This window comes from Stigmatopora nigra, chromosome 14 (assembly GCF_051989575.1).
Source record: "Stigmatopora nigra isolate UIUO_SnigA chromosome 14, RoL_Snig_1.1, whole genome shotgun sequence".
NCBI classification, from domain to species: Eukaryota; Metazoa; Chordata; class Actinopteri; order Syngnathiformes; family Syngnathidae; genus Stigmatopora; species Stigmatopora nigra.
Genome location: NC_135521.1, coordinates 11,833,209 through 11,959,345, shown reverse-complemented (window position 1 = coordinate 11,959,345; position 126,137 = coordinate 11,833,209). Strand labels below are relative to the sequence as shown.

Genomic DNA, 126,137 nt, shown 5'->3' with positions numbered 1-126,137 from the left:
TATATATATATATATATATATATATATATATATATATATATATATATATATATATATATATATATATATATATATATATATATATATATATATATATATATATATATATATATATATATATATATATATATATATATATATATATATATATATATATATATATATATATATATATGATATATATATATATATATATATATATATATATATATATATATATATATATATATATATATATATATATATATATATATATATATATATATATATATATATATATATATATATATATATATATATATATATATATATATATATATATATATATATATATATATATATATATATATATATATATATATATATATATATATATATATATATATATATATATATATATATATATATATATATATATATATATAGATGGCTCCTTAAGTGGATTTCAAAAAAGACTCTTCATATCCGAAAGGTGAGTTGGTAGTGAAATATTATCACGTTAGCACATCTCAGTCATGGCCAAAGCAGATGCCTTGATGAGGAGAAAAAAACTTATGTCATGTCCGGCTGGCTCTTGTAAATGAATTTACCACACCGTCAAAGTTCACCAATGGGTGTGGAATGTCGGCTTCCTGTGTGCAGTCAGTCAGTGTGTGTGCTGGAAAGTGTAGTATGATCAGATTGGGAGTGGTTTGTTTGGCCAGTGAACTGTGCATGCATGCCTGAAATAAATCCAAATGAATGCTATCATAGTGGTATTCAAAACTCAATCCATAAAGTCACTCAACATTCTGTGGAAACAATTTGACAGCAACAGTCTATTTTAGCACAATGAAATACTAGCATTAACCTTGACTGGAACAGTGGACATACACTATAGTGGACAGCTATATTTAAAAGTTGACATGTAAGAAAATGAACTATTTAAAGCAAGGGGTGTCCAACTCTGGTCCTGCAGGGTCTCTAGTCTGTTTGCCATGTTTTACTCCACCAACACACCTGAATCAAGTCATCAGCAAGTTGTCCAGAATCGTGAAAATGATCCTGATTATTTGATTCGGGTGTGTTAGTGGAGGGAGTCATGGAAAACAGAGTTGGCCAGCCCTGATTTAAATGGTAATTGATGGTTTTAACCTGTTTACATGTTCTACTCATGTCATGTGTGGGTTTTCTTTGGGTAAATCAGCTTTATGCTTTCTTCCACATTCCTAAAAAAACATGATAGGTTGGTTCAGCACTATGTATGTTCTTTTATTCATTTTTAGAACCACTTTATTCTCACTAGATTCGAAAAGGTTGCTGGAGCACATCCCAGCTGACTTAGGGCCAGAGGCAGGAGACACCCTGAATCGGTGGCCAGCCAATAACAGGGCACGGGGAGACGGACAAATATGTAGACTCACCTCATAGCTAAGGGCAATTTAGAGTGTCCAATTATGTTTTTTGGAATGTGGGAGTACCCGGAGAAAACCCACACAGGCTCAGCGAGAACATCCAAACAAAGATAAACAACAAAGAAAAAAACATATGGCCAAAGGATGTAAAAGGAAAACAAAATAATTGAAAAAGTATAAAAGTACTAAAAAAAATCAACAAAATTCCATTACACCACAGACTCCATCTTCAACCAAAAACAAATGATCTCCAAAGGCATTTTTGGGTTTATGATACACATTTATTGATCAATTTTGGTCTCCTTTTTTTCTTCTTCTTTTCCCCCCCACAGCCAAATGTTCTTTGTGTTTACATGAAAACAATAGCAGTGTTGTTTTCCAAAACGTTGAATCTGAGGCCGCCTTTCAAATGTTTTAAGCCGCTGAAACTCATCTGTTGTATCAACAAATGCTCCCAAAAAAAGACTTTTGTTTTCCATTTTCAGGGAAAACGTTGTCTCTCGTAAGTGGTCCCTTAGGAAGTGACTTCTCAGTTGAGTTCACAGATCCCCTTACAGACAACCATTAGCTCTCCCCCTGTCATAAATATAACACAGTGGCCTTCACTGGTATATCTTCCCCCAACCACTCTTCAATTCTTGCCTTTGAGCCCAACCCAGGTTGCTGACCTCTCCCTTTGGACTCATCCTTATGTCCAGGGAAGACTTTATTCCGCTTTGGAAATGGAGTCGGCCTTAACAGTTAACTCACTGGTATCAAAGTGGTGGCCCGGGGGCCGAATCTGGCCCGCCGCATCATTTTGTGCGGCCCGAGAAAGTCAATCATGAGCGCGGACTTTATATTTTATGATCAAATTCAAATAGTTATAGATATACATAAAATTTCCTGATTTTACCCTTTTTAAAAACAATCAAGGCAATTTTTTAAATATTATTTAGTTATCTTTAGTTCAAAAAGCATTTAGTCAAATCAAAAAATAAATATACAAATATTTTTCAGTTTTCCACTTGATGATTAAAAGACATTTACATGAATAATAAGGAAAAAAACTCAAATAAATATTGTTCTATATCTATAGAAACAGACAATTTAGGGCTTTTGATCAAGTTATTTTAATCCAATTTAGAAAAAAATCATAGATATTAAATCTAAAATAGTCCGGCCCACATTAAAATGGCATTGACGTTAATTTTGCCCGCAAAACAACCCGAGTTTGACACCCTTGAGTTAAAAAAAAAACAGCCCCGCCAATGAATGGATTAGAAAAATAAATGATCCAAAATGCTCAGGGCAAATAAGACAAGCATGGGGAGGGGGACACACCCTTTTTCTCTCCTCCTTTTGCTCCTTCCTTGGCTGCCGCCTCTTCTTTCCGGTGTCCCTCCCGCCTTTTATTTATGCCTGCAGAGCCACTTTGTTGTGCTTTTAGAGGCTAGGTTTGTAGTTGGAGCAGATGCTGAAGCTGATATTCCCAGATCCTGCAGCCAATGGAGGAGATAAGAGCAGATTTATGCCAGAGTGAAGGAGCATGGGAGTAATTGCTAATGCTTTGATGGTGAGCCTCAGTACGCTTGTGTACCCTCAACTGCTTACTAACAAGGACACCTTTAGATTTAAGAGTTTCAACTAGTGGACTTTTGTTCCTTTTTTTCCAGATCTCCCCCTGAGGTGTACTCAGCCACAATCTCTGGTTAAATAGCCCATTTCTCTTTTCGCAATTTAAAATACAATAAACAATTTAGATTGATTGATTTTTTTAAAGGGGGGGGTAGGGGTCTTCAATAAAAGTACGTTGGCCTTAATAAGCCATAAGACTTAAAACACTTCAATTTAACGACAAACAAGCAGGGAGCAAGCTGTCCAATTTGGAACCTGGAGCTTAATCACCCTGATTCTACTGCTATTTGCAATTATAGAAACGACCAATAGTATTCAAGTATGCATTATTTGGATCAATATTTATTTAATTGCACGAGAAAAGCTTTTAACAGTGATAAAATGAATCATACTTAATAGAGGACAGGAAAAATGTTGATTTCTGCCTTATTTGTTATGGAAAAAGTCCCACTGCTAATTTAGCGATGTCTATTTCCAACACAAAAACACTCATATCTCAAATCATCTTTCTCTATTAGAATAAATGAAAATGCACTTTAGCCTTTTCCAGCTTTTCCCAAAACTAAATAACACGATTTATCATGATGACATCTCTCTATAATTGTACTTTATGATTTTTTTATTCTAGTATTCTATGTTCTATTTATTGTCGACACCCCCTTTTCAACAATAACTTACTTTTCCGTACTATACTTAGAAATACAACCTAATTTGACATGAGACAATAATTCCTCGTATTTTATCTGGTCTTTTTCATCTTTTTTGCTCAAGCTAATGTGTCCAAGATCTGTTTTTTCTCCCGTTTAGCCATTTTTTTTTAGGGTGTACTATGTAGGCAAAGGAATGTTTATGGCCATTGTATTTATAACTGCACTGAAAAAACATGACATCACCGGCGTGACGGATAACGTATCTTACGATAAGGTTATCTCAGAAAAGTATTTTCTGAAGTGTATTTTTTTTCCAGGACCAGTAGACGGCTGGTAAGAAAAAAGATCTAATAGAAAAAGCACAATGACAGAATTTTAAATATATAGAAGTAGAACCATTATTACTGCAACTTGTCATGTAAGTCATGTGATCAAAGCCTCCTGGGGCTTCTTATACTGCACCTGCCAGGGTAACGAAGAACCCCCTCTACGATAAAGCTACTTTATTCATTCCTCAGATTAGAGGTGGTCTATAATGGCTCTTGAATTCAGTTAAGAAGTGAAGTGAGATGAATCATTGTGCTTTTCTGAGTGATGATGTCATCAAGGACGTGTCGGAGACACCAGGCAGTGACAATGAAATGTTAATCCCATGAGCTTTGGAGCCTGACCTGACTCTTGACGAGTGCAAGTGGCCTCAAGATGGACGTACACGTACACATAAGTCACACAAATCTTATCTTTTCCACTTTTGGCTTGGCCCTCACCCTTAGCCACTTCCTGTTTATTCCCACACTCGTTGGCAGAAAGGAGAAGGTAGAGATAAGTGGATGTTCATCAGAAGCCCACGCTCACTGGAATAATTACATGACTCACACCGCAAGATCTTATAAAACACGCCAAAACCAGTAAGAAGCCAGATCAAATTAGATGCTAAATCCCTCTGTGTCATTTAGCGGCAATCACGTCTTCACCACGTTTGCTCTGTGGGCTTCTTTTTTCTTCTTCTTCTTCTTCTTCTGGTCTTGCCAAAAGACAGCCAGCGCTCAGTTCATAGGGAGCGAATTGTAATGGGGAGGCGGGGGTGTGATGGGGGTGGTGCTGGTGGTGGTGGTGCTGGTGGTGGGGGGGCAATGAGTCAGATCCTCCGCTCTAATTATTCCTGCATCCTGCAATGTGCTCTTGAAAGCAGCCTTATGAGTAAGAAAAATACACAACCATGAAATAAGCCACATTTACAAGGTGCTCGGACGTTTGGTCGCTGGACGTTTGGTCGCTGGACGTTTGGTCGCTGGACGTTTGGTCGCTGTTCAAATGGTGACAGAGAGTTTACTGTTGAAACCACCTCTCGAAATTATATTCATGAGAGAGAGTTTAATATCTAAGAGAGAGAGAGAGTTTAATATCTATGTCAGGGGTAGGGAACCTAGGGCTCGGCAGCCACATGTGGCTCTTTTGATGGGTGGTTATGACTGCTAAACTGAGCACTATGCCTCGAGTTGCTTTAATCTTCCCATTTTTAATTAAACCTTTTTGCATGCATCTCATAGATTAGCATCAGGGTAACAATTTTGTCAACATAATTCTGAGACTTTTTCTACTTTAAAGGCAGTGAAATCACAAAAAATGCACGTATTTTCATATATTTTTATTTCTAGTAAATTCTGAGTATGGCTCTCAATGAATAACAATTGAAAATATAAATTATTTATGGCTCTGACCAAACATCCGGCGACCAAACGTCCCGACCCGTGTTTGCAAATGCACGCAATGGCTGGAAATCATCACATGAATCCCAGCGCACACGCTCATCAAGCATGGCGCTGGACCGCCATGAGGAAGAGGAGGAGGCGGGGGGTCCTCGGAGAGGTCGCTTTGAAGTTTCTATTCAGGTCTTTGTCCCATTCAGACTGCTGGCAGTAGACATCTCTACTCCAGGCCGGCCCGACGGCCGGCCCCTGCCACGGTCACACCGTCCCGGCCCGGCGTTGTTGCACACATACACACACACGCTTGTGTTGCTCTCTCACACACTCGACAAGAATGGCAGACATGTCTGCAGGTCCTGTCCATCACGCAGGGCGTAATTAGGGAGGATTCAAATGCAGCCCTTTTGTAGCCTTCTCACTCTCGGTCCCTTTTCTTTTGGAGCCCCCAACCTCCACTCACTTCACTCTCCTTTAGCAGCTCCCCAGCCTTTCTCTTTCTCCAGATTCCTCCCTCAACCCCCTTTTCTCACTTTTGTTGCCTTCTTTTCTTGGCAGGGAGTGAGGCACCTCTCCAGACGTTACCCTTATCCCCCCACCCCTTTGAATCCCCCCCACCTCATCTGCGGCCCTTCTACCACCCGTCTTGGCGCTGAGTCTGACCTAATGTTTGACAGACGAGTAGCCCTAGAGAAAAGATGCAACTATCAGAAGCTTGTAATTCTATTAGAATGGACAGAATATCCTCCAGGCAGGCATTTGGCATATAGTCTCCATCAATTTTACTCTTTTCTAAGCCCCCCCTAGGCCACAGACCTACAAAATGCAGTTTATGCTTACAAATAATCAGCAAGTTAATAAAACGTGTGTTTATTGGATTTGTTATATTTAGTTTCAAAGGACTTTTTCTCTTCTTGAAATCTAATCTGTGCCCTGACTTGACTTATTGGCTACCATTGATGGAGACCAGCTATTTTCAAGTATTTTTACATTAACTGCATACTTTTCAATGACTTTTTAGCACGTATATATACACGTGTGCACATACCTTTTACAAAGTGGCATTTAAAGTACTACACAGGCACCTGTGGTTGCCATAATTGTATCATTAAAAATGTGGAAAACAGGAAAAAAAGAGTACTTTCACATAGCTAAAAGCCCAATCTAGGGTGAGCTTCCATTTAAAATTTTACACAGGAATTTCTCCAACCTATCTTTAGTACATCGGTAGTCAACACGTTTGACTGCCAAAATGCGAGTGTAGATTCAAATCTTGGCAGAAAAGGTAAGAGAATGGGAAACTGCTATTTAGATCATAGTATGAAATGAAATAATAAAAAAACTACCAAGATTTGGATAAAAAAAAAACACATTATACCGTTTTTTAAAAGCTAAAATTATATTTTTGATGTCCCTATTTGTTTATATATTTCACACCAATTTCAATCCCACCTGTCAGTAAAAGTTTTTTTTCTTTTCTTATTTACACTACAATGTTGTAATCTTGAATATCATTTCAGAAATTAAAGGGGGAGCACCAGTGTTTCAAGATTAAAAGACCCCAACCATCCGCTAATTAGGATCGCTATCAAGAGCCCCCCGTATGTTTACATGTAGACAAAATGGTTGGACAGAAAACATCTATTGTCTAGGCTTGCTATCAGATCTGATTAGTGAAATGACACATGGGGAGGATGCTGGGTAAGGGTAGGGAGGGATGCTTCCATCTCCAACTGGGATATTCCAATAAGCCTATGTTTATCGCAGATGATTATTTGCCTGTAATCAGTACTTCACCGTCAAATGGGAAGTACGGAGAAGGAAGTGAGCAAAGAGGAAGATGTCTGGACGGCAATCAAGCACAGCACAAACAGGAAATGTACATTTGCGGATGCCTCCACTGTTTTGTTTGGCCTGGCCGCTGCTGTTCCAGTCGAATCAAAGCGGAATGAAACGACTTGAGTTGTCCAAAATAGGCCGTTTACATTCGACAGCGTTTTCCCACTGTTTCAATGGCGTAATGTTTGGAGCTAAACCATGTTGTTTATGACCATGTGTATCCGCCGCCATAATAGAGAACACTTAACTCGGCGTGAGACAGATGGCATATGGGTGTGTTTTTTTTGAGGATGTCCTTTCCGTGGTTAATGGCTGCTGGATATTGATTACTCACGCGTTCCTGGTCCTCTCCCTGATAAAATAGGGTTAGCCACTTGACCCTGTGCATACCAAAGGGTTAGGCTCATACCTGCCTCAGCGCCGCCTGATAAAAGCGTGAGCGGACGTTTGGTCGCCGGTGTTTTGGTCGCCGTTTTTTTGGTCGCCGGTCAAATGGTGACAGACAGTTTACTGTTGAAACCAGCTCTCAAAATTATATTCATGAGACAGAGTTTAATATCTAAGAGAGAAGTTTAATATCTAAGTGCTGTTTAATATCTAAGTATTGTTTAATATCTAAGTATTGTTTAATATCTACGTACTGTTCAATATCTAAGTACTGTTTATTGTCTAAATACTGTTGAATATCTAAATACTGTTGAATGTCTAAATACTGCTTAATATCTAAGTTCTGTTTAATATCTAAGTACTTTTGAAACTAGCTCTCAAAATTATATTCATGAGAGAGAGTTTAATATCTAAATATCTACTGTTTTCAACAGTACTTAGATTTTAAACAGTACTTAGTACTCTCACCATTTGACCGGCGACCAAAAGACCGGCAACCAAAAGTCCGAGCACCGATAAAAGACCCGGCTCGCGCCAAGACGACGGCCCACCGCGCCCTAAGCTTGGCCCGTAGATCACGTCGTTGTCACGGAGACACACCGGAGGGAAATGTGCCAGACTTCATTAAGGGCAGATTAAAAGCAAGAGAAGGCTACTTAAACTGTGATTTATTTTCACTTTGAGGTCGCTGGCTCGGGTGTTGGCTGCCTTATCCAGAAATGATGTCATGGTTTCCATGTTTGTTTAGTGCAAATATCAGATTGGATGGGGACTTTGTCCTTGGTAGCACAGTTCATCAGGAAGAAAATGAAGAATGCCTCCATTTCAGTTAGCGTCAGGAGGAGAACGGAAACACATTTTCAATGTATTAACAAGCGATTAAAATCATGTCTGGTTGTTGCGGCAGCTTCCCAATGAAATCTGGCTATTAATAGATGCACTAATCACCGCCAAGTATACACATTAACATGATGACCTCATTACTGGCAAATGCCACCATTTCATAGGTGACTCTCTCTCTCTTTCTTTCTCCCGTCTGTGTTAAAAAGGAACCTAAAAGCATCTTTCAACACATTTCTTTTTCCTTATAAGCACATCAGACTGTGTTAAGCCTGAGTGTTTTTCTGTAGATCTTTCACATTCTTTCCATAATCCCCCAGAAATGGATACAACGACTTGTTGTTCTTGTTCCATTGCCACGTGTCATGGTAAACGTTGCCGATTCGACATTCATTTTTTTTTCATAACTTCCCACAGTAAATGTTGCCGGGATATTGTCCTTGGCCAATAAAAGGGATCCTGATCCCTCAACTATGGCTTGATCATAGTAGTGTGAGATGTCGACTGTTAACGCCTCAGAGTCGTATTGCTATTGCACTATTAGCGTAGGCTGTGGTAGACCTCAAGCTCTTCTACACCAGAGCTGCTTTCTAAAAGATCAGGTGACCCATTGGAGACTTTTTGCTGCAGAGGTATCAGGTTAAAACCAAATGTCGATATAATTAGTTCAAGAGGTATTTGGATAGTGTCCGTTTGTATTTTTACTTCTTTCAAAAAACAAGTAATATTTTATTTATTTGCCTTTGGGGAGTATGCTTGGGTAAAGATCATTATTCATGTGCAATGTTAGTGTCATTTGGCTGCTACAAAATACTTCTGTCAGTCATCAGAAATGCCAGTTAGCCTCATCCAATAATTCCACTATAATACGTACTTATGTATATTTTTCTCATGAAAATGTGAAGAGATAATCTGGATGATATTTTAAAGACTTTTGCTGACTTTAACCACAAAGGGCGAGACCCCACCCTGCATAATTTGGATGGATTACATTGGGGAACAATTAGATGAAAGAAAATCTGTTGAGTTAGATTTCTAACTATTGGCACGTAGATTGCAATCCAATCCACCAATTACAACTTTGGAATGGACAACACCTATGTTAAGTACAGTATCTTTTTTTTCTACATAGGAAAACTGATTCTTAATTCCTCTTTAGGTTAGGCCTCTTAACATCTGCATGCTCTCCTCACGTTCCAGTTATCACCGTTAGAGGGCAGTATTGTTTGACCAAATGGGCTGCACAACAAGTCGAATCTCTCTAGTTGCGCCTTCCAAACTAAACACACACAGCAGACTCACAAAGGGGGCACAGACATGGACATGATCAATTATGTGTCAAGCATTTCTTCTCCGGTGAATGAATGGCTTGCAGTGACTATAGGCTACCGGCCTGCTATTGTCTCGAAACACTAGAGGATAAGTTCTCATGCAGTTCATTATCCCAAAAGGGGACAACTCGAAAAGAGATCCAAAGAGGCCATTAATCACCATTGCCTTCAAAGAAGAGAAAGAATGGACCAGAATAACTGCCACTGTAATCCTATAGTCACTAAGAAATATTCCAAACACTTCGACTGATACAAATTTAGACGTTTTGTTTACATAGAAATGATAGTCACTCGCTTAGATTTATTTCAGCGTCAACGTTGGCGATATGTTTACGGGGCCGATGTTAAAGGGATATTCCGACATCTTGTGATTTATAGAGGCCAGAGTTTAAAAGTCCAACGGGCTGTCACAAGCAACGGTTTCGCTATGACGGAAACTCATAGCAAAGTCCGTTTTAATTTAGGTCGAGCGCTGGTGGTGGTTGTATGGTGGGCGTGGGGGGTGTAGAGCGCGGTCTCCCCCCCCCCCCCCCCCCCTCGGTCTCCTCTGGACGGATGCCATCACTTCCTGCTTTCCAGTTGGAAGAAAGCGATGTGATTGGTTGATACGTGCGTTGGGCGGGTCCTAATCACTGCTCGCTCGAGCTCCTGTTACAGTCAGGCTGGAGCAGCCGGTGAGAGTGCGACTCGGACACGGCGCAAACAAAATCCACCGGCATGGAAGCAAGCGGCTGGATCCACTAAGCGATCAGATTCAACCTTTCTCCTTTTTATTTGACACACATTTCTTTCTTTTAAAAACAAATCGGATCATTCTTTTTTTTTTTTTAAATTTCGATCCAGGAGCGTGTCCGATTCGGAGCGCAGATCCGCCGGGGACGCACGCCGAGCAACCCGTGGAGACCGGAGGGATATTTACAATAGAAAACTCAATTCAATCGCAATAAGAATAGCCGCGAGTGACAGCGCACCCGGGGATGACTTGGAGATCTCGGACCCCCAGCCGGACTTGTGACTGATGGATTGATGTGGAGGTAGCGACAGGTATCAATAGACAGAGTGAGAGGGACAGCCATCTGATTGGACGCCCCCTACTGTGAAACCTGCTTTTTATTTTTTTGCAATTCGCTTCTTTCATCGAGAAGGTCGCTCGTTTTTTTTTTTTTGCGTCAAACGCAACCCACCGGGGACACTTGTCATCCACCTAAAGATAGGGTTCAGTCAAGGACATTGGGCCTGGACTAGAATTCAACAAATTGGCCACAAGGACATGTACATGATAGTCAGTTCACATGCTCCAGACTGATTGACACTCATCTTCCCAGAGGCCCATATTCTCCTAAAGACTGTCCATTCTGGGCTTGCTGTCCTAATCTACTCCCACTTTTTTGTGTGTGTCACTGTGTTAGTGTACATTCAGCAGCATGGCAGGACTGGGCTGTTGGAAGTATTACCTCTGGATCTTTATCTTGATGTGTAGAACGGTGCAACTTTCAGCCAAATCTCTGGAGACCATCATTTGGAACTCGCAAAATACCAAGTAAGTGTTCAACTTTCATTTATTTATGACTCTTTGAGTGCATGCATAATGAAGGAATCCTGTAAAAAGGGGAAAAAATCCAATTTGTAATCTTGGTTGAACTGTTCTGTGAAATCTGACAATTATTTACAGCTGAAGCTAAATATTGTTAATTGTTTTTGGCCTCGATTAATTTCAACCACGAGCTACACGCTGACTCATTATAAACATAATCTCACTCCGGGCGCCATGATAAATGCTTCATTATAACAAATTGTAACATCTACCCTTACACGCTACATTAAAAATATTTTGGTTCTAATCAAGGCGATGTAGAAGTTCTAAAAAAATGTAAAAAAAAATCCCACTGATTTCCCACCCATTGCCTAATTGTTGTAAACTACACAATCTGGAATCAAACTAATGGGTATTCATTCAAATAGAAAGGGCGAAACGGGCTAAATGAATCAAGTTTGGTCCAGGTGTTCTGAACACTAACTCCTGGGTGGTTAGCTTTGCCCCCTTGCGCACTGATCCATAGAAATGTGTGAGACTGTGGTTTCAGATAGCCAGGGAATAAGTGTTTTAAACACTTGGGAGATGAAGTGGGCCAGGTTGACGGTTTGGTCGTCAATTCATTGCAATCCGCCATTAGGATTAGGTTCTCCCATGCAAGCAAGCACCTGGGAAAAGTTCCTATTATTACTCTCATTCTCCAAACATGGCAGACTGCTTCTAATGAAATAGGTTCTGGTAGCAATTATCACCCATTGAGTCTGGACTCCTGTGTTTGCGTGGTGTTGAATCGCACGCGCCGAGTGTGGAAATGTAGTCAAAAGAAACAAAAACCAAAAATAGCCTCTATATTTGTGTGCTTGGAGGGAGAGAGTTGACCTTCAGCTTGTGAGTGAGGCCAGAATTTATTTATCCCTTAAATGCCACATGTCATAGGAGCTTGTTGTGGAGCCAGTGGGTAAGGTAGAAGGAATATTAGTTCTGTTCTTTGGTGTATTTATATACTACATATAGAATGTATACAGAATGTGCGTCAGGTCAAGAGTTGGACCCACGAAAACCTATCATTTTTTTATTTGTCCGCCATCTCAGAAGTAATAATCCCAGTCTGATACGTTAAAGACGTTAAAACAGCCTCAGTTGCTTCCAGACAAATCCAAAAAGAGCGACATTTATTACATTTATTGATTTATTGTTGTTGTCACCTGAAGGGAATAGCTTCAAAAGTAGCCATGTTTCTTTAAGGGAGTCAAAGATTATTCTTCCATCTGTTTCTTCACTCTGCTCCATGTCAATTCCCCACACTGGTCAAATATTTCATAAAGTTCACGGTGGAACAATAAGGCGCTCTGCAAAGTGTTAGAACCCCCCTTCCCTCCCTTCCCCAATCTAATTATTCTGCTGCTGTGTGCTTTGAAAACAATAGACAATTATCTTCCCGTTTGCAGGCTCGGCAATAACAACACACAAACCTGTTTTTCTTCTGCAACATATCCGTCAACCGGCTGTCTGATGGCCAATAAAAAAAAAATAGGAATACATATACGGCAATCAGTATTGCTTGTATTTTTCTTAAATCCATCTGTGTCAAAGCGTATATAGTACCAGCCTTCTGAGATAACACAGCAATGTACTATACAGTACACTATCAGGTGACCTATCTGGATTTATGATGTCTTACTTTCTCTTCCCAGTTTTGGGGAGAACTGCTGCCTCGGCTAATAAATTAATACAGCCTTCTGCTTGCACACTGTTCCACGTAGACACCAAATATAACAATACCACCACCTCCCCACAGGCTATGAGTTATGAGTCCATGTATAGGAAAGTAGTTGGGGCTGGCCCTGTTATTTTTATTTAGGTGTGTGCCTACGTTTATGTTCACATTGCTGCTGCTGCTGCTCCTCCATTAGTTATAGATTTTAATGTGTTAGAAGTCTGGCGCCCTTCTTATCAATAGCTGAAGTCCACTTAATTGATTTTTTCCCCACAGCGTTTGAACAGGAAGATACATCAAGACAAAAAGTGCTTTGTATGAAAGAGCCAGACTTTTATTTCAAGATAGAGAGGCTAATCAATGCTGTGATCATTAAAAACTTTTCTGGATTCAATTGCGCTGTAGATTAATCACGTCTACGGGCAATGGAGGAGGAAAAGCCTGAGCGTTGCTTTGGACCGAGTCAGCGGGGGGCCTGTTAGTAACGTGGCAAATAGATTGAAGTCACATCTTCTAGGAAAAAAAAGTTGAGATTTAACGCTGGCATGGAGACAGGTGTTTAACATTCAGCGAGAATTTTTTAACGTCTCATTTCTAGTAGCATAAACGCTGTATGGAAAACAAATACAGCTTTTTTTCCCCCTGGCTGTAAATGTATTCATAGTGTGGCCATACTAGAGTTGGAATGAATTTTTTCCCCAAGTTGTGCATTTTTTTTGTGGCTGGTGCGACTTATGTGGGTAATTTATAGTCCCTAAAATACGCTGATAGTTATTTGATCATTTACTAACTCACTTTAGGTCAGATACTAATTTAATTTGAGCCCAAAGTGGGGCAAGAAGAAGGTTGAATGCTTCAAATCATGGTTGGCAAAAAAATATATATATAAATAAATAAAAACCCAAAAGGACTGTTACATTTGATCAGAGCAAATCGGATTAGCTCTCATTTAGCTGAGTGGGATTACTCCGTAAAATGTCACTTTGTTATGACTGATCACGTCCTGTCACTATGGCCCAAACTCCCGCATACACACACACACACAAACTGCACTGCACCCAGGAATTCTTCAGCCATGTCAATTTAATGATAATCTGACAAGGTTGCTTGCGAGTGGCTCCTGCACGTCCTCTAGGAAGCCCCCCATCCCCCGAGCTAATATTTACCTCATGACCCGCCGTCACGGTGGCGTGTTTGCCGCAGCTCGGGAGGCAAACAGCGCGATGGGAGATGGTGGCGAACATTCTCGTACGCCTCGGAAATAAGAAAGCGAGACTGGCCAACAATATGGCGCGCCGATGTTGAAGTCGTAATCTGCCCAGGCTTGGGAACAGATTTTTTGGCCTCTGACTTTTGAAGGTCGCAAAAATAAAAGCAGCAAAAGGGAGGTTTTTGTGTTGATAAGGGTCAACATGTACCTCTCTTGCCGTGAGTCTCTTCTCGTGCAATGTTGCTTTAGTTGCTTGACTCACTTTTAACGGTTTACTGCTTTTGTTTGGAGCATGTGTCAAAGTGGCGGCCCGGGGGCCAGATCTGGCCTGCCGAATCATTTTGTGGGGTCCGGGAAAGTCAATCATGAGTGCAGATTTTCTGTTTTAGAATCAAATTTAAATGAAGAGTTTGGATGTATATTAAATTTCATGATTTTCCCCCTTTTAAATCAATAATTATAATTTTTAATCATCATTTTCGGTGTTTTTAGTTTTAAAATCATTTTGCAAAGTCTAAAAATATATTTAAAAAAGCTAAAATCACCATCATTATAGATATATAAAAAAGGGAATGTTCGGGGCTTTTAATCCAGTTCTTTTAATCCATTTGTAAAAAAAAAAATCTAAATATATTATCTAAAACCAACCTGAGTCTGACACCCATCATGTTTTTTTGACCAATGTGAAGGGGAAAAAAACATTTGCAGCATGTAAAAAATGCTGGTAATTTAGTTGTTGGCAATCTCCTCAGGTAGAAATTCCATTCAATCTTCTAATTTTTCTTCCTTAATTAGCCAGATAAGGCAAAGGAGTAAAATGCTTTTACAACTGAAGCAATTACTTTTACAGACCTCTTCGTCTTAACTTTTTTTTCCCTTCTAATCAACATCTCTTATCAAAACCACATCGTAATACCTTCGTCTCAAGCTAATCCATGTCCACAAAGTTCCCTGAGTACAGACATTTAAATAACAAACAAAAAGAAACAGAAAAACAACCTCTCTAACTAAATCCGAAACTGCCATAACCCGTTAAACAAGAATCAAAAAGCAGCCCAAGCTCGGAAACGGGATTCATTTGCTGGCGTTCAGCACTCCCTTTTGCCGCTGGCTGTGGTGCGGGTCACTGCTGAGAGGGTCAGAGGCCTGCTTGGCCCCTTTATCCCTACGATATGCACCTTGGCGCCCCCACCTCACTCTTTAGACTCTGATTGTGTTTCCCTCTGATAGAGATCTTATTACACGCAGAGAGGACTTAGAGCCTGAGCCTCATTCCGGGAGCCGGACAGCGGCCGACCGACCGACCCCGCCGCCACCAATAAGAAATACTTTTCCCAAAGCAACTGCCGTCAAGGCACCCCGTGTCTCAGTATGACGACAGCTGCGTTTTGCTTTTATGTGCGTGCACTTCTGCGTGGACATGTCTGTTGTTTCAGGGCCACGAAACGAACGATACGGACACCTGGGTCCAGAAAAAAAAAGGAGTAGTAGCAAGCAAGCTCCTCGGGATATTTTGGGGGGAATTTTTTTTGTTTTTCTTTTCCCTCATGGTTTCAATCCAGATGGAGTCACTTTATCCGCTGGCGGTTTTGGCTGCCGAGTCACTGAAAACTGATCATACTGATTTTCGGTGCTATTGATGAATCATTTCTGTTTATTCAAGCAGTTGCACATTCCAAAGCTCAGCTCGGATCAACTCGGGGCTCTGAAATGAGTTGCATTTATGCAAGATATTTTATATATATATAAATATTTATATATGTTTTTTTGACCTTTCTCTTGTTCACTGCATATATGCCATGTGTTCCCACCCCGGCCCAACGTGACATGAGCTACAGTTAGATTTCTTTGAAGACATATTATAGGACTGATTCACAACTGGAACAACAGCTGAATGTAATAAATGACTGGGAAAAGACAGACCTCTGCAGGCATGATTCAACTTTAGATTAATTACTTGATGGACAGAACATTAATTGAAATGATCAAGAGCCAAAACTAGAGTCATTCATGATTTTTTTATAAGTCCCTCAAGTACACACACTGACTTTTATTTTTATTAATTTAATACTAACAGCTTTTTCAGTCACATTCAGTCACTAGTAAAAAACATTTTGATATTTTTATGAAAAACAAACAAACATTTTATACCTTTGGTGTCAAACTAGCGGCCTGGGGGCTGGATCTAGCCCACTATATAATTTGGTGTAGCCCGCAAAAGTAAATCATGTTCTATCAACTTGATATTTTTCTGAAAAATATTTGTCTCCTTGAAGAAAGACTCCAAATATTGGAAAATATTCAATGTTTCTCTTTTTGTTTAAACAAATTTACTTAAAAGATCAAAACTACAAAATATGGAAAATATTTTCTGTTTTCCTATTTTTATATAAATATGTAAAATTTAAAACTAAATAAATAAGTGATTATTGTTTCTTTCTATCAAATTAGATAAATAAATAAAAGATGAAAACACAGAGCCTAATAAATAAAATAGACAATCCCAAGATTTTTACTTTTTAATGAATAAAAGCATCAAATTTATAAATATTCATCCAATCAAATTTGCTTAGACATCCCGCACGCCCACAGCAGCCAAATTAGTTAACTGTTATAGGTTGTCTGAAATAATGGCCGTTCGTAAGGGACCATAACTCCAAAGTTAAATATAACTGTCACTTTGGTGATAATTGTGATTTGTAGTCTGCTTACATTTAAATCAACAGATGCCCTAAATGCAGACATCTTAAATATTTGGAACAGCAATAACATGGCACTTTAAAATCCCCTAAATGACCATTATAGAAAGTCCAAGCCCTTACACTGGCGTACTTCTCAGTTGGCTGTTGAATTTCGCACATAAAACTACACCTCAACTCTTTACAATCGTTCACATTATTGAGAAGGTAGAACGACCATAAAAAAAACTTTAAAAAAAACCTGCCAATTTGCTTTAATTGCACTGCGAGGGCCACTTGGAACGCCTAAAGTCAGTAACAATTTCTGCTACTGTGCAAGTTCACACTCTCGGTAAAGAAAACACGAATTCCGCATGTGAAAGGGCCGAGTGTAAGCTTATGGCAAGGCAGCAAACGAGCGCTTGAGAACGTCGCCTGGCTATTGTTCTTTGTTCAGCCACAGTAGAACATTAAGGAAGTGTGAGGAGTGTGCCAGTTTGCCCCCGTCAAAGTGTCGAGGAAGACCGTAGAGTGGCTCAACAGTGGCTGCCTTTACAGGCTGTCGGTTAGAAAACAGGCCTTCATTAGACAGGAGCCGGGCTGGCACGGAATGGTAAGAAGTTCCCATCGGCCTGGTCGGTGGGTGCCAATCTACGTTTCTACCCGTCTCCCGGGCCTGAATTAATTGAAAATATCGGTATGCGGAGAGTTACAGGAAGTAGGGAGAAAGTTGAATACGCAAAGTCGTCCTTTGTTTGCCATTTTAATTCTTTTTACATAGGCGCAGATGAAAATGAAGGGGATTAAGCGGCAGAGGAAAGGAAGCTAATATAGAGCGTTGAAACACAGCCCTGGGCTCAACCACACATCCTTTCAAACCGGCGCACAGCTCCCAGATTACTTCCATGTGTCAGTACGAGGTGGAAGGCGAGGGAATAAAGAAGCAAGGGGGGGACACGGGGAAAGAAGTTGAGCGATTGAAAAGCGAGAGGCTTTGGATTGCTGGAGATCAGCGCTAGTGTTGGACAGTGGAACGGATCTGGGTGACAGCCATCTCTAAAACCATTACCCCCGCGGCTACCAATGGGGAACTCGTAACCTCCTCATTCGGACTGACTTCATCGACATTTTCCGAGAGAGAGCCCCGTCCGTCTGTGAAGTCGAGGTAGACCTCATCAGACGGCAGGGGCAGGGTTGGCCCAGCCGGCCGGCAACTTTCACGGCCACGCACGTCCTTTCAGACGTCACCGCTCGCCGTCAGCCCGCGGGCGGGGACGGATGTGTTTTTCCTTCACTTTGCAACCACCGCAAATACCTTTGTGGGGACGCTGGTATTCATTGCTCTTGGACTTGAGGGGAATTGGAATTGCGGCGGCAGCCAGGGAGGAAACATTGGAAGGACAAATTGTTTTCGAAAATGTTAACTTACATGGCCCTTCTCAGAAAAGTACAACAGTCATTGGAAAGTACTTTTTTTTTAACCTTTGGAAAGTGTAGGGTTTTTTTTCAAGGTTGGCGAGGTGTGAAAAAGGGGACTCGACACTTTTTATTTGAAGGAATTAAGGGAGCTTCTTACGAAATGCATACAAAGATAAAATGAAAAGGTCATGCTGAAAGACATTAGTCCAGTGTTATGTTCATAAGTCATTTAAATAAATTTCATTTATCAAAAAAAATTCAGAAAAGAACACGTGAAACTTATGAACTATGATTAATGGGTTTTTTTTACAGTTATCAGTATCAACAAAGTATTTCTTGGCCTAAAAATAAACAAAAGTTAGTGTAAAAATGGATTATAAAAATGTAGAAATACATTTTTAAAGAGTTTTAAATAGTAAACACCCAACCAAAAGGAATTTCCATACATCTAATACTCCAGACATTGACTCAAAAACACTAAAACCACAGTGATACAGTATATTTAACTAAATCCTAGTCCACAAAAAGTCATTTTTTTATAACCAAGGTCATCTTCGACAATTATTGGGTGGCAGTAAAGATAATCCTGACCGTTATCTTGAGGTGTGGTTGTGTCAGGATTTTTTTTACTCTCCCAAAAACACTCAAAAATGTCAATGTTTATGACGAAAAATGTTACTGCGTGCATGTGGTTGTGGTTGTAAATACTGTTTTTTTTGGGAAATACTGCAATAACCAATATATGGTTAAATAAATATCTCAATATTTATCATTAGTGTCATTTTAAAGACAAAAATTCAATGCAGATTTTGCTTGAAGTGTCAATAGAGAAATGATAAAGTGATGATCCTCCATAGAACTTTTCTGGGTACTTGTGCGCTCTTGAAGAGAAAGAGAAAGTAATTAGCAGCAAAGTACTTCGACTTCAGATGTGACTGTAAGTATTGGAAGACTGAATGAATCATGGCCGCGCCAAACGAGCTTTGAACATCTCATCAATGATCATCATGAAGCTCTTTGTTCACTGTTATGAGTACACTAATGGAGTGGCAGTGTAATTGAATGGAGTACTAAGATAATACAATGATGGAATGATAAAGTCATAGAATAGTATGGTATAGTAGTCTGCTTTTCCCTAGTGGATCCCCCTCAGTGGTAGATGGGTGGTCTGCCATAACCGCCATCCCCTGTAACACACATACACACTTGCACATACACTCGTGTTAATTATAAAGCATCATAATCCATCTATGGCATACAGAGGCAGAACATGGAGACTATTAGGGAGAGCATGAAAATGGCACAGTGTATAATCCTTAGGACTTTGCCACCATTAGGCTCTCCAGGTCCCTAAGCAAAAAAAAAAAAAAAAAAGTCATTCCTCCAGTAATTTAGCTGCTGTCCCCTATTTCGCCTTCTGGACGTTTTCCTCATTTTCTCCTTCCGTTACAAACAACTGCAGCCTTTGAGTTTGTGTATGTATGTGTATGTGTGTGTGTGTGTATGTGAGTTACATCTATGTGAATGTATGTATGCATGCTTCTGTTAACCCATTCTGCCAAGTCTCGGCTCAGCTTTTTTCTAAGCAAACTCCCAGCATGGGGGCGCTCCCCCTTGTGTTAGTGAGGTTTTTAGAAGAAAAGGGCTATGGGGACTCCCGCCGATCCCAAGCCCGGACCCGGCCCCCTTTTACCCGCGTGGGCCGGTCCTGGGATTTGCTGCGTGCCGGGGCTCTGTGTGGCAGCTGTGACTGACGCTTCAATCGGCGCTCCCCGGGACACCGCAGCGCAAGGCCACATTCCCTTTCACACCTCGGAAACGGCGGAGAAAGACAATTACACACAAATTCTGCAAGCTCCTTCTCTTGGGCTCCCACAAGTATACATCTGTGATGCATGCCCGTTTAGCACATGGATGAGATAAATCTCTTAAGTCATTTCTGGAAAACAGTCCTTCTTCTGAAGAATCGGCAAATTAGTTTAGATGTCCTGGTCCAAAGTTGCTGTTGTTTACTTTATTGTCTGCGTTTTGAGTCAACAGTATAATTCAGCTATTTTCTTTGAAAGTCTCTGCTGGGTATTTTTTTCGAAAATGTAAGTAATGGAAAAAACATTTGAGCCTTAAAGTGGAGGTAATGCTATCATGTATGGATTGTCAGTAAATTGAGTTTGTCTCTGGCTTGTTGGAGCAGAGATTCGTGAGCCAGCAGGATTTAAGTCTCTTAATTGAATTATTTTGATTGCCAACTTGATTGATGGAGTCAGATGTGAAACATTTTCCTTGCCTTTTTTTTTGTCCAACTCATTCTTCTTGTAATACCGCCAGAACAGACAGATACAATAGGAACCTGCTATCAATCACAACGACAACCCAGAGCGTTTTGTTTAGAAAGAAACGAGGTCCAACTTCCATAAGGCTTCCAGACAACATAAAACCAACAATGACATCAGATAGCAGGGCACTCTAAAATCTAATCTTCCCATGATGCCATGTTAAAAACTCCAGAAAAGACCAAAACATTTTATTTATTTATTTTTCTGCAATACCCCCGGGCTAAACTTCCACTCACAGTGTTTTTGTGTGTGTGCGCTTCCTTGTACGTTAGTAGACTGAATGGAGATGTCACTGTCAGACTCAGGCATCCTCGTGAATCCTCTCCAGAACGGCCATATTGGCAGCTGTGTGTGTTGAGTGAGAGAGCGTGTCGGGGGTCTGGTGCCCCCTATTCCTCCATAACACCCACCACCAACCCCCCACCTCACCTCCCACGCCAAGTTCTTATGGCGGTGATTGCCGCACAGTGGGGCATATACGTCTATATTTCATTCTATTCCTATGAAGGAAGCGGCTTCATCTTGTGGACATGTGCTTCTCATTAGATGGGTGTTTATTCTCCCCCATGATGTGCACGACCGTGGAAGCCTCTCATCGCCGTTATATTGGAAATAGTAGTGAATTCCCTGCTAAAGCAAACACAATATCTGCCATCTTTGCACCCGCCAAATGTAGTACGTCGACGTCTTACACCCAAACGTGTTCCTTTTGACTTGACCGACTCAACTGTGATAGTAATGTAAACCTTGATTTTGGAATAGTTGGCGTATTATGTGTCGTTCGCTCTCCCTGAAGTCTTCTTTTCTATTGCACTGAAAAGTTTGACTACTTTTAAGTGTTCTGCTCATCTGTCTCCCACTGTGCAACATGACAGGCTGTACAACCACATCACTCCTCCACTCTTCTGTTTTTGAGATAAAAGTGTTTCGCTGCAGATGGTCCCTTCATTGCATGCTGGGTTTGGCTCGTGTTGCTGATATTTGTAACTGCTTTGCTGTGTTTTCTTGTGTATTTACTGTTCTTTTTGGACTATAAGTTGTTTTTTTGGGGGAAAAGTCTGGCTAGGTCTCTTACTTATACACGTCTTTATATTTTTTAGATGGACAGTCATGACAAAGGCACTCTAGTAATACCAAACTAAATAAATTGCCAATTGGAACATTTTAAGACATTATAAGATTAATAATTATGTTTTTCTAGCAGACATCTATTGAGCCTGTGTTCAGTATTTTATTATTTTTACTATCATGCATATTTGTTCGATTTTCATTCATTTTCTGACCCCCTTATCCTCAAGGGTCGCCATGCAAACTCCACACAGTGGGGACCCACCTGGGGTCGAACCTTTGACCCTAAAACTGCAGGGGTGACGTGCTAACCACTTGAACACCTGGCCGCCTTTCTTCTTCTATTTCTTCATAAGATAGAATTCCCCTCAAAATGTGATTTTTACTCCAGTTTGTAGTCCTCATTACTCCTAATTGTGTCATTTTTAATTGGTGCGACTAACAAAATCAATGACAGTCCTAAAAAGACTTGGCGATCGCAATCTGTTTCGAAAATGACAAAACGGTCTGTAAACACATCTATTGTGCGGGAGACTCCGGTGCTTGTAGTTTAATATCCTGCCGTTGTGCCCTGCTCCGGAATGGAGTGGCGTAATTCCAGTTGACGGCCCACAGAAGGACACCAAATAGAGCGGACTGATGCGCCCTTTTTTTCCAAAATGAAACGGCAGCGAAAAGGGAAATGATTTCCTCTCCTATTGGAATGACTGCAGCAGTCGCTTCAAAGCAGCATATCTGGTTGAGGCTTTAAGCGGCCTTCCCTCCGCATTAGACGTGCGTCCCGTGATGAGTCTTTGAAGGGAGTGAGGATTCCTGGCGGCGAGATTGTGCTCCACGGGCGTCGGGGTTCAACCTCTGCGAGATTGTGCACCCCCCCACACCACACACCCCTGGTTTAAGAGTAAACACGTTGACCCGAAAGCTGCAATGTGACAACCAAACAGCTGTCTAGTTACGTTTGAATGTACAAGGGGACTCGTCTTGTAACAGAAGGTGGCGTGGATGCGCTCCACAGTCAGCTGTGGTTGGTTTGCGGAGATTAACATTTAAGTGCACGCTACAGATGGCGGTAATAACGACCAGATAGCCCTTGTAATAGAGATGGCCCAGCCACGTAATGGCTTCCTAAAACAACACATGGAGCGTCTTTACGAGGCCGTGATCCACTACCCGACGATTGCGGCCCAGACGAATAGTTTGAATGTGAATCGCGTGGTTTCAAATAAGCTATTCATTTCATTTTAATATGGACAGCCTCCATCTTGCCTGCTGAGTGTTATCAGACTACAGCAGTCAGGCCATCCGCCCCCTTTTTGCATTCACTCTTAATGAGCCTAATGATGTGTGTCTGTGATTGCATCAGTCAATATGGCGTTCAATAAGGCCTCAAGAAACACACTGACATATAATATATGTCTGCTGGGATAAGATCTCCCATCCAAAGGAGGCATGAAAGATCAACCATAATTTGTCTGGAATTGGCTAGGACATGTGTAACTGTCTCTTACTATCACCATTTGAGAGTAAACAGAAAATAGACCTGTCACTCAAATGAACTGATAAGAAGAATCTTCTAAGACACCAAAAGCAGCTGTTTATCAAAAAGAGTCTCTTAGTTTGAACTAAGGATGTCCCGATTTTGTCTTCCAATTTTTTTCAAGCAATGTTTTGCCAATACCGAACCGATGTCCACATTTTTAATCCAGTAAAAATATGGCTACATTTATTTATAGTATTGAAGTGAGCCCTAGTGGTACCTCCTCCATATATACTCTGTTTACACCATGCTCTGTTACCATTGACCATCTGTATTTTCCAAAGAGAAATTGTCACACTCTGCAGACATGTTTGCCAACTGCTTGGATTTACTGCAGTCAAAAATGGCACTGAAAACACTGACTGTCCAAAAATAGTCGTATTGGGCGCCGATATTGAGTATCGGATGGGGACATCGGTGCTCGGACGTTTGGTCACCCGTCTTTTGGTTGCCGGTCAAATGGTGACAGAGAGTTTACTGTTGAAACCAGCTCTCAAAATTATATTTATCAGAGTTTAATATCTAAGAGAGAGAGTTTGATATCCAAGTACTGTTGAAAACAGTAGATATTTAGATAATAAACTCTCTCTCTTTCTTGAATATAATTTTGAGAGCTGGTTTCAACAGTACTTGGATATGAAACAGTACTTAGATATTAAACAGTACTTAGATATTAAACTCTTAGATATTAAACTCTCTCTCATGAATATAATTTTGAGAGCTGGTTTCAACAGTAATTAGACATTAAACAGTACTTGGATATTAAACAGTACTTAGATATTAAACTCTTTTATCTCTCTAGTTTGACTTTTGAGTTGAGCTCCTTGACATAATTTATGAGCACCACCGATTTGAACACATGCTTTCTTTATTTGTATAGTTGCCCCCTTTCTACCAAAATAGGTCCCTTCCCACAATAAAAAAAAAATAGTGAGCAAATACCCTTGTGAGTGTGATAAAAGCCCCTTCTATTATAAAGCACAGAGCATTTGATTGATCTGTCCCTCGGTCTTGATCCCTGGGCTCGGCTGATTAAACCTATCCATCAGCTTCTCTTATCAGCGTACTCGCAGATCGACCGCAGGACACTGAACTAAACCCCCTCGTATTGTTATAACACAGAAAAAGTCAAAGGCTAAGGACGCGAAGGGAGAGCTTTACCAGAACTCTTCTCTTCAAGGCCAGAACAAAGCCCCCCCAAAAAAGTCATTACGTTGTTTTAAAGAAATGGCCTCTGTTAAAAGGGGTTTTTAAGATAAGTATCTGTCATGGGTGGCACACTTAGCTGCCTCACATATTGGAATAACCTTTAGGAAGAGGTTGAACAGCAGCACTGCACAATGTGACAAGAGTGTTTCCCCTCTAGAGGGAAATCAGAAAGTAATGTTTCCTGTCCACGGTGTCAGTTCACTACGAGTGACGTGACCCCGCACCTGCTCAACACTCACACAGATAATAATGTCTCTTTCACTGACAGCCTGTCATTCACACGCATGTGCATGTACGCATACACTCATTCAAACGCAGGTATTTGCTTGAAAATGAGGCCAGACAGTCACTGTTATGTATCATCCATATCATTTGCAAGTCAAATAGCTCCAGTTTTTTTTTTATAAGACGTGCCAGTTATTTTCTCAAATACATTTCAATTTTCTACCTTGTGAGTGTAAGTGTTAAAGCAAATACATCCAAATTGGAATGATTGCATGTCGCTTTACTCTCATTTACGCCCGCACATCAATTCCCATCATGTTGTCAAGTAAATGAAAACATGCCGTAAAAAGCCTGCAGATGGGCTTTTATGACTTTTTAAAAGGGTTGTTTTGAAAAAGATAAAGCCAATGACATTGATTTTTTTCTTTTCCAGCCAAAAAAAAAGCAAATAATTTTACAAGGCCTTGAAAAGATAACGATCATATTACAGTTCGCATCGGCACGTTTAAATCAGATAGCATTGACACGGCAAGACAACATGCTTCCTCACAATCTAAACACTTAATCGGAATCTGATGTTGACAGGAAACGGTTTACCCAAAATCAAGCCGCAACGTGCCTGTTGGGGGCAAGTGGGAACCTGCCAGTCATTTTGGGGGCGCAGTGTGTGAACTTTCTCCCAACGTTAGACTATTCCATGTCTACTTTCATTAACCTGGAAGCCCCAACTAATCTCTTACCCGATTCATTTAGCGCTCCGAGAACTCCTGTGTATTAATATCCTCTCTGTGTCTACTAGTGGGACGTAAAAGGAGCGTAACCATGGCGATGATTGTGTCATTATTTTGCAGTCAGATGAGTGATATCCCAGAGGGTTGAAGCCGGGTTGTCCAGAGCCTGGGTTGAGAGGGACTGATTAGAATTGCAAATATCCGCCAAGTGTTGTGTTTATTGTGCGTCTCAATATTGGAGACAATCAGGCGAATCAAAGCCCTCAGCTGGAGAGATGGGACTAAGGCACGGTGGGCCTCTCTACTTGGCACGGCGTCCTCGCCGTTTCCTCGCCATCACCGACTCTGAAGCACGTAGACGCAGCTGGAGAAAGACGAAGGGATGCGAGAAGGAGCTACTAAATCTTGCGAGCTCAATCACTCGCGACGTAGACGCCCTCTCACGGGGGCGCTCGGAAATATTAAACACGTTTTATGATAATGAAAGCTTCGGCAATAGTCATAAATATCCCCTGGTAAAGTGCTATAGGAATTTAATGTCTTGTACATTTGCTCCCAACACAAATTTGTCATTGATTTCATCGCTTTGGGAATCATTACAGGCATAATTATCAGCTTTTCATCAGTGGGATTTCTTTTTTCCAAACCCTTTTGGAAGGCTTTTTCGCATTAAGGAAAATTGAATGAGTACACATACAAGACAGTATTAAAAGAGTTTGAAACACCTGCATGTAAGTTCTGGGAATGGATCCTATTGGCTGAGTGCCCTTGTTATGTTGGGTGACTGGCGATGGTTGCAAAAAAAAAAAAGTGCCCCTGGCAAATCACTTGTGAATGGTTCTTCCTCAACGATTGGCCATTAGCTCATTATTGACTCAGTGTTTGTACACAATTCCAGCAAATCCATCTAAAAGCCATCCAGTGGTGTTGTGCGAGTCAGGATGCTGCTGTTTCAACTCCAACTGTAATTACGCCTGTCACTTGCTCCTTTCTAGGCCCTTTCTTTATCCTTTTGCCTAGGCTTGTTAGGATAATAAAATACTTACTGCCCACAGTGCTCCAGCACCCCTCTCATGACCCTTGTGAGGATAAGTGGAACATGAGTGAATGCCATTGTTATTATAAGTCGCAGGATACTTGAAAGACAAGAAAAAATAGATTTGGTGGTTTGATGAGCCATCTACCTTTAAATATGAACTAGTATCTGTTTCATATGTTTATTGTCAAAACTGTCGCAAGTTGGACGAGATGGATGCCAAAATATGCAGAAATATACACCATTATTCTCCACACACTCTGTTTTTTTTCCTCTACTGTGAATTCCTTTTAGGGTTTGGCAGTTTTAAGATTGAGATTGTAGATGGAAAAAGAAAAATCAAAGTTGATCTCGGTGATTTGCCGTGACATATTTAAATGACCATTATTGTCTGGATAGAAACTGACTACATTGGCAGATTTTTAACAGTTCCTCAAATAGTCATTTACTATAATTTCTACCAAGTAAACTGTTACAGTAATTGCACACGTCAAAGAACATTTTTAAAATGCATTAACTTTTGAAATTTCCCTCCACATAATGCCAACATCCAATCCAATATGGCATCTAAGCACTAATAAGAATGAAATATATTAACTTTCAAAAATAATTAGCACTAACAAACACAAATACAAATCATATAACACAAACAATGCATTCTTTTTTCCTTAAAAATCATCTTACTGAGGGGGATTGAAAAAAAAAAAGCAATGGTAATGAATGTTAACAACATGTAATATAACCGCCCTGAAAAACAAAATCACCAGTTTATGTATATCTGATGATCAAGGCCGATATAGTAATTATTGTTACTGGCTAGTCTAGCCACTGCTGGCTTGCAAAAGAATGTGTATGCATACAAGTACTCGTGCAAGAACATGTGTGAGAGTATATAGGCACATACATGACCCTGGAAATATAGAGGATAAGACCTCCAGGTCATACATGATCCTCTTATAGCCCTGCATGACCAGTCCCAACAGGCATGTTGAGGCCCAGGTATGGGCATGTGAGCAGGTATGGCTACAGGGATTTGACTGTTCCAAATACATTGCTCTAATTCTGCTTCAGGCCAAGTGAAAAGTGTTGAGAATTATATTTCCATGGTGTAGAAAATGGCGCAGATTCGCGGCAAGAGTCAAAAGGTCAACATACGACTCGTGTTTGACGTGATATGATCAAGGTTTAGAAGCCGTGAAGCACGACAGTACGTAACTGTAGCTTTTGAGGCTTGTGGCCTGTTTTTTTTGTGCTTTTCGAGCTTGACAAGTAGTCAAAGAGTTTTAGAATTTTTCTCAAGTCAGTGTGTATGCGCCAAGAAGAGAATAAGAGGGAGAATTGTGTCGGATCGCAGACGTGGCGGCTTTTGGAAGTGTGTGAAACCCAGGCAGGGGAGTTCATGAGGTGACATCTCGTCAGCTGTTTGACTTTTCAACATTTTTCCCAGGAAGGCACTTTTAAGAACAATGCTGACTTGGAAAAAGACACAATTCAATGCCACAAAACGCCACTGTTTGTCATCCGCCGGAATCATTGGCGTCATTTAAGATTACAGGCGAAGGAAACGTGTGAGAGACAAGTTGCAGTTACATATCTGTGAGGTGATCGGATTCATCCAGCTATCAATCTTCTAGTCTTTCACACAATAGCAGGAATATATTAAAAATAGTATCGTGAAGAAAAAAGGGTAGGTAGCAAGATAAATATTGTCGCTCCCTTCCCTTTTGCTGCCGTTGCAGCATTCACAGAAGAACAATGAAAGCAGTGTTTTTTGAACTTTACTCTTTGCTATTTTATATCTGTCTATGGTACAATGAAACTGATTGCTTCTGTGCAACTTGCCTTCCCTTAGTTATTAAAAGTAAACTGAGTTTATTGAAAGAAGAGGAAAGCAATCTACTACTGAGTAATATAACATATGTTTGGGAGATTTTCTTAGGGTCCAATTAAGCATATTTTTTTGGTCAGTTTTCCAAAACGCAACAGTATAAAAAATATTATGCTTTGGAGGTGGAAAAGCAGGAATTACCAGCATTTAAAAATGGAACTTTATTTGTTATTCAAACTCTCAATTAACATTAGTTTGAACCGGATTACGTAATTCTAAACACAACCACGCCCATGTTTGATAATGGTTGCATACTAATTAAACTGCATTAATGTTGATAATTATTCCGATATTATTTATCTTGCTCTCACATTTTTACATAAAAGAAATTGGAAAAATTAGGACACTTTTTTATTAATATCTATAATATTTTTTTATTACTTATTGTTTGAATCTTCATACATTAAAAAGAACTTTCTAAATTAATAAACTAATATCACACACACTTATATATTATATATATTATATTATCTAACTGACATTTATAATCCAATCATATTAAGCAACTTGAAATTACAGAATTTCAGTCTTTTTCCGCAAATTTATCCTCATTATTCCGTCTTAAAACTCTGATCCCATGTGTTTAAATGAGCCATGCTGAGATAGCAGTGTAATTGTCAAAAATTGAATTTAACCATGACTGGCTCCATTGAAGCCCAAAACAATTAAAATAGCACAAAGCTGTGTGTGTGTGTGTGTGTGTGGCTGTGTATGAGTGTATACGCTTTTATTAGTACAGCGATGTGCTGATTAGGTTGCATCATTAAACGGCTGGTCGCTGAGAGATGTTTTGTTTATAACACAGTGTAAAATGGCTGCTGGTTACTCGCCCATGCCGCCTGCTTAGCTTTGATAATGACTATGATTCTTCTCCCTCCCAGTTTCTTCTTCCCTCAAGTGCGAGTGAAATGCAATCTTTTTTGGAGTGGGACATGCTATTGTTCGTCTGTGAGGTCTTCTTGCTCGCTTCCCTGGTGCTCTGCTCTGAACTGATTACAACCTCACGTATACACGTCCAGCTTTAGACTCTTAGGGTTCTCCAGGGCTTGTTGCTTTGGGGGTTCCATCCATCCATCCCTGTGTGACTATCAAGTAAACCTTCTCGAAAAATATCTCTCTTTCTTTCACTCAGTTAAGACACCAGCTATCCCACTTCGGGTGTAGGGAAGGCGAGCAACAGAGCTGCTCAGACATGTTCGGGCACACATATCTATCTACAAAGACAGTCGCACATTCAGTGGGTTCTAGCCAGACGGGTTTTGGCAGCCACTGTAGACTGGGCCTGTGGAGAGATCTTTACGGAGCAAGCAGAGCCCATCTGTGGCTGCTCCTCGGGGATGGAAGGCAGCTGGCTTTATGTGTGTGCGTGAGTGAGAAAATGTGGGATGACCATGCTTATGTGTGTGTAGAGCACAGAAGTAGCCCAGAAGGAGACTAAACTTAAAGAGACAAGGCTTTTTTTGCATCAAATAACCATGAATATGTGAAGATATGATACTGAAGCAACTACAAAGAGAGAAAAGCATAGTCATTTGGTTGATTTTTTTTAATTAATTACAAATGGCGAGTGTAGATTTTTTTTTAGTTTAATTAAAAAGAAAAATGTTGTTTCAAAACAAGTCAAAGTAAAAGGTCTGGCTTTGATTTTTTTTTTTAAGAGGGCTGGGATTACAACACAAAAGAGCTCAAGGTTGCAGGTGGTTTGTTGTATGAGAATGTCAGCCGAAACACAAAATAATATGCTAGGTTACAGCTGTGTTTTCATTATGATAGTGACTTTACTGATACATTTACTACTGTGATTGCGTGGGACACTGATGGACTCCATGGACTAATTGTAAATATAACATTGTAGCAAGACCATTTTGACCTTGGATGATAGGACGGGTTAAAACTGGTTACCAACCAATTGCAGAATGCCTAACTTGGACTAAAGTAGAAAAAAATCATCTTGGAACATAATAGGCATGCTTATGGATTTTTTGCATGACTACAAACCCACGCAGGATAAGATATAACCTCTACACAGGAAGGACAGAATATAGATTTGGACCCCTAAACTCAGAATTATGAGGCGGATGTACTAACCACTAGTCCACCACACTGCTATTCTGTTATACGTTCCATATAAATGTCATACTTTGGCTGCCTTAGCTCAATAAGTCATATTTATTACTTTTTTTTTTGGTGCAACAGAATACGCTGGTCCTATTTAATTAATTTGGGAGTTAATGCAGACTTTGCTATTCAATCACAAACTAGATCGGTTTGGGCCAAAATAAACATCTGGCTTTCACGAAAGAATAAATGTGATGGCTCATCTATTTATGTACAGAAATTGGTAACAGCGTGTTTAAAAATTTGTGGTTTCATAATTCAAAAAAACAATGCCAAATGTTCACATTTTTTTTCTCCAATGGAACGTGGAAGTTTGGTGGTTTTACAACGTTGGAAATCTTTTGTTTTTCCTTCGGATAAATAAACGTGCATTTGCGTGACTCCACAATGGAAGTATTCAAGGTCAAAGGTCGCTTCCCTTGCTCCTGATGGATGATAAGTGGAGACTCCCGGCCTCCTCGCTGTCACCGATACCGACAATGACGTTCAATCACGACCGCACGCCGGCCGTGTTTAACTAGTCTGCTCTTAGAGAGGGATGGGCTCGGCTGGGTGGAAAACCACAGAAGCCATGAGGGGGAAACAGATTATCCTCTTCGGACTCGGTAATGACTCCTGACACTCGTTTGGCTCAGCAGTTCATCTCAGCCTGTTGGTGTACAAACCGGTCGTCTTGTTTCCTCCTTGTGGCAAGGCCATCTGGGTGTCATCTTGTTAGCTCATTACGACGCCACGCGAGCCCCCCTTGTGACAGTGATAGAGCGCGAGAATGTACCGAGCTTGTCCGACAAAGATGGGGAGAGGTGTACGTCAAAGATTGTCCATGTGCAACTGCTATGAGTCACACACACACACACAAAAACGCATATACTCTGCATGCTATCTTGTTAACTAACTCAAAAATGTGTGTGCGTGTATGCTTATGTGAGAGAAGAGGAAGGGTGTTTGACTTCACACGTACAAAAGCATCTCTCCGCAGGGTAGAAAGCAAATCATCTCTTTCTATTCATTTACGCTTACCAGTTTCTGTGATCACATCTCAGTTATAATGCACTTCCGCCGCTTAGTAGAGTCTACAGCAGGGATTCAATGATTCCTGCTATTCTAAACAATTCCTGGAGACTTATGTGGTTTTGTTTTCTTTAATTTAAAGGATGCTTGCCTGCTTGTGCACTCCCCGTAGAGGTGACGTGTTTACTGAGTTCATCGTGAGGAAATTTGCGTGTGTATTCTCCGACTTGCGTGTTTATAAATGTGTATGACTGTGTTTGTAGTTCATGGGAACATCTGCCCCCTTCACTAGCTTGACACGATCCAGTTATGTATACAAGCTATTAAGTTGAATTTCTGGTCACATGCTGGATGACCAGTATGCTTTCATAAGACGACGAACATTGGCCCACAACTCTGAGGCGCCCACTTTAAGTATCCTGACAGCTTTACCATGCATGTCTTCCTCCCTAATACGCAATGATCACACCAAGTCAACAACTCTGGATGGATCTTAACCACACTTGATGAGTGGAGACGGTTCACACATACCACAGCTTGAATTCTTCCATTGTGTGAGCTTTAATCTGTCTTTAGTGACTCTCTTAACAGTTTTAGACTGTAACAACCCGGAATAAATGCTTTTTATCTGGACTTTAACTTGCACTTTTCTACATAGTTTTGTCAGTCCAGGGACTTAAAAACTGTGAGACTTGTGTATGTATCATTTTTCGTGTTTTGGCTGCCGTGACTTATACTCCAGTGTGAGTTATTTTCCAAAAAATACAATACATTGAAGGTGAAGGATGGTGTCACTCAAAAATAAGAATGTCTTTGGCCTCAGTAGCATAATTTCAAATCGATCTATGTGTTTTACTGATGAAATGAACATATGGTCTTAACTCTACAACAATAGATTATTGTATAAAATAACAGTAAACATCATCGCACTATGTGAGGTATCTCAACTGATAATGTGCAGGGCGGGAGTTAGAAGACACACTGATTGTGAGTGTGAGAAAGAAATGATAATTGAGTAGGGAAGACTTTTCCTGGTGTGATAATTACCCGAACAAAATGACAGGGAGAGGAATGGAGTACCTGGTGTGGTGTTGATTGCATTTCAGTGTGTGTGTGTGTGTGTGTGTATGTTTCCTCACTCTTGTGTGCATTTTAAAGGTCACGCAATAGTCAGTCCATGTTGAAGAGCCCTTTATCGTGATGCTTTTTTTTCCCTATACTGTACCTGCATGGTAGCTGTTGGTTGAGAACCCTTTGGATGTGTTGTTGTGGAGAATTGATTTTTATTGATATGTGTGACATACTCATGCTGCTTCTCAGGAGGAACAAATCAATTAAATGCCCTTTTGTTAGTATTGAGTTGTTCGGCCTCTTCCTCTCTCCCGTTCCTGTTTTTTGGGTTCATCCATTCAAACGGCGAAGGATGCTTGCCAGCACTGTAGTCGGGGTTGACTGGACGGGGGGCGGGAGGATGAGGGGCTGGTTGAGGCTCCGTGAAGGGTTCTGAGTGGGTCTTCGTGTGGGCGGCGTTTTATAGGAAAGTCGGCGAGGGCAAAGGCAAATGAATAGGGGTGGCTGAGAAGGTCCAGGATGCACCCCGCGGTGCTTTTGTACGCACTCACACCCGTGTGTGTGTATGGGAAAATGGGAAGTGCTCATATTCACCATTGGAATGTAAAAAAATATGTTTCTTGGGGAGTTTGGAGGTAGGGGTCGGCTCATTTCAGCTGCTTGGTTGTTTTCTGTTCTCTCTGCTGTGCTGTTTGTGTAAGCTCTTTACAGGATTGAGCTCACACTAGAACCGTCCAGATGAAACAAAATCAACCTTGTTTGGGTTGTTAGAAAAACAATTCTTTGTATTTTGCTTGGTACAGGAAGATCTTTTAGGGAATAGAGCCTGTCTCACAGTGAGGGTTTCTTCTTCTTCTTCCCTTCCCCAATCAACTTAAGTTTCTATCTGCATGATTGTTCCTCTCTTTTTAAAGTCTCTCGACATCTTGAATAAAAGATTCAATTCAACAACCCCCTCCTTTTCCGAACCAATCTCCCTTTTGACCTCTTCAAAAGTACAATAATCTTTAGTCCCACATCCCCTCCTCTTCAATACGTGGTTGTTTGTAGCAAAGGAGTACTGCTGATTAACCCAGCTGAGAAACAAACGCCAGACAAAGTCACAAGCCCCACCAGTTTAGTTTCACATCCTGGACGCGAGATGGCATGCAGCTTGCCAAGTGGAAGGGCTAAACACTAATTGCTGCCCTATTTCTTTTATGTTGCTTCTTTCCCATCTGCGATGGCGCTTCCAGACCTCCACAGAAGCCAGAGCCTCATTATAACAGACCGTTGACAAAAGCTGGGAAACAGAAGCAGGATAGCAATCTAACCGCCGACTATAAGACACGCTCGGGGAAAATTGAATCAATGACATGGGGAGGGCTTGTGATTAAATCCTTGAAGGATATTAAGACGTTCACATTTTTTTGGGAAATCTTAATTATTCATCACAAAAGGTTGTGGCTATCTTTGATAGCCCCGAACAAATGGTTTGTAGAAATGAGAAACGGGACTTCAACTGATGGCCTTTTGAACGAGTACACTTGCTGAAGCAATATCTGTTCAAAGGATTACAAAGAGCCTACTTGTGGACTGAAACAATTCCAGGTCTAATCATTATAGTCTTTCTTTTCACCTTTTTTCTGGTTTCACACTTGTTTGTCTGCATTTTTCTGTCTGTACTATGAGGGCAAGTAGGGTATAGGGGGGGATGTAATGAGAGAAATGTTCAAGAGGTGAATGGGGCGAAAAGGATAAAGCAAGAGAGGATGGGATCGGCCAGAAAAATAAAGACGAGAGTGCGTGAGAGATGGGAAGGCGGGAGGAGTAGATGAGATGGTCAGCAACAAAGCCCAATGTTGCCATGGGAACATGTTTATGCCTCACTGATGAATCTTGTAGATCCAATTAGAGACTGATTGTGTCCATGTCTTCATAGACTCACACACATGTGAATTCTGGGATGTTGTCGACACACACACACACACACACACACACACACACACACACAGACACGTACGCACTTGAAGGTCGGGTGTTGCTGTTGAAATGAAGGAATTGTTCAAAGACATTGGACAAAAGATTTCCTGCATTCTCGTTCTTATAGCTCCTTCAATTAGCCCGCACCCTCCCCAAAGGCTCACAAGCAGTGTATTAAAAGCAGCACGCCGTCCAAGTTTGTGCTCTCATATTTTCCAGAAAAGAAAACATAAACAGAACTAAGCTAGAGTTGGACTATTTTTTTTCCTCAATTCCTTTTTTTTGCATTCATCCTTTCATGTGATAGAAGACATTTATTTGGTAATGACTTACTAAGAAGGATGCTTATGAATGGTGAAAGGCTTTAATCCGATCATGTCCATTTTCATGGGGAGTTATCCCACGCAAATGTGACTTTTATGGAATTGTTTTCTTTTTTAAATTTTAACAATAGCTGACTCTCTGCCTGTATTTACCCCAAACGAAGACATATTCCTAACAAATAGTACTCACAAGCTCCTGTTGTTCACATTGAATTGACTCTCACTAGCCCATTTCTAAGTGTCAGATATTTAGTAAGCCATGATGAAATACGGAATCTAGATAAGGTGAGATTATGCTCTCAGAGAGAGAGACAGTGAGGGCCCCCGGCCCCTGATGCCTTGTTAAAATGTGAGGGATCAGAAATAACAACAAATGCATTGCACACAGCTAAATCCTGCTTAAATCCGCTGGCATGGGCAGATCTTGCAGATAGGCTCGCTGCTGTGCTCACTGTCTGCGACCACGACACACACATGCACTCAAACATACACACACACAACACACACACATTCACACACACACACACACACCCGTGGTCAGTCCGGCTGTCTGGGTTAATGCTTGGCTAACTGGGACAGCAGAGCTGAAACATGTTGACATTTTAAGCCTCAAACAAGTCCAGAACAATGATTCAGCCCAGTCTGACCCCCCGTGCCCCCCATCCCATCAGACCGCAAACTCAGCCCATTTTGTAGAAAACTATTTCACACACACACACATTCGCACCCACGCTGACCTGCATAAAGACAAACACCACTGCCCAAACACACTGCAATTCCTGCCCGAGGACCCCCTACCCCCACCCACCACATCACATCCCACACACACACACACACACACACACACGCACTTGCGTACATACTCGTCTCCTGTTCACAAGCTTTTGAGAATAAAAAAAAAATAGAATCTGATCTGATTGAGTTGGCAGAAGCGAGCGAGGTGGAGTGGTACAGTAAGGCCAAATGGATTATCTTAATCCCCTAGCAGATGATCAGTCAGTGGGAAGATGAACCAGGAAGCCTGACCCCGCACAGTTTGTGGCTTTAGAGCCAGACCTTTCTCGTCAAATAGATAGCATTTTGTAACTGGCCCTATGTAAAAAGTAAATGTGAAGCTGAAATACAAAATGACAGCAGTCGATTAATGCTAAAGTTTAACAATCTGATTGATATACATTTCTGAAATAGCAATTTTACTTAGATATCTCGTACCTTTAAATTATTAACCAATATTAAACTTCATCATTATTTTTTCACTCACTAAATTGACTTGATTGTTTACGATTATGACTTTTCAAATGTGCAATCTGTGTAAATATTTCAACAATGATAATGAAACAACACTGGCATTTTTAAAATAATTTTTTAATAGTATAAAACATTCAACAAATACGTTTATTTGTGTTCTTGAAAAGTACGAGTAAAATTACCATTATTTTAAAGTGTCTATTTAAGGAACTAATGGTGAATTTCCTTTTATTGGCTATTTTTAGGTATAATTATTCTAATTTATTCTAAAATAACAAAATATGAATTGAAAAGTGAAATTATGCGCTGCTTACATAATGTATTTTTTGAAAAGTATTACAGTCAAATTTGCATTGCATACTGGATGATATAAATGATAGAAAACAGGCTTTTATTGGAAATCATTACAAGTGTTTATATTCTAAAATATTCCTAGAAAATTATAAAATCCATCTACTGGTCAGAAGTCTTCATCTTGATGGCCGAGGGCACCAAATCACTGAATTCCAGTTGCTATTTTTTATGTGCCTTCAGCTTCTTATCCTTTTTATTACCATCATTTTCAATGTGGTTATGTTGTTTCCTCCCTTATAAACATTTGGTATGTTTTATGTCAAACATGCGTCTATGGGATGGAACTTCAGAGGATTTGTGTGCCTGAATCTTGTCAAGCTCTAACATGTCTTTCCTTTTCTGGTCCCAAATTAACGGCTGTGCCTAAAAGCCAGTGCTAGACAACTTAAAAAAACATTAAAGCCCAAAGCATTAGGACCATCTAAACTGTTTTGAAATTATATGGCTGCTTTTCCAGACTTTCTTTATAATGTGTTACTAACAGTCTACCTTTTTTTGCCTCTATAGATTTGTTGCAGGCAAAGGCTTGGTTCTATACCCTGACATCGGTGACAAACTGGATATCATCTGTCCAAAAGCGGACCAAGGCCGAGAATATGAGTTCTACAAGCTGTACTTGGTGAAAAGAGAACAGGCTGAAAGTTGCAGTACAGTCCTTGACCCAAATGTGTTGGTTAACTGCAATAAGCCAGAGAAGGACATCAAGTTTACCATCAAATTCCAGGAGTTTAGTCCCAACTACATGGGTCTTGAATTCAAGAGGAACGTCAACTACTACATCACATGTAAGTTTCCTAAGCAATTTGATGTATTGATGTCATACTTTAACATTCATTAAGCCACAGAAGCTTGACGGAGCAGGTAATGCACTCCAGTTCACACGCTATTGAACGCTGACATGGGCGGCAGGGGGGCTTTTCAGTTAAACTGTTTTTTAATGGCAATGACCACATCACCGTGACAACCGTCCAAAGTGATATACTTGTCTAATGTTTAAGGTCAATGTAGAAAGGGGGTAATTTCTCGACATATTTATCCTATGAAAACGTCTAAAAAAAATCCTTTTTGGAATTCTTATGCCCAAATATGTTGCGGCGCTAGTAATAGCGTTTAGGGGCTTTGGGAGAGGAAATATGGCAATGTTTTTACAGCACATAAAGAAAACATGCATTCCATCACAGCCAGCGGCAGCAGTTTTATTACAGTTTACATTTTAACCCACCGGTAATAAAAGCAAGGTAATCTTGCACAGGGTTTTACGGATAATGCCATGAAATTCTTGATTTATCAGCATTTAACTTTCATGTATTGTTTAAAGACTTCTAATGAAAAGGAAAGTAGTTATTTTAAGGGTGCGAGTCTGCTTCCTGCCCACTGCTTAATTGCAGCCTTTTTTTTTTTAAAATAATTGAAGACATTAATGAGCATGTTTCCTCATTATTAGTTAGTAGTAATACTCCTTTATAGCTAAACTAGATTATAGAGGTGAAGTAGACTATTGTGCTATGACTTATCATATTTTTTTCCAAAACTATTGTCATGGTTGAGCTGGGTTCCATCCCAGACAACCTTGGGCAAGGGCGATGATATTAAACAGGCAGTACAATAACTATTTTGTACATACTGTCTAGCTCAGGGGTGTCGGACTCCATTTTATGTGGGCCATACCATTTTAGATATAATATTTGGATTTTTTTGTTTTATAAATCAATTAAAAGCCCTGGATATTCCGTTTTTTTATAGATCTAAAACGATATTTATTTAAGCTTTTTTTAAATATATTTTTAGATTTTACAAAATAATTTTTGAACTAAAAACAGAAAAAAATGATTAAAAAAGACAATTATTGATTTAAAGGGGGAAAATCAGGACATTTAATATACATTTATACTATTCATTTTAATTTTTATCCTAAAACAGAAAGTCGGCACTCATAATTTACTTTCCCGGGCCGCAGAAAATGATGCGGTGGGCCAGATTTGGCCCCCGGGCCGCCACTTTGACACATGTGGTCTAGCTATTTCGGGAAAAATAAAACATTTGACCAATGTGCTTGTTATAAATAACCTCCACAGTATTTCTGCACACGCTAAACTAAAGTCACAGTTCAAATGATACAATCTCTTATGTTTTGAGACATTTTATTCATATTTGAGAACTGCATTCCTCCTCAAAAGCAGGCTTTAAGGAGGCATGCTGATTTTTATCAAACAGCTTCGCTAGCCAAGGTATTATGTGAGCTAAAGAAATCATTGCTTTTATAATACACAAATGTCTTATGGGAGCACTTGGATTTTTAAGATCTCAGCTCTTACCTTTTGTTGCCATTTTATTCTATGAGTACATTTTGTCCCTTACGGCCAATGCAATCACCTCTTGGGCCACAGGGGACAGGATGGGCAAACAGACGGTGATTGCAGTTGATGTCTGGATAGATTTTGAAACCCTCCATAACTTTGCAGTCCCACTATATAGCTGAGAAAGATTTACTATCGAAAATGTCATGAGTTACGGTTGATTAAATACAATGGGATTTTTCATGCAGTATTATTGTGTTCCAGATTCATTCACACTTTTACTCAATTTATATATTGTAATACCAGACATTTCCTCAGCATGTAGAAGTAGCTTTTACAAATAAGATTGGTTTTGTTCAGTTGATTTGCCAATAACTTTAAAGAAGCTCTCCTTTCTCTCTGCTGTGAATAGTGTATTGATAGTACTAACTTGAAATACTCTATCCAAGTGATGGTGGATCATTATTAGCCTCATACAATGTACATCTCACTTGTCAGCAATAATCAGATGTTGTATTCATCTTTGTTGTATGGTAATGCTGTTGTCATTTGCAGTGGGATTTCCTTTCAGCATTTATTACAATGCAGTCTGGGAATTCACCATGGTTAATGTCATCTCTCATGTACAGTAGGGGGTAGGGAACCTAGGGCTCGGGAGTCACATATGGCTCTTTTGATGGGTGCATGTGGCTCACCACTAACCTGGGAGGTAAAATATGGAAACTGCTGGTGAGGAAGTGCAGGAATAGGAGCGTTACGTTGGTATTATGGCATTGACACTATAATTTTTCTCCATTACACTTTTTTTGCATGGATTTTCTTATTGATACTCATGGATTAGCATCAATGTAACATTGTTGTCAAAAGAATTTAGAGACTTTTTTGTTCTTTAAAAGTGGTAAAATGACTAAAAAAGGCACACATTTTCATGTATGTTGACTTTTAAATTCAGAGCATGGCTCAAAAGGATTAACATTTAAAAAATATGACTTGTTTAAGGCTCTTTTCATCAGAAAAAGTTCCTGACCCCTAATGTAGAGTGTATAATGGCCTTGTCAGTCAAATGTACAGTATGTATTTAATACCTAAGTCAGTGAAAAGTGAGCACATTTTTGCAGTTTTTCCTGTCCGGTTGAGTCTGTTGTAAGAAGGCTTGTTTTTCCCCAATGTGCTCCTATTGTCTTCAGTCAGAATGTGGTCTACTCGCTTAGCAGTGGGATGCAAATGTAAATGTAAAAAGCAGGATAATCTGGGCTCATTAACGCTCAAGCATAGCCCAGACTGGAGACGACAGAAAAGAGGCAACGGGAGGGCGCATTCCTAAAGTCCACCTGCACTTTGACCTGGTGGCTCTGTATGTCTTTTCCTTGATCAACTTGACTACCCCTCTACTTTATACTCCACGAAAAAGGGGCTGAATAAGCAACAAAAGGTGTGGGGTAAAGTAAGCAACAAATGGTGCATGTTTATGTGACTCCCCGCTGCCCTTCGCGTCCCTGCAGGGGATGTCCAATGGTTTGTGCATCCCATGATAACTCTGACAGCCGTGCACATATGTGCTTGTGTAGTCGGTAGGGGACGGTGGCAGGGGCGAAAAAGTCGGAACCCACGTAGAAAGGGTCACAGAGACACAGCAGGGGTCAGTAATGATAACCCCCGCTCTGATCTAAACTCCAGCCCGAGTCTGTGCTGTCCATCAGCACACGCGTACAAACGCCAATAACCAAACAGAACTGGCTGCATTTCATTGTGTTGTCTAAACATGGGATTTGAAATGAGATGTTTGTTTGGAAAATAGATGTGCTGGTTTACAGGCCAGAGACCTCAGAAGGGAGGGACTTGAGATTGCAAGCTTTTAAAGGAAATGAATTAAGGTGGAGATGAAGGGGAGGATGGGGAGGGTTGTATACACAAGAGAAGCACAAGGAAGAAATCTATATTTATTTTAGAGATGGCATCCAGTTAGCTTGTGACCTGATTGAATTGAAGAAATTAGAATAGATAGAAATTGGATGGACAGAAAATGAAAAAGAAGCTCTTGTAACTGTCTTGATCTGCAGTGTATAGTAAAAAGTACTCCGCGTGTTAAGTTTCACCAATCATGGATGAGCAGATGTTCTTTTTATATACATTTTGCACTGAGATCACAAACATAATTACCTGTGTGATGGTTTTTATGCGAGCAATCATGAAGGTGAAGTATTTAATGTTTATACAATTAATAGTATGTATAGTAGCTAGCATCTTAAAAAGTGCTTGTTTAATTAGGGAAAATTTAGGGCCTTCTGCTTTTTAAAACCACATTGTATTTTTCTGAGAAAAAATAATATTTAATGGGATCACATATTCTTTTTTTTTCTAGGAAAAATACAATTTAATGCAAATTGTCTGAGATGTGCGACTTTATCCCATAATTATGTTCACTTATCTGAATAACTACTAATGCGTACAATTGACAGTTTTTTAATTTCTGTTTTTGGTCTTTGACAGTTTAACATACAATAATATATTGTATTTTTTTCCCTCCTACGCATTTTGCACGTTTTGACTGACGTCTTTCCTACTCATGTCCGACTTATATTTCTTATAATAGGATTTATGCACATTCTTTGAGCTCTCGTAAAAAAATGAAGTAGCAGTAGCCCGAGTGCTGCCTATGACTCTATGCTACGAAAGGATGAGGCCATGAAGCGGTAAACCCTAGCAGCCAATCCTTATAGACTCCTCTAGCCCTCTCCCATGATTCCTTATGAGGTCGTCAGGGTAAGCCTGATCCTTCCTGACAGCTGTCACTCTCCATCTCAGTATGCCGTCGTAGACTCAGACAAGCATAGACTCCTACATTGGAAGAATAAGGCAACGGGGCACACACGTTCCCTCAACCTCAGAAGACAACCCCGCCTTCGTAATGACTTGCAGCAAACAGCAGAGATGTTTGTGCTCTTGTCACTCAATAGCCTTGACACTAAACCCCAGGAAACTCTCAACTTAACTACGATTAGCATTGCACAGAGAACGTGTCTAAGGATAAACTTGTTAGGTAAATATTTGGCATTACTTTTTGTAATTGCCGACAGGGATTAAAAAGTTTGTAGTCTTGTTTCGCATCCCCAAAAGAAATTTTAAGTTATTTCTACATATACACCTACACATAGACTTTGGCAATTCCCAGCCAAATGATTTTACATACATTGTACGCAATCTTATGTTATAAACCGCCTGCCTTTGGGTTGGAGATGAAGGTCAAGTGTGAAATCCCCCGCAAGGTTAAAGCAGATCACCAGAATCCCCCCCATTACTTTATATTCAGTATCAATGTGCTCTTTTTTGTTAGAACGTTCGTTCTCACACTGTTTTATAAAAGCGACATCAGTCTTTTCCTCTCCGATTTTGCCATAAAAGTCATCTGTTTCTCCCAAAAAAAAATTGTTAGATGTCATCTTTTGGAGTGAACATGAAATTACCATAATCAAATCACAGCCCCCCTATTCAAAAGACATTCGTTTGTCAGCTGCGCTCTTGAAAAGACAAAAGCATTTTGAATGTCAGATTATAGAGATGCAAATGACTCACACATTTTCCCAACTTGCAATTAAATGGGTTTTTAACATCTGGCAACCTCCCTTCTGTAAAAAATCACGCAAAGATTTGTCTTACTGAAGAGTTTCTTTTTTGTCTAAATGCTTAAGCCCCATGCATGCTTTTTATCAATGTAGAACAAAGAACAGACTCCATTATTGCTCATTCATCAGACTGTAGACATTTCAAATCACTTACAGAACTAGCGCCCTGATTGATGTTCTTACATTTCACATACAACCACAATAAACTGATGAAAAATGCTATATGGCAATGTTTAATTGAACTATTTTTGGTTTGTCAAAATGCTTCATTTAAGCCTTGGATTGCTCGCATCACCTGAGGAAATCCTTGTTGCTCATTGACTCGAGGTAACTGTCATTGATGTTACCGATTAGAGTTTTAAGTAGCTAATCAGTAATACTTAGCGGATTTCCTTTTCAAAGTAAACCCCGCTAACAGCTCAGGTTAGACCCGATGAAGCGGCATTGGCCCATGGATAAGGAGACCCCACAAAACACCACCACCCCTCTCCTCGTTTTAGTGTTTATGGAGCAGCAGTGTAATATGTGACTTTCTGCTTGCTTTGCAAATCTATCCAGGCTGCCTCTCCTACTTCTCCTTTGGATATTTCATTCCGATGGGGGTTAGCAGGCACAGCGTTATTGCCTTTCGTTTATTACCCAGGAGTTTGTTTAGAGTGGGGTATGCTGTGGGGGTGAGGGGGGCGGGGGGTGAGAGGCCATGAGGACTTTGTTGCAACGGCAGGGTTGCTCACGTGGACAGACAAGTGAATGGTCGTCATTGGTTACGACTCAACCCTTCTCTCCCACATGATATATTCATGTATTCGTCTCAATTAGTTGGCCTCGAACATCTCCTAATGCAGACACTCGGGGCGAGCTCCACACTTACCTTATTAGAATATTTTACCCCCCGCCCGGTTGTCTCCGTCCTTTTCCTCATCGGAACCCGCCATTATTCAGCCCTTTAAGATCCTTAAATGTGCTAAGATTGCGTTCAAGTCACCATCTTGAACGCACAGTTCGGATCTCCTTTCAAGCACAAAACCACATAACAGTTCTATTCATTTTTTTTTTGTATTGTATTTCTCCATAATGTTCCTTTTTCTCCGAAGAGAAGACCTCACCAAAAAAAAGTTAAAAGCCAGAGTCGGGGTTTCATTTATTTCCATCGGCGACGTCAAATCCATCCGAGTGTCTTTTAAAAGCTCCAAAATAGCTCTCGGCAACAGGAAAGAGGAGACATTTTAAGACTGTTGGAAAGATTAATGTTTGGGCTAGTGATTGCAAAGAGTCAATTTAGGAGATGAGCTGAGTTGCTGAAACATTGCGGTGTGCTACTGATGAAACAATGGCATCTGCTCCTCTTTTTTAACACATGCAAATCGATGTTTCCTCTTCCAGTTCAGATGTCTGAGGTTGTTTGCACTGAGCTTTGCCAATAGCACATATTCTTTCTTCTTGGGCCAATGGCTAAGCTAAAATCATAGCCCTCTGTCAGATTGGCTTGGTTTTTTTTTCCCCCTCCAAGCAGTCACAGAACAGCGGTTTGTGTTTTCCAAGGCGAGCACTAAAATGACTTTGTTTTCTAACAGACGCTCTGTTGCACCCTCAAACGGTTCTTGCCAATAAGTCCTTTTCCCCCAAGTTGGAACTCGAGCCTCTTTGCACATTCTCATCGGAGAAATATGGATTTATAATTATGGAGGTTATTAGTTTTAATGTCTTATCCTTTCTGAGGAAAACCACGGCGTGCCCGCAAATGAAGGGTGGTGTGAACAATCCTGCAGAAAAGCCAGGTTTTGGGGGTTTTGGTGGGGGTTGGCCAAAAAAGAAAAGAGCCTCGTGATGAAATTGAATCGGCTCCGAGCAAAGCAAACAAACATGAATCACAAAGCGGTGATAGAGATTGCTGTGGTTCCCCAATGGATAAATAGGGAGTATAAATACTGTTCTGCAGGCCAGGACCAAGCCTGTTTCTGTGAATTTAGCTCAGTGGCAAAATGGTCATGTCCCTTTCCAGCATGACCACAAGCAACAGGAGCAGAGAGAGAGAGAGAAAGTCGTGTGTGTGCCAACACAGGAAGAAATATCTTTTAAGCCACATAAGCAAATTCAATCCTATATCAAGTTATAACCCTACACTCATATGCAAATAGAGATATGGAGAAAGAAACCGTGTGAACTTGATGTCCTCTATCTTGAATAGTGTTGGAGTTATTGTGTTTAACAGATTTTCTAATGCATGCTATCATTTATTAATGTTAAATTACATCTTATTGAGCAATTTTAACTGACTGAAAAAGCAAAACTAATACAAATTAATATAGTTATATAATAGAGTTGGGATGAACTTCACTTTCTTTAAAAATGTAAAAATATACCTTGCATGCAAATGACAATTTTGAGTATATTTCTATAATAATATACATGATATTTTGATTTACGTTTGCTTTAAAGGAACAGGCATGACTTCTGTTCTATTCCTTTTTGGTGTGTAATAAACTGGGAGACGGGTGGACGCCGACTAAGGAGAAAATAGACCTGCTCCCTATTTTTGTCAGAGAGGTGGGATTGACACTGAGTGGAACTTTGTAGTGTATTCTCTGGACTATAAGTCGCACCTTTCCTCATAGTTTGACTATATGGATGTATTCCTTTCTCTCTCTGATCATAACAGGATGTTATGTTTTCCATTTAGGTTATAGTTCTCTACAAAAACATTAACAGATGCCTATTTAGTCTGTTTTTCTTCATTTCACTATTGTTCCTAATAGCAAAACCTTCCCAAAACAGACATTGCTTCTCTCTCCACCCTTTTTCTAAAGATAAATTGGACATAAATGAAAGCTTACACCCAACAAATAAGAACTATCTTTTACATGTGTTAATACACATTCAAACCATGTGTGACTAGAACAAGATTTTTTTTCCATTTTGGGTGTGAATGAATGCCACTGACCACAGTTTGTTCATGTTGACGAACGGATAATGAAAATTAAGTGTCATCAAATAAGTATGTGTGCAATAGAATTCCGCCTTATGGCATGATGGTTTGATTAAAATCCAAAGCCACTAGGCCCACTCCCATCCCTCAATTCTCTTCCTTTTCTGTTCCCCCGCAACATAATCTTGCTCAACTGTCTCCAGCCGCTTCATTCTTTAGATCCTCCACGCCTCTCCACTTCCTCTGCACATCCACAGATCCTCCAGGAAATTGTTTCGAATCTGCCAGACATTTTTGTGTCCTAACTGTTTATTTGTATTAGGGGAGCTCTGGAGACTCCGTTTGCTCCCTCCTGTATTGAAATGGAGGTTAAGCTCCCCCCCAAAAAACTCCTTAACCACCCCGCGCCCAAAAACGCTGATCCCCGATCAGTATGGCTTTACCGTGTAAGCGATACCTGGGATGAGGAGAGAGGAGAGCCGTGGTGGAGGACGTAATCAGTGTGTTTTTGCACCAGCTACTGGCTTTGTGTGTATTAGGATGTAATCAGCAGTATTTTCTCTGTGGTCCACTGCACTTTCTGATTGGGCTTTTGTCAAATAACAAGCAAAGGAAAGAAAAATCTTTTGGTCATTGTGTCACCGCATGGCCTGTTCTAACTAACACTGTGGTCTAAGCAATTCAAATCGAAGGCACTGATTTAGAACGTATGCCTGTAAGTTTTTATACCTGGACTTGGCTTGAACATTGGCTTCAATTTTGTTCAGTTTGTGTATGTTAAAGGGATTTTTTTTCATTTAAATAAAATCATTCAAAATGTTAAGGCTTTACATTACGTAATTTGGGTTTTTCCTTCAAAAATAACTTCATAAATGATAAATATTCTACCATCTAGAACAGGGCTAGGGAACCCTATGGCTCAGGAGCCACATGTGGCTCTTTTGATGGGCGCATCTGGCGCTTTGCTAAACTGTGAGCTAAAATATGGAAATTGCTAGTGACAGAAATGAATTATTACATCTAGAACTGCTTTATTCTTCGTTTTTGCAGTAGACTCTTCTGGAATGTATCCTCTCATTGATTGGCAACAGCATAATAATCTTTTAAAAAAAATATGATTTTTTTTCCACTTTAAAAGTGGTGAAATTACTAAAAAAAAATTGAAAAGGCACTCATTTGTATGTATTTTGACTTTTAAATTTGTAGTATGGCTCAAAAGAAATTACATTGGAAAATATGAATTGTTTGAATTAATATTTACAGCAATAGACATCCATTCCATTTCGACTGGGAGGATTGATAGCAATTCATCAATAGTTCAAATGATTTAGATGCCTATAAGTATCTTTGCTGCCAGTAATAGTGCTAAAAAAAGAGAATTTGAACAATTTCGAGGTCAACCATGTCTTTAAAAAACCATTTAATAACTATGAAAATGGTTCAACTAATTTAATAATCGATCAGTTTCCGTCTGGTAGCGGCAACCCTCGCAGGTCAGCATGTTCATTTGCATTAAAATCCACTTTCTTGAGTCCCACAAGTTGCACGTGAACTGAGACACAAAAATTGCCAGCCCACACAGTGCTTTGTTCTTCTACTTTTTCTCTCCCCTTTAATACATGCAATCTTTCCAGTGCTGTCACTTCTAGTAGATTTCATTCTTAAAGCACCAAGTGAAAACAGCAATTATCTCATGTCATATAGAGCAGGATTAGGTGCACCTTATATAATTAAAGAGGCCCCTTGAGTGAGAAACTCCCCTCTTACACAAAGAAACCTTAGAGTACAAAACACAGAGTCAAGTCGATGAGGTAAGTCTTTAATTTTAATTTCAACCTTCAAAATGGACTATTTTTTGCTTGTATTTCACATTTGAAATTACAATGAAAGCTTTAAACAGCCAAATCATGCTATTGATTTTGAATTCCTTTTCATTCTATGGCAATTACATTCGCATAGATGCTTTATTAGCTTAGAATACACTCTCTAAGACACATCTTAATCAATCAATGAGCTCAATCAAGTTGTCATCTACACATCTTTATTCTTTCTAAATAGGACAATATTCCTGGACACATTACAAAATATCCAGTAAAAAAATCTATTTCCTAAACTCACCTTATTCTATTTTACATTCAACTTTTACATTTGCAACAAAAGAAGAATTTGTCATTCAAACCACCCCCTTCTTTTTGTCCTGCCTTTAGGACTATATTTCGTCTGTTTAGCATACCCTTCTCACCGATGCCTGCGGTGTGTGTGTGTGTGTGTGTGTGTGTGGTTGTTGTTTACTTGCTTGTTTGTGTCCCATCCTTGACGTGTGTTATTGCGCTGCGGATGGCCCCACTCGGTTGTCATAATTCAGCCTGAAAAGGTCAGTGACGATGAAGCACCCTTCTTCTCAGCGTGTGAACAGACGCAGTCTTGGAGCTGTGCACACAGATGACTCACACACACACACACACACACACACACACACACACACACACACACACACACACACATGGACTGGCATCCAAGCAAATTTGCATAAACGCACACACAACTGCATTTTTTTCACGTGCATAAGCACTTGTGGCAAATGTGGGTATTTGTCTTAGTCTCTTCGTTAATGTGTTCCAGCTCCTAGGCTCTTGTTTCATTCACGACTGGGTGGCGCAGGGGGGTTGGGGTGGAGGGGGGATCTTTATGCTGGGTGTATTGCACACAGATGAGCTCTTTAGCACGATAGATTTTTTGGAGCCTTGTGGCCTTTGACACGCCGCTACTATCTCTCATGGCATTCCGATCCATCTCACTGCTTCTTTTATCAGCGGAATTAGTTGATTTGTGGCTCGTGGACCTTCGGATTAGAGGAGTGGTGACTTCTTTTTTGGAGTCCAGAGTCCTAAACCACCTTTTTTTTTGTTTTGTATGACAACAAAGGCTGGATAAAAGATGAAGAGGATCACTATTATCATCTGGTGGGATTTAGTGAGTGAACTAGCGTTCACCTCCATGTGATTATCAGTACAAATGAGGCCCAAAGAGCAAAACTTCAGTTTGCCTCCTGCTGGGGACAAGCTCACCAGGAGACTCTTTGTCTGTGTGAAGCTGCTGATTGCATAACCAGACAAGAGAAACATGGCTTACAAATCTGTAGCTTTGTTGTAGTGAGAAAATACAATTATAGCCTTTAAAAATGTTAATAATATCATCTATATGTCCGAAAAACAAATCCTAAATACTAATTTCACCAAGCAATTTAACAAAAACTTAGATATTTTCAACAGTAACATTTTTAAAAAGATACACCATCATTTAAAAACATAGTAAATAAAACAACAGAGAAGTCCTGATGACATATTTTCAACACTGAGGTAAAAAATCCATCTGAATATAAAGTGCAAATATTATCACTCTTGCAAGATGTTATCTTACTGTTATCATTTTGCTACTAGAATATTCTCTGATAGCTACTAGAACATTTACTTCAGTTTTTTTCTTGCAGAGCTCAGTGTGAATCAGGGAAATGGCAATAAAAAAAACATATATATAAAGATATATATGTATATATAACAATGTTCAATAACATATTCAATGGGAAACAGTCCACTATGAGAACATGGGGGGGTTTCTTTAACACGCAAAGGGGACGAGCTCTTTAATTAAATCAACGTCTCCATTCCTGTCTCCTAATAGTTTTTCATACTTCACATTCCGCGATTGGGCACAGTAGAGATGTCAACTGCCTGCCATCAGTGGCTATAATGAAAGGTTGTCATAAGAAAAATAAGGGTTTTCCATTCGACAGGAAGGCATCGTAAAAGATGAAGGCCTAGATTTATTCCTACTCCAATAAGAAGTTGTCGCCTGCAGCCTGTCATCTCATCTCGCTCCTCTGGCTGATCTGTGTGCTGAAAAACCTGATAAACATCTGTATCGCCATATAAATCACTGATTCCTCTACGAATGCTTCTCTGAAAGGGAATGTTTTAAATCTCCGACGCTTTTTTCTAATGACCAGACCTGTCTACTACTTTGGTCTTCTTGGAGAGACGGTAAAAAAAAAAAACTCTATTCAGTAAAACTGCATACTCAAATATGGCAAAGGGTCACTTTGGATTTATTTTACAAGGCGTACTAATGTCACCATGTAAAAAAATGACACTTGACTTCCTTTTAGCAGCCAAAATATTACTAAAAGTGTCCCGAAACGTGATTTTCATCTTCTCGTAATCCCTTACCGAATTTCCTGTATCACCCTTTTCTTCTTTTTTTATTATTTGGAAAATATTTACTGCATCCGCTATGACTTGCTTCACTTCATTACACAACTCTTTGTTTTCCCTCAGCGATACTTTCCTTTAGCCATCAATTTTCTTCCCACAAGTGTGTTTTTCTGCTTAATAGAGAATGAAACGACAATTCTATGCTCAATTTAACCCTGTTCGCCATTCTATTCCAAGCAAAGAAAAGAAAAAAACAAAAGACTTTCAGGAACTTATCAGACTCTCAACTAATGCTGCCAATAGCAACGACAACATTTCACATAGAAGACGACTACAGACGAGTGTTGATTTACTAACATCTCCCTTGCTGCCTTATGTTGTAAGAGATACATTAGCCATGTGATAGGATTATTGGCAACACTATTTTGAACTCCCCTTAACCATAGACGAATCGGTGTGTGTTCACCTTACACACGCTCATAAACAAGCCTTGTGCACACATTAGTGCAAACAAGATAAACAGTAACTCAGCAACACCCACATGAACAATATTAACCTTTTGCACTTATGCGTGCCTTTAGCCGTTTGCTTTAACTGATTGGAAGGTAAAATTACTTCTTTTTTTTCCTCTTTTTGTGACCTAGTTTCTTCTCTGCTTATTTCTCTGAACACGCAACATTTCTTCTGCCATTAGTTAAGCCACGTCAACAACTGTGACGGGAGTTTATGTGCGAGAGTTTGCAATAGTTGTATTTTGTCTGGAAGTCTTTCTGGGTGTGCTGCTGCTGCACTCAACGTACGTTTATCCACCTGTACATTTTGTTTATTCAAGGGGGATAATGTGTGTGTGTTCCCACCAGGGTTGTGCCATTTGAAGTGTAACCCCCCTCCTCCATAAAAAAATAAAAAAAATACAAGGAGAGGCTTTTATGTACTAAGGGTGTGCTTTTAGGTGAAGACATCATTCAGAATTTGATATTATTAACAATTTATTGTGTTCATTTATAATTGAATTTCGATGATACTCTTCACTTAAGTCACTAATGTAACGTTTAAAAATCCATGTGATTTCTCGGGCCAATATATGTCAGATATTTGTGCCACCTGATGGCATCACCCTCTCAACACTTTTATATATATGTATATAAAAGCTAAGATTTCTTGAAAAATTAAATTATTTTAAAAAGCGTTGGCAAAAATGTTTAAGCTACAACTATATTAGTAAATCCAGTCATTTCAGCTGTTTATTTTCTGCCTATTTACAATGTTCAGATGATGCATATAACAATTGCCCATTGTGCATTTCTTTACTGCTTGATCGTTTTATATTGTGTACTAAGAAAGAATTTGTGAAGCTTGGCTGGCAGTAGGCAGTGGTGAAAGTACAGTACTGTTATACATATCCCTTTGTTGTCAGCCATTTTTGCAAGTTGAAGTCATTGCTTCCTCAAATTCTATTGGACACCTATGCAGTCAATCGCAGACGATTAATCTGATGAGTTGAGATCAGTTAGACAGAACCCTGTGAATATGGACAAAAACAAAGATACCCTGATTTTACTAGGTCATCGTCATGTAACTACAATTGCAGAGGACGTGAGTGTATGAGAACCAAACTATAATAGCCAAGCATTGCACACGATGTGTGTAAAAATGTCATTTTTTTCATTTTTTTGCAGCTCGATCACCACAATACTGAAAAGTACCATTATAGACAATTATCTCATTTGTCATTAGGTAGGCTTGCGTGGGATACTACCAATGGATTCTATTATATCTAAAAAAGCTCGGAAAGGTGAATTGCCCAATGTTCCACGCTACACTGCCGTGATGGATTTCTATTTTGCATTCAGGGTAATTATGATTTCAATAGCGAATATTTCACAAGCTTTTTCTTCTCTTACCTTAGTGCTGTATTATTCGCAAGCATTGACAGATCCACATAGCCTCCTGCTGGCTTTTCTATTTTATTCCGCCAATCGACTATAATCAAAATTCCAACTATCTTGCCTCCCCTTGGTGCATTCCTGCCCCATTATATGGGTATTGGCTCAGAGGCATGCATGCACATTTTGAGCAGGTTTCATTTGTGTGTGCATGTGTATGTGGAGTGGGGAGGTACGCAGGGGGGCGGGGGGGCTGCTTGAGGATGTGATGTGTTCAAAGATGTGTGTGTCCACATCTGTCATATTGGAGTGGGCTCAGTCTGCTTCTATTTGAGACAGATGACTTATTCTGCTCCCTATGGTCCTCCTGTTATTCTGCATCCTTTATCCCCCCGCTGATCTGACAGGCGACCTGTGCCGTGTGCACATATTTCATATGCCAATACACGCCAATGTGGAAAGCCCAAATGTGTGTGTGTGTGTGTGTGTGTGTGTGTGTGTGTGTGTACGGGAGGGCTATGCTGTCTTCAGGTGTTTGTGTCACGGATGCTTTGTGCGAAGAATGAGAGCAAGGGGGGGCTTTAGCAACACGCCGAGTCGGGAAATGGAGAGTGGAGAGTGCAAGGGTGTTAAAGCTCTTCCCTGCTGGATTCAGCACAAGGTGACACCTAGACACCCGCAGCTAAATGATGCAGGGTCTCTCATTTCTGTATTCGCACACCTACGGACACTTTTTGGGCATATTGGAAGGTGCTGACAGCTCCTCGGTGGAGGTTAAAAAGCTTTTATAGGCAGTCATGAAGCACCTAGGTGATGGGCTCCTTACCAACAATACATACACAATACTTATTCACACTTTCAGAAGAAACCATTACCAGAAAAATATATATAGAGTATGTGAATATCCACAAACGTGTCCACGCATAATAGGGAGAAAGAGGCCTGTCACCTAGCATGCACATGATGCATAATACAATCACAGCTGAATATAGAAATGTGCAAATATGCACAATATGGCACCCAACTCAAAGTGGGGAGTAAGAAAATTGGTTAGTGTGAGAGAATCAAGTTGGCAGACACTTTGGCTGCCACGCACGCGCACGTACGCTCCCCCTTTGCCTCACCGAGAAAAAAAAGATCACCTCCCACTTGGTTTTCCTTCCAAACTAAGCTCGCCTCCTATCAACTCCTCACTTCATCACCTCCTTTCAAAATTCCCCCTCACCGCCTCATGCGCGCACACCCCTCTGACACTCTTTCCTGCGCTTTTGTGCACGCACATACACACGTTTGCATGAACACACTTCAGTCAGATCAAGTCTCACTCCTCCCTGAAAAAAAAAGGAATCACCAGCTTCCTCTCCTCTGCTCCCGATTCTCACCCAGCTCTCCCTTTCCAATCCATCTCCTCTTTTAACACCCCCATCACCGCACACTCGCCCTCCCTCACCCTTTCACAACAGCCCCCCCCCCCCCCTCCCTCCCACCCCCATGTAAGGCCCATAGTGCTCTCTGCTGGGAGGATTTAGATGTACCCTGTAATTTTGGTGCCGGAGGAGCTCTTAAGTCCTTTCTGATCTTCTGGCTGCACAGGCAGCCAGCCTGTAGTGTTTGTCCGGCTGTGTGTGGATTTGTGTGTGTTTGTGGGTGTGTGTGTGCAAGAATGGTTAGATTTGATTGAGTTTTAGTATTTGCTGGACATTTTTTGGCCAGGCACCCAAGTTATGTGAAATTTTGTGAATTTTAACAGAGTAAATCAGTCCATTGGGGTTTAAAACCGGATTTCTAACATTTTTTGCAATAGTTTCAAATTCTCTTGCAATAATTCAATCACAAAAACATAACACAATTAAATAAATGAAATTCAGGCGTAATGATAACAGTCGTTTTAGTCCAGTTGAAAAACAAAAAACCTTGTTGAAGTTATTATATGGATGTGCAAATGACTTTATTTTGCAATTGTAATTTGATGCAAAAATATTTCCATGTTAGAAACTCATATTCCGATGGCATAGATTTCCATATTGTATTTATTTTTTGTCGTTATATTTGTTTGTTCATGTGTGAAAAACTCTAATAAGGCGCACCAAGTAGAGGTGTTTTTCTACCGGCCATACTATACTCTTCGCAAAGCAACAGTTGTGTACTTGTTGTACTTTGTGTATCTTCTTACTGTGTATTTTTTTTCTTCTTGTCCAAGCCACTGCCAAGAGTCATTATAGGAAAAGAAACAGAACAATGAACAATCGCTCTGGCTGCGCATTCCTAATTCAAATGAGCTGATATGAAAAGTCCAGTTCGTTTATGTTGAAAAAAAAAAAAGAAAAGAAAGAGACAGAGAGCAAAAAAGACTAGGTTGATTGCGTATCACCTTTTCTATTTCTAGGACAAAGAAATGAAGGCCTGATAGGCTTTGACATCTATTTAGATCCATTTCATTCGGGTATAATCAGGTTTTGGGCCTGGCCTAATACTTTGGATTAGAGTGGGTTCAAAGTGCAAAAAATCCAAATCTTTCATATTATTCCAGTCTGCCTTGCACACACTCAACATGTCATTTTATGTGTCTGTATGTGCACATGCTCACATGCATGTCGAGGCTATGAAAGGGAGGAGGCGGGGGGGGGGGGGGGGCACATCTCTGGAATCATGCCCATAAACCTAATCTTACCCTCTCTATGCTCATTCATGAGTGAAATATTTGTGCAAATAGTCTCTATTTCCCCCTCCCCCTGTCCCCTCAACGTTCCTTTATGCTTGGTGAGCATAAATAAAAATGAGATGGAAATATTCCAGGTATCCTAAAGTGCCCATTTTTTTGTTGTGATGTGGTGTTAATGCACAAATTACAGGCTGGAGAGGCTTAAAAATGACTGATATTTCGCTCTATGCTAGGTATGAGTGATCAGATTACGGATTGGCGTATGTTCCTTGCAAGAATAGACATTTGTCGATGTGACTATGAGGTCCAGTGGTGACGATGGGAAGGAATGAGGGGCACTATGTGAAAGGTAGCCAATGAATGTCACCTCTCATCCACTTTCTCATTAAACAACCTGTTCTATGTCTGTGGTATGGGCTGTCTTTTTCCTTTCATTCTATGCTTTAGGCACTCAGTCTTTTGCAAAAGTAGATGTACACAACACCACACCACACACACACACACACACACACACACACACACACACACACACACACACACACACACACACAAGTACCCACACAGACACAGCCTACTGCGCTGTATGGAAGCGAGCCCCCCTTGGGCTGGACAGGAATAATAAGCAGCAGATGATTCATGATGGAGATAGGGAATGTATTCAGTGGGACCACCTGAGTGACCTCATTTAGTAGACCTGAGAATAAATATAGAGCAGCGCACGACATTCTGGCCTGAGCTAGTTTCGTTTCAGCCAGTCGGCATAGTGTCCCTCGTCACCTACTCTTTTGGTTGGAGTACCGAGGGGAGTAGTCACACCTAAAACTTGACTTATATAGAAGTAGGGAGGTCCTGGAGCTGATCACGTGATGGGAAATCAGGCATAGGAATGGGTTTTTAAAAATATTTCTTTTTATTTTCGAGTATTAGGTCATCGACTTCCTTTTGGGGGGGGGGGGATTTGCTTTCAGCCTTGGATGGAAGGGAAAGAGGATCACTCAATACCCTGGATTTAATTTCTATAACTGCCAATGAATTAAGGGCTAAAAGTGACAAAGTTATTAAAACATACACCAAATTTATACTCCAGAAGCAGACTAGACTAAACATGTCCATTAACAGCATAATTGTCAAGAATAGGGAAGATAACTCAATTCATAACACTGGATGACCAATGGTATTTTTTTTATTCATGGAAAAAAGTAAAAGAAAATACTGTTTGTAATATGTTTGCAATTATTTCGGTCTTGCACAAAATGACAGGGATTTGGAAATGTTTCTTTTTTGCTTTGTTAAAGCCATGGCTGTGCTAATAGCGCTTTAATATGGCTGTAATATTTGGATAACTTTGTACAAATTGGGGAACTTTTTCCTTTTTAATGCATTTCCAAGGAATTGGATTAGGACTTCACTAGCAAACATATGTGATCATCCTGAAATAGAAGTAATCTTTGTATATATACATATATATATATATATATATATATATATATATATATATATATATATATATATATATATATATATATATATATATATATATATATATATATATATATATATATATATATATATATATATATATATATATATATATATATATATATATATATATATATATATATATATATATATATATATATATATATATATATATATATATATATATATATATATATATATATATATATATATATATATATATATATATATATATATATATATATATATATATATATATGTAGCTGTTTCAATTTGAATTTGTGCAAAATAATCATCCTAATAATAATAACTAGGACCAGAATTGGTGTTTTTTTGTCTATTTCGTTTATAAATCTATGTATTTTGGCTTGAATAACAGTTTTGAATGAGGAAAAAAAAGCTAATATTTACTGTTTCCTTCCCCATTTCCCTCTTAAATCTTTTTAAAGTAAAAATGTCCTGAGATCCCCAAGAAGTCCAGGCAACATCTGCTGCATCCCTGTCCAAGCAATAACGACTCAAATGATGCTTCTCATATTAAATTTTGGCACTGTAAATAGCATATTTTTTGGATGATTGAGTCGCCAAAGCCAAAGAATGACAAAAAGCATATAAATCTCACTGGACTATACTTCTTATTTTTTGGGAGAGCAAGTTTGGTATTTAAAAACAAACATAGGTTTAAGTAACAATCGTAAAATGAAGAAGAACAGGCTAAACTGACATATGTTTACATAATGTTTTTATAGATATCTGTAACTTAAAAAAACATCACAGGCTGTTAGTGGTCAGAGGAAAAAAAAGGAAATAAATTAATAAATATAAATTGCAGTATTAGTTGCAGGATATTAAAAAGTCAGAAAATCATGGTATTTTGTCTAATCTTTTTACTTGCTATTACTCTACTAGAGAGTTTTCTTGTTAGTTAATCTACTTAATTGAGCTTTTAAGCAGGGCCAACATTTTAATGTAGTAATTTACTATCGTTTTTATATAAATGGGACTGCCAAAATTCAAAATCCCATTCAGTGTGCAACCCTAATTCTTATATCATATTGATTTGAGCCATCATCAGATTTGCTGCTTTCCAATTTTAAACACAATTGAAAAACTAATTGCACTGTAAAAATTGTAAGAATACCTCTACTATCAGAATACCAGAAAAATCAGTCAAAATTGGAACACCTCACTACTTTTTGATAGTAGCTGATCCAAAGATTTGCTTTATATGCTGACAAATTCCAACTCTACGATCTCAGCGGCGTTTCTTTAGAAGTTCCACTGTACTTGACATGCATGTCAATAGAGAGTAATGTGTGTATTCACAGAGCTGGAATTCTTGTTCAAAGCCAGTATTTCCCCCCTTGTAAGGCAGTCTCTTGGCTCTAACGTGACTTTCGATATTTCCCATCATTGACATTTGGCACCTGGTTTCTCTTATGACTTCAGCAGCTGTATATCTTTTGTTCACCAGTCACATTGCGGCCAACCGTCCACACCCACAAAGAAACCTTAAATCATACTTGCATAAACACCATTGCAAACTGACTGCTTTATTCTAAAGAGCTACATTTCTTCACATGATGACCAAATTTTTTTTCCATTATTCCTAGTCGTTAATGTTAATCCGGGTCCTCCCTTCTGTTAAATCATTAACAGAAGAGTGGGACTTAGTTCTTGTCTTTATCCTCATTTGTTTTTTTTTATATCTCTATGGAGACTCGGGAAGACCCCATTCCCTACTTTACAAAACCCGGCATGAACGACAAACTGTTAATATCTGGAAATCCTGATTTGGATTAACATCGGGGTGAAGGGATGAGCGCGAGAGAGGGTTGGTTGAGGACTAAAAAGATGGAGGGAAAGGACAACAAGGGTGATGGACTGAGTGAGAAGCTTTCAGATTAAATGAAAAGATGACAACATGTCCTTGTTGCGTAGTCGCCATCTTTTCCTGGGTAAACTCTTGGCTCTTAACTCAATTTAAATACTATATCTGACAGGTTATGATGACAAACCCACTGTTTAACAGTCACTCAGTTGTTTTTTAAGCCCAAGTGTGATTATCTACTACTTTATACACTCAACAGTAGTTTCTTTAGGCTACCTACCATCTTGAATAATACTCAAAAAAAGAAGGCTTCACATGGAATAACACACAAGGAAATGTGGTTAAATTTGGACACAGTTAATCAGATTATTATTTCCAACGGCTCGACTAAAACCTAGAATTATTTGACGTTTCAAATGGCCCGAACACAAACAACATATAAAGTGATCGTCTCTTCATAAATCCGGCCGGCTTCCAGCTGTTGGCCCAAAAAAAAAAAAAAGACGCCTCAAAGGGCTATCATGGTGCCAATCGCTAATGCTGGAACCTGTTCATCCAGCCTGAAGGAATGGTTAATTCAAATGACAGATGCAAGTTAACGCTAGGAAGATTTGCTCTCCCTGAGTGGATATAAAATTCAGAGCATGACACTTAGCTTTTTAGTCTGATTATTCAAGTGGCTTTTGAGCTCATTTTTCAAAGAACTCATTTTTTTTTGGTTAACTTGGCTCCACAAATGTCAAAATCTTAAACTTATGAAATTGGCCGGCAAATGGATGACTTAAGTTACTGGCTGTAGAGACATTACGACGGTATGGAGACCTCACTGTTTTCCTGACATGCGCTCAGCATGGCCTTGAACCAGATCATAAAAATTCCACACTGTAAAAAAACTTTTGGGATACAATGGCGGCGGGGGGGTTGTAACCTTGACTTTTTTTTATCGCTACAGTAGAAGACATACCTGCAACTTTTTGGCTCACAGACCAAAGAGAAAGTATATGGTTACCGGCAGTGAAATATATATAATTAGTGACATTTCTCAAACAGAGATTAATTCAAGACTTTCAGTAAAGGCAGAAGCGAAAGCCTTCAATTGAAGTTTAACTGAGCCAAACTTAAATGTTTTAAGCAATAATCCTATTTGCTTCTGTTTTATGTGGTGTTAAACTACAAGCTTAGTCGTTAAGACGCATTCACACCGAATTAAGATCAGCACCCTGGAAAGTTCCCTCAATAATCTGAAGTATTCAAAGTATAAAGTAATGATTAAAAAATAACAATACCTGAAAATGTCAGTTCTCCAGCCTATTGATAATCATAATAAAAATAATAAGAATACTTGCAACTGCATTATCAGAATGAAAATTACATTTAATTACACTCCTGGACCAAATTCTCTACATTTTTGCATGTTGCTGATTTTCTTCATCTTAGCCATTATATCTAGGTGTTGTCTCCCTGTTGTCTACAAGAAAGAATTTGCTCATGACACGATGTTATTATGAATCCTTTGACGCAAATGACCTCAAACAAACTATTTCTACTTTAATAGCTCAATGTTTTCGTCATTATTTAGAATTTACGTTAAGGTAGGAAAAGACAACAAGACAAGAAGTAATTAATTCACTTCATGCTCTCATATAGTAGTACCGTTGACTTACTGTAGTAATTTATGCCTTAAAACCCTGATATTGGTCATCTTTTCCCTAATCCATTCATTTCACAGACATTTTGCTTTCTGTGTTGCGTGCGAGTCCATTGATAGTGCTGTGTTTTTTAATTTTATTTTTTATTCTTACAATTTCCTCAAAATAGTTGTATTTAACACAGTGATTCCAATGTGAAGCAAATCTGACCTATATCAGTGAAATTGTCTTGTAATCCTTTTAGTGATGTTATTTTAGTGTAATCTTCTTAGTGTGTGTAGGTTTAATTTCCTGTTCCTGTCTGCCTTCTGTCCAGAGGCAAAGCGTACTTTGAGCCTGATGAACTCAGCCAAGTGACAGTTGGCCACACCAATATGTGATGCAACCACAAAAATGCAAAAGAATTGCATCGTGTGGTTTTGTTATTTCCTTTTTCAACTATTATTATTTTAATTGTATTTTCTGTTGATACGTTTGAGGCACTGTAGAACTGAAATTTGCAGTAAAACCCAACTTTGTAGTACCAAAACATTCTCCCGAATTGAATCAGGCATTATTATTGGTTATATAGAGTGTTTGTGTTTGTTTTTGAGTATCTAAAAGATATGTCTGACAGAGAATAAAAACAAACAAACAAATCAAAGACTAAATAAAGGGAGCCCGCATGAGAAGAAGAGATAAATACCACAAGGTTAAGGTGATAGAGGAAGAGAAACAAGAAAGCTTTTTCACGGAAAGGGAGTATGTTTGAACAGCAAATGGAATTGGAGATAATTTGGGGAATTCCACACACAGAGATTCCATGGCATTTAACATACACACACTCACACAATTCCTTGCCCAGTGTTAAGGTCAGTGCTACACTCCGTCTCCCCAGGTCATTATCATAGGCTCTAAAATAGACAGGCAATTGTGTCACGGTGTGCGAAGTGAGCATGACATTGAATAAACAGCCTTCGACCCTGAGCCCCCTCGCTCATGTCAGCCTAGAACACACGTAAGAAAAACAAACGGAGAAACTGACACTCACAATCTGCACCACTGGATACAAATGCCCACACATAAATATTATTGCATGCCTTTAGCTCTCAGCACTACCAACCATGCGTGCTGCATAAGGCTCGAGAATTGGGGAAGCTAGAGGCACCGGAACTTTGGTTGGTTTGTATCGTGGCTACAACTAAAAACAGCTTGAGCGAAGTTTCCTCTTCCATCTTTAAATCCACTGTCTCTAATGTTGTTCCATTCATTTGCTTCCACTTTACTGTGTTAATGAGCGATAGGGTATCGAGGAGTTGACACTTGATTGAGGGCGAGGAAGGCTAATCACTGGAACAGCAAATCACTTCTTGTCGTAAATATTGATTAGCGCTGCACGTTATAGACCTGCTCATTAACCAGTGTCTCGTCTAAGCTCCACTTTTTTTTTTCTTCTTTATCCTCATCCTTCGTCTCCCTTTTTTTTTTCCCAACAGCAACTTCCAATGGTACAGTGGAAGGCCTGGAAAACCGCGAGGGAGGCGTGTGCAAGAGCCGAGCCATGAAAGTCATCATGAAAGTCGGACAAGGTAAATGTTGCACTCACCTCTGATGTAGAACACAATGAGGCCTTATAGCCATGTTTCACTTTGCGCTGACATTTTCATTTATCGCCATGCGTATGGAGCGTGACTCTCAGCCCGCCTGCCGCTCGCTCGCTGGCTTCCAACGAGGCCTCTCCTTATTTTATGATTTTTATTTATGTCGCTATGCCCACACTTGTCCCGATGTGACATACATTCAATAGCATCTATCAAGCACAACCAGGTAAAACTAATAAAGTTTTATACAATCGCCAGGCAATAAATCCAGTCTGTCGTATATAAATACACACATCTACTGTATATGTCTACATATAGATATATTGACAACATTTTTAAAATATATTTAGTACCTAATTATGTAATATAAAATACATAAATCAAAACAGGTTAAAAAAAACAATGACATTGATTTATAATGTGGTTTTCTGGTGTAAACTGCCCTCACTTTAATGCAAGTATGCATTGGAGCATTCAAAATAAATGATTTTGTGGGGGTGCTGGAGCCTATCCCAGGTAATTACGGCCACTAGGAGAGGGACACCCTGATTTTTTTGCCAGGTCACAATGAGATTATCAACCATTTACTCATACATAGAAGCAATTTATAGTATTTAATCAACATTCCCGACATGTTTTTGGTATGTGGGGGGAACCCGGAGTACCCATAGAAAACTCACGCAAGCCCTGGGAAAACATGCAAACTAACCATGGTAAGGACCCACCTGGAATCGAACTCTCGACCTCGGAACTATAAGGCTGATGCGCTAATCGGTTGGCTGCCCCGTAAAAGATCATGGATTTATTCTATTTTAATACTATTGTTTAATCTCTTTATTTAAGGGGTGTGACTAGATTATGAAAAATGAAATTTCAAAGGCTTTATAAATAATTGATGCAGATTAATCATCCTTTAGTCATGTGACAATATTTGTTCAGAAAAGCTTGGTTTAATATGAAAGGATTTTAATCACTGAAATGTTATTATAATTCAATAGAAAAGGGAAGAAAATATGAAATAAGCTTAAAAATAGAAAATATGCAATGTCAAATGCCATTTTAGGGAGCCTTTAAATAATAAACATTGATTTTTTTTCTTATGTTCTAAGAGAAAAACATATTTCAGTAATTTAGGCCCCCCCTTGTTTTGCGTTACAGATTGATTTCAAGCTAAGACATCTTATTTTGACATACCTTTTCAAATCGGCATCTCATATTTCATAGCATTCTAATCAGGTTAAATACAAAACAAAACATTTTTCCCTCTCTCGCTGTTTCATTTGACATTTGTTATTATTTTAATTTGAAAATATGACATGCATAATTAGGGAATTGGCTGTGCGCTGTCAGTTTTCATCCAAAATTTATACCGACCGATAAAATGCCGCAAGATGTACTTACAAAGTTTCCATGCTGTCTGCAAGGCAAGATATAATTAAAATGTTTTTTTTTAAACTAGTTAAATCTTTGGAATACTATAATTTAAACACAGCTCTATTATATATATCAATATATGAATACATTAATTACACCATTTCAATTTGCTGTGTCTAGTCCCAAATTTTTTCCCAAGTTTTATTTGATTGTAAATATATATAAAATAAGGCATGTCATAACATCTGCTTAATTATATATCAAAGTACACATTCCATTTGGAAAACAGTAGCCTATTTAAATGAACAAGTACAAAAGTTATTTCCAAAAAACACTCACTATCCCTTCCAAAGTACTTCAAGTCACCAAAAAAACAACAACAGATTTTTAACATTTACAATTATGTCGACCAGCCGGCATGTTGAGACAAGCAAGGTGTGCCACATTTTTTTTTCCTCAACACAAAAACACAGAATATAATAATCACACGGTACCACTGCGTGACAGTAACAGTTTGGACGAAAGCCATTAATGTTTAGTTCCGTCTGGGGATTTTTCAAAACCAAAACAACAGTTACTTGCCAAGTTTTTTTTAAATTCTGGATTCCAAATATTAAGAAGGTGAGAAAGGAAGCACGCTAACCTCAGTATTGGAAACAAGTTGGAACTCATTAAGAATTTGGAGTTGGCACGTCCTTGGCTCACTCCACAAATTTATCACGCCATCTTTATTGCACTTTGAAAACATTACTGTAACATTTAATGATAAGGTAAAAGTGTTAGAGACATTTTCATCCTGCTTTACATTCATTTTTATGGCCATCAAAAATTTGAACCTTGTTCCTCTAATCAAGGAACGTCAACCGTCTATAAAAATATAAATTTTGGTTGTAAATGTATTGGAATGATTTTTTAAATTGACTATTCATTCATTTTCTCAACTGCTTATCCTCACAAGGGTCACGGGAAGTCGATTTTTTCAATGGCTCCGATATTAACTCTTTAATACACAAATTTCTTTTAAAAAATGTGTTTTTATTACATACATACCGGACAATATTAGTGTTTCTCTAATGTATTTTGAGAAAAGTATCTATATATATATTTTAATTAAATAAAAGTAATCACACAGTCACACAAAACACATTAAATGGATTAAAACATTAAAAATGCAATTAATTGGGCAAAATGACATTGGAATAAGTATTGCCTATGTCTTTTTTACTCTAAGATTCTTATTTCTTGTATTTTATAACTCTTTTATAACTTTGACTGATGATACTTTGGAAAAGCTGTTCAATGTAGTGACCACAGTCCCTGAAAGGGGTTGATAAACAGTGAAGATGCAATTTGACATTCATGTGAAAACTCAAGTTTGTGTATAAGTGTCCAGTGGAAAGTACCTAAAAAACACTGGACATCAAGTAAACAATTGAGTTTTGTTTGGATTTGTTTGGATGCATTTGCATAGCACTCTATTTTAGTTACGAGGCACATTCTCATATCCTGGAAATGACAGTGTGCTACACACAGACATAAACAACCACTATCCTCTCAACACACACACACACATACACCGCAAGCTTGTAAGTCTATCAAAGTGCAAGATTTATGATTTGCGTTAAAAAAAAAGTTTTAAAAAATGACAGTAGAGGCTTGTGCGCGTTAGTGTGTGCTTTTTAAATTGATATTTAAACATTGGCTGGCAAGATGAGGCCAGTGTATCCTGGCAGTCGATAGGAAAATAGAATCTAACGAGCTGCTGATGCTAGCAAGCTTGGACTTGGAGCAAATTCAGCCGATACAGTCCAAAAAAATAATAAATGGCCACAATCATTTGACAAACAAGCATGCCTTGCATTATTATTTGTCCATGTAGGTCATTTGAAGCATCCTGCAGGATGACATCCCAACACCAAAAAGACAACACAGCTGCATAAGTGCAGGCAAGGCTTTAGCAAAGGGGGGGGGGACAAATTTGTGAATTTAATGGAAGTGGAAAGCAAACATCTGACTTAGGAAAGTTCCACGGTTCCAGTGTGTTCACGTTGCTCACGGCGGTTCATCTTCTTCTTTGCTAGAGTACGCACTTATTTCACAGAATTGTCAGAAGCAATCTGTCACTCACAATCCCCGGCGCCCTGAAAACCTGGTTTAAAAAATGCTGTCAGATTTACTTTTCGTTAATGTAGTAGATCACGTGCTTATCCAACTGAGAAACTATTTGACAATGGCCTGTGAGTAATTCCAACCTCTTTTTTACTTGCTTTTGTAAAACTTTCAGTCAACCAAAACGGGAAGTTAAGTAGAAAAATACCTTACCATATGTTTAAATGACCCAAGCTGGTCATAAACTGTAGAAAATATTTTTAAAAATGTGAGTGTAGATTCATTAGTTTGTGCTTAAATAAGACTAGGCTTACTTTTCTTTAAAATGAACAAAAAATCCAATCAATATTATGAGTAAAAACTTCATTTAATCCACCTTAATTAAAAGAAAAAAACTCCAAAACAACCCAACATACTTTAACTTTTAAAAAGTTACATTAAAATGTGTTGTTTATATAGAAATGACGTTTTTCCTGTTCATACGGATAAAGAAACAATAACTGTTGAATTGTTTTGTTAGTTGTACAATTATTTTAATTGTGGAGGTAGGCATGCAAGCTCCTCCCCTTTGTTGCTTCAATAAACGTAGTTGCCCCGAGGCCAATTCTTACTGTGTGGTCTGACTTGCTCATTAAACACTGAGATAATGTACTTTCAGTCTGGGGTCGTCTTCATTGGAGATGTCAGACCGTAAAGTCTAACCTACTTCCTCAGCCATGCGTCTTCTTGATGCTGTGACATAGTGATAGGGACCAACATTAGTGATTGCACAATTTGGAATATGTCGTTAATCATTCAGTGCTTTTTTCACTCCCTATTTAACATGTGCAGTGAAGCTATCTTTATGTCTAAACCTTAATTGAGCTGGATTATTTATTTGTTAGGGACACATCAGTATTATTTACATCTAGCAAGTCATTAGGTTTGTTGCATTTTTACATGTTGACTTATAAAAGTGTATTACTTTTTGGGGTGTTTATGATTTAATTCACATTTTTTTTAAATATTATTAAGGCAGAGAATGAATACACAACTAAAGGAGATCATTTTTGGGGTGTTCATGATTTAATTTAATTTTTTTCATATAATATTGCAGAAAATGAATACAGGACTAAAGAGAGAGTTATTAATAGTACATTTTGGAAAAAATATTTCTTTTTTTTCTTGCACAATAGCATTTTTGTACAAAAATAACTTTCTCTCTAGAAACAATGTGACGTTTAGACAAGAAGAACACCAATTTAAGACATTTTCCTTTTAATTACAAAGTACTTTAGTACAAAAAATCCTCCTTAATTCTCCAAAGATCAAACTCCACCCAAAAATCATAACAGCAGCTATCTCAGAGCACGTTTGATTTGGGCCAGCCTTTGAACCACACTTCTATTTTTAAAGAGAGCTGACTTGAAGTAAGTCAAAGAAAGGCCTTTTTTTTAACAGGAAGGAAAAAGTAGACTGGCTCAGGGTGGGGCGACCATCTGCCTCGACTTTCTGGATAATTTATGAGCGTTATGTTTTCTCTTATTTTCTTATATAATTGAATATAAGTTCAATTCCAAAATGCTTGGCCTGTGATTGGCTGTGACCCCAGATGTCATTGTGTTTTAATTCACATTCCATGTCTATCTTGCTGAATGCCAACATTCCTGTCGCCAAGTCCCCGTGCGTTCCCATATGTCCACTCCTCTGCCTTTTTTTTTTTTGCACTTTGCTCATGGGTTGCGGTTTGGTGGCCAGTCATCATCGTGTGCAATATGCGCATTGTTTTATAGTGGCGGTGAATCATCGCCGATTCAACCTTCTTAAGTTGTTTACCTGGTTTGGATTCCATCTGTTGTTTCCTTTGGTTAAAGAAACATTGAAATTGTGTACTGAGGTTTTATTGTTTCATTGTTGAGTCTTTCCACAATTGGAATTTTTTTTTTATGTACCACCCATGACATTTTATACAATCCACACTGTAAATACCAAAAGTACAGTTTATGTGTCCTGAGATCAATAATATTTATAGAAAGGGAGGAATTACTAGTGCTTGATAAGTGTTTTAATACAATGGAATGAATCTGAATTTCAAGTAAAAATTTAATTTAAAACGTAATTTAAATATACACTTAAAACTGTTTGAAGGAATGAGTTTTTCTACTTACTAAGTACTAGTGCTTGATAATAGTATTAATACAATCAAATTAGTCTGAGTTTCAAGCAAAAATGGAATTTAATTTAAAACGTAATTTAAATTGGAATGAAATATTACATTTTTTCGGGTATTACTGAATTTTTCTTTCTATAAGTCGCACCAACCAAAGAATACAGAGTAAAGAGGAAAAAATATATATTATAATTTTGGGAGGACATTTTTTTTACTTTATAAGAAACTAAGAACAAATATACACTAATGTAACAATTATAAAATAGAGGACAACAGGCTAAATAGGCATCTGTTAACATAACAGTTTTTTAAGATGAAAAAAAACATGGTGGTCAGAGAGAGAAATAAAAATACAAAGTTCGCACTAGTCACGGTATTAGTCACAGGCCCAGCCAAACTATAAAAAAATGTGTGACTTATAGTCTGGAAAATATGGTATTTGTGGGAACATTTCTTTTCATAAACATATTTCAAATAGTCATTTCTTTTGGAGTGTGTTTGTGTGTGTCCTTCAACAAACTGCGTGCCTTTTACCATAACCTTTTTTTATCATGATAGAAGAAGAAGAAAGCAGTGAATTACATGCATAATGTGCTGGATTTAACATCATCAAACAGTTTTCTAAAAGTATTGATTTAACAAATTTATGCCCTGGCTTGTGCTTTTCTCTAAAGTAGTTCGACTTGACTGAATGTCCCACTGCATGAATTATGATTAAAATCAAATGATTTTCTTTACTTAATTGCATATAGAATGTTTTTTTTTAGAAATAACAGTTTGATCAACAGTTAGCAGCTAATCATAAGAAGAAAGCTGACATCATTATGGATTTTTAATCTTATTTAAAATCATGTTCTAGTCATTATACCAATTATGTATATTGCATACATCAAGTGGTAAGTCTACTTATGAAAGCTTCTATACATACAAATTATTTCTTTATATACAAAGCTAAAACTTCCCCAAAAGGTCAATACATTTCCTGCATCCATTATTTTATTTTGAAATTGTAGCATTGCGTCTTTCTTGACATTCTTCCTACACTCTGTTGGCCTGTGAGAAGTATATAGCAAAAAATCAGACAAGCATAGGTTTATTTTTCAAGAATTTTGCAACCAAAATTTTAGAATAACATTTGTTGGAAAATATGTTGCGCACAACTCTTTTCCTGGCTTCTTCTTCCCTTGCTGCCTCAGCTCTATCATTGTCTCCCTGGACGCCCCACTCCCCTCCCCGCCGTCTCCATCCTTCCTTCTGGCGGCTTGGCACTTCTGAGGTAGTCGTTGTCTTCGTAGCTAAGGGAAATGTCAGCGGTACATGCCGAAAAATGGGTCAGAACATGCATCGACGCAGGCTGTACAACAAGCTCAGCGGGTAACAAACGGCAATGGAGCAAGTGAATCATATCAGTGTGTCCCCTTCATATCGAGCATGATGTGCAAATGTTTCTACCTCTTACCGCTGTCTTTTCTCATCAATTATTGACATTCCTCCAAGCCTCACGGCATTACTCACGAATACTGCAAAGGTAGCAAAGTGGTGACCTGAGCATTAAGAAGACAAATGTCTTAATAGCGTAATTATGTTTGGATGCTAAAGTAAACGGAATGTACGTTAGTGTAGGTTGAGATCACAATTTTTTCACTCTATCTCTATTCGTAGCCGTAACCGGGCGTTTGGTCGCCGGGCGTTTGGTCGCCGGGGGTTTGGTCGCCGGGGGTTTGGTCGCCGGGCGTTTGGTCGCCGGGCGTTTGGTCGCCGGGGGTTTGGTCGCCGGGGGTTTGGTCGCCGGGCGTTTGGTCGCCGGGCGTTTGGTCGCCGGACGTTTGGTCGCCGGGCTTTTGGTCGCCTGACGTTTGGTCACCGGTCTTTTGGTCCCTTTTGGTCGTCGGTCTTTTGGTTGCCAGTGTAAATGTGCAAATGTACTTGGATATTTAACAGTACTTAGACATTAAACCCCCCCTTCTCTTAGATATTAAACTCTCCGGCTACCAAAAGACCGGCTACAAAAAGACCGGCGACCAAAAGACCGGCGACCAAACGACCGAGCACCATCTGTAGCACGTCGTGCTTTACCGCTGACAGGAAATCAACGCATCCAAACACTGCCTTAAGGGAGTTTCCTGCTGAAAAACACTCGTCCTTACACGTTTCCCTTGAGCAGGCCTCGGGCACATGCAGATAAAAAGACCCAGCCGGGGTCAGCGAATAGCATCAGATATTGTAATGTAGAACCCGTCCGACTGGCCTGGCTAATAGTTTCTAAGCGGCGGCCACCCGCACCATCGTTAAAGCCACACGAGCACGAGGCTTCAAAGCGCGTGTGTTGAAATTGCTACAGACAGACTGATAAACTATCTGTTTCCCTCACGTTCCCCTCAGCGCGACCCCTCCTCTTCCTGCCCTCCTCCTCAAAAGTGTGCCTCTTTTCAGGCAGAGTTGGAGCCAGTGCAATAAATAAGACATATTATGGCCTTTTAACGTGATGAATAATGTAAAGCAATAAAAAGTTAATATATAACTACTTCACCCTCATTCTGCCATGCCTAAGTGTATTGTAAGTAGAGTCTAGGTTTATGCTTTGCTGTGTTTACCCATGTGTGTGTGTGTGTGTGTCGTGGTCGACAAATGGCTGCTGATGTAGATGGGAGTTCATTTTTTTTTACGACAGGACAAGGATTGTGCTGTTTCACAGACCCTGGCAAACTCGTCCTTCCTTTTTCTTTTTGTTTTTGTTCTTTCATCGTGACTTCTAAGACGCTCTCAACACGTGCAACGATAACCTTGTCTGTACATGAAAGATATATCCAAAGATAACAAAAACTGTTCCTTTCTGTAGCTGAGGAAGGTGTCATTGTAATGCTGAGTGCGTGCAGTGCCAAACACTGACTTTGTTTCTTTTTGGTTCCCACAGTTCCGAATGCAGTCAACCCTGCAGTGCCAGAGAATCCAGAAGATAATACCATACCAGAGTCTAGTCCAAATCCACCAGACCAGGATCAAATGGGAAATGAGCTGCCTGGAAACCCTGGTAAATATACTTTTTGTTCTTTAAACAACATTCCAGTGCAGATATTTCATTAAAATGATTTTAAACACTACCTTTTTTGCTCAAATTTAAAAAAAAATCCAGTGTACTATTAATAATTTGTTGGGAGAAATGTTAAGTAATTTTAGAGATAATCATTCAAATATACCTTATATTTAAATCTCTATTGTCATGGTATTTTGCAATTGAGGCAATATGAGTGAAAGAACAATTTCTCCTTTCTATAAATAATATAGCTTTGCTTTAAATTCTTGTTTAATTTGGCTGCATATTGCATCAAAATTAAGGCTGGAATTCATCAAATCCCAAATAGAAGGTACTAGATAGCATGTTCTGGTTAACACAGATATCGTTAAATGATGGCTCGCGGGCTACATCTGCCCTGTACACAATTATTGACTGGCACTTCAATATGTTCAGGATAATGAATGTTACATGTTCTGTGCAGCGTGGCAAGTGTCAGTTCACAAATAGAAATGCTTTTTTTATTTTATTTTCTAAGCACATACAATACAAAGGAGATTCAATAGTGGAGGGATTTATAGTTTAATAAAAAAATACATGTGTATATATACACCTATATATACATATGTATATACATGTATATATACACATATGTATATACATATATGAGATGTATCTATGTATATATTTATAATATATATATGTATATATCCCAAGTACAGACTGCTCCATCTGGCTCAATGTGATAAGCCACCCCTATTCAATAATTGCTTATTTGACATTAGCTTCTCTATAAAAAGATTCCTTAATATCCTTTTTTTGGTATACTCAGGCTTTTACCTGTCTACCACTGTTAGATCAGCGATTATGTCAAGTGAACAGGTGAAAGGTGGAATGAAGGAAGTGTCAGTACGGCTTGAAGAGCTGATTTTTCTGGAATGATATTTCTGACAGCCTCTTTCCAACATTGCCTATGTGGAGAATGTATGAAATTCCATCGTGCTTCCGATTGCACTGATAAGGTGGGGGACCGCTAGCTTTCAGTCCTGTCATTTACTCGTCATTAGCAGCGTTGAGCTACTCGCCCAACGGTTAAGTGCCGAGTGGTCAGCCGAGTGTGCAGACATAGTCATTATGGAGGATGGCAATCTGCAGGGTTATCTCTCTGGAGATCCTCCACAATATGTTGCCGGAGCGGACGCTGGTGGACACTGAAGAAGGTGGTGCCGCTTCTAATGGGGTGGGGGGCCTTGGCAGCAGCTGCACGCATGCATGGTAAAGAGATTTGCTTCTCAGATTTCAGTCACCGGAGGAGCCAATCATTCTTTCTCATGTCCGCTGACAAAATGACCCCCCCTGCCCCCCTCCCATTTGAACTTTCATCCAAGGCCCCACAACGCCTCTTTTAAAATAAATACAGGATACTAATCGGATGTTTTGATATCCAGTTCTCAATTTGTCATAATGGTTGCTGCCCACTGAGAATGTCTAAGTGTTTTGTCTTAAAGGGGCGAGACTCATTGTTTTCACAAAAACTACAATCAGTTTTGATGTTTGAAAGTTTAAACACATGTAGAATGTATTTTCTTTGATCATATTACAGGAATGACACAAATATATTTCAGTAAAGTCTAGTTTAGTCATTTGACATTCATCATTATTATATGATGACCTCCAAAAATGCAAGTCCCAAATTTGGTTTGGTCTCATTTCTTCAATATTACTGTATCCTATTTTTCTTTAATAAGATCATCATAAAAAAATCAGCTAGTTTTAGAAATGTGGGCTTTTTTGTTTTGTTTTAAATCCCCACAGGACGCTTAAGCAAATCTGGGACCTGTTTTTTTTTTTGGGTCACCCTGTAGTTTTCTCAGCTCCATTTCTTCTATACTGTGTGTTTTAAGTATTTTATGTGTTAGTTTTTTATATTTATGTTTTTTTTATGTAAAAACACCCAATTTCTTCAAAAAATGGCATGAACTTGGCTTGAAAATGGCTTTTTTTACACTCCAACATGACACTCACCTGTTTTCAATGAACCTGTTCAACGGTTGAATGTTCCAAGCAGATGTTTTTTGCGCCCTTGCCCAGCTTTTTTTGGAACATATTGAAGGCTTAAAATTCCAAGATGGTGAATAAACCAGAACATTCATCATTTTTGCCTTTGTAGTGTATTCAGTTGAACAATAATCAACATAAAACAAATACAAAAGCTCGCTTTTTATCAACAGTTTACTCAACATTTACCTTTAAATATATTAACCTCGCCTTTTCTCTTTTTATCTTCAGACACAATGAACCAGGACCAATCTGGCTCCTCTGCAAACTCAGACGGTTTCCTAGGCTCCAAAGCGGCCGTATTCTCCGCCATCGGAGCTGGATGCATCATCTTCCTCTTGCTCATCCTCCTCTTGGTCATCCTCCTCATCAAAATGCGTAAACGATCCAGAAAAAACGCCCACTCGCAGCCCCGTCCCTCAGCATTGTCGCTTAGCACGTTGTCCAATCCCAAGATGCCCGGTGGCACTGCTGGCACGGAGCCTAGTGACATCATCATTCCTCTGCGGACAGAGAACAACTACTGCCCTCACTATGAGAAGGTGAGCGGCGACTACGGTCACCCGGTCTACATAGTCCAGGAGATGCCCCCCCAAAGCCCCGCTAACATCTACTACAAAGTCTGACACTTAAACAGCAGGAGCAGCCCAGAGGAGATTCCGATTCCACATTCTGGGAAGAACATTGTTTTTGTGTTCCGGAGACTCGACGGTTACTTTTTGAGCCCGTGTTATTTCCACCACCTGCTGCGACGAATCTGGAGAGATGAGAGCGGATCAGTATACCCGGCTATCTATCAGACTGATGATGACTGAGGTTGATTCTATGGATTGTTGTTCTTCAGCTTGTTTGGAAATCCCCACCCTTTTCCCTTCTCCTTCCTTCACCTCCCATCCACTTAAACGCGTCAACCCGGCCGAGGGGTGAGAGGGCGGCTGGAGCAAATCAAAAGATAGAACTTCCTGGCTTGCTGTCCTCTTTAATGGAGCGGATATAACCCCAACTGGTTCCCCGACGCTACAACACACACAAACCTTGCACACTAGCCAGTGGAACAGGCAGTTTGTGTTAACTAACGTCCGTGTGCGTATGTTTGTGTATATTCGCGTACACCTGGGCTGGGTGTCAGAGGGGGGGCTCCGTGGCAGGGCCAGGAAACTCTCCAGATAGCTCAGGTATCAGACACAGTGTATGACATATTGTGTTTTCCTCTCCCTTGGCACCTCGGATACTTGCCTTACTATTTTTGATGGAGAACTTCTCTGATTCAGTTCACAAAGCAGTTGTATTTTGTTAGACTTTTCCTACAAGTGCACAATGTATAGAGTTAAATACATTATCCTTATTAGTCATCACACCACTCATGTCATCCATTACAGTGGAAACCCACACTGTTGGTATCATGGTGTCTTTTTTTTTTTTCCTCCACACATATTATTCCCTCTTAATACACTCTGTGTCAGTACTCTGGTATTTATGGCCGGCCTTGTGTACATTCGGGTGTGTCCCGTGTGAGTGTGTGTGTGTGTATGTGTGTCTGGGCATGTCTGGGCCATGCACCTAACAGGACTTTTTTTTTTGGAATAGGGAATTAGAGTTGCAAGTTTTAACCAAGACACCAAATCCCTCAATTTGAAGTGAGCATTGAGGATTTTTTTTCATTTTTTTTTCAAAAAGGCAACACATGTTGCAGAGTGTTTGCTCTAGTTTGTGGTGCGCCAGTACAAGTAAGCAGTTTGACATAGTTAGGTTAACCTATATAAGTGGAACGGCTAACCGCAGATGGATGCTCTATTATCGGATGCCAATTGGCTGACATCCGTAAATGAGTCAGTGAAGTTCACACTAATATGTGCCATCTACATGCCCACATTCACCAGCCGGGGAAGAAGAAAAAATGTCCCTGAGAGTTGTTTTTTTTTTAAGCGGTAAGATTGGAGGCTGTTTTCTTTTACCAGACTCACACCAGTTCTGGTGTGAATTAGGAATGATGAAAAAAGTCAAATTCCTCTGTTGAGGTGTTGAGTCTGTAAGGGTAGCGCTGCTCACTTAATCAGCAGAACCGGGAACTTGGCTTGGCACACGTCGGGTAAGAGTTAATTGCCTATAATTCCCGTTCGTGGGTGTGAGTTAGTGCGTGCGTGAATGGTTTTGTGGTTTAGCAGAGCCGTTTTCGAGGCAGGAAATAGGTGCTCCGCATTTTGAGGCTGCCAAAGTAGGGAGCGGTCTCAGGTAACGATGTGTAAGAAGGAGGACGGCCATTTTCCCCAGCATGCAAACTGACACACACATACACAGACACATTTATAGCGACAGGTCCAGGTTGATCTTCGGGTCAGACTAACGCTTGGTGTGTACTCACTGTCAGAGGCACCTATCATCTCCAGCCACGTCTATGGATGTTTGCTGCTGAGTTAAAAGGCAGCCTCCCGCTAGAGGAGCTCGAGAAAAACTCTTGCGTGTCGTTAACCTCAGAGTTAACAACCTAAACAGCTGCCTGGGCTTTTGTGGGCTCGGGGTTTTTAACTTGGCACGCGGGCCTCGGGAGTTCCTCTGCGGAAAAACATCGACATCAAATATTTTGCTTCGGGATTAGCGTGCCTCCGCCTTCACCAGCCGAGGGAGTCGTTACCACGTCACCGTAAAGCATATTTCATTTTCATTCATTCTTGTGACCACTTAATTCCATTCAAATTGGGGGGAACATGTAAATATATACGTTAGAGCCCAATTTAAGATGTAATTTCACCCTAAGCACTGCTTATAAGCAAAAGAAAACAAAAAAATGGAATTAGAATTTTGTAATGGAGAATATTTGTAAATAGCTGTCTTTTTAAAAATGTGTTTTGTATGACTCCTCCTTGTCTCTATTTGCAATATGTCGATTTTAATTTCTTTCAAAGTCAAATCATCAGTTTTTTTTGCAGCGTTCTTTGCGGGTTTTTTTTTTTTTCAAAATACCGCCGTTCAACTCACTTCTGGATGTTTGTAACACTGCATATAACAAAAATGACAACATCCTCACAATTGTTGACAACAACTACGAACGCTGCAAAAGGATACCGTCTTTTTCAGACTATAAGTCGCACCCTGAGTACAAATCGCAGGGATGAAAAAAAAAGGGTAGCATAGCTTGAAAAATGCGGTACTTTATTGAAAATCATCTGTTCACCAGTAAACCTACACTTCCGCCAAGGATATAGAGTATAAGAAAACCCAAGAAAGATGAAACTTTATTCATATACACGCAGGTGCGAATAGGCAGGGGAGGAGAGGCAAAAAGAAAAGAGGCCATCTTTGACCGCTCTCCTATAAATCATCCACGTTCCACCACTCATTATCTCCCAGGCTCTCCTTTGTTTGACTTTTTTTTTCTCTCTCTCTTCTCTACCGCCACCTCCCTCAGCCCCTTGTCATCCTCCTAATTTAGCACGTGGATGTCACTGACTGTCGGGTGATTTCTACCATTGTTCAAAGCCACAGTATTATTTTTTCGGTGTGCATGTATAAGCAGAACCTGTTTAAAAATTATTTCCCTATGTTTTGAATCATTACTGTCACGTCGTATTACGTATTTGATTTCAGTTTTTATTTTGACGACTCCTTTTTTTTTTCTCCACGTAACCTATCTACACCAGCTACAACGGAAACACCGCCAGTTTGGAAAATACTGCATATTGATAAATAAAACTTTTCCCATGGACCATGGCCTTTCTTTGGTCTGTCTTTGTTTTTCCCAAGCCAGTTTTAAAAAAAAAAATAGAGAAAAGATTTTTTTCTCATCTTGCTGACCACTTTGTAGGGGAAGCAGGAACTAGGCCGCCCACTCTCACTGTGCTTCCAGGCTCAAAAAACCCCCCTCACCTCCCCTACTACCACCACCCAACTCACCTCGGGGGTCAGCAAGACACAGATGGGTTTGTTCTGATACATTAGTCAGATTGAAATCACACACCGGCTTCATAAATTCATATTCGGCGGGTGTGGTCACGCTTTTTTAGCATAGTAACTAATATCCGTATCAAGCCACTCTGCCGTGTTGTCCTCCTAAATTACATTTCTTCATACATGATTACATCTGATTGGCTGCACTTTGCCTTTCCATTGAGTTCGTCTGGAATTACAGTCTATGTTTATCTGACTGAAGAGCAAATTTTCCGTCCTTGGCGAAAGCGGAGATGGCGTGAAACATTATTAAAGTGATTGGGCATTTTTTTTCTGACAAACACAAGTAGTGTAAGTACACTTTTGTGTTGGTCTCATCTTGCCATTGCGGACGAGTGGGCGTAGAACAAAAAAAAAAACAAAAAAAAATGATGGCCGGACAGCAAAAGAGAGAGTGGAGAAGAAGAAATATGACATGCCTGTGGCTCCAGTGGCCCCCAATACACAAAAAACACACAAACACACACACACTGATGCTTTCATGGTGCCCCAGGCCATCTACGTTCATCTGTTTTTCTGGCTCAGTCCTAAGACGCCCCAATAGATCCACATTACTGTGTGTTTATTAAAACCTTCCCCCCACTCTGCTACCTACTATGTGTACGTGAATGTGCACGGGCATTTGCCCAAGGCATCCCTCCAATGTTCTTTCAATGTCACATAAACTCGGAATTTTTTACTGCAAAAGTATACACTAGAGTCTTTTTTTTTTTTTTGTCTCGCCATTTTTTTTAGAGCGGAACTGCATGAAATCATTACTGAATGAACTCGCTCCACATTTGACTTGTTCTATATTTAAACAGTGTTGCATCATTGAAATATTTGAAAGATTAACAAATGTTGTCTCGCTCAAAATTTCCATATTCCAAAACATGTGCATATTCAATAAGAGACACACACACTTATCTATTTTTTTTTTTACACAACACCCAAGTGGGTCGTCACTTGATGTGAGCATGTCCAATTCCCCAAGCAGTTTTTTGTCTTTGCCGTGTAACATGTAAGTTCACGCGTCTTTATAGATAGAACAAGTCACCTGGGACAGCAACAGCTGCCAACATTTTCAAGTGGCTTGGGAGCATTTTCCCCCATTTTTTTCCTCCTCCCTTTATCCATGTCTTTGAATACAAATTGTGGGATAGCTTACTTTGAATTTGCAATCTGGTTTGAACAAAACAACAACAGCATTGAGGTGGATTATCCTTCAAATCAGTGGTCCCCAAGCTATACTAGAAAGGGCCGCAGTGGGTGTGGGTTTTCCTTCCAACCTGTAAGAGGAAACCTTTCCACCAATCACGTATTGTAGTGCAATCAGTGATTTTTTTCAGCAGAAACCTCATTGGTTAAACTGTTTGTGTTGGATAGGTTTGAACGAAAAAAAACATAGACTCAGTTTAAGGGTAATTTTGCATCTTTTAATTTAAAGCAGAGGTCTGCAAACTGGTTTTTAAATAAAAAGGTGCAAAATTACCCTTAAAATGAGTCTATCTATGACAAGGGTGGCTAAATCCGGCCCTTGCAAGCCCTGATCCAGTCTGTTTTCCAACTCTCCCACCCCTACCACACCTGAATCAAATGATCAAGTCATTAGCAAGCAATCCGGAAGCTTCTCACCAATCTGGGTCATTTGATTGAGGTGTGTTGGTGGAGTAAGACATGGAAAACACACTGAATAGTGGCTCTTGAAGACTGGATTTAGCAGCCCCTGATCTATGGGAATTGCAGCTATGAATTGTGAGTACAAAATAATTATTTACATTTATAGATGATTGCAATTGTATTTAGACCAAAATGAACTGAAGAAATACAAATGGTTTATACTGCTTCAAGTAGAACTGGAATGTTATAATGTTTTTTTAAGGTATTTATTTAGAGGTCCAATTCATGAGTGATCTGTTAAGTATATTAAAAATTGATAGGGTTAAATTCAGGTTAAATAGTTCTTTTTATTTATATACATTTTCACAACAGGCAATATTTACACATCCAAATGAAGTACAATTGAAAATAGTACCTTTTGCTGAGATTTAATTTTTAATCCTCCACCTATGTAAAACTTCTAAACCTAATTTAAAAAAAACTATGAAAATTAATCATTGAAAAATATATGTAATTTGAAAAATCCTGCAAATCCATTCTAAAAATAACCAAAAATTTGAAAGAAAAAACAACTACATTGATGACTATAAATGTAAACCTTATGTTGATCACCCAGTCTATTTAAGCCTGACAGGTTGACAATGATTACATTTTATTGCCATTTGCGGCAATAGATGTCCAATCCATTTTGACCATCTGCCTGTTGAAATGTTGGAAATCAGTCCTGAATGTACCTAAGCTTTCACTCGCAAACCTACTGAGAATCACACCAAAAAAAAAAAGGTTTCAGTCTAGCTCCTGATTGATTAATTAACTCAATTAAAAGTGAATCTGTATCCTTTTCTGTGGCTGTGAGGCAAGTTGTTTTTCCTTCTTGTGAGTTGCTGCCAGTAGAGTCTGTAGGGAAGCCACAAATGGAAAATAAAGTTGTCAGTTACAGCTGGAACACGATAGCAAAGCAGAGAAGAAGAATTCAATAACCGGTACAATTCCTTTTGACAGAGTCGGTAGGCGCAATGGTTGACTTTCAACTCAGTTTGTCTTCATGTTATTTTACACAGTCGGCTTCCTTTGCAAAATCTGCTTCATGTGCAAAGGCGCCCATTGATGTGTTACCGCTAGTGAGTTCAAACTGGGACCACTGTGACCGCACGCCAACATTGAGAGGGCGTCAATAGCTCTTAAGCCAGTTGGTGGGCCTTCTTCTCCATATTTTCTTTTGTTGAAATGGATTGTGCCAGAGCCCTGTAACTTGCACCGGAATCAATGTGGCACGCCGTGGGAATTGTTCCTTGCCATGTAATGCGTATATGCATTTTTAATGAGTTAATGCATCACTCACCGATCGTCAATAATGCAAACGTGCTAATGTCTCGTCAAATTGTGGCTCATCAAATATCAAGCAGATTTTCCGGCACTTCTTCACCTTTTTACAGGAAATACGAGATGCCACCATGAAGTAGAATGTTGTTTTTAAAAGGGAATTACTGAAAATATTAACGAATTGAAACCGTTCACAACCTTCAGGATATCTTAAGAACTAAATTCCTCTTTTTTGCCACAATCCCACATTTTCCTTGAAAACAATTCCCTCAAAATTATGGGAGACATTTTCCAGATTTAACACAGCCTTCTATATTTCACAAGCTATTAACACGCAACCCTTTATTTTTCCAGCCAGCTGTTTTTAATACAAATAAAATCCCTTAAGTTGTCATTTTTCTAAATTAAATTAAATTCAGACATGTTTATATTCGCTAATATATCTTCACCCATTCAAATGATTGAACTTTGCAATATTTAAACCATTTAATCCTTCTCATTTATTTCCCAAAATGTAATTATAACATTACCTAAATAAGAAATATATGATAGATTCACCCCTACCAAAATCTTTTGAAAATTTTAGACATTTACCTTATTTTCTGGAGTACAACCTCCATTTCCTTAGTTGGGCTGGTTAATATTCAAGTGCCACTTATATTTTTTGTTGTTGTCATTTTTATCTTTCAAGGCTTTTGAATACAAAATATGATCATTTTTAAGCCTATAGTTAAAAAAAACTGATTTCTTAACAGATGTCTATGAAGCATGACCTTCCCCATTTTACTATTGTTACTTATCAGGTTTGTCCATAATTTCTGATCAAATTAAATAAAAATTGCCCTCCCAAAATGTGACTCATCCTCCAGTATGTATTTATATAATACATTTTTCCCTTCTCATTGTGTACTTTTTTTGGCTAGCGCGACTTCTACTTCAGAAAATACAGTCCATGATATTTTCAGGATGATATTTGGCACCCCTAAACACAGTTTTAACATTAAATTCAATTTCCTACATCTAGATAATATCAAAGAGTTTCCACATTAACTTCTAAATACCAATCTTGACATGTTCAGACTATTATAAATTCTCATATTCCTCATCCTGTACTAAAAAAATGTCATCTTTTTCTAAAGTGCATTCTTTACTCCAGGAATCCCCACATAACTCCAAGGAACATATACCTATCTGAATATCTCACCACCCGGGTTGAGACAATGTGATTTCCTTGGAATGTTGGCAAGGTCGCTCTTCCCTTCAAAAAAGGTGAGTGACCTCTCTTCTTCTCCATATTAAATTTCAAACCCCACTAAAATGAAAGCAACCAAATCGAGAAAACACCCATGGTCATTTCCTTTGGGTTCTACCCCATCTTTTTATGTCTCATTACATGCAAACACACGCACAAAGGTCAGCCACAAATGGATGTCACTGTTCTGACCACAACGTGACAAATCGGGCCTAAAAAGGAAGGGGGTCTGTTCTCACATTCATCAATCATACATAGAGTGACAGAACCTGAGGAGACCTATAGCCACAGTTGCATGACAGGTGTGGCGAGAGGGAATAATTCCACCCGCTTTTTCTCCGCTCCACCCCTTTAAAAAGGAACAGCTTGCTCTCAGACTTCCTGCCTCACATCCAATTTCCATCCACATTCCTCCCCATTCCTCCCCCAACCCAATCCGTACATCCTTCAACCACCTCCTCCATCTCATACTCTCAATTAGACCAGGCCTAGAATCATTGACATTATCTCTGCTGGCCATTTATATAATGTGAGTCCAAAAACGCATTTGCACAATTTTGCAATTACAGTATTATGCCTTGAAGCTTTCACTTCCTCGAGACGTTTTCATTTCCACCCTTTCACTCACAATGCCCTCGTGTTTGACACCGGCATAGAGTCACCTTGCTGATACAGTCGTACAGGGGAGGAATTGCTCTTTTTTTTTTTTGCATTGTTGCTGTTATAATAATCATCAGGGGTTTGTCCTGATAAATGGCAGCTAGGTGATGGACAACGGGGGTGCGAGGGTTGCTTGGTCCTCCATTATTATAAGTGTCAATGTATTTTTTTTTATAACATTCATTGAGTGAAACAATTTTTAATAGGGACAGTCTGGTGCTAGAGTGGTTAGTTCATACTACGGCCCGCGGGCCACATCCGGCCCATTAGGCCCTTTTTATCCAGCCCGCCGATTTTGTCCAAATAATATTTAAGTATTTTTTTTTATTTTTTATATTATTTATTTTTTTACCGTGGAAATCGATGGCAGTAGCTCTGTCCACTTTTATTTATTTTTTGTGTTTTACAGCCTTTTTTACCTTTTTTGGAATGACATTTTAATATTTCTTAATACATTCCTTTTTACTTGACTTTGTACTTTATGCGTTTAACTTTAATGATGAAAGATAAGTATGTTAGTACTTCACTTTACTTACTTGATAGGTAAACAGCACAATTTGATAGATTTTTTTTCCCTTTATATTCCAATTCACTCTTTAACACTAAACTTGACAGATAATGGATGTCCGATCCATTTGAATTGGAATGGCTGGTTGCAGTAAAAAAAATTAAAAAAAAAAAAAAAACGACTCATGAAAGATCCAGAAAGATGCAGACAATAAAAGTAATTCATGATTCATTATGAACTGGCGTAAGTGAAATAACACTCAAGCAGTTGAGGCAGCCACATATATTAATCATTAGTTCAGATGCTTTTTTTGGGTTGCATATTTCTTCCTTCAAAGCGTAGTTAATGGGGCTCAACTTCAGAAAAGCTCTCAGCCAAGAAAAAGAAAAAAATGACCTCACTACAAAAACAAGGTTTTCGTAAAGCACATTAAAGTACACAAATTCATTTCCCAATAGACTTAATATTGGAAATAACAAAATCGCACATGTATATTAAGTGTCAATCATCTTTGGAATGAAAGCCTCAAAACTCAAAATGAAATTGATTCTATATGACAATGCATAGGTCTTCAACATTAAACAGAACTGTAAATAAATACATTAAATAAATAGACAATCTGACAAAAAATTACTCTACTTACATGTGTCATCCAAATTGGCACACATGGACATTGTCATGAATATTATATGAAAAAATAACATAATAAATAATTCACAGCAGCCTAGAACTCTGCAGTCTTAAACAGCGGTCAAGACCAGTCCCCACTGCGGCCATTTGCGGAATCAGTTTGAGACCCCTACTATAACTCATTCCCATTTCAGCTTATTCAGCACAAGTAGATAATTTGTTGACCACTGCTACTCATCACAGCTATATCTTACACCTTTGATCCAAAATTGCGTTTTTACCCGCACACTGAGAGCTCCCTAGCCTACTATTAACCCCCATTCACCTCTCATCCCAGGGGGGGTTTTTGAGCAAAGTCGTACAAGTCACTAGTGACCACATACTGTAAATAGGCCAGTTTTTATTCTACTATGTTGCAACCTCCACTTGAACATAACATTTCCCCTTGTAATCTAAAACTTGCGCGCTTTACAATACTGTCTGTTTGGATTATAAAGAACTGTGCTCCGGGGTGGCCCCGAGAGCTGAGTGGCCTATTGTATCAATTCCTGGAAATTCAAGCCAACACACACGAGCATGGCTGACCACCCATCTGCAAAATGAATGACCTAAATACTGGCTAACATCTGCAGGGGTATAAAGAAGTGTCCGATGCTGAGGGGTTTGGCCAATATGTGATTCTCAGTGTGTATTGCTTGTCTCACAGTTTAACAGTAGTGGCCTCAAAATAAACGTACATTGTCAAGAGCAACTGAACCTTTAAATTTTAGCGGCTTTGCTAAAAAAACATTGTAACAAAAGAAGTTCAAGCTGAGAGGGACAGCTAGCAAGACTAGTGAGGACACTTGTCAGGTTACATTATACAACGCCTCACTTGTGTGACTGACCTAAACATGGGACCCGGGGGGTGCCCTAGTCTTAAGGGTCAGTACAAGATCGGCTTTGTGTTGTTGCTCAGCCTCCAGGTTGTCGGTTGTAAAACAGAAAAATAAAAAAAAAACTGAAAAAATACATTTTTTTCACCTTTAAAAATAGCTTTGGGGAGGTTTTTTTTTATTTTTTTACCAAAGTTATTACTTTTTCAACACGCAAGAAACTAACAACAGTCCAACCCAGAGATGGTGGGGTTGGGTTGAATATTCATGAAGGGCAGGGACTCATTTCAGCCTGATAATCACACACACACACACACACACACACACACACACACACACACACACACACACACACACACACACACACACACACACTTTGTCGAATGCACACAAACTCACACATCACAACTCTCTCAGAAGACGTACACAAGAAGTACAAGGACTTTTTCCATTTCAGCAGGCACATATTCATCTCACGCCTCACTGCTCTCATTCATATCAAAAGCGCGTGCTCGTAACATACAACAGATGAACACACACACACACACACACTCACATGCACAAAGTACCAAATCAAACTTAACTTCCCTCTTAAAGATTACGTCTGATAATCATACGAATGACTTGACATACTTGCTTCGACAACCATAAGCTCAATTAGTGGCTCTCTTGTTTCTTGGTGAAATGAAAATGTCTCCTGGCTAAATCTGCCATATTGCAAGAGAAGCAAAGGCAAGAAGCATCTCTGTTTAGAGCAGATGGTTCCTCGATGCACCGACAGCTGGATTCCCATTCAAGCCAACATTGTTATACACAATAATTATTAAGCAGAGTCACTTCAGGAATATGTTTTTTATATACACATATATAATTAAAACATGTACATTCAGAGTGACATACTGTTTGCAGGTTCACCTCACAGTTCTGAGATCAAGGAATCAATCCCTGTTGGGTTCCGAGCTTCCCGTATGGAGTTTTGCATGTTCTCGCTGGCCTATGTGGGTTTTCTCCGGGTGTTCTGGTTTCTTCATACAGCAAGTGGTACAGAAAATGAGTGAGTGAATGCCCAAAGGTCACGTTGCCAGATTCGTACCATAAAACAAACTACTGTAAAATTAACAATAGTTTCAGGTTTTTGTTTGGGTTTTTTTAAGCCAACAAGAAGTCACATGGAACTGGTTTTAAAGGTGCATCGGCTGTGTGGGACTCAAACGTGCTGTCTGCTGAGCAAGTCTAAAGTAAGCTCTTTTCAATTCACATTGTCAACTTTTCTTAACCTTCTAAATACAGTACTTGCTCCAATTAATCCTCAGTAGCTCCAAAGCTATGTTCTAGATTTGAATATCACTTAGCTAGTGAGCCAAATGTGTAAGAAGTGACCTCACTATAAAGATTTTTTCCGTAAAAATTTAATCCAAAAGGCTACCATAATATGTCTGGTTACTGAAGACTTTCTATGTCTGGGGTACGATTTTTCACTTCATTTTTACTTTTATTTTCGGTAAATTCTTGAAAACCACCACTGACGGTATTTTATCGTGAATTAAACTTTTTTAGCTGGTAAACATAGAGGCTAAAGAGTTTGGCGAGATGAAAAAAAGATGAACTTGAATAGGAAGAGGGCAGCCAGTCAGTCTAGATGTTTGGCACTGAGACAGCAGATTCCATTTTCATGCCAATCTGCCTTGTCTCTTGCGGAATCGGATTTGACCTTCACAGGCTGATGACTCTAGAGGCCGGTATGGCCTGCACTTTTACCTCAAACCAGATATGTTGCAGCTCAATGGGAACAACATTTGTACATTCTGCTGAATAGAATGCACACTCACTCCCAAAAGTCTCCTATAATTTAGTGTAAAGGAATGATACAAAAAGATTGAAGGGACATAACCAGATTGTCTTTAGAGAGCCAACCCATCGGCGCAGATGGCTCTGTTTTTCATCTTTGCTCTCATGAGATCTAATTTTGCGTGCTCTGTTCTGCAATTGCACTGTTTTTTGCCATATGAGTTTATTTCTAGAAAACACTATTGCACGTTTTGAGTCATGTTAAGCATCAGTGTTAAGATTTGGTAGAAAAGTATAGCCCACATAACCAATGTTTCCACTAATTTTAAAATGTCTGGACATACAGACAACCTAACCTCCCTAATAATAACTTTTGGATGGGATTTTTTTTAAAGTATGTTTTTTTATTTTTTTTATCTAGGTTTACAATGTCTTCTGTGTCTGTACATGCTACTGCAACCAAGGGAATTTCCCAAAAATGAAATAAAATCTTATATATAGTTGAGTGCCAATCCAGTTTTACCAAACAAATAACAAACAATACTAATTACTCTCCACTGGAGTTTTGGGATCTTTTCTCTTAATTCTTTTGAAACCTTCAATGCCTTTTTTCCCAGAAAAAAAGTTCTTAATAGTCAAGGTCCAGGTATACCCATCCCCCCCCCTTCCTCGGCTTGTCGACTGAAACAGACCTTTACAAGTCGACTAATGAAAGTGACTCCGGGCCCTCTGGTTAATTGACCACCTTTAATGAGTGTCAAACTGTGTCGGTCATTAGATTGGGGGATGCTAGGGGTCACCGCTTGGTTGAGTAAAAAGGAAAGAAGAGAAGGTAAAAGGGAAGGCTGTAAAAATAGCAAAAACACTCCAAATTGAAAGAATCAATGTGTCTGTCTGGATTTATTTGAGACTATGATTCGCGTGGGAATCTAACTTAGTGGGAGGGTCTATGTAGGTCACGGAATGAATTAGTTTTTTTTAATAATTGGTTGACAAATGGCCAAGAAATTGGTTACCTGTAAATACAGTCACATGATCTTGGAGGTTGTACAATCATGCTGGCCTTTATATTTACGTGAATTACTACTTAAAGTAGTGAATTTTAGTTTCAGATTGTATTTGGTTCTGAGTATGGAAAACATTAGTTATCATTTTACTTGGGCACTCTTAGGATAGATTATGGTGCATTTAAGTAGATTTTTTTGTTGAAATTTGATGATTTTTCAGCCTCACGAGGGCATGACATAATGATTTTCTTTTTTTTATCATTATTTTGGGCCACTCTACCCACCTCTGGTGTTTTTGAATTCAGTACTTGGACTGGTCCAAATTCAATGGGTGACATTTATCATGTCTTCTCACTGCATAAGATGGGTAATCACATCTTGTAGTGTTGGATATTTTCACTTTTGTGCTTGCATTGTAGCGGATGGTGTGGTGGGATTTGTTAATGTGCCTTGCCTGAGGGCAGCACCTGTCCTGCTAAGTATCTCTGATGTAACTGTCCTAGCAATGGAGATTCCTTCATATCTACCACATCCAGATTTGCCCTACTTCATCAGTCCACCAGCATCATTAGTTTTTTTTTCTTTCTCTGCAGCAGCTGGCGGCTTCTAGACAAAATAAATCTAATAAACAAGTCAGGGGAAATAGAAAAATCTGCACTAGTTTGTAAAACCCTGCTGGGCTTTCTGTCATTTTCCATCTATCCTTCAGTCCCATGATTTCCAAAGCAGAGTCCGTAAATGACCAGCATCATCATCGAGTCTGTCAATGCTGATGAGATTTGGACTTTGTGATCATCCCCCCCCCCCCCCGGAGATGCGTGCATTTACAGCCTAATTTTAAAACCATATTGCAAACAAACACGATGTCCTTGTCTTTGCTGTTCTGTACAAAAGCTCCTCAAGGGTACATGCGCACTCGTTCATTCGCGTGCCGCCAAATACACACACCTAAAGCCGCTGTGTTATTGGATTGAAATAGAACCCTCCATTCATTTCCTCGGAGTATTGATTTAATCAACGGCGTATCATGTTGGTGCCCGTATCATTTGATGAAACACACACTAAAGGTGGCCAAAAGAAGCCATCCATCACCATTTAGCAAGACAGGCCCATGTAGTCTAAACACGGAGACATTACGCATGGTTTAACATGGACATTTTGACCTCTGGGAGGTGATAAGGTCAATGACATCATTAGACAGGAGTCCGTCTGTGTGATGGAGTGAGACTAATTGCTATCAGACCTCATTCACAACTAATAACTTCTCAGATCTGCTTCCATATACTCCCCCTTATCCACTTTTAATATCCGCACAGATTTTGTCGTCACTTCCGAAGCAACATGTGGGAAGCCAGCAGGCCATTTGGTAGCTTGGGCGAATCGCTTCGTCCTAAGGCCCTCCTAATCTATTCAAAGGTGGCTAAGCTTACAAAATAGCTTCAGGGTGATTTCCCACACACAGATAAAACTCACATTTGGAAATTATTTTTCAAAGCAGGCGTTTCTCTTGAGATGCTTTGAAGGCCAGAAGAATTTGGGGAAAAATTGGCATAGGGGATCTAGATGTCTCTTGGGTGGGATGCAAATATAATTTCAGAATTGGATGATGTTTTTTTTACATCACACCCTATGAATTTTAAATAATACAAAATATATAAACATGCTGTTTTTGAGTAAATCTACTTGTTATTAGGTTAAATCTAAAATAAGTATGGGGGACCATGTCAATATTAAATACCCTAAGTACTACTTCTTTCTCCCACAGGGTGGTGGTCCAGTGGATAAGTCATCAGTCTACCACATCTGTGGTCCTGGGTTCAAATCCCAGTGCATGCAAAGATTTTCCCAATATTATTCAGGTAAATGGAAAGGATAAAAGTACAAGTACCACTTCTTTCTTTCACAGGGTGGTGGCCCAGTGGCTAAGTCATCAGTCTCCCACATCTGTGGTCCTGGGTTCAATTCCCAGTGCAGGCAAAGATTTTCCCAATATTATTCAGGTAAATGGAAAGGATAAAAGTACAAGTACTACTTCTTTCTATCACAGGGTGGTGGTCCAGTGGATAAGTCATCAGTCTACCACCTATGTGGTCCTGGGTTCAATTCCCAGTGCAGGCAAAGATTTTCCCACAATTGTTAAGGTAAAAGAATAAGTATTAATGCCTAAGTGTCTAACTGAATAAGTATTCAGTGGTGGATGAAGCATTTTGTCCAAAAAATGACTAAGTGTTTCACCCCATTTCCATGGATAAAACGTTTCAACACCCTTGTATAAGTGGGGCACGAGTTGGTGTAGTGGGTTGCACACTCGCCTTTGCACGGAGAGAACGTGAGTTCGCTTCCCGGTGTCGGCGGTTGACTGACCAAGCAAGCGGTCGAGGGTCGGCCGAAGGCCGACCCGAGAACGCCTTGTGCACAGACAGGTCCCTCCAACATTCTTCCGAACTGCCGAAGGCAGTTCGGAATATAACCTTTTGCTGAAAAGTATGACTAAGTGTTTAATATAAATGAAAAAGTTTTTTCTTTTTTTTTTCTTATTCCATTTACCCACCTACATGGTTTTGGTGATCAACCAAATGACTACAGCGGGAAGCGAACCCAGGTCTCCCAGACGGGAGTCCAGTGATCTAACCTCTGCGCCACCCTAGTGACTACACTTTCCTCTGTAATCATTTCAGTGTCTTGCCAAGAAGTACACAGAAACAACTAAGTGAAAATGTGTCCGGGCCGGGAATTGAACCCAGGTCTCCCAGACGGGAGTCCGGTGAACAAACCTCTGCACCACCAAGTAGATACACTTTCTTTAGTCATCATTTGAGTATTTTTCCAAGAAGTACACAGAAAGAACTAAGTGAAAAAGTGTCCCAACCGGGAATCGAACCCAGGTCTCCCAGACAAGAGTCCAGTGATCGAAACTCTGCGCCACCAAGGGACTACACTTCCCTATGTAATCATTTTAGTATTTTTCCAAGAAGTACACAGAAAGAACTAAGTGAAAAAGTGTCCCAACTGGGAATCGAACCCAGGTCTCCCAGACGGGAGTCCAGTGATCTAACCTCTGCTACACCAAGTAATTTCACTTACCTCTGCAATCATTTGAGTATTTTTCCAGGAAGTTCACGGAAACAACTAAGAGGAAAATATGTCCCAAATGTCATTTTTTAAGAAATAGTCTTACTATACTATGTCATTTTTTTAAGCCTTACTATAATACGTCGTTTTGATGCCTTACTATTCTGACATTTTTAAGCTTTACTATTCTGACATTTTTAAGCTTTACTATACTGTCATTTTTAAGTCTTCCTATACTATGTCATTTTTAAGTCTTCCTATACTATGTCATTTTTAAGTCTTCCTATACTATGTCATTTTTAAGTCTTCCTATACTGTCATTTTTATGTCGTCCTATACTGTCATTTTTAAGTCTTCCTATACTATGTCATTTTTAAGTCTTCCTATACTATGTCATTTTTAAGTCTTCCTATACTGTCATTTTTAAGTCTTCCTATACTGTCATTTTTATGTCGTCCTATACTATGTCATTTTTAAGTCTTCCTATACTGTCATTTTTAAGTCTTCCTATACTATGTCATTTTTAAGTCTTCCTATACTATGTCATTCTTCAAGTCTTCCTATACTATGTCATTCTTCAAGTCTTGCCAGATTTTAGCCAGTTTCCTAGATATAGCAGAAAAAATAAAAAGTGGAGCAGATTTTTTTGGAGAAATTTGAAACAAGATTGTCTTCCAACTCTGTTTTAACTTGTGGCTTAGTTTTCTTTTTTGGCTCTTGATTGGGAGCTTCCATCTGGTTAAGTCAATTTTATAACACTAAAATGGGTTGGCCACGGATGCACCCCACACACTTGCCTTCCAAACGGCAAGCCGCACACACGTGATTGGCTATCACGACTTAGTCAACGACCTCTCTGCACTCGGAACACAGCACACACCGGAATGTCAGCAGGGTCAGTATTGACTCAGTGCTCAAATGGACATAGATGAGTGCATCCAAGCATGAACGCATATACCCGCAGAGGAAACTTGATCCAAATGACACAAGAGCTGCCCCGGTGTGCAGCTAACCTCCTTATCTCTCCTCTGGCCGCGCTCCCCTTTCCTCTCAACATTCTTCCAGGTATTTGGCCGAGACCTTTTCTTTTTGTCTGCCCTTTTCAAAGGCCTGCTTTATGTTGGAGTCCTCCAGCCGGCATCCCGCCTGCCCCCTCTCACCTTCTTTCCCTCCGTATCGCTTTCTCTCTGCACAAACTTGCTTCCCTGCCATCACATCCTTCTCCTCCTCCTCCCCGCCCACACTTTCATATCCTCCTGCCGCCTGAGTCGCATTCAAGCAGTGCGCGTTTGTCCAAGAAAAGAGGCTAACGATCTTACGCTTGACCACAGCCTGAGGTTAGACTAATGAGACCTGTGATTGGTTTCTTGTAATGCAGCAAGGATGTCTTAGTTTGAAGAGACAGGTAGTGTTTTTGAAGAGAAAAAGCCTTACTATACTATGTCGTTTTTTAAAGAGAAAAAGCCTTACTATACTATGTCGTTTTTGAAGAGAAAAAGCCTCACTATACTATGTCGTTTTTTAAAGAGAAAAAGCCTTACTATACTATGTCGTTTTTTAAAGAGAAAAAGCCTCACTATACTATGTCGTTTTTAAAGAGAAAAAGCCTTACTATACTATGTCGTTTTTAAAGAGAAAAAGCCTTACTATACTATGTCGTTTTTGAAAGAGAAAAAGCCTTACTATACTATGTCGTTTTTTTAAAGACAAAAAGCCTTACTATACTATGTCGTTTTTGAAGAGAAAAAGCCTTACTATACTATGTCGTTTTTGAAGAGAAAAAGCCTTACTATACTATGTCGTTTTTGAAGAGAAAAAGCCTTACTATACTATGTCGTTTGTGAAGAGAAAAAGCCTTACTATACTATGTCGTTTTTTAAAGAGAAAAAGCCTTACTATACTATGTCGTTTTTTAAAGAGAAAAAGCCTTACTATACTATGTCGTTTTTTTAAAGACAAAAAGCCTTACTATACTATGTCGTTTTTTAAAGAGAAAAAGCCTTACTATACTATGTCGTTTTGGAAGAGAAAAAGCCTTACTATACTATGTCGTTTTTTAAAGAGAAAAAGCCTTACTATACTATGTCGTTTTTTAAAGAGAAAAAGCCTTACTATACTATGTCGTTTTTTTAAAGACAAAAAGCCTTACTATACTATGTCGTTTTTTAAAGAGAAAAAGCCTTACTATACTATGTCGTTTTGGAAGAGAAAAAGCCTTACTATACTATGTCGTTTTTTAAAGAGAAAAAGCCTTACTATACTATGTCGTTTTTAAAGAGAAAAAGCCTTACTATACTATGTCGTTTTTTAAAGACAAAAAGCCTTACTATACTATGTCGTTTTGGAAGACAAAAAGCCTTACTATACTATGTCGTTTTGGAAGACAAAAAGCCTTACTATACTATGTCGTTTTGGAAGACAAAAAGCCTTACTATACTATGTCGTTTTGGAAGACAAAAAGCCTTACTATATATACTATGTCGTTTTTGAAGAGAAAAAGCCTTACTATACTATGTCGTTTTTGAAGAGAAAAAGCCTTACTATACTATGTCGTTTTTGAAAGAGAAAAAGCCTTACTATACTATGTCGTTTTTGAAAGAGAAAAAGCCTTACTATACTATGTCGTTTTTTAAACAGAAAAAGCCTTACTATACTATGTCGTTTTTTTAAAGACAAAAAGCCTTACTATACTATGTCGTTTTTAAAGAGAAAAAGCCTTACTATACTATGTCGTTTTTAAAGAGAAAAAGCCTTACTATACTATGTCGTTTTTGAAGAGAAAAAGCCTTACTATACTATGTCGTTTTTGAAGAGAAAAAGCCTTACTATACTATGTCGTTTTTTAAAGACAAAAAGCCTTACTATACTATGTCGTTTTTGAAGAGAAAAAGCCTTACTATACCATGTCGTTTTTGAAGAGAAAAAGCCTTACTATACTATGTCGTTTTTTAAAGACAAAAAGCCTTACTATACTATGTCGTTTTTGAAGAGAAAAAGCCTCACTATACTATGTCGTTTTTTAAAGAGAAAAAGCCTTACTATACTATGTCGTTTTTTAAAGAGAAAAAGCCTCACTATACTATGTCGTTTTTAAAGAGAAAAAGCCTTACTATACTATGTCGTTTTTTTAAAGACAAAAAGCCTTACTATACTATGTCGTTTTTTAAAGGGAAAAAGCCTTACTATACTATGTCGTTTTTGAAGAGAAAAAGCCTTACTATACTATGTCGTTTTTGAAGAGAAAAAGCCTTACTATACTATGTCGTTTTTGAAGAGAAAAAGCCTTACTATACTATGTCGTTTTTGAAGAGAAAAAGCCTTACTATACTATGTCGTTTTTTAAAGAGAAAAAGCCTCACTATACTATGTCGTTTTTAAAGAGAAAAAGCCTTACTATACTATGTCGTTTTTAAAGAGAAAAAGCCTTACTATACTATGTCGTTTTTTAAAGAGAAAAAGCCTCACTATAGCATGTCGTTTTTGAGGACAAAAAGCTTTACTATACTATGTCGTTTTTGAAGAGAAAAAGCCTTACTATACTATGTCGTTTTTTAAAGAGAAAAAGCCTTACTATACTATGTCGTTTTTTTAAAGACAAAAAGCCTTACTATACTATGTCGTTTTTGAAGAGAAAAAGCCTTACTATGCTATGTCGTTTTTTAAAGACAAAAAGCCTTACTATACTATGTCGTTTTTAAAGAGAAAAAGCCTTACTATACTACGTCGTTTTTTAAAGACAAAAAGCCTTACTATACTATGTCGTTTTTTAAAGAGAAAAAGCCTTACTATACTATGTCGTTTTTTTAAAGACAAAAAGCCTTACTATACTATGTCGTTTTTTAAAGAGAAAAAGCCTTACTATACTATGTCGTTTTGGAAGAGAAAAAGCCTTACTATACTATGTCGTTTTTTAAAGAGAAAAAGCCTTACTATACTATGTCGTTTTTAAAGAGAAAAAGCCTTACTATACTATGTCGTTTTTTAAAGACAAAAAGCCTTACTATACTATGTCGTTTTGGAAGACAAAAAGCCTTACTATACTATGTCGTTTTGGAAGACAAAAAGCCTTACTATACTATGTCGTTTTGGAAGACAAAAAGCCTTACTATACTATGTCGTTTTGGAAGACAAAAAGCCTTACTATATATACTATGTCGTTTTTGAAGAGAAAAAGCCTTACTATACTATGTCGTTTTTGAAGAGAAAAAGCCTTACTATACTATGTCGTTTTTGAAAGAGAAAAAGCCTTACTATACTATGTCGTTTTTGAAAGAGAAAAAGCCTTACTATACTATGTCGTTTTTTAAAGAGAAAAAGCCTTACTATACTATGTCGTTTTTTTAAAGACAAAAAGCCTTACTATACTATGTCGTTTTTAAAGAGAAAAAGCCTTACTATACTATGTCGTTTTTAAAGAGAAAAAGCCTTACTATACTATGTCGTTTTTGAAGAGAAAAAGCCTTACTATACTATGTCGTTTTTGAAGAGAAAAAGCCTTACTATACTATGTCGTTTTTTAAAGACAAAAAGCCTTACTATACTATGTCGTTTTTGAAGAGAAAAAGCCTTACTATACTATGTCGTTTTTGAAGAGAAAAAGCCTTACTATACTATGTCGTTTTTTAAAGACAAAAAGCCTTACTATACTATGTCGTTTTTGAAGAGAAAAAGCCTTACTATACCATGTCGTTTTTGAAGAGAAAAAGCCTCACTATACTATGTCGTTTTTTAAAGAGAAAAAGCCTTACTATACTATGTCGTTTTTTAAAGAGAAAAAGCCTCACTATACTATGTCGTTTTTAAAGAGAAAAAGCCTTACTATACTATGTCGTTTTTAAAGAGAAAAAGCCTTACTATACTATGTCGTTTTTGAAAGAGAAAAAGCCTTACTATACTATGTCGTTTTTTTAAAGACAAAAAGCCTTACTATACTATGTCGTTTTTTAAAGGGAAAAAGCCTTACTATACTATGTCGTTTTTGAAGAGAAAAAGCCTTACTATACTATGTCGTTTTTGAAGAGAAAAAGCCTTACTATACTATGTCGTTTTTGAAGAGAAAAAGCCTTACTATACTATGTCGTTTTTGAAGAGAAAAAGCCTTACTATACTATGTCGTTTTTTAAAGAGAAAAAGCCTCACTATACTATGTCGTTTTTAAAGAGAAAAAGCCTTACTATACTATGTCGTTTTTAAAGAGAAAAAGCCTTACTATACTATGTCGTTTTTTAAAGAGAAAAAGCCTCACTATAGCATGTCGTTTTTGAGGACAAAAAGCTTTACTATACTATGTCGTTTTTGAAGAGAAAAAGCCTTACTATACTATGTCGTTTTTTAAAGAGAAAAAGCCTTACTATACTATGTCGTTTTTTTAAAGACAAAAAGCCTTACTATACTATGTCGTTTTTGAAGAGAAAAAGCCTTACTATGCTATGTCGTTTTTTAAAGACAAAAAGCCTTACTATACTATGTCGTTTTTAAAGAGAAAAAGCCTTACTATACTATGTCGTTTTTTAAAGACAAAAAGCCTTACAATACTATGTCGTCTTTTAAGAGAAAAAGCCTTACTATACTATGTCGTTTTTTTTAAAGAGAAAAAGCCTTACTATACTATTTCGTTTTTTAAAGAGAAAAAGCCTTACTATATGTCGTTTTTGACAAAAAAAAGCCTTGCTATACATGGTCGTATTTATTTATTTTTTTAAAAGCCTTACTATATACTATGTCGTTTAAAAAAAAAAAAAAAAAAAACCTTACTATACAGATAGAGAGGTCCTGGGTACAAATATGGATGTATCGCAATCAGCTCGCATCTTTGGAGGGCCGTACACAAGCTTCAAAAGCCCCACCGTAATCTGTCACAGGATAACTACGACTATACTGATCACACTTGAGAAAGCAATTGCACCCCGCTACCTCCGCATATGCTCCATGTTTAGATGATCTGTGTATTCACCCCCCCCCCCCCCCCCCCTACGGACCCCTATGCCAATACAATCAACACAATACCTGTGCATATTTTGGAGAGCTTTTGGACTAATCAGCTCTGACAGGTGGAACAAAACCATTTAATACAGGGCTGATTTCACATCTGAGCAGTTCGTCATTTACATAAGCCTTCACGGTCTGCTCACTGAGCTGCGACAAACATGCGGTGAGCACGGAGAGACCGGAAGGCTGTTCCGAATATTCTACCCCTGACCTCATCAAGGAGAAGGCGACGCATACTCCACTTCATGCAAAGACTCATTAGAGTACAAATGTGCTTGTCTCGGCACATGATCACGCACAAATGGAGGACTCGGGTCTTATTGTTTCAACTGTTGTGCTCAGATGCTTAGACATGGAGAATGCTAAATCGGGGTGTCTTTAGAGGCTGAAGTATCAAATTTGTATTTAAAAGATCTGTGTTGGGTTCCAAAGTCTGGATTTAAATGAGAGTGTAGTTTACTAAGTGGTGTTTTAAACTCAAATTAAGGTTTGACTCAGGTTAGGGTTCCAAATTTGTATTTTTAATTCAGGTTAGGGTGTCAAAGTAAGGTTTAAAATCAGATTGAGGTTTCAAATTAGGGATGTTAAGTGGGGTAAAGGTCTGAATGTAGAATTTTTAAGTAGGATGAGGGCTCTAAAAAGGTCTAAAACTTGAGTTAGGGTTTCAACTTGAGATTTAAAAGTAAGGAAAAGTGTCCAAAGTTGGGTTTAATCTGCGAAATGAGGGTTTAAAACAAGGGTTAATGTGCAAAAATTAGAATTTCAAAAAAGAGTTGTGGTTCCAAAGTAGGTTTTAACACACAAATATGTTTTTTTTCTTTACATTCTTAACCGTAAATAAGACTACCCATCCTCATTTTGTTTTGTGTTCCATTACAAAACAGAAAGCCAAGGCTGGCAAAGTGAAGAAAAAATGCCACATGGTGCTCATCTTGTGATTCTGACAGATCTGAAGTCTCACAGTGTGCTGATGTCTCATAAGATTGACGGCTTTCAACTCATTGGAGGACCCTAAGGGTGTTCCAATTTTAAGGTTGCTCCATAACTCTACTTCAAAAGTAGTGGTCCAATGAGGCAACCTTTTGCAGGGTTCTCAAGAGGACTTCTTGACTACTAAAGTGACAAAAGCAGATGACAGAAACATCGTCAGAGCTTTAAAGCCACTCACTTTAAAGACCAAAAAGAGGAGTCATGCCTACTCTCACATCTCCCATCATGACATCATTCATTGTAACATTTCCCTACCCTAAAAAAACCAAACCACGCCTGTGAATAACCTCAGGATATATATCAAAATGAGACAAGGGCCAGATTCCTTTTCTTATAGATAGCGTCAACGCCACTGAAGCCAAAAAAAAGTATTTATGCCTTACCAGAAACATGTCTTCAAACCTTTTTGCTCTCATTACGTCTTATTAACTCTCCACTAATACAGCTTTGATTGTTTGTGCTTGAAGGTGAGTGTAAATTATGATAATGGATAAAAATGTTGATGTCACAGAACTAATCAGTAAGACTGGTTTTCATGATTGTGTCAGCAAGGTTCTAAGGGGAAATATTGGTTTCAATCAACTGCCTTTTATCTTTAAATGGCTAAAAATAAAGGATATATAAAATGTAATTCAAGTGTTCAAATGTAATTCATTTTTCATTATTTTAATCAATGTATTTTAATCAATATAATATGTCTCAATTTGTAATGAAATGATATACAAAATCACATTAAAATACTTAGTAGTTCTTTCATTCATTTTCCGTTCTGCTTATCTTCACAAGGGTCACAGGGGGTGCTGGAGCCTATCCCAGCCAAAATTCAAAATCAAACAAGGAAAACTCACACACACACACACACACACACACACACACACACACACACACACACACACACACACACATCCATCCAAAATTGTTCAACCTGCCTATCAATGCTTACGGGATGTGGGAAGAAACCAGAGTACCCAGAAAAAAACCCACACAGCCACAGGGAGAACATGGAAACTCCCCACAGGAAATTCAGAATCCACCCAAACAGGGATTGAACCTTCGGTCACAGAACTTTGAGTTCAATGTGTAACCACGTAGTCTTAATAAATAATTTACACCAGTCAAATATACAAATATAAAGGATAAACTTTAACCAGGTATGAGAATTCAAAAAACACATACATACATACTACCTATGTTTGGTGATGGCTGATTATTGACTGTTGAGCCATAAATAAACTATAAACCCAAAGAGAAATGCTTTGGTGCGCATCTGCTTGCAATCCCAAGCATCCGAATTCATCTGTGAAACTTATGGCTTCTTCTGTAACCAACTCATCAATCTTCATCGCTAACGTATCACGCAACAACAGCAACTCTGATGTCTTCGGAAAGAGATTGTCTGCCAATTTAAAAATGAAAGATGCAATCAAACTGATTGGGAGCACATTCATTCATCATGCTGCAATATTGAATTAAAAAAATATAAATATATTGCCAAAACAACAAAGGAGTTCATTAAAGGCAAAAACTAAAGGATATGAATCTGGTCATTTTGCTTCTATTTTAATAAGTTTTGATGCAGTCACTCTATGTGTCAAGTATAATCTTAATGCAATATATTTTTTCTCCAGAATCGTTATACACTTAAAAAAAAAAAAAAAAAAAAACTTTTCACGCACCTTTTCCAAAATCTTCCCACCATTAATAAAACAGTTTTTGTTCAAGCCTTTCATTACTCTTTTGAAGTGCTGAGTTTCCCTTTCACTTCAAAGCCTACTGCACTGTTTCCATCCGTCGATTTTGCCCTGCATTGGGAAAAGACTATATTCTCCACTCAAAAGACCCCTTTCTCTGAGGGAACATAAGCAGAATTCAGAGTTAGAGTACTAATAAAAAATTATACTTATAATATTCAACTCTAAAAAATAAAAATTCGAGTACTTTTATTATTATTATTATTATTATTACTATTCCTGCAAAAAGCCCCTAAGTGGGTCATTGCCCGATTATGCACGGGTTAGTGACTGGCATTTAAACAAGCATCAAATATGTCTAAACCAAACTAAATATAAACTAAACAAAAAAACTCGATCATGACTGTCACTTTCTGTAAGTGATTCTAACTAAGTCATGTAGAAATAAGTATATGTGCTCATTATAGCATTGCTAAAACAGCTCATCTAATTTTGGCACAGTACTGCACACACACACACACACACACACAGGCCCACGTATGTACGCACGTCGACACACACACACACACACACGCACACACACACACACACACACACACCCACACACACACACTCTAGCGTCCTGTGGTTAGCACTGAGAGGAAGCAGCGGCGCGTCTCTGCTGACTTAATGTCTTTTAACAGTTTGGCTCCAGGACCAGGGCTTGGCCAGAGCTACAGCTGAAGCCAAAACTGGGCCTGTTCATCTGTGACGGCATTAAAAAAAAAAAAAAAAAAAAAAAGAAAAAAAAAACACGCCCGGGGCGGAATCTGTGAATGTGTGTGTGTGCGCGCTCTTGTCCTTTATCTCACTTCACTCTACTTCCCTCATTTTCTCTATTTCAGTCTCTCTCTAGCTGAATGTGTGTATGTGTATGTACACAGATGTGTGTGTGGGAGTCTACTAGCCGGCGGAAGCCAGAGGGGACAAAAAACACCGGCGAACTGAATTTCACCAGCCAAACACCATTGATGGAGGCATTAAAGTGACAATAGAATATTTATGGCACGCGCTGCTGATTCACTCTAATCTGAGGCACATCAAAAATGGTACAATAGCATGCTGTTTGCGCTTGGCGATGTGTCGTAGAGGGAAATTTGCCAAATGTTGAGCCGTGTGCGAATATACACGCACATTTAGTGGAAAGTCCTAACTGTTAGTGACTTGAAAGCAAACATGGAAAGATTGGGAGCAGATCAGAGGACAAGGAAGGGTGGGGGAATAAATGCTGCTATGCTTGAGTAAATTCTTCTCATTGGTGAGTAGATTGGTATGTCCCATTGTGGGATGTATCTCTCAGGTGGCCACAAATCAAGTGACCTTGTCTTTTAAATTCAGAAAAAGTGCACTTCATGTATGTTGGGGATTACAGATATGATTTTATTCTAGGTCTGTACGTGTAAATCCATTAAAATTCAAAGACCAGAGGCCCACAGTTAGTCCTTCTATCAAAAGGGTCGCAGAAAAATCTGCATCCCATCATAAAAACAGGCCTTTAGGTCACAAACTTTCCCTTCCAAACCGCCATCTCTCGGTTTCGCAGCTCGTCGGATTAACGCTCACATGCGAGACAGACCTCTTTCCGTCATCCGTCCTGTCTCGTTTTCAAAGTACAGAACTGCCAAAATGGCCAACATGTGTTTGGAAAATATATATGCTACATAGAGGTCAAACTACTATGCAATATACACAGTTTTAGGTTCCTTTGGTTGAGTATAGGAGCCCACCTCGATTTCACCCCGATGATCGGCTTCTTGCTGTGACTCTCTGCTGCTTTTTAAATATTTCATTTCATTCATAATTCACACGCTCTGGAAAGTTAAGAGTGCTTACAAAGGTTGTAATTTGAGAGGAGAAACAAGTGGACGTGGGGGAAAAACTGCCTAGCGACAGTGATCGATTTAGGCAGCGCTGATGAGAAATGTACAAATGGAAGTTACATGCATGAGAGCCGAAATGGAGACAGATATATCACATGTTGGTATATATTCTAACTCAAAAGAGAAGTGGGAAATATTAATGTGTAATTAATTATAAGAAGTGTGGCCTTTATCAAATGACCCATATTTTTTTATATCTGGCTCATAATGTTGGGATCTTAGGAAAAAAATCCTGGAGTCTTTCTGCAGCTGTGAGTTAAAGTACGTGATATAGATGGAGAGCTCGGGCAGACAGTCGTTATTGACTCCATGTGGGAAATTGTTGAGGTTAGAAATGATAAATGTAGCCCTATGCACTGTAGGGATTCATTTTTAATCGCAAACAGGCCAACGGCTCAAAAAAATCAGCAAATTTCAAGGATAACTTTGTCAACAGTGACAAAGATCACAAAACAGTTGATTTGGATTATAATTTGTTGAATAATAAGAACGGACCAACTTCTATTGAATACTGGAAATAAATAAAGAACACAAAATGAATGCATTTTTGTCCAATGACTATCTGTACAATTGATCAGTGTGAAGGCTTCAACAAATATGGATACCTTACCCAATTCACGTCAATGGCTGCAAGTAATGGCTCCTATATGGTCATTTGATCACTGCCAACTCCCCACTGGAATTAGAATGGACGTCCATTGCTGTCAATGACAGTAAAACATAATCCCTTGAGGCCAAGCATCCCATTTCAAATGAATTTGAGGTCTATTACTGTCAATAAATGAGTTAAACTATAAATTCTTGAGGGAAATGTTACATTTTAACAATTTAACCATATGAATAAACTGCTAAACCAATATTTTTAGGAAATAGTTTAGTAATAATGGCAAGGATTAAATGAGCATTATGAAAAACATGTCATATGATGATTACATTAATAAATATGTTCATATTAGTATACATATGGACTATTGTTGTAAAATAATGAAATTATGAGGCCAAATTTTACATAGAATATACTAATATATACTTTACATTATCATTATTGAATGAGGAAAAAGGCAACATTCTAATTCTTCTTCAATTACAACAGACAGAGAAAGTAAAGGAGGTCGAGGGCATAATTATTCCTGACCACATGGGACTGAAACCAAGTGAGAAATAATAGCAATATACAGCTGTGAAATGTCCGAAACTCAAGTAGACTGGGCACAGATTTAAAAACGGAGGTGTGGCTATTGACCAACAACGCATGACACATGAAAGAGTCCAGCCTGCTGTCTGCTGTCCTTCATTAGAACTTGCCCTGGATGCAGATGGCTATACTTACCTTTAATAGAGCTGATCATTAGCTCCGCCATTCAACGTTCTCCTGATGTAAACACACTGCCAGTCACACACACACACACACACACACACACACACACACACACACACACACACACACACACACACACACATGCACAAAACCACCATATTCTCCTTTTTTATACATGGAAGGGAATCATTATCAGGGATAATTTGGACACAATTTTGAGGCTCACCTATTACCTCTGTTTTGGTTCCTCCTGGTCATTAGCGAAGCTGTCAGGAAGATTGAATATTACACATTTAGAGGGGGGGTCTCTGACTCCAGGTGTCAAGAGAGGTTAGGTAGAGCAAACGCAATGACAGACTATCACACACTGCAGCCACTGCCTGTCCCCTCAAATGCAACCATATTTACGTTTCGGTTTGAAAAATGACTTTGGTTAGTCATTTTGAACGTTTGTCTATTTATCAACACAGGTTTTATGGTCATTTTTGTGATAATTCTCAAGTTCAGTGAGGTAAAAGAGGCATGTCGGGACAATTTTTTTTTGTTAGCCAGAAAAATATTCATCTTTTTCTTCAGGAGCTGCACTGAGAATATCAATAACGGGACTAATTATGAAAGCCAGCCTCAACTATTGTCTTTGCAAGACTTTTGTCGAATTAATTATGCAGCTGCCTTCAAACCTGCTGTTTTTATTGAAGCTTTCATGTTCCAACATCTATCTGTTCTTTAGTTATTAATATGCAGATCAAAAAGAAAACTGATTTTCCCTGGCAAACAGCGAGGTCATACTTTCCTATTTGCATTTTACTAATCTACATGAAATTGCTCCAAAGACACACTGTACTCTCGTTAAGGTCCACTCAGCAGTGACAAGGTGGAGCGGACTTGTCCTAAATGTACTTAAGGCAATTAATATTCATATTCCATACTGTTTATCTTCAAAAAAGGTCGTGGGGGGGCTGGAGCCCATTCCAGCTGATTTCGGGCGAGAGGCTGAATCGGGTGCCAGCCAATCGCACAGCACCATAAAACAGTACGTGGATATTAAAACAGTACTTGGATATCAAATAGTACTTGGATATCAAACAGTACTTGGATATTAAACACTACCTAGACATTAAACACTACTTAGATATTAATCAGTACTTAGATATTAAACACTACTTAAATGTTAAACTTCTCTCTTAGATATTAAACTCTCATGAATATAATTTTGAGAGCTGGTTTCAACAGTAAACTCTCTGTCACCATCTGACCGGCGATCAAAAGACCGGTGACCAAATGTCTGAGCACCAGCGCCACAGTTATTATAAAGTCACCTTTTTGACTGCTTTAATTTGCCCTAACAGTAATGTGTTCGCATCTTTGGATTTACAAGTCTTTCATTGGTTATCAGTCTTGTTATTTTTTTGCTTCTGTCACTTAAGTTAGCTATTAAGATGAAATTGGAAGGCGCAGAGAGACAACTCTGCCAATGTTTAATAGCTCGCAGAGAAACAGTGATGGAAAAGACAAGGCCAAACCAATGAATAATCTGCATGTCTATAGTAGTTGATATTTTCCCTGCGGGATCGCAATGGTATCATCTTCATACATCATCTTTGGTACGACTATTTTGTATTCTCAGTGCATGACGAGAGTAAAGCAAAGAAAATTAAATCTTGAAATCACTGCTTAGAAAAGGTCAAACTATAAATATTTCATAACCTGATATTTTCTAGAAAAAAAAACCCAGTTTATGGTTTGGTATGATAAGGGTTTGTGAATAGAAGGATATCAAGGTGTTACGTCTTTATCACCAAGGGGAGCCGTCACGCTGTCAGTGGTGGAGATCAACTCAGCTCCTGATGGATGTTTGTCAGGTTCATTAATAATTACCTTCGTCCGTAATTATCAATAACTGCAGGAAGACATCTTATTCAATTATTGACATTTAATTAAATAGAAATGGATACAACAGATAGCCTCCGAAGGGGAGAGTCAGCAAGTGTCACCTTACAACTTCCGAACGTCTCCCCGAATAGACGTTTTCGTCCCATTCTTATGGTCACAAGTTACAGAGTTGTTGATCATTCCATCACGTATGAGTAAAAACAACATCTGGGACTACAATAACAATCAAAGTATTTTACTAATAACAAAAACAGGGACTAGACCTAACAACATTTAGATTAGAGTAATTATACAACCTCCTTGACCTAAGAATCATATAATATAATCATAATCATATAATCGTTACATACAGAAAAACCCGAAGTGTACGGTTACATAACGATAACAATATTCTTGTTATTGTCCGAATAGCCCTGTCCTCGTCACCAAGGGCCCACCAAATCTCAAGGACCCAGATTGGGTGGATTGTTTGTATAACCATCCTGGAACAGGCTGTCTAGGTTAAAGATGACTTGGTGTGACCTCAAGACTTTTGAAAAACAGAAAGAGAATGATTTAACAAAGTAATGAATTAATACAGAGAAAAGAAAGAGAATGATTTAATAAAGAAATGAATTAATATAACTATTATAATAGTAAAACAGAATAAACCCAACAATGTTACACTTCATTCCAGATCTCTGGAATTCGTTAATACTTTTTAACACTTGGAGCTGATCATGGAGAAGCTCTATAACTTTGCATAAAACGGTCTGGTAACCAGAGTGTCCGCACTATGCCCTGTACTGCTTCTGTACTCTACTTCTTCCACACCCTTCTCGCTCTTAATGATCAGGATTAGAGAGGCTGGGGCCTCTACTGTAGGAGGAAGCAGCTGCTTCCATGCTCATTATAATCTCACAACTCCATAGAGTAGGAACAGCTGGAGCCCACGTTTTGGAGTGAGGGAGCTGAATTCGACCGACTTGTCTTATGGGAATAAACATTCCACTGTGAGCTACAGCAGATGACAAGGGGAATTTGGGTAAACTGACTTGTGCATTAGCGGAATCATTTGTTTGATTTCTTTAAATCCCTCCAAGCACAAAAGCATGTGGGAGTGAGGTATATAAAGGGTGACGTCATTTTTGCGGGATGCACAATGTATCTTAGTAACTAACAAATGCATAAACAAAAATATGGCGAGATTGTTTTTCTCTATTTGTTTGAGGAAAAGTGTGATTCTCCAAGGAGCAGGGAGGTCAAAATCATATTTGTCTAACATTGCATATGGTTACCAAAAGGTGGACCATAATTAAGTGTGAAATCATATACAACTATATTTACATTCTTTACAGTAATTAGTCAGTCATTCAAACATTTTCAATACTGATTATGCTAGTGAGGGGCGCCAGAGCCTATCACGGTGGATTTTAGGCAAAAGTCAGTTGTGTTGTCAGGGAAAAAACTACTAGACAAATGAGATTTAATGATATTCATTCATGCTAGGCTGGTTGAACACTAAACTGTCCCAAGTTATGTTTGTTTGTCTCTTTCTGCCCTTACATTTGGCCTTCAGCCAATTCAGGGTGTCCCCCCCTACTGCCCACAGTTGACTAAGATAGGCTCTTGCACCCTCATGACGTTTATGAGAACAAGTGCTATGGAAAATGAATGGTACTGTATATCATATGCCTGCAAAAGATCACTGTTTTTTTAAAATGAGATAATCTGAAATTAAAAACTTACCTATAAGGTAGATCTGGGGAAACATAAGACGTCTTATCCTCAAAAGAATCGTAGAACTGCAGTGAAGAAGCATGGTGGCGTGGCAGCATGGAGGTGATTTAAGTTCTGTCAGGGTGAACAGTTGCAAACAAGAGTCAGTGTTACCATAAAACCTTCCGTCTTCTGTTAGCAATGTCAGCAAAAGTCTACCAGAGCTGCTGCAATGTAACTGGGATTTAACAGAAGCACTTAAAAAGGTGTCAAGTTTGAATGTGATTGGTTGATTGTGAATACAGCCACAGTTATACAAGCATAGGCCTACTTTCCTAATGATTTTTTGCATTGATTATTGACTTATGTAGTTCTTATTTCCATTAAATTGTACATGTCAAAGGTGACAATAATTATGTCCTTGAAAAAAAAACAGAGAAGCTAGCAGTTCAACCTTGGTGGAGGTCTAATCTCTCTAATTATTGCCATTTTCATCCGATTGCTTGTCATAAATTCTGCTGAACACTTGATTACTCTCAAGTTGAAGCATAATCAAGCAAATTCACGGAAGAAGACGAGGTTGATTCACGGCCAAATAATATAAGCCTGTCACCTAATAGGACACTTTAATCAAGGTTTTCGTGCAAGCACGTTAGCTTCCGTCGTGACTCTATCGGCTGCTTATGATCCTAACAAGATGAAGTGTTGTGAACGCGGCGTTAGAAGAGGACGATGCACTGATAAAGCTGCCGAGTCTGAGCGCTGGGCTCTCAAATCTATCTTATGACTTTGATCGTCCTTTCAATTCTGAAATGCAGTCCCTAACTAGATGAAACGTTTAGTATAAGAGAGCAGCAGGATATTTTATAGCACAGATCTCACCTACACTACGCATAGGTTAGCAGCGGCCATGACACGGGGAGTGCGACTTGGTTGAACTTAATCATGTTTTCAAATGTAATAGCCAAAGCTGTCTCAGTGGACAACCTTTAAATATGCGTAGCTATTGAGTTTGCACCCATTTAAGTGGTTTGAAAGCTGTCTGCCTCCAGGCAAGATTGGAGGCCCTCTCCCCTGCTGAGAGAAGTCACAAATATTCCCCACTGCCAAGTGAGGCCAAGGCTAAGGCGAGACGGACTTCGTAAATTACCCAACACCTCGCCTTCCATAATTCTCCACTAATTGTCTGGAAGGTCTCTGCATTCAACTGTGGAATAATACTGACCGGGTGGCGTATTGAAATCCCACCGCTCAGCTCCCCTGGGGTCACATTTACAATATCCAGCTCCACAGGGCTGTGAATCTTGACTTCAGCCTTCCGCATGAGGTAATGAAGGGCCTGGTGCATTCAGCGGAACTCCTCCTCTGCTCTGATGAGGTAGCGGTACCTTTGGGCCTATTATCGCGCCACTGCTATGACAGTAACAGGCTCTCCACTTCAAGACAGCCCCAACTTTCATTACAGAGAGGCTTTGAGGTGGCGTCACAATCATAACAAGGACGTTTTATGTCCTTACATCTATCCCATCCGGCCTGTGACACAGCTTGCGAAGGGACTGAAAAGAAAACAAAAGAAAGTCAAAGAAATGATGACGGAAATGAGCGTATAAGTGTGTGTGAGGGGGGAAAAACTGCTAAACAATCAGAGAGAACTGAAAAATGTGGATTTTGCATGATAAAACAGCACCCAACAAAAGCTCCACAGCAGGCCTAAAGCAACTCTATTCGAGCCCCAATTCTTTTGTCAAACTCCTATTGAATGGATAGGCACCATGCAGACGTGCATATTTCCTGTACTACAAACCCCCGTTCAGTGACTAATGAAGTTGACACAGAGCTTTCAACTATTCATGACTTGAGGCCTGAATTATTTGTTGGCTTGATGGGACCAGGAAAATCGTATTTTCGCCTATCAAACCCATGAAAAAAAAGGGTTTCCTCTGTGGGAATTTTCTGACTAGGCAGGACTTTAATTTCTTAAAATGTCTGTTCCGCACATCAAGCCCAAGACGATCACATTGGCTCTTCGGGTGGGACGCGTCGCCCAGCTGTGAGCGTGTGGAAGAGGGATATTGAGACAGAAAAGAAGCTAAATTAATTTATTCTTCTTGCTTACAGGCGTTGGGTGGGTGGATATTCTATTAGCAATCTCGGAAGAGTAATTGTACCAGTGGGGTGGTGGCATTGTCGGGGTGCCAAGCTTTCTTTCAGCGCCTAGCGAAGTGTGGTAATCTCACACACCATCTCATTATGGTTTAAACCCCCAGCAGCTGCTCGCATTAGACTTTTATTACATGCTGCTGCTCACAGCTGTGCAATGTGAATAGCATAGACCTGGATGGGATGGCGAGAGACGGCAACAAAGGCGGACGCACAAATACAGACCCGGATTTCGGGATTCCAGCACAGCTATTTGGTTGGCTCTAAACAAAGTGGAAATATTGAGGCGGAGGGTTATAACGACCATAACAGCCTCTCAGTGTGATCACGCCGCAGTCTCCTGATGCTTGGAAGTGAAAGCCAGGCCAAGGACAGTCGCACAGATGGACCGAGTCAGGCCTGCTAAGACTAGAGTTCAATCAAAGCTGCATGGCCTGTAGTCATGCTACAGCTCACGCAGGGACACCTTCCAGAAGCATTTGTTTCATTCTCAGCACCGCATGGGGCAAATGTTGGCTATCACATCTGTTTTAGACGTCATGTGTGTGACTATGCATTCACAGAGACAATGAACCAATTCCTATGGCAATAAACCCCCTTCACTACTTCATTAGGCACAACATTAAAATGAAATGCATTTGTAGGACGTTGTAATGACTCCTGCACGGCTTTACCATATCATGCACAGTATCTTTCAACATTTGTTGTTTACTCAGAGACAGAATTACCACTTTTATACTGATGGATTGTATTCGTGACCGGACGTTTGGTCGTTAAATGTACTTAGATATTAAACTCTCTCTCCCTCTCAGATATTTAACTGTCTCTCATGAATATAATTTTGAGAGCTGGCTTCAACAGTAAACTCTCTGTCACCATTTGACCAGTGACCAAAAGGGACCAAACACCCGGGGACCAAAACGCCCGGGGACCAAAACGCCCGGGGACCAAAACGCCCGGGGACCAAAACGCCCGGGGACCAAAACGCCCGGGGACCAAAACGCCCGGGGACCAAAACGCCCGGGGACCAAAACGCCCGGGGACCAAAACGCCCGGGGACCAAAACGCCCGGGGACCAAAACGCCCGGGGACCAAAACGCCCGGGGACCAAAACGCCCGGGGACCAAAACGCCCGGGGACCAAAACGCCCGGGGACCAAAACGCCCGGGGACCAAGACGCCCGAGGACCAAGACGCCCGAGGACCAAAACGTCCGGGGACCAAACGCCCGGGGACCAAAACGCCCGGGGACCAAACGCCCGAGCACCGATTGTATTTGGCTGCGTTACAATGTAAATAGAGCGCTGACCCTGAAGAAGAAAATGAGTCAAACAAATATAAACCTATATCAGTAACAAATGTTGTAGATGAGGATAGGATTTAGCCTTGTGTTTTACTTCCAATCCATTAGTAAAACTCTTCAGACGGCTAACCGCATTCTGCCCTAATGATTAAAATACACTATCTATTATCTGCCCCTTGAGAGGAAAAAAAATGAGATTAAATTAATAGAAGTAAATGTGTTTGTAATATTTTCCCTTCCCATGTAAGTAAATTGCAAAACCGCAACATGGAATGTAGCTTTTATTATGATGATGATGCAATACAGTTGTACCCTACAGCAAGCCGCAGCCACAGTGATCATATTATACGTTGTTGAATTATTACCCCTTCCAGCTGTATCGATCAAAAGTGAGCATTATTATGTTTAGGAAAGCACAGTGTTTATTGTAGCTTTTGTATCGCATATAATCTGTTTGTGCAAGCATACCTCATGTTGTGGCTAGTAAGTGCCTACTGAGATGTTGTTTCAAATTGAATAGTATTCATTCCACTGTGAATAAGCCTAAAAAAAAATCTATAATATCTTTGGCAAAAAAACAAATATTTGATTTAACTTGGCTGAACTTTCATACATTGGGCAATGTTCTCCTGTTCACACGTATGTCTTTATTTTTTTAAATGCACCTGGCTGAGGCATATTGAAAGTTCTGAGATTCTATCGACCGCAACCGACGAAACACCCACTGTGCGTAAACTGGCCAAATACATGCGGCGATGCTGAAGTCTCGAGTTTTTCTGGATCGTTGAATTTTCCTTAGACATGTGACTACCATACAGATCCATTTGGGAAAGATGTCCTACATTAAATGTGAAATCAACTCTCTATATTTGCAATGACAAGCATAACCATGGCTTGATGATATAATGTTGGAAACCCAAATTGGCAAATTTGGTTCAAACCATCATGTCATCAACCCATAATTATAATAGTCATCAGCTATATAGTATGTATATACCACACAATTAAAGCAGAAGGCTTCCAGTTAAAGCTCATCATGTTCTATTCATATCAAGTCTATTGTGGCGATGTTTAGAGCAAAAAAAAAAAAAAGGAAACCTCTCTGATAGCTAGCGTGAACTTCATTGGTTTTGACGCGTGACATTTAATACTAAATACAAGAGCGGTGTCATTTCTAAAATTGGAATTCCATGACATAAGGTTCTCAACTATGGAATAAACACACATGCACATTCCTTCCCTCTCTCTCTCCAACCCTATGTACACAAATGCCCTGCTTTACTGAGCCCTATTCCCCCTTTGCAAGTAACCAATCTCTCTCTCTCCTCACTATTTCTCTATCCTCCCTCTCTCACTCTCCTTTCAACTCTTAATTATATACTTTGCTCATACAGAAGCGACCATGGTCTTCCTAATCACGCGTGATCACTCAGAATTCCCAATTAGAATAGCTTGAGAGAAAAAAAATGAAATCCTAGTCATTTTCAACATAAATTGTCTGGCAAATGCTATAAAGTGACATTAAAGAGGATCAGAAATGCTTTTAAAATAATTTGATCTTCCATTAAATGGCAAATGGTTCAATAAAAATGTATATTTACCTGATTTTCATTGGACAATTGCATGATTTTTATACGACTGTGTATTTAATTGAACACTGAGTTAAGAAAACTTGACAAAAGTCAAAGTTAAGTCAACAATTTTGGTGCCATCGACATAGAAATGATGAGAATGGACTAGACTTCAACCTTAACTACATGACTTGAGTTAGAATGACAACATTGTTGTGCCTTTTGTCATTAAAAGAAACGTTTTTTGGCTGTACACACCACAAAACTCCAGTCAGGATTACTGAGGTCACCTCATTAAATCCAAATTTTCCCATAAGCATTTTTTCCCCCACTTTTTTTTTCTTATAACTGGCCTGGCTAGCGTACCTTTCATCTCTGCTCATTTTCCCATTCAGACTCCTGACACACCCAGCATGTCTAACTTGGGGATTTGTATCCAACCACCAAAAAGTTGTGTTTCTTCTTAAAACACGACTTTTTTAAGGAAAACAGAGACTGGAAACTTCATTTGCTTGATTTGTTTGGATCCCTGCTGCATATTATTGCCTTGCCAGCTCGTCTGGCATTTTTTAAAAAGGCAAATCTGCTCGAAACAATGCTAGTAAATAGATTGAATTAATCATCACCTAACACTGCCTCGCGTACATTGGGTAGTAATACTATAAAGTATTTATGCAAATGTAAAGGGGGAAAGAGTTTCTAAATAATTTATGTAAACTCTAGGGATGGTGTTTGTTTAATATTTAGAGGTGTTGGCCTATAATTTATTGGTTAATAATCATTTTTAAATATCTCTGAGTTATCTTGTGAAGCTATTATTTTTTTACAGAAACTTGGGAATTAGTTAGAACTGAGGTTAAGATATACATAAATATGATATGCAAGTTACATAAACCTCTGAAATATTTGCAAAAATTGTCGTTCCAGCATTTAATTTTTTTTGATATTTAAGTGAAATACAATTATATATTTTTTTATTGTTTTATTGTTTGCTCAATTGATGTCAGGAAACACTGCAGTAAATATGCAGAAAATATAATTCATGAATGAAAATATTTATGTTAAATGGTAGATTAAAAAATGTATATTTTCTTATAAGACCAAGATAAAATGCTCACCTACTCTAAAATTTTAATGCAATCATGCCACTTGACTTGATTTGAGACTGGCAGAATGTTTACAGAAATTCCATTGTTAGCATAGAGAGTTGATTTTGGGCCAGAGGCCAAACTGAGCTGAGCAAACAATCACAGGTCACCTATAGAAAAAACATTGAATGTTGATGTTCTCTTTAGGTTCGTTTTGTTGACGTAACATGGATGTTTTTAGGATGTGGGGGGAAGCCATGGTATCCGGAGAAAAACCCACACATCCACTGGGACAATAAAACAGAGTTGGATGTGCTACTTGACCACAGTAAAGTAAAGTGAATGAGAGAAAAATAGACACATTTCCCCCCAAATTAATGAGACTACCTCACACTGTGAATTGAATTAAATCAGTTTGACTGTCAAGATTGTGTATTACAAGCACATTTATGTTCATAGGTGGTGAAGGATGATTGAATTAACTTTTATGCAGCTGTTCATGTTATTTTGTCTGTCCACATTAATTTGCCCATGCATATAGTGTGTGGCCGCCTGTCAAAGTGTAGGGGTGTGCATGCAGGCGTGTGTCTCACCTTGACTTGAGTGGGAATGCGGCGTTCTGGCAGAGGACACTGGGACATGGAGCCCAGCTGGGGAGGGATGAAGCACAGCTGGGGATAATTAAACCCAGGACTGTCTCTACGAAGCGAGCCGGACAGGCAGGACAGGCTGTGCCTGTTCCATGCGGCCCATACGGGGCAGTTTGGATATGCTGCCCCCCGCCCTTTTGCGCCTCCCTACTGCATTCCCAGATCACGGGAAGGCCACGAGTCTTGACAGCAATGCAGTGGTTGGATTTTTTTTCCTGGATACTAATATGAGCTAAGCCAAGAAAAGGCCAGATTTGTTGTCACTTCCTTCAAAGAACTGTGACCAGACGTTTGGTCGCCGGTCTTATGGTGACAGAGAGTTTACTGTTGAAACCAGCTCTCAAAATTATATTCATGAGAGAGTTTAATATTTAAGAGAGAGAGAGTTTAATGTCCAAGTATACTGTTTAATATCTAAGTATACTGTTTAATATCCAAGTATACTGTTTAATATCCAAGTATACTGTTTAATATCTGAGTATACTGTTGAAACCAACTCTCAAAATTATATTCATGTGAGAGTTTAATATCTAAGAGAGAGAGAGAGAGTTTAATATCTAAGCATACTGTTTAATATCTAAGTATCCAAGTATACTGTTTAATATCCAAGTATACTGTTTAATATCCAAGTATACTGTTTAATATCGGAGTATACTGTTTAATATCGGAGTATACTGTTTAATATCGGAGTATACTGTTTAATATCTAAGTATACTGTTTAATATCTAAGTATACTGTTGAAACCAGCTCTCAAAATTATATTCATGAGAGTTTAATATCTAAATATCTTCCGTTTTCAACAGTACTTAGATATTAAACTCTCTCCCTTAGATATTAAACTCGCTCATGAATATAATTTTGGGAGCTGGTTTCAACAGTAAACTCTCCGTCACCATTTGTCCAGCGACCAAAAGACCGAGCACCCAAAGAACAACACACGGTGATGCCCCTAAGACCTTCTCGTGTGTGTGTGTGTGTGTGTGCATTGCCCACGACACACAATGCACTCACGGAGGCATCTGAGAAGCAATTTGGCCGAGGGAGGTTAACCTGTAACAGACCCGGCCAATTTCAGCTCGGAATTTTCCTTGGCTCCATATGAGACGTGGATGGCGGCCATATCACAGCCGGGGCTCGCCCGCATCACGCTGGGGCTGGGGTTTGTACAATTTGAGCAGCGCTGTTTCCTGTTTCTCCTCCAAAAGGCTGATTAATTTACAATGGCACCACTCTCACTGCCTCCCACCCGTTCCTTTCTGCCTCGCCGGTTCTGTATCATTTGAAATGAAAAGGTTTACTTTGGATGCTGCTAACAGTCGCAGTAAAGTGAGCCCTTCTCCCCACCGCCCAAATATCTTTTTAAAAAGCCCGACAGCCTGCCAACTTAAACAACTTTTGACTGGATGAATTGACCTGTCCTATAAAAGCCTGCACTTGCCTGGATGATAAAACGCCACTTTCCGAGAATCCTCAAACTCTGTGCTGTTGCCAGATTTACCAGGGCGAATGACCTAGAACGAAAGAAATTGCAGTGTGATTACCCAGAAAAAAAGGCCCTAGGGGAGAAGAGCATGTTGCCGGATGCGTACATGAGCACTAAAAACAATTTTCTTCTTCTTCTCTGTTACCTGGGACACTGATGAACATCAAAATTTGATTACAAGACCTGCATCAGGTCATCAATAATACTCATAATGGCATCTTTCATCATGGGGGAATCAAGATGTTGCGGCATCAATTCAGTCAATACAGAAGTCATTTCACTGCCCTTATTACATTCCACTTAAGTGGGCCGTATAGTTGGATTGCAGGCATTCTATTTGCCACTTCGTGACAGCTGTGTTTGAAATATGGCCTTTTGGGATCATGCAGGATGTCATTCCTACTCCTACCTCATTTGTAAGCTTATCTTCTCCTCTAGCTGGTAAACAATGCAGGTGTGCTATATCTACACCTTGTATGGCAAAACCTTCAATACCCCTGGGGTCATACAACTTGGAATTTAACAAAAATCCTATTTAAAAGATAACTTCTAACCAGATAAAACTGCCATTAAGCAGGATTTCTGCTTGTCTGGTAACATTTCAGGTCAGTAAACATCTTAATTATAGCGGGTACATCAAGTATTGATTTAACTTTAATGAATAGTCAAGCATCAGTTGACTTTTTTTCTTTAAATCGTTCCAACAGCAGTTAAAGAGACTAAAGTGTCAAGATGGTTCCATTTTCTTCACTAACAAGCTTACTTTATGTATTTTCTTGCATGCTAATGTCAATCCATTGTGGAGCAATCTGTAAATAAGTCATTATTCCTAAAACTGCCCTTAAATTATACAGTAATTGAAGGGATTGAAAACTCAATTTGTTCATTGACAAGCACATACAAAGAAGTAATTTATTTATGTATTCATTAAATGAACTACTTAATAAGAATTTAAATAGAAGTCCATTCCACCAATATAGAATATTAGTGCCAGAGTTCAAACTCTATAAAATGCACTTACAATCTTTTATTTCCTCCCAAAATAGATAATGTTCCTTTAATCCAGAGTGCCTCATGTATGATTTCTGCTTGTGCTTAATGACCTCAAACCTATTTTGTTGGCGCACAACTGGATTATACTGCTTCAGTAAAATGCCCAAGGCACATTCATTATTCATCAAAACCATAAATAAACCAATAAAACAAGTACTAAATAAACAAACAAAAAAATAAAACACAATTAGCATGTTAAAACATAAAAAAAACAAATGACAAATCCGGTACAGAAATACTTTAAAGTCCATTATAACCAGGTATGCCTTTTGTATGAATATAAACGCATATTTCATAGTCTGCTGCACTTTCCCTTGAGAATCACTGAAACCTACATAAATGCTACTTTAATTTAAAACAACCCATTGTCTTGCTCAACCACTCCAATTAATTTGACTAAAACACAGCAATGCTTGGCCATGTGCACCTTAATTTATGATTCCTTGGCCACAAAATGAGCAAACAAGGCCAACGGGACACTATTATCTATGGTTAGCGCACTCATTTTTCTTAGATGCTATACCAGCCATCCCTTGTCTAGCCTAGGACTGTGCAATATATCTTCATTACTGAAATCATTACAATGTAATCCTAAATAGTTGAAAGGACTTTGGAATAAATAGCTAGGTGCACCCTTTAATCAAAAGAGTTTCATTGTCGATTTGACTATTTATTGCCTTTACCTTCAAATCCAGCCATATTTGATCAATTCAAGACGTCTTCCCCAATTGTAGTTCATTTCAATGAAAGGAGTGGATCTTAAATTGGGCTGTCAGCTGTTAGTGATGCAACTAGAAGGATACAGAAAAAGACATACAAATCAAGACATGCTCACATGGCTTAATCGGTAACAAACACATTTGCAAAATTGACTAGGGGTAGATTACTTAGCGGATTAGGCACAAAACTGATAAAATGTGCTAGAGGAGCAGCAATTTGTTTGTTCATTTGGCTATTGCTGTTTTCTCAAATCACTGGAAGCAACAAATAAAATGGTAAAAACGCTCATTTCCCATCAAGCTGGAGATTAAAATGTAGTCAATGTGCTTTGATAATAATGATTGACACACGTGCCAAACATTTTATTTGTGTGTCTTCACATCGAACAATAATTACCGTATTTTTGGACTATAAGTCGCACCCGAGTATAAGTCGCACCTGTCAAACAATGCACAATGAAAGGAATGTATACGTACTGTATTTTTGTAAGGGCAATATTTGTACTTTATCCTGAACTAAGAACCATCCATATTTTAAAGTAACAATTGTAAAATGGGCTAAATGGGCATCTGTTAACATGAATTTTTCATGTGGCTATAGCCTAAAAAAAAAACAGGCTTTTGTTGGTCACTAAGAAAAATTAAAGCATAAATTGCACTTAATTATTAGATGCTATGGGAAAGAAATTGCGTCTTATAGTCCAGAAAAAAACAGTAAATAGCCAAATCATGATAAAGAATGTGCTCTTATTCCACTCCCTTATGCTTGTTCCTATTCCTTTATACAATGTGACATCTCCTCTGTTATTAGAGGGGCGGGAGCAACCCTGCAATGTTGAAATCCATCAGGCTTTTGGAGGATGTCTCCGAACAGCTTGTTAAAGAAACACGTATGACCATGAAAGAGCACTAATGAGTTGAGCGCTAGCTGGGAGAATTGTGTCTGGACGGCGGTGAACATAAATCTCCTGTCCTGCTTTGCACCCGGGGGACTGCACCAACTCAAAAAACTGTGCTATAGGTGGCCTGAATGTACATAACACATTTGTGTATGTGTGTATGTGTGTGCACTTAATGGAAATGAGCAGAATTGTATCCTTCTGCGGTTTTCATTCAAGCAGCTTGCGTGAATTATGATCCGACAACAGTGTTCCTCTAGTGCTCTACATACGGTAGACGAATCCAAGAGTGTCTTATACATCATTACCACAAGACTAGCTCTTGGTTTTTTCCTCTTTTATTTGGAGCCAGTTTGCAAATCAATCCAGTCACTGTCTGCTTTGCATAAACTATGCTGCAGGTTATGGTAATGTCTTTTTTAGATTCCCAGTACATAAACTGTAATTGAGTGTGTGGCATTGATCTGATTTAGTGCATATCGCGCCTTTCCTTCCTTCTTTATTCCAGAGAGAACTCTTATCATCTGGGCTTGATTAAATATAGGCTTCTCGTCGGTTTCCCAGTGATGTGCCGTTGGACAAATGACTGCAGTATTAAGGGTCGAATGAGGGTTTGAGATGTCTATCGACTGAAAAAGTAAAGGTCACCTTTTCCCCGTAGCTCTGTTTATGCTATAGAGTTTGAGTATGTTTACTTGAAAATGGAATAACAGTAGTTTCTGCTTCTTTCTTTAAAAGGACAGCAAGATTATCATGATGATACCTGTTCGGCTTGAGCCACAAATATGTCAGTATTTTGGGGTGAGAGTGTGAGTAATGGAAGTAATGTATATAGGTGTGTATATATATATATATATATATATATATATATATATATATATATATATATATATATATATATATATATATATATATATATATATATATATATATATATATATATATATATATATATATATATATATATATATATATATATATATATATATATATATATATATATATATATATATATATATATATATATATATATATATATATATATATATATATATATATATATATATATATATATATATATATATATATATATATATATATATATATATATATATATATATATATATATATATATATATATATATATATATATATATATATATATATATATATATATATATATATATATATATATATATATATATATATATATATATATATATATATATATATATATATATATATATATATATATATATATATATATATATATATATATATATATATATATATATATATATATATATATATATATATATATATATATATATATATATATATATATATATATATATATATATATATATATATATATATATATATATATATATATATATATATATATATATATATATATATATATATATATATATATATATATATATATATATATATATATATATATATATATATATATATATATATATATATATATATATATATATATATATATATATATATATATATATATATATATATATATATATATATATATATATATATATATATATATATATATATATATATATATATATATATATATATATATATATATATATATATATATATATATATATATATATATATATATATATATATATATATATATATATATATATATATATATATATATATATATATATATATATATATATATATATATATATATATATATATATATATATATATATATATATATATATATATATATATATATATATATATATATATATATATATATATATATATATATATATATATATATATATATATATATATATATATATATATATATATATATATATATATATATATATATATATATATATATATATATATATATATATATATATATATATATATATATATATGTATATATGTGCCATAAAATATAGTACCTGTTTTTTTGCCCTGTTTGATATCTCTTATTTAACATGAAATCACAAAAGCCAAGTTTAAATTCAGTTAAAAACTCACTCGACTCTGTGACTATCCTTCATTTTTGTAAAGCTGTATTTTCCCTTTTGTTAAATAACAAAAACATGAAAAACAAAACATTTACCTTCGAGTTCCAAAGTACCTCAAGTAAACGACCCAGTAAATGCTTAAGTTTGGGTATACGCTTTAAAGGGTCCAAGCCTGCTTGCATATGTGCCACAGGAATGCGAAGCGCAGTGTGTGAGACAGTCTATAAGAGAGTTATATAGCCCTTGGGAGCTACTATGGTCATATTTTAATAACTCGCACTGTGTTGGATTATGTACCGTGGGCTTGTAATATCACACCGCCAGAGCAAAGCCCGAACGGTCTCTGTTAGCTGTTAGCATGGCAGCAAAAACATACCCAGGGACTCACCAAAAACATTGTTTTCAGCTCTGCAGCACTTGTGAAAAAGCCAGTTCCCTCATGATTTCAGTTCAAAAGGTATGCTTGCCCCTTTTTTGTCTGCCTCAGCATTCATTGGCTACAATGACCAGAGCTGCAGGTTTGATAGAACTTGCAATACGGCATAGTACACACATTCTCCACAGCCTTTGAAGAGCAAAACACACAACAATTGCACCACTTTTTTTTTAAGGCAGATACATTCCGCTGTGTGTGCAGTAAACGAAAAGCGGCTTGTTCAGTCACATCAAAAGAGGAGGTGACGGGAGTAATGTGTGGAATGGTGTGCATGTGTATACCAAGGTTAGGATGCCATTCAAGGCTGCATAGCTGCAGATTTTTACTACCAGGACGTTCAAGGCAAACACTTTTCTGCTTTGGGTACAATATGCCACATTGTTTGTGTAGGCAGAGTCATTTACGTCTCGGTCATTTATACTAGTTCCAAACAAAAACCAGGGGAATAAAGTACATGAATAATGCCATGTGCTTGCTAGAATGGCAGCAATATCAGTCATAAACGCTCCATCTATAAAAGCAATAAAGAGCAACATCCTCTTCAAAAAAAGGGAGTGAAAAAGAACAGTGCGTATAAAGCGTTGAGTGCATGGAAGGACTCATGCATGTTCATTTTTCAGACTGCCAGCTATCAAATAACCCAGTGGCTGCAGAAAAAAGGGGAACGTTGCAATTAGCTCGCTGCCCAAAGTGTAGCCCCATTCGTATGAGACATGTTTACTCTTCAGTCACGCTATAATTACATATGTCGTCTTTTTTCTATTTCCCCATAAAGTTGATGAGGGCAGGCGGGGGGGTACCTGCAACAAAATACTACTTTTTTTCAAGCTCATTTTGGGCCTCAGAGGACGTCGAATGGCATTAAACAGGGCTGTAAACATTACAGTATGATGCAAGTGTATTTGATAAATGCTCCTGCCCTAGAAATGTTACAGTAAATGTCTTTTCCCTGTTGTATTCTCTATATAATATCCACTTCAAAGCATACTTGGAAGCGCAGCGTATTTCTGAAATGCTTTTTGGTTGGGCCATTTTTCTTGTTTTGAATAGAAGAGCAAGAAAGAACAAATGGGGGGGAAAAAATCTAAGACTCTCAGGGACGGCTGCAAATGGGACAGATTTCAGCAGCTGCATTAACAAATGTGTTTGGGTTCTGTCTCCTAAGTAAAGTTGTCAGACCGTGTGTCCATTCTGCTATGTTTAGAAGAGCTAAAAGACTTGTGTTTTCTGGCAGTGGCACATAATAAATGCTGTTGTAGTGACCTTATGTCTTTTCTAGGCGATGTTGCTCCACCGCCATTCTCCAAACAGACGTAGAAATCCTCCTGAGCCGAGGTCAAGAATCCATCACCGGCATTTTGCAATAACACACATTTCCATACAGACTCTGTGAGGAAAAAAAGGCCTGCGGGAAAAGATGAGAGCCAGTCAAGCTCTTTTCAAAACATCAAAATGCAACTTATACATATTACTTTCAGCTTAATCTCCTGTGTGTTAACGAAGGTTAAAATGCTTGCATCTCTCGCAGCGTAGTTCTTCTTTACAAATGCTAATACCGTCTTCTTTGCTCACATTTCCATAATGTGAGTCATGAATGTGAATTAGGATTGCTTGGTTGATTTCCAACTAGACTCAAGAAATAAAATCCATATTTGGCAAGACAAAAAAGAGCCGAGATTGGAGCTTTTCGGACGGATGCCAGACTATAGACCAGGGCTGGGCTAACTTTTCAGCCCGGGGGGCCACATTGACTTTAAAAATTTGACAGATGGGCCGGCCGGGTCAGCACAAGATGCGATACAAATAAAAAAGTGCATCCGTTAACAGTACATATTAAACATAAACAGAAAAAAGGACTTAAGTATTAACTTACTCACTAATCATTAAAGTATGAAGTACAAAGTAAAGCAAAAAGGAATGTATTACGAAATATTAAAATTTAAATAAATAATTTAATATATTTTTTAAAAAGAGGGGCTGAAAAACACAAAAAAAACAATTAAGAGTGGACAGATCTACTGCCACTGGCTTCCCGCGTGGCAGCGCCATCTGGGGGAAATAATAAATAAAAATAAATAACACTTGACCAACGTCGGCAGCCCGGATTAAAACGCTTCATGGGCCAGATGTGGCCCGCTGGCCGTAGTTTGCCCATGCTACTATAGACAATAAAGCGCACATACATAGATGGACACACGTACACGTCGCCATCTTTGGTGGCGTTGTGAAAGAGCGCCATGATTATGAATTACTCTACTCTACGAGCTCTCCTGATGAAAATGTATTGCAATGCCCTTGGAAACGATGCACAGCAGTCGATATAATTCTGCAGACTCAATAATCCTCTCCACTGAGAGGAAAACTAACTGGAGTTGCTTCTACTGGTGAAACAATAGAGGCAAGTGTGATTGCATTTAGGGAGTTATTTTTTTGCAAACTCGGCGTTATTGGATTTGGATTGTAACATGGTAGAATCCAGTTGGGCTAAGAGAATATCATGTTCGAATCACAATAGACAAGGCTGATTGTTATTGCAGCGCTCTTCCATTAATAATTCAATCATTTGACCCTTGACACGGTTTCCCGCAAAACAGGCCCATCCTCTAAGGGACGGTAGACATATTTGAAATCTTTAAGTGTGTGCATTTCTTCTGACCTTTCTTTGCATGACATACATCCCGCGCCTGGAGCAACAGCAGCTACAATTACAAGATTTAGGAGGAAGAAAAATGGGGGAAGATATACTGTATATGTAGTCAAGAGAATGTAAAAGTTGAACTTACTCATACGTCTATGTCGCCTCTTATAAAAGTTACTTTTTTACAGTTTTTTTTCCACTTACGCCTGAATTTGTTATGTCACTTTTTCATATTTTGCTCATATTTAATGTCCGAATCCATCAAGGTGTATTTTTTTTTAAATCCTGGTCAATGAGATCATTTTATTTTGGAAGAATACATGGGGTCCAAAAGTTTGAAAAATCATATTTTGGCAGGAAAAATGAGGCCTCGGACTCCCTCTGTTTCCCAAAATAATTTGTTCATTTGAATAAAGTTCAATTTTCATAGCCAAAAGGTTACGGTTTTGATTTTTTCCCAATAAAAAGTTAATAAATTCAAATCATGCACAATAAAAAAAGTGGAATTTATCTTTGCAATGAGCAATTACATCGGAGATGCTTTCTCAGTAACGCTCTTAAAAAACAGTTTTAAACTGGAGATTCCTGGCAAAGACTAATAAAAGAATAATATTTCAGCTGAGAAAAAAAATCTGATTTTAGCATTATAATTTATAGCTTCAATTTCAGCATCTGGTTTGATTTATAGTGCAATTGTTGCCAAAAAGCTTTTTAGAAATAGCATTTATTTTCTAATTTAATATATATTTTTTTGCATTATTGCATTTACTTCCCTATTAATTATTTAACTGTAACAATACATTTAGAAAAGAATAAACATGCATATATGTGTGTCTGCATTACTCTTTGTGGTCACTGTAACAAGGCCAAAACTTTTACTGGAAATGTAAAATTATCTAACTTGAATGGCTTGTATGTCATAGTGAAGAATGTTCAAATTTCCTCCAAAAAAAAAAAAAATGCCTATACATAAATATTTTATGACGCTGACAGTTTTGACACTGGAACGGATTCATTCTACATTCATGATATGTGAGAAAGTGTGTCCCTCCACCCAAGTTAGAGTGTCAAAAGTAAAGATGTATCACTGCAACGAGCATACCACAGGAATGGAAGGCCTCTGTTCACACACCATGCATTTCAAAACCCCAACAGCGGTGACTATGAGCAAAGAGACATATTAAATGTAAAAAAAAACATTGCAAAAGAATGGAAGCAGTGCCCAGTAATATTGTAATTCATTGTTGTAGGATGCATTAGTGACATAGAGGGAGCATTACCTTTCCAAGCACACACACACACACACAAAAATGCAGCCAAACAGATGAATGGAGAAAGAAAATGAGGCCTGGGCAGCTCCAGTGAAACACAACAGTGAAAAAAGCATGGGTGCCATCTATCAAGCTACACAACGGGGCTCTCGGAACGGGAAATCTGTCCTGTGATGCCTGTAAATGAGTGCGGTGGCGCTGCTGTCACATTGTGTTTGCCTAGGACATGGGAGCGACGAAGGGTGGAACGCAGACACACTCTGCACAAATAATGAAGTGGAAGATGGCTAGAGAGCCTAAAAAATGGAGGAAGGGGGAAATAGAGGGTGGATTCACACAAAGGAAAGTGCATAGTTTGCTTTCTTTTTTTTATTTTGGACTAAAAATACAATGTGTGCTTTTGGGATAAGATGACAAACTCGCACATGCAAACACAGTTTAATAATTGGATAAAAATGTTGTGGATGGTGGTAAAATAAGGGATATATTAGAGCATGACAAGATTTATATTGTAAGGATATGAGAATAGATCATTTTGTTGCTGATATTTTTTGTATTGTGAATCAATGGCATCAACTTTTAGCGACGAAATGTATGTGTGAGGACAAAACTGCTTTTCAAGTGATTTTGGAGAAAAAGTTACGAGATTAGAATCGTTACAATACTTATTTTACTTATGCCCCATTTGAAAATCTTCCCATTTAAAACCATGTCACCTACATTAACAACATGAAGTTATTCTCATAAAACTTTTATCACCAGGAATCAAATAAAGCCCCACATTCTCCCAAAAATTAAATTCTCACAGTGACCTAACATCACCAAAGTTTGATTTTGATGAATATATGAATAGAACACTGCAGACTACTCCTTGCACAATATTAACGCTTCACTGACACACAAAAAAATCACTCAAGTGAATTTATTATAATGTGGTCTTTTCACACATCCTGTTGTTGATAGTTATTATTGGAAAAGTAGCAAGTTTACGCCTCATCTTTCACTCAAAATTCAATGAAGCGTCCAACTTCCCAAGCCCTATCCTAATATAACCATAGGTCATCTCACCATTTCCCTTCTATTCCCCTTAAACGATTAAAAACAACAACTTTTCGTATCCCCTCCACCGAACCCGTCAACATGATTAATCTAATTTCACATCACCATGCAATCATCACTTGTTAAAACACACAACATCTTTAAAAAAAAAGATACATTGCTTCTGAATCTGTGCCAAATGTATAGATTTACAATTGCACTCCCAACTTCCCAACCATGTTTTAATGCATCATAAACACTTTGGTGTTTTTTGGTCTCTGGTCCAATAAAAACAGGGTGCGCGGGGGTGTAATATCTGGAGCTGGGGGAAATTAAAGCTGAAGTTCCTCTCCTCCTCAGTGCATTCACAGCCTACACACACACACACACACACACACACACATACACATACGCCCCACTTAATCAGCCCAAGAAAAATCTAAGACTACATCTACACCCAGTGGAAGGAACCCGATACAACCACATCTCCCCCCTTCCCACATTCCCCTTCATCATCCACACACAGATGCTGATAAATTACAAGCAAGGTTCAAGCAACATATGATTAACTGGAGTTAATGAAGACTAAGAGAGATCTCCAACAAGCAAACCATAGAACTCCCTGACATAAAGCTGGCATTAGAAAACCAGTAGACATTCTTTTCTTTCTTTCTCTCTCTCTCTCCTTTTCTGCTTCTGCTGCTATTTCCAAAAAGTCCTTTCAGTGTGCGGTGACAAACATAACCCTTCTGACTTGGTGGAAAAATAAATCATACTTTCAAGCGAAGACAAATGCCTGATCCACTGGGAGTAGCCTGAGGCTGAAGGCACATAATGGCCTCTCTCGCTTTCACTTTTTCTCTCAAGGCAGGGAGTTTCCCCCCTCGACAGGCGAGAACCATCCAGCCGCACCAACCCCGAAGCCCACAGTTGCTTGACGGCAGAGTACCAGGAGAAAAAAAAGTGGATATTACACTTCCATAGGTTACTTTTTGAAGAAGATGACGCAGTGGAAAAAAAGAAAAACTACAATTCTACTCGAAGGAAAGAAGACGAAACCCATCAGTAACATGTTTATTTTCAACACACATGACATGAGGTCATTATTCATGCTCGATCCCGTGACCGAACCGTAAAAGTCAAGGATTTCCTAACGTGGCTTTGGCCCGATTCCGCGGGCTTGGCTCGGGAACAGGCCGGGCCAGCTGCGGGAGCCCGTCTACTCTCCTCTTGGAGCTATCGGGTTGCCTCCTCCTCCTCCTCCTCCACCTCAACCTACTCCTCCTCCTCCTACTCTACTAGCCCATTACACAGGCCTCTTTATGCTGTGCTAAAAGCTGCTCATGTTCAAGCACTCCTGGGAAAAGGCTCCTTAAAACACATCAGGATGAGAGGCCCTGTCTGGTAAAATATTAATAGGAACTTAATTGGTTGTTAATGGACTGCTACTTGAGAAGGAATCACCTTCCATTACTAGAAAGGCCACCGAAACAAGCCATTCAACAGGGTTGCCCTACTACCTTCACTGTCTAATTGTTGTCAACTCACTGTAACCGTCGAATTGCTGTTAAGCACATAATCACTTTCCAGAATCAAAAAAAAAGTTTTTGCAAGATATTTTAACCTCTTTCAGGTCTGTTGCTTCTGCCACAGTAGTTGAATCCAAACCGAGCCCAATTTTCATACTTTTGATTCATTTTCTCAGCAAACTTTCCTTCGCTCTGTTAATTTTCCGACATAAGGAAGTAGTTTTAACTTTTTGTTTGTGGCCATTGTGTTTGTGCTCTCTGTGGTTGACGTTTAGCTGACGGGAAAGAACAAATTCCTCCTCCGTTAGGGTAAGGCATGTAATATTGATGCAGAGCAGACTCGGGGAAAAGTCACCCAAATGAAATGGAATCTAAACTAGGTTCAAATGTCGACATCAACGCATACATTTTTGATTATTGCAAACCAACAGGACGACATTCCTTTTAGAGAAAGCCACAGGGACCAGACGAGCAAAGGAAATATTCACAAACAAGCAATGGCCTTCGCATCAGACTTTCCGATTCTTCATGAAAATTGCTTAACCCGACAGTAGTGGTGGCTACTTACTAAACCTTTCAAGTACAATCAAGATTTTGTTTTTTTGTGGTAACCTTTACGGGGCACTCTTTCAGTTCATGGGCTACCATCGGCGGAACCAGGCATCCAATAATTCTTGATGGGTAAGAGAAAATGATGTTCATTCGCCGCTATCAAGCTAGTGTTGGACTGTCAATGACACTGAAACATGAAAATTCACTGCCAATCTTACAGACTGGAATAAATTCGACATCTATCACCGCAAATGGAAAGGAAAAAAAAAATAGTACAATAAAATCAATTTTAGTGTTAATTTAGGCTGTAAAGTGTCTTTTCTATTTGTTTTTATTTAAATTTAATGAATTTAATATTTCTTAACAATGCATTAATTATACATGTATTTATATCTTTAAACTACAGAAATATAATACAGATTAACAATTTAAAACTATGTTTTATTTAAATTTAATTCATTTAAGTTTTCTTTTAAAAAATCATTTATTTATATACGTGCATTTATACTTTTAAACTACAGAAATAAACTACAGATTAACAATTTTAAAACTATTTAATAATGAAAGGCAGCCCAGAGGAAGAGTGGTTGGAATACTGACCTCACTGTCCAGGGTTCGAGGGTTTGATCCCAGGTGGGTAGGTCATCACTGTGTGGAGTTTGCATGGGATTTCTCTGGGTACTCCTTTGTCTCCTGCCTGGTATAGTTAGCTGGGATGGGCTCCAGCACCCTCCACGGCCCTTGAGAGGATAATGTTTTCAGAAAATGAATAATAGAGACAATTGTAAAGATTTTTTTAACAGTCAATTGCCCTATAAAAGTTACTGCCTTAAAAAATACTCTGTAACAGGTTAAAGGTCATGAATGTCAATGTGAGTGCTGCTCACTGTAATGACCACTGTCATGAAAGGGCAAACATGCAGTGAAATTGTGCCCATTAACATTTTAAACTGATTGAACAGATGGCAACTCCAATAGTCGAGTCCCATTCGGACAATGCACTTTTAGCAACTGCCACTGCATGGCAGTAGAATTGCAAATAACAGTAGCTAAATTGAGTTAACGCTGATGCATGCAGTGTTTCTGCAGACATGTTTTTCTCAACATTTCAGATTAGAATCTGAAATAAAACAGATCGCCTTCTTAGATGAACAAATTCACTAACTTGAATAATTATGCTCCATAAATCATAGTCTCCTTTGTGTTGACTTGTCCAAAAATGACATATTGCCCTGCAACCTTATGCCAAAGTTAAGATTTTATATTAAAACAACACTTTAATTATTTCACAGGGGTGCTGGAGCCTATCCCAGCTGACTCCATGCACACTCACACCATACCTAAGGGCAATTTAGAGTGTCCAATCAGCCTACCATGCATTGTTTTGGAATGAGAGGAAACCCACACATGCCTAGAGAGAACATGCAAACTCCACACAGGTAGACTGACCCTGGATTTGAACCCAGGACCCCAAAGCTGTGAAGCCAACACACAAGCCACTTGCTCCACCGTGCTGGCTCACATTATTTCATATCTTATTATATAATGTCACTTGATGCATTAAATCAGGGCAGATGAATATAAGTCACTTGTAACATACTGTATATAGTTATACATACAGTAAGATGCAAAAAAACTATCTCTAAGAACTCAGCCATTGCTATCCTTAAGCAGTATGTTGTCATACTACACAAAAAAATACAACTCCTCTCCAATGCTACCATCCAAACAAGCAAGCAATCTCATGATCCTGTTTTTATTACGTCACAGAATAACAGGTTCTTAGTACTTTTTGTTTTAGCCGCACAATCAAATGCTACAATGAATACATGATGATACACAACAATGTACTTGCAAAGAACACTTTAAGAAAGCACACTTGTAGAAAAGTTCCAACCGTGGAAAATTTGTATTACATTCAAAATAAACTAGCAAAATGTAAAGTTTTTTGTTTTTGTTTTTCAAGCCAACTACTAGTGTGGGATCACATTAGTGTATTTTGTCAAGTATTCTTTTTTAAAAAGCTTTAGCATCTGATCCATAACTGTTGGTCTTTAGTTAGATAAGGTGCAAAGAGTAACATTCAGTATTATAAGAGAAAAAAAAGCTAGTGCATAACTCAGTGCACACAAATCAGTTAACTCATCAAACAATAACTTTAGTCAGCTTACCTCTCAAACTTGAAAGATTGTGATGCTGTAGTAGGCCACAGAAACATATATTATGCACTTGAGACATAGCAGGCACAAAGAACAGAGTAGATATGATTAGATTTCATTGAA

At 38.7% G+C, this 126,137-nt stretch overlaps 2 protein-coding genes and 2 long non-coding RNA genes across 7 annotated transcripts in view; 2 read left to right on the top strand and 2 right to left on the bottom strand.

The window, feature by feature from the left end:
* The first annotated feature begins 10,406 nt into the window (after window positions 1-10,406).
* efnb1 (ephrin-B1) lies at window positions 10,407-74,991 on the top strand. Its single transcript, XM_077732769.1, has 5 exons — window positions 10,407-11,304; window positions 36,944-37,221; window positions 60,476-60,568; window positions 69,127-69,243; window positions 71,515-74,991. Exons 1-5 carry the CDS (start codon window positions 11,189-11,191, stop codon window positions 71,907-71,909), a joined length of 999 nt encoding a protein of 332 aa, XP_077588895.1. The 5' UTR covers window positions 10,407-11,188; the 3' UTR covers window positions 71,910-74,991.
* A 1,713-nt stretch (window positions 74,992-76,704) lies between these two features.
* On the top strand, window positions 76,705-87,770 carry LOC144207420 (uncharacterized). Of its 2 annotated transcripts, none has more exons than XR_013328651.1 (4): window positions 76,705-76,962; window positions 79,307-79,419; window positions 83,230-83,313; window positions 86,636-87,770. It is a non-coding gene; the product is annotated as an uncharacterized LOC144207420 (long non-coding RNA). The 2 variants fall into 2 exon arrangements; XR_013328652.1 differs by having other exon boundaries at window positions 82,985-83,313.
* A 15,703-nt stretch (window positions 87,771-103,473) lies between these two features.
* On the bottom strand, window positions 103,474-110,521 carry LOC144207640 (uncharacterized). The gene is made up of 3 exons (XR_013328743.1): window positions 110,154-110,521; window positions 104,665-104,995; window positions 103,474-103,574 (listed from the first exon to the last, which is right to left on the bottom strand). It is a non-coding gene; the product is annotated as an uncharacterized LOC144207640 (long non-coding RNA).
* Window positions 110,522-113,429: 2,908 nt separating this feature from the next.
* Window positions 113,430-126,137, bottom strand: part of LOC144207345 (progesterone receptor-like) — a 22,405-nt gene continuing 9,697 nt past the window's right edge. Inside the window, exons 9-12 of one of the 3 annotated variants that reach the window (XR_013328636.1) lie at window positions 126,027-126,137; window positions 124,456-124,595; window positions 118,091-118,232; window positions 113,430-113,537 (exon numbers count right to left, since the gene is read on the bottom strand). The exon at window positions 126,027-126,137 is cut by the window's right edge and continues 521 nt beyond it. The gene's annotated coding sequence lies outside the window, so the exon portion shown is untranslated. Of the gene's footprint in view, window positions 113,538-118,090; window positions 118,233-124,455; window positions 124,596-125,595 lie in introns of those variants that run through there. The other 2 variants (XR_013328637.1, XM_077732768.1) reach the window with 2 other exon arrangements.

What these genes read in the sequence shown, in the direction of transcription:
- efnb1 (XM_077732769.1), top strand. Translation starts at nt 11,189, where the DNA reads ATGGCAGGACTGGGCTGTTGGAAGTATTACCTCTGGATCTTTATCTTG. An exon ending in CGTCAACTACTACATCACAT is followed by an intron (nt 37,222 to 60,475) that starts GTAAGTTTCCTA and finishes TTTTCCCAACAG; the next exon opens with CAACTTCCAATGGTACAGTG. An exon ending in TGAGCTGCCTGGAAACCCTG is followed by an intron (nt 69,244 to 71,514) that starts GTAAATATACTT and finishes TTTTATCTTCAG; the next exon opens with ACACAATGAACCAGGACCAA.